Source organism: Notothenia rossii, assembly GCF_949606895.1.
Source record: "Notothenia rossii genome assembly, chromosome: 7".
In the NCBI taxonomy this organism is placed as follows: Eukaryota; Metazoa; Chordata; class Actinopteri; order Perciformes; family Nototheniidae; genus Notothenia; species Notothenia rossii.
In genome coordinates, this window is record NC_136905.1 from 71,482,753 (window position 1) to 71,604,648 (window position 121,896).

A 121,896-nucleotide genomic window follows, 5' to 3' on the forward strand; every position below is an offset into this window, starting at 1 on the left:
AGCTGCGTGTAAGAAAGAAGAAAGCAAATTATTATCTTATTTTATTTAATCTGTTTATTGAACTATTCCCTTTACTTTTTTCGGAGGATGTACTGTATTCCTCATTTGAAAAAAAGTATAGTCTTTGTGTAGTTAGTTATCAGTTACTTTGAAAGCAGCACTCAAGCAAGATTTCATGTTACAGGGTAAAAAGGCAATTATTCTCTTAAAATTAGGAGAAGAAAGTGTCCCTCTTGGATATTTAGGTTATGAAATTATGTCAGATTAATATCAGTAAAGATCTGTTTCCCCCCCAGAGAAGTTATCAACCCGTTCAGCAGAGACCACATTTACCTGTGGTTTAACTCAGGACCGAGGTTGTCGAAGCACTGCTGATATTGAATTATTCAGGTCACATTTTTACAGAGTGAATGCTATGAAGAGTTCATAATTAAATGTTGATGCAAGCATGAAATCCTGCCATTACTGCGCTGACTTTGAAATTAGATCTAGAACACAATTATATACAAACATAGAAGGTGCTATTTCTAGTAGAGGAAGAGCCCGAGAACACATGATGAAAAGATGAGACACTTAAAAAGACTTGTATGCATCGCAATTTCCAAATAAATCTATAATACATGATGTTTAGTGAAGGCTTTTATCTTAAGTGCCTTACAGTAATGCATGCACAATATATTGTCAGGTTAAGTATCTCTGCATTATCCCACCTACACTCACGTACAAAGCTGAAGCAAAGACTTGATCTTAAAGGACAAAGAAATGTGGAAGGTTGTGGGCAAAACAGTAAAAACAAAACTGCAGTGACACAGGGTAGATGGTGCTCATTTAGAAACACTTTACTTTCTCTTGCCCGTTTCCAATAAATCAACAAACGTATTAGTATTTTAATATCTGTTATACCAAGTTAGCCTAGCTTTGCAGAATAGCAATAACATCCATTGATTTCAAATGAAATAATGACGAAGAAATACAGTTTTACAACTTATAAAACTGTTCTGATTAAATCAAGTTTATGCATCCACATTCGCACTAATCATTTGAGTTTTCCACACAGACCAAAAATATTCCAAGTCTCAAGACGTAGCTCAGATAACTGAGAAAACAAGCTCTAAAGGCTATGGACTCTCACTGATGACTGTGCTGATATTTAGGAGGGGAAGGAAGTCAACCAACTGAGGTAATGGACCCGCATCAATGTTCATCGAACTGAGCCGCTCTCCTTCCAGCCACTTCACGTTCACTACGGCCCAGGCCAACATCAAACAGCTGCAGAGTGAGAGCGGGAGATTACGCTGCTTTAGCTGGCCTGGCTCTGGAGCAGGAGATAAGAGGCCTTAAGGAGCTCTGCTCTGATCAGGTTACTTCACTTATCACAAGCAGACGGTTTACTGGGGGCTAGTTCTCTACAGCTAATAGTCTCCAAGAAAGCACACGAAGGGCCAACAGCCCAGACAAATGGACAACAGCCTGCAGTGCAAACGGACACACAGCTTGCTGTTTGGCCATCCATTTGTCTCAATGCAAAATGTCAGCCGCTTCACATCCAGTGCAAATTAGATACCAATCTGTAGCTCTGTGGCCTTCATCACAAGGTCAAAGCAAACACAACAAACCTCAGTGCAGTGTGTACGGTGGACTGAGGAACAACACTGCAGACAGCGTCACACCAACACTTCCATCATTTCACTCTCTGACACCATCACATCACATGCTTCTCTGAGGTTACACCACTGTATCTACTGGTTCTTGTTTTGAAAAAACCTAATGATACCTCCCTTCTCTCATGTTGAGAAAAAAAAAGAAAAGTCATAAAAAATATTAAGCTGCCATGAAAATGATTTACTGTGGCAAATAAAGTCATTCCAATCTCCATGTCCAATTGTATTGGTTGCTTCACAAACCAGTAGGTACAGGAGTAATGGAGGCCAAGGCAAACACTGGGAATTGCAATCCACTGCAGGCTAATAGTCCATATATATGTATACACATATATGAGACAGTGGATGTACAGTGTCATAAATGGGGTGCAATATCCAGTAAAACATTCCATTATGTCCATTTAAATGGGCTGCAGAATATATCTATATATTATTTTACATCTCTTCTTTCACTTACTAGCTTTTCAGTGATGTATACACCATCTCAAACATGTTTCTTCTCTACCTGAATAGCCCATTTAAAAGGAAGTAATATTTACTATTCCTAACGGGAAGTGAGAATAGACAGTATACGGCAAATACTTACCAGCTCAAACGTCTGACAACATTAGTTTTGCCGGGACGCTTAACAAGTTGATTAATGAGGAAAGCTCAAGTAACCACAGTTTGGGCAACCATTAAGATTGGAGATGGAGTGTTGTTTTCATTATTGATTCAGATGTTTGCCTCTCATATGCATCTTTGTGTAATGTGCCTCTAAAAATATGTACTACCCATTGTATTCTCTTATACAGTGCAGACATTATTTTGTGACATGAAAACAAATAGGAAACTAGTGCTTTCGGTTCCAGGATACAAATACAAAACAAAAATGGTTCATAACATGAATCTATAAAACCATTCCGTCTTGTATAGAACTCTAACTATTTAGTGAAAATTCTTGAGATGTTCTAAAAAATAAAACCCATTAGGAACCATTTTCCTTAAGTAGAAAACTATCATCACCACCCAGAATAAATCAGAACACTAAGCCCACCTGTAGTAGCACACATCTCCTCAGCCCCATGGCATCGCAGCAAACACACAATCCAGTTTGTATCGAGGCACTTTGTCAGTCTGAGGCCAAGGTCTTATATAACAGATCGCCCTGCACAAGCCTAAAAATATGTCCCCTTATTTAACCTCGGGGTAAGCGTTGAAACTAAATAACGTTGTCAAGTGATGCTTCATTCGCTGATGCACACTAATAAGGATCCCCACCTACTTACCAGCTGCTAATGCAAATTTAAACTGTTATTCAGAGAGAAAAGAGCAATGTGGCCTATTTGCCAAAACAAACGGGAAGATTACAGTATTGATTCGCAATATGCGCATTCACACAAAAGCTCCAAAACAAAATGACCTCGACCATTTTATTGCATTGTCTTGTTGCCTATAGTATTACATACAAATACTATGTCAATAACACCAAATGACCAACATGCGTACAGATGTACCCTGACTGATGTCTCACTAAGCCGATTGGAACCATTAATAGCACAATGTGTGTGCTGCTGGAACCGAACATAATTACTCAAAGCTTCTTACCACAAGTCACAAACCTCCTACAGTCCCACATGACTAAGGCAGAAGTCTCAAGATTCAGACTACTCCTGGCTAGCCCTTTACCATGTACAAAGCAACATTTTTGCATCATTAACTGCATCAAACTGCATGATTTTCCTTGTAAACCTATGATCACATTGCTCAGCTCCGCATTAATTAATTCACTTAACAAATGTATCTTTAAGGCTTCAAAACATGCACAGTGGTCCATGTGATAGACACACAAAAACAGCAATCAGATGTAAACTCTACACATGAACACAAACATAACAGCTGATATATAATGACAAGTGTGTGCTTCACACAGCAGAGAGCTTGTCTGTACAAACAAATGACATCAGTGGTATTACTTACAATGTTGTATGAGGAAATAGTTAAACATTTGTGGAAACAAAGTTATTTGCTTTGTTGCCAAGAGTTAGAGGAGAAGATTGATATCACTCTCACCATCACTCTGTGTCCACTAAATATGAACCTACAAACAGCAGACCGTTAGCTTAGCATAAAAACTTGAAACAGGGGGAAAAGCTAGCCTGACTATGTGCAAATGTAACAAAATCCACCTTGTGTAAAATTTGAATTTGTGATTCAACAGGGGTGTCACTGCCAACAGTATCAGAGACCATTGTGTTACTTTTTATAAAGAGTCATGCTAGCTATTTGCTTTATTTCCAGTGTTAATGCTAAGCTAACTGGCTGACGGCTCCAGGTACATATTGAATCAACAGATATGAAATTGGTATCATTTGTCTAATCTTTTGTAGTATTAATTAAGACTGTTAACGTATTTATCTCTTTCAAAAATCTTTGGATTTTTATAGCCCAGAACCTTTTACACTTCCCTTGCAGACACAAATCATACAAAAAGACAAGCTAAAATACATCAAACAGAATCAAAACATTCCCTGATAAAGACAAAACGTTAGCACAACAAAGTTAAGGCAAACACACAAAAGCAAGCTTTGATAACAGACATGAGTAGCTGCAGCAGAAAGGTAAAACGTCTAATGTAAGGTCAAAAGGAAAACTGAAAACTAAAGTTAACTGTTTTCAGAAAGGTGAGGTGCTCTCAGATTGTTAGATACTGCATTTTGAAAAGGTTAGATAAGAAATAGAAAAATCATGCTCTCTCTGAGGCATTGGAAATGTAGTTCCAATATGGAAGAAATACCGGTATGGAGGCTAAAATCTTCTGTCTCCTAGGCCCAGATTTACTGTGAGTTCCAGGGTTTGGCGAGTTTCTGGACCCAGAGTGCTGTGTCTGATTGAAACAGAATTAATTCTTTATAATGTTACCACAATGGCTCGTCTGAAAAGAAATCCTCATAACAGTTTGATACAAAAAAATAATTTGTTGAAGAAAAAATATAAAACCATAAAATTACCTGTCCCTTTAATGATAAAAAAAGATTGCGCATAAGGCTCACTGCAAAGCGCATCCTTACCTTTGCAGGACAAACAGATTTAGAGTAAGCACCAATTTGGGGCTACGGTTAAAAATATATTTCTATCTCTAAAAAATAAACAAATACTTTTGTCACACATTTCAGCTTGGGCTATGAAAGCAAATATGAAAACAAAGAATGCAAAATCATGATATCCAGCACAAAAGCGTGTGTACCTACCAGCTCAAGAAAGGTATGCTCCAGTGATTTATACTCTGGGGAGCTCTTGTTGAACAGGTCGTCAGAAAACATCATGTTAGTGACCCTCAAGCTAAAGAAAACCACTAACTCTTTGCCCGCGTCCACGGCGGCCATCAGAGGGGTGCTGCCTTGCCTCATGGCAGGTGATGCCGTGGATCCGTACGGGTGTTCGTCGGACTCTGAGGACAATCCACTGCCGCTCTCCTCTTCCAGAGAGTCGATCGTGTTCTCCTCCGTCCCGTTCTGACTCGACCCTACATCGTCTTGAATGTTGGAGTTCTCCGGAGGCAGGTCTCCACCAGACTCAGCCCGGTCCTCGCCACTCTCTGAAGGGGAAGGCAAATATTCCTCTTCTGTTTCTGGTTCAATGCCTTGGACGACATCCTCCTGAGATGATGGTGTTGATGGTGTTGACACTGGGACCGCAGTCTCTTCTGGTTGGAAGTCTGGAGGTGCTAAGGGATGTTCTTCAGTAACTTCTGGTTCAGATTCTTGTCAAAATAAGACATCAGAAAACAAGTTTTAATAGAAGAATTAGTTGTTTTGTTTAAAAGGAACATAGAGATAGACCAGCTGTTGTTGTAGATATACAAAGGTTACATTACATTACATCTCACTGATTTGATGATTTGACTACAGGTTAAGGAGCTAGATTTGCTTCCAAAAGTAAGATAAAAAGATTGATACCACTCATGTTTCTGAACTAAGAATAGATCCAGGTGGCAACTAGCATAGCGTAGCACTAAGACTGGAAGCAGAAGCTACCCTGCATGGTCATTACGCAACTGGCTGAATAAAACTAAAACTGCCAGTAAATATATATTTGTTTAAGTTTTTCATGTGAGGTTTCTCTTTCTTTCTTTTTTCAATATTTAAATGCAAAGCTTTTTTATGGCGGCACAAATCCATCCATTTGGAATGCATCAGATGTCTAGTGCATCATTTCATACATTAAACTCAGCTTGACACGCCTGATACATATGGTTTCTTTAGATTTGCTACTAGAAAATGAAGTTCTGCAGGTTTGAACAAAGTTTGTCCGCACAGCATGAGTTTGTAATGACTCAAGCACAAGCAGGCGGCTGCTTGTTAATGGGCTTTAATATGATGTATTGCCTCAGCAGGGAGCATCTCCATTTGCAAAACTGAACCATCAAGTCTAATTGTGCTGCCGGTTCCATTTCCTTTGAGAGGCGAGTGTTCTGTGCAGATATGATGGGAAAGGAACAAAATGGATCACTCTTTATTTGGACAGTGCTGTGCTGACATTCAGAATCAAGTGACTTTAATATGTCACTAGAAAGTAGAAAATGTGGATTTCTTGTGACACTTGTAATAATTTAAAACTAAGTTGAACATTCAATACCCAGTTAAATTAACTGTTAGTTTTGGAGCTACATAAGAGCTTACATAATGTGTGAAGATACTTCTCATCACCCAATAAGTGTGGATCAATACTAGAAAAATTGAATGAAGCGTTGTTAAATAATGATAAAATAACATTAAGGATAGTTTAGGTTCCCTTAGTTAAACCAGTTTAGTTATTCATAACTTTATCACCTCTTTAATTTCCCATCAGCAGTCAATTACTTTCCAGATCCTTTCTATTTTCTTACTATTATCCAATCACCACTAAAATAAGATTTCACTTCTTACTTTTACTGGCATGGGGATTTTCTCGATCAGCTGTTTCAGCCTCTTGTGTCTCTAGATAATACTTCAACCTCCCTCCCCTTTCCCACCATCAGCAGAATCAGGACTAAGGAACCAGAGCATGACAGCAAAGTGTGGTTCGATCCTGAGGTACTTCCTGTTTTCTGTCAATAGATCTAATTGTAGTCTAAACCTCAATCTAAAGTTTGGCTACTCAATAAAGCTTTGAATTCTTTAATGTGTTGCTCCTGATTGAACTTCAAAAACAACACTTAGCGGCCGTAGAATAAGCCTTACCGTCCGTCACCTGCTCCTCAGGTTCAGCCTCACCGCTGTCAACGTGCTCGGTTGGCGGCTGCTCCTCCAGATCCTCCACTGCAGACTCTTCTGTGGATTCCTCCTCTACCACGTCCATTAGAGGAGTGTCATCATCAGTGATGGCAGGAATGCTTTCTGGGAGGATGTTTGGGATGAAAGGCACGAAGGTGTGTGTTTCTGGTTTGACTGTAAAAGCTTCCAAGGCGTTTTCTAGCACTGCCACAGTGGGAAAGAAACTTCGGGTGGGAGGTTTGTCCTCCGTAGGTGGCCTTGTGGTGTCGTCCTCAACTGGGTTCATGCCAAGCTCCGCAACTGGGTAGATTGTGGTTACTGAAAAGGATGAGTTAAAACACTTCCAGTTTTAAAATCCTGTTCTGAGCCAGATAATAAATGTTTTATCCAATTAAATATGATATCATGCTTACCACTCTCAAAGCTGAGTGTGTCTATGTCCACTGGTAGTGATGTCTCTTGCTTCAAGGCCTTTACGATGATTTGCTTCAGTTTAGGAGCACTCGTATCCTCGTCCATGTCAAGCTCCTCAAGAACATCAGGTTCGTCGTTGAGCTCAGTTTCTCCATTGAAGACCACAGCGTAACGCACCGACACATCCTCTGAGCTGTGCAACACAACAATCATGTTAGAAACTCTCATAACAGATATAGCTAACTGGAAATGGATGACTGGTAACCCAATAGTGGAGATTGTTGGTGATGTAATTGTTTATCCTGATATTTTTAGTATTTTAAGGCTTCAATAAAACAAATCATCACGAAAACTACACCCACCGATATCCCAGCACACGAATCTCTTTGAATCCTGGAACATCTGCAAACACACGACGCATCTAAAAGAAAAAAGATTAACATGAACATGATAATGAAAATAACCAATGTGTTGCGGCACACTTTCAGTATAATTGAACCTAAAAGCATGGTTGAGAGGCAGAGGCGGTTATATTTAAAGATTTACTGTACCTAAAATGCAACAAAAAAAAGACTTGTCAATACATGTTTTCTTTTACAGAAAATCCAAAGTGGACAGGTATGCAGACACACCAGACACACACTAAGGTCCTAACAAGCAGAAAGTGAAGTGACCTGTATAAGTGTAATGGAGCTGATTAGAGGGATTGGGAACGGGTGTTTATTTGGGTGTGGAGCTCAGGTGATGGATAAAGGTGGACACACTGAAGACACCGAGGAGGAAGGGGGGGAAAGGCTCGGAAACGCCAGGAAGCATTAGCAGCAGCTGGCTTGCGGCATGTCAAAAGGGAAAGTAATGTTGATGTTAGTAGACAGCCATGATATCTTGATTTATCTACCCAGCAACAACATTTAAAATAATACATTCCCACCATGTTTGCAGGCTTGACATTAAAGTTTTAAGAATGAACCTGAAACCAAATGTGTTTAATTTCTTTGATAATATAAAAAAAAAACACGCATCAAAACTGCCTTTCTGCAGTGGTTGCACTGTGTAATTCCAACTTCCAGGTCATTTAACACCAGTAGAAGAGCTGCGTTTAGAGCCTCTTTCAATGCCTTCTTAGTCAGAGATAATCTATATGATTAGATCTTACTATTTCAGGCTTGTGGCCATTTAGAAGTCTTACCTAAAGACCTCTGGTTTGCGACCTTAAAGCTGTTAAATCAATCACGGTGAGTTTGACATTTAACAATACAAGGCCAGAGAAGCTGGCAATCACATTGAGTCCATTGTGAGGAATGTTGCATAATGAACACTGCAGTGAAAGAAGGGAAGAATAGTCACGGAGTCATTTAGATGGATTTGTTTGCTTTATTAAGAGGTTACAGGTGACCAAAAAGAAACCTGTGTGTGAAAGTTTGTAATTTAAACCTCAGTATATCTCACTTTTCCTGCAGAGTTTCCTCACCCTCAGTAACATCTTAAAAAGCTTCTTAAACACAGCTCTGCTAGGATGTGGGTTCCTGTGTTTGTATATAAGGCAAGGAAGAGACAGTTGATATTTACTTTGGGTCTGAACACTTGGCTCTTACCTTTTCTGTGAGCTCTTGTCTGATTTCACTGTACTCCACTGCCTGGGGGTCACTGAGCAGCTTGGTGAACGCCGGATCTGAGATGGTTACACTGAAATGGATAACATACTCCGCAAAGTTCTCTTTGATCATGTTGGGGTCTTCGTCGTTCTGGCAAAAAAAGAAAACGACTGTGGTTAGACAGTGTCAACTGATTTTGATAATGTTTTGATCGTTAAAACCTTTGTGGGTTCACTCACGTTATCCTGAGTTGGTAGCACAATCATTGGGGGTGTCCAGGTGCCTGAGACCAAAAACAACTCATTATTTAATGGTGTTATGAAAATGTTGAGATAGCTTCTAAGATGATAAACATATTGAAATGCTTTCATTAAACATTGTGTGTTAGGGTTCAACTCACAATCAATTCCTGACTCTGTGGTTCCAGCAAAAACTCTGAAAATAAAAATGTTTGTTACAAATGCAGTTGAATACTTGCTGTATCAAATGTGAGAGTTATAGAAGAATCCTCAAGCTTAAAACCAATATGTATTTTTTGCCTAGTATCCCAAATGTATATTTTCTAGCTAGGATAGCAAAAAGGTTTAGTTGGTTTGACATTTTCATTGCCTCTCCTGAAATCACACTGGAAATAATGTACCACTTTGCAATGTTAAACAAATCAACTGTGAACTTATTTTGATTTAACTGTATTGAGTTCAGTCACACTTGTACACAGCAAATGTACATACCCTTCAACTTCACCTTGCTCGGCTACCCTCTGGAAATAAGAAAGTTACCGATTATTCACAATCACTCTGAATGCTGATTTAAAACTGCCTCACAGTTTGAACACATTTCGTGAGAGGAGGCTGGTCAGTGAAGATATTTTGGCTGTGTTGGTGCTGCACTCACGCGGGCCACCAGGTCCAGATGCTCCTGAGAGCTGCTGAAGTTCTGGGCCAGGTCGTCCATGCAGAGGTTTTCATGCTGGCAGGTGTAGAGCCAGGCTCTGTACTCCTCTGAGTTCGGCGATCGGTCCAAGAAGATCCGAAACGCTTCCCAAATTGCTTCCTGGCAAACTAAAGAGATGTCATGTCATTTTATGGATTTTTCTTTTTGACTCCTCTCAGAAAATATTGGAGCAAACACTGGAATAAGTGCAAATATGAGACACAATCTAATATCTTAGACAAAAAGATATTGTGATGACTTGAGATGGCATAACATTTATTTGCAACAAGGGCAGAAAGGATGAAAATGGAGCATGGAGATATCAAAGGACTACGGATAAATAGGATTTGTGATTGATGGCATGTCTGTATTTGGAGACTTTGCTTTGATATATAGATTATTGTTTCCTCAGAAACATTTCACTGAGTTTCACATTCGACACAATGTTTTTGATAAATCACAATATATATTTAACATGATATAAATGGGACAGAACAAAAAGGCAGGAATGCCTGTTTCAGTAAATGTCAAACTGTATATTTAATTCTTCGTCTGTCCATGACATTTTTACTAATATTACAATCATGAGCACAGAGACTCCCTGGAACTAAACTGTGTTTTATCTTCCTCTGTGGGGGAAACAAGCTCCACATTGTCCAATATCGTGATGCCTGTGGGAAATGTATTCTCTGACAAACTAATTTCTGGAACGAAGCGATTACATCCAATACAGCAAATTAATCTGCCTCATTTTAAAATCCTACGCCATAGCAGCTGTTGTGGAACAGTTCGTATTACTTTTCCATTGTAACAAGAAAAGTGGCAATCTCTGCCTCTTAAATCATCTATAATTCATCTCACTTGGACAAAGCATATTTGCATATAACGTCATGATATCATGTGCTACAGTATGTGCATATCCATCCATTGATAAGATTTAGAGAATCATACATAATTTGAGGGGATTAGATTCAGTTTCACCGAAACATCAAAAGGGAACGCTGATTAAGTGCTTTATTCTCATTTGACAGTCAATGTTTTATGAAAGGCTTATTGAATTCATATTGGATGTCCTAATTATGCATCAAGTTACATTTACTTCATTAAAAAAACCCTAACTTAGTATAAGCTTACACAAGTTTACCTCTGAGTTTGTAATAGGCCCGATGGCTGCCGATGACTGCTTTCATCGTCTCCTGCGGACACACTTTGACCCCCGTGGTGAGGAGCGGCGACCTCTTATTCCGATGTCCATTCTGCTCCGCTCTGACATTTGTGGTGTGTCTGATCGGTCTGGAGGATTCTAGAAAGTATCGGTACTTCACATCCCTGAGTCCCGAAAAACCGTGGTCATGTATTTCTACAAGAGAAAATGTAAGTTTAGAAAATAAATATAATCTTTACATTATTCAGCTTGAGTTATCATACGACGTAAGTCATATAAGTAGCTGGAATTAAGTTGAGGTCAAAGAAAACAATTTCTGCTAAAAGGTTAGCAATGATTGAGATTCAGATCTAAACATTTCAGATGTGTGCATCTTACACTGGACTAGGGCTGCTCGATTATGGCAGAAATCATAATCTCGATTATTTGGGTCAATAATTGATATCACGATTATTAAAAACGATTATCCATTTACTTTGAAAACATCAATTTATTGGAGAAAAAAAATTTGAACATTACGTTTTTAACAGTTGATTACCTTGAACTTTAAGTATAACTCAACTGAAAAACCAATACAAAAAAAAAATCGTTTTATTTCGATTACGTTGTTTTCTTAATCGTTGCAAGCCATAATCGTAATTGCGATTAAAATACGATTAATTGAGCAGCCCTGCACTGGACCGTAATTTGTATTCATGTACCTTTGTTATTCATGTTTTATTACCTTTGCTTTTAAATGAGTGTTTTTCAAAAGCCATTTTATAATATGTTTCTTAATGCTCTTAATGTCTTTAATTTGTGTAAAGCATTATATTATTAAACTTGCCTTGCCTTGATCATGCTAGTGACATTTCTTGTTGGTTTTTGTGTTAATTATTATAATTAACAACTGACAGAGGGCAGCACCTAACCAAAGCACTTATTTGTTTCTTTTACTGTTGGAAATGTCAAAACATAACAATTTAATTACTTGTTATGTCAATAATGTAAATTTAAAAAATGGTGCTCATCTTATTCATTAAGTTGTTATAGATTAACCATGACATGTTACTTGTTACGTTTGTCTGACAGTACAATGACAAACCTATAACACAATAAGACAAACAATTGGAAGGAGAAGTGGGTAACAGTGTCATGCAAGCGAGTCTATTTGACATGTAGTGTGACTATAGGAACACATGCATCCCCATGATCTTACATCAGCACATGCTTTGGTCCGACATATATATATGTGCAACTTCCTTTATCTTTAAGGGTATATTAGATTTTTACATGTACACTTTAGGCAAGTTGCCTTTTTCTCCCTATATATAAAGGCAAACTCAATATTATTCACGGCAACACAACGCTAAACATGTAATATCCCAAACAAAGGGTTGTTTTAAAAAAGAAGGGGGAAAAAGTATGATAAACCACACCGGGAGTAACACGCATCATGTGAAACAGCAACACACGCGGTTATGTCACAGTGGTGTCATCAAGGGTTATCTCATAATTGGCTTGGGGCTTTGAATATTGACAGGAAGCTTATCCTGTGCACGTGGTTATGTAGACGTTGGTGTAAAACAAAAAAACATCTTCGAGTATCATTTTTTAAAGATGCTGTGATTTTATACAGTGACCCATGGCTACACCGGTTCAGTTTAGAACTGATGCGGCCTCTTTTGCATACATTGTTATGGATATGTAAAGTTAAATCACTGAAGCTCCCTTTAAATATCTAGCTTTAACCAGGAACCAGGCATTGAACGCCAACAACCACAGAGTAGAATTAAACTTGACAGACACCGAATCCAACACGTTCATACTTAATAGCATCTGTCCAGTCCTCTTACTGTAAGTTAACTGCTGCTTGCTCTGCCTATAATTAGCATCTGGCTTTGCAGTGAAAGGTATATTATACACAGAGGATCCTAGAGTTTATTTTGTATACAATGGAGTGAAGACAAATCCTCTGCATGTGGGATTTTGCAACAACTAAAAAAGGTGCAATGAGTTACTTGAGGTTTCAAATTCACTGTAGTGTAAAAATGTCTAGGGCCTTTACGACTGGAAGGTTGTCATTTTGAATGATTGGAAAGTGCAGAGATGTGTAGAGAAAGTGAATGAGTAACATTCTTCTCCCTCAGGTTCAGTGGTTGAGATGCCCTTGAGCAACTTGACCCACGTTGCACTACTGAAGCTGCTCAGTGGCTCACAGTGTCATTGGGTGTTTCTCAATCGCGAGTAAAGCTGCTGCAGAGCCACTATTTCAAGCATACTACGTCATCGAGTGCCGCCGAAGTACTGTTCCAATCTCCAGCATACTTGGAAATCTACCGAGCCCGGCATACTTCGTTAGGAGAAATTTCGAGGCTACACATGTGTAGACTCCGCGGTCTTAAAATCCCCGCAATGCTTTGCGCACGGACCAATTTCCCCAAATCTGTGGCGGAAAATGTAAGGCGGGGCCTCTCATATGACGCACACCTGCACACTTGCTAGCCTGTTTCACTCTTCGTTTTCCGAATGCCAGGAAGGATTCATGCCTAGCTTCTGAAGGAAGTGACTCGGAAGACATGTGCTACCAAGCAAGCGTACTACTCGCGATTGAGAAACACCCAGTGTGAGGTTGTGCTGGGCAGCGTCCAGGTGTGAATTTGCAGAAACTCATGCATGAGGATTACAGTTGAAGCAGGATGTGCGTGCACGGTGAATCTCAAAGAAATTAAAATTAGTTACAGGTGGATAACCCGCAAAAACATCACATCTTACCGAAATATGTCCATGTATTATAATATTGGGAGCCGGGATGAAACCCTCTTTAATGGTCACACATGCAGAGCTCACAGCACACACAGTGAAATGTGTTCTCTGCATTTAACCAATCCTAGTACCAGGAGTCTAGTACTAGGAGCAATGGGCAGCTATTGTACAGCGCCCGGGGAGCAATGGGAGTGGGGGGGGGTTGTCCGGTGCCTTGCTCAAGGGCACCACGGCAGGGGCCAGGAGGTGAACTCCAAGTAGCAGTCCACACTCCATATTTAGGTCTGGTTGGGGACTTGAACCAACGACCCTGCGAATCCCAGTCCAAGTCCCTACTGACTGAGCCACTGCCGGATTATTTGACTAAAATGCTGCACACATGAGGAGGAGTGCCCTCATTTTCTGATCATCTTAGTAAAAAAGAAAACTACCATGACCGCCCTGACAGTAAGGTGATTCCACTCCATTACACAAGCCAGTGTGCCACTCAACCATCAATAACAGTCACCCCTTGGTAATTTTAAAAGAAAGGTACTCATTGGGATGCCAGGTGGCAGACCTTGAATGACTTTATAAGACAATAAGCCTACATTTATTCACCCCATCTTGCAGACTTGAGGTCATTTGACCTAATTAATTGACTATTTCCTCTAAATAAGGGGACAATAAAGGTAACTGAGAAAAGAGAGCTTTTAGCTGGAGATGGAACATTGTTGTGAAGATAAACAAGATAAGGGGTACATGCAGGCTCCAACGTTGTGTATATTTTAGACAAGTGAATAAGCTAGCTAATGCAAAGAAACACACGGGCCCTGCCACCCTTAATACAAAAATATATATATATAGGTGTATCGTATTAGATAATAAAAAATGGTGAACTTGGATTTGAAACAGAGTGAATGCGAAGAAAATATATATATAACGAAATAAGAGTGGAATGGAGTTCTTGTTTGGATAACATGCATGTATAGTGATAATAAAATTACAGTAATAATGAGCTTAGTTGATTGTTACATGCCATAGTGTTTGTGTGGGTGTGTGTGTCTTTCTCTCTCTCCCTCTGATTCCCCAGGTGCAGCCTGATTGTCTCCAGGTGCAGCCTCTCCCCAGGTGCTCCCAATCCTCAATCAGGGCCTCTATAAAGGACCTGAGGAAGGCTGCAGTGGTCTCTCTCCTTCTCCTCTGGCTGCATGTGTGCATCATGTCTCTGTCTCTGTCTCTGTCTCTGTCTCTGTCTCTGTCTCTGTCTCTGTCTCTGTCTCTGTCTCTGTCTCTGTCTCTGTCTCTGTCTCTGTGTGAGGCCTGTGTTTTTGTGAATTGTTAGATGTGCTCCAGTTTACCTTTTCGTGTATTGTTTATTTTAGTTTGCTATGCAAGTTGGCTGGTGATCCCTTTTTTCTTTTGTCCATTAAAACATCACTTTGTGGCTTCAGTAGACAGTTTCCTCTCTTTCTCTCGCCCGGTTATTTTTGTGTTTTGTTACTTCCCTTTGTACCCCTAGCCCAGTAGGGAACGTAACATGATCAATGCTTGATTAGTTGATAGTCGGTGAACTGTAAAAGGATGACAAAGACGCTGGTTTAGGGAGGGGAGATTTTTTTAGTACATCTTTGTAAACTACTGTCTACACATTTGTTTGTTGAATCGCGATCCTATTTTGGCATAAATGCAAAATGCAGCATTCATATTCTTAGCTATGTGGTAGGCGAGTTGTAAACAATCCCAGCATGCACTGAGGCAATACATACATTCTTGACCTTAAATGTTAGGTGTGTTTTTGCATGGTGACTGGTGTGATTTTGTTCTAAAACTGTTTCCACAATTTCATTACTGTTGGTGGCTGATGTGTGAGGTTCCCCACATGGACGAATAAACACATTCATTCAAAGTGATAACCAGAAGCTAATTCAATGGCATATGATCTGGCCTAATTGGTCTTTTAAAGTTATAATCTTGGAGTAGGTTGTAGACCTTTTTCTCTCTCATTTCTTAAGGTTAAATTAGTTTTGGTTATTTTTCTTTACAATTTCTTTTTTTTAAATGTCTATTTTATTTGAATGTGTTAGGCAAGATTTCAATGGTGAATTTACAATAACCTGGACGTTATTATCTAAATAAAAAAAACGTCATTATGAAATAAGAATATGGGTCAATTGGGTATGAAAAATTGTAAACATATTTAATTCAAAATAAACGATCTGGGTCATGTTAGAGCTATCTGTCAAAAGGTCTGCTCTTATACAGGTTTGCTCATAAGGACTTGGTCTAAGACTCATGTCAAATTGTAGGCATTTAGGTCTGGATGTGTACTGCTGTGCTACTAGTCAATATTTTGGTAATAAGCATTAAAATAAGAATTGTGAAAAATTGGTAGAACTAGAAACGAAAACAAATAAGCAGTGAATCACTGGCCGTTTCTCAATCGCGAGGATGCTTGCTTGGTAGCACATGTCTTCCGAGTCACTTCCTTCAGAAGCTAGGCAAGAATCCTTCCTGGCATTCGGAAAACGAAGAGTGGAACAGGCTAGCAAGTGTGCAGGTGTGCGTCATATGAGAGGCCCCGCCTTACATTTTCCGCCACAGATTTGGGGAAATTGGTTCGTGCGCAAAGCATTGTGGGGATTTGAAGGACGCAAAGTCTTCCCATGTGCAGCCTCGAAATTACCCCCAAACCAAGGACGCGGCCTCGGTGGAATTCCAAGTATGCTGGAGATTGGAACAGTCCTTCGGCGGCACTCGATGATGTAGTATCCTTGAAATATTGGCTTGGAAGCCAGTTTCCTCGCGATTGAGAAACGGCCACTGTTTTGCACGAAAACAAATACCTCTACAATGAACAATATTGTTTTCCACAAATCTTAATTTGGCCGAACACCAAGAACATGCAAAGAATGTGTGGGCATTGACAGTTCAGCCTGCAGCTTTGTTGGCAAAATGATCCCCCAGTTCAGTGTCAGGCAGACCCATTCACCCGGTAAATCCTCCACTTCCAAACATTTCAGCAGGTGGTCTGACATTCGCCAAATCATGTGCGTTTCCTATAATAGTCACGGCAGTAAGAAAACATTTTAATGGGTATTTTTTGGAATATTGGTCAACTTGAAACCTGACTTGCACACGCAGACACACAAGAGCCCGAGTGAGGGGAGGGAGTGTTGGAGCGAGCCTTAATGCTCGGTGCAGCCGCAAAAAGGCCTCAAAGCAGAATTACAAGCCAGAAAAGATTAGCGTCCTGCGACACTGGGAACAGAATGGCTTTTGTTTCCTTCGGGATAATGAGCTCACCCGGGCACATCACACTGAACGAGACAACCAGTGCAGAGGCAAATGTTATCACTGACGAAATGATACTATCTTCCTCTGTTAACATCTATTATATGCCTCTGCTTGATAATTCATAGTGAATAGTCATGGCCATAAAAATGGCTCGCTGGCTGCTTGACATTTAAAAAAGATAAATCAAAGATCTGTTTGAGGATGAGCAAGCATTTTGAAGTTTACTGAGGGAGATTTTTAAATTGCTGAGTCATGCAAAATGTTAACTGTAAAACCATGTTGCCCTTGAAGTGCATCTCAAACACTTTAACTATTTGAAAACAATAATTTGAATGGTGACTTTTCTCAATTTCACAAAGTTTGGTCCTTCTTAAGAGCAGGTGTGTAAAAGGCCTTTAGACATTTATTGTTGGCTAACTAGGTTGTTGAATGAATTAGCTCTGTACTGGCTAAAAGTGGAGCCTTAGAGAGTTAGATTGTTGAAACTTGCATCTACTGAAACTTGTGTGAAAATAAACAAAATGTCTTTCTCCAAACACAACAAAAAGGCAATAACTAAAGTGAAATGTTAATAGGAAAACAAACCTCCCTATAGGATTCTTACCTTTGATTCGACTTGCTTGGAGGGTAAACAGACACAGAGTGAGGAATATTCCTGACTTCAAAAGCATGATGCGCTTATTTATGTGGTTCTCAAGCCCGAAGTTTTCATTTGTAAAGAGACTTGTTGCAGACAACAAGAAAATCCAGGGTCTCTTTATCTTGAGTCCATTAACAGAATGTCCATCAGTCTCTTCATCTGTGCCGACAAGTTCTTCAGCTCATTAGCCCGTAACAAAAAGAGGTCGTCCAGTCCAGTCCTATCTGTGCTCCAGTTCAGTTTTTCAGCAGCAGTGAGATCCTAGGGAACCGAGGGGGCTGCATGGGTGGATGAGCAGAGCCGCCGGGGAGGGAGGAGAGGACGGAGACGGTGAACGGATAGAATTCTGGCTCGGGAGTTTCCCTGTCAGTGTCACAACAGTGACGTGGTTAAAAAAGCAGGCTGGGTTTTGCGTCTAATCCCTTTACCTTCTTCTTGCGGCTTGTAATCCCTCCTGGGCCACGTGGGCGCCTGGCCTCATCCTGTAAGCCACCTTCTGGACCCTCATCTGTCAGATCAACAAACTTGGGGATCTGCCTACCAGCCCAGAACAGATATCCACTGCCAACAGTAGATACCTAGCACCAAGATCATTACAATTTCAGTTGCCAAGTGAGGTCAGGATTGCAGCTTTTGTGTTGTTAACCCAGATACATGTCAAACAATGTGCCTCACTCACTGCCAAGTGAAGGCCTGTTTTCGCATTGTTAAGAGCAGTGTCAAAATACCCCCTTCCTTTCTCCTGTTGTTGGCTGTTAAAGAGGAAAAGTTGAATCCTCCTCTTCTGCTATCTGCGCTGTTTCCTCTGAAATAGAGCAAACATGTCGTTTTGATGCTCAATTATTCCATATTTGCCCATCCACGATAGGTTGATGTTTCTTCACAGAAGAGCAGCTTCTCAGCCAAGACTTCTGTTTCTTAGTTCTCTTTGAAGGTTGGGATGCTGAAGCTGATGGCTGTGTGATGGAGACGGGTAGAGACAGTGGTGGCATGTGTGGCCTCTCCTGTTATGATGTGTCGGGGGGGAAAGGCTCCATATTGTTAGTCTCCACCCTTGCCTCTTGGAGGAGGATTAGCTGCCCTTGTTGGTTGTTAACAATTTGCTGCAGTAAATAAGCCTCTTCAACAGCAAGCTAATCCATCCAGGCTGTTTTCTGACACAGTAATCTTAGCTGATTGTTGTACCCCATTAGGAGTGACATAGTATTATTCGGTTGTTTGACCACTAGAAGGCAGAAGTTGTCTCGACAAACAGCTTATTAACATGTTGTGACCACAGAACAGCATGCAAAACCTGGTATTGTCGACTACAGCAAAAAGACTACAGCTGACCTGTTTGAATGTAGCTTTAAAATCCTAAAGCAGAGATCAGAGACCAATACTGAATTGAAGACTATCGTTATATCTCTCATTCGATATCTTTATTTGTGATGCTTGATTACTGAGAGATACGTGTTGCTTACCTTTCTCAGATGGTTGGTTAGAGGTCAGATAACTCTATTCTGAAGTTCGTAGAATATGACGTCCATGCTCGTCACAGCACCACTCGTTGTCAAAAACTCTAAAAGAAAAATGGCTGTCAGCTAAAGCAAATGAAACAATTCATTTGGACATTCATCTCAGTGAAAAGGATAAGGGTGATCACAATAATGTTGATATCTGTCTTTGCACGAAAGAACTTGACATTTCCACAGTAGTCAGAAGAACTTCCTTAATCTCTGCTTGACTAGAAAGGCACACATAAATAGGTGATATCAGGTACTGATTGTCACAGTGTGACTGAGAAGATTATAAAACGAAACTATATTCATATTCTGTCCATGTACTGTATATTCTGAAAGGAGCCCTGATACACCCACACCAACATTTGTGAGGAATGCTTTTTTACATGCCGACTTTTTTTCTTGTTTACGTAGCAGACTTCACTTTCATAGGTAGTTTAAACTGACAATTTAGAGTTAACAATATATATCTAGCAACAAGGTTGATTGTGCTGAGCCCTTTTTGTACACCTGAATGCTCAGGTTTCTATATTCAAACCTGAGCATTCAGGTATGTAACCCTGACCCTAATCCTTCAGGATTAGGGTCAGGGTTACAGATCAGGTCTCTTTCAAGCCTAAATCAAAGATTTTAGGTTCAGGGTGAGGACATTTGACATCCTATCCTAATTGTTTTTATTAGGTCTAAAATAAGCTGGCACTAATGCAACATCATTGCTACATTTTAGCTTGATTTATGCACAAAAACTGCCAAATGTTGTAGCTTGGTCTTGTAGTTAAATAATGTATTTTTAAATTCACTGTATATTCATGAGAAACTTTGATATTGTTCCCAAGATAAACAAATCCTTGTCAGTTTTAAGCAGAATCCAGCTCAGACGAGCTTGACCTTCTCCCACTGGCTGATAACTTGAATCATTGTCCAATTAGAGAGGTCAGTTTAAATTATGCAACAGAGGGAAAGTGGTACTTGCCATCTGTCAGAAGGGGTTATTTCATTAGGGACAGAGCCTAGGAGTCTCTGGCTGGCAGAATCTGGCACAGCAAAACACACCTCTGCTGTGAGATCCATGCAGTGGTGTAATGTAACTGAGTACATTTATTCAAGTGCTGTACTCAAGTAAAAAACATTTAGGTACCTGTACTTTACATGAGTATGTTCACACTATGCTACTATATGCTTTCACTCCACTACATTTTGTAGGCAAATGTTGTACTTTTAACTCCACTAAATGTTACATTTGACATATTGAGTTTATCACTTTGCAGATGTAGGTCCTTAATTCCAAATTATAAATCAAGAAACATTATAATATATTATTATAAGTTTAACTACCCAGTATTATATACAGCAATTATAATAAACTTGCAACATTTAAGTTATGAACACAAACATGCAACAATTATTTTTGTAAAATAATGTCAGTGTATGAATACCCAATACATACACCCAGTGCTTAAAATGGCTATTTTGCATAATGCGTTCTCTTACTTTTTACAATTAAAGTATGATATATATATTTTTTTTTACTTAAGTCCAGTTTTGATGCAGAACTTTTAAAGGTGAATGTTAGTGGATTACCGGAGCTGTATTAGATTAACATCGACACATGCTTATTGTAGTTGTAAGTGCACTGTCTTGCAGCCTGTAGCACCATCCTTGATGAAGCATAATGTGTGGGCTGGACCTGTATTTTTCAGGAAAGGAGTGAGCAGAGGGTATAGTTGTCGAGTCTTGTTCTGTTTTCTGTGGCTATCTGCCTCACCCTCTCAGACTTTCAGTAACGCACGCTACTAAAGAGACCCGCTACCATGGAAACCAAACAATGGTGTAGCTGTATTAAAGTCCGAGTGGAAACAGTCCTGAGTAAATCTGATTTTGTCAGAAATCGGGAGAAATGCAAGGCAAGGAAAGGCAAGTTTATTTATATAGCACCTTTCAACACAAGGCAATTCAAAGTGCTTTACAAAAAATGAAAGACATTAAGAAAATGACATTTAAAATCAGTCATTAAAAAGAAAAGATAATAAAATAAACATTAAAAGAAAAAAGACATGGATAAAAGTTACAGTGCAGTTTAAAATGTGAATAGTTCAATTAAAAGCAGCGACAAAAAGAAAAGTCTTCAGCCTGGATTTAAAAGTAGTAAGAGTTGCAGCGGACCTGCAGGTTTCTGGGAGTTTGTTCCAGATATTTGGAGCATAATAACTGAATGCTGCTTTACCATGTTTAGTTCGGACTCTGGGGACAGAAAGCTGACCAGTCCCTGAAGACCTGAGAGATCTGGATGGTTCATAATTTAGCAGGAGGTCAGAAATGTATTTTGGGCCTAATCCATTCAAAGCTTTATAAACCAGCAGCAGTATTTTGAAATCTATTCTTTGACATACAGGAAGCCAGTGTAAAAACTTCAGAACAGGAGTGATGTGATCCACTTTCTTAGTGTTGGTAAGGACTCGAGCAGCAGTGTTCTGAATCAGCTGCAGCTTTCTAATGGATTTTTTAGTGAGACCTGTGAAGACACCATTACAGTAGTCCAGTCTACTGCATGGACACGTTTTTCCAAATCCTGCTGTGAAATTAGTCTTTTAATCCTAGATATGTTATTTAGGTGATAGTAGGCTGATTTAGTAACTGTTTTAATGTGACTGTTGAAACTCAGGTCAGAGTCCATGACTACACCTAGATTTCTGGCTTTATCTGTTGTTTTGAACATTGCAGACTGAAGCTCAGCGCTAACTTTTAAACGTTCTGCCTAGGCTCCAAAAACCATTACCTCAGTTTTATCTTTGTTTAATTGGAGAAAGTTCCGACACATCCAGTCATTGATTTGTTCAATGCACTTACTCAGTGAATTGGAGCATAGTTTCCTGGTGAAATTGTTACGTAAATTTGTGTGTCATCCGCATAGCTATGGTAACTTATTTTGTTGTTTTTCATCATCCGAACCAGTGGTAGCATGTAGATGTTAAAGAGAAGAGGCCCCAAGATGGAGCCTTGAGGAACCCCACATGTCATATTTGTCAACTCAGATGTGTATTTACCTATAGAAACAAAGTTTTTGCTGTCCTTTAAGTAGGATTCAAACCAATTTAGAACTGTTGCAGAAATTCGGGGGAAATATCAATCAATCAATCAATCAATGTTTATTTATATAGCCCAATATCACAAAGGTTACATTTGTCTCAGTGGACTTCACAGTTTGTACAGAATATCAGTATGACAATACGACACCCTCTGTCCTTAGACCCTCACATCGTACAAGGAAAAACTTCCAGAGAAAGCCCCACAGTTTAAAGGGAAAAATGGGAGAAACCTCAGGGAGAGCAACAGAGGAGGGATCCCTCTCCCAGGACGGACAGACGTGCAATAGATGCCGTGTGTAAATTGAAAAGATAATACATTTGCAACATAGGTAGTCCAAATGTTTTGAAATGCATGTGTGTATAATAAGAAGATGAATCCACGAGGATATCCATCCAGGACTTATGATCCAGGACCGCAGCCACGACTCAAGATCCAGGACTCGCAATCCATGACACAGGACCGCAGGATCATCCATGACTCCGGATCCCGGCGTATATAGACACCAAAAAGAAAGAAATTTGGGGAAGCTGGGTTAATCGGAACATGAGAGTACACAGGTATAGACAGAGAGAAGGAAGAAGTAAGATGTCCCCCGACAAACTAAGCCTATATCAGCAAAACTAGGGGCTGAATCTAATCAGCCCTAACTATAACCCCGGGAGGAAACCGGGAGAGGGCAATGAAATCGGGAGTCTCCCGCCAAAATCGGGAGGGTTGGCAAGTATGCTGGGCACATACCTCTTTTCCTCTACCCACTTCCTGTTTGTGTGGCTGTTCGCATAGTTAGCTCTGTTAGCTCTGCAGCACGCCCACCATCACCGCGTTGTACCGCTGATTATTTGTTTGTTTGTTTATCCTCGTTTAAAGTTTTTCTAAACAGACTTTTAAAAGTTTGCTGCAGATAATAGTCCAGATCGTCCATGGTGCCCTCATTAACTAGCGTTTCAAAAGCAACACTTATTTCTAATAACTTTTCTAGCAACTCAGAGCACATTATGGCAGAACTTGGCAAAATAGCCAATCAATTGCAGCTGGTCAGCAATAAGCTGCGTGCGACATCACATTTGAATTTTGGCATGCGCGTTACATTTTTTAAAACTATAATATTCAAGCACTGACGGAATTGCAGGGTCAATAAGTGTGTCATGGATTAATCCGAAATACTTATTTCTAAATTAGGCAAATCAATAGGCTCTTTTTTTCCCTTTTGTTAGCAGGTGGGGCTCTTTGTGATGCATGTGACAACCATAGACTGTGTGACAACACACAAACATTGAAATGTAATCGATTTAACCATGTATTCTGAATATGAAAACCAAAATAAACGAGTTGAATGGGGAAATGAAATCATATATTTATTTTTTGTTTCTCCTGAAGAGCATATTTTAGGAAAGATAGGATAGATTTTAATAGCCTAAAATGAAGGTATTATCCTTTCATCCAGCTGAAAACTGATCTTCAAACATTAAATGTTCTTTGTATTCCTTCTCTTAGAACTGCTCAATATGGCAATTTAAAAAAATGAAATTAATAAAAAATTGATTTCTCTTGAGTTTTCTCTTCCATTGCAGATCTGAGAAAGATGAGTGCCCCAGGGTTACAGTCTAATAATAGAGGCGTGTTTGTCATGCACTACTCTTGGAACTGGAAAATCCACTCTGGGCTGATTATTGGTGTGATCCACTCTTCTACACCTGCAGCAGTGGAAGTGCCTTTGCCAGTGTGAAGTATTGGTGCCAACATCAACTCTGTGACCTGTTAGTGGAGTTTATACGTGAGGATGTTCTTAGTCGTAGATAATCTGTGATGTTGATCCGTTCAAACGTGTAGTAGCCTAGTGATTAATGGCACTGAACGTGTGATTCCTTTGACCCAGTTAACACTCATGTAGAGACATACTGACTGCTGTGGCATGTGAAAGTTCAGCTTAGTATGTGCAGGGGCAACATATCTGAAATGTGGAGGCTGACATGCTCTTTTTTGCTGCATTCAATCAAGTTGACATGTGGTTTGGGATGGTAGAAAATGTCCATTATCTTGCCCTAATGCCTTGTATGGTCACAGTCGTGCAGAGCAATGGATTCCAACGTTTTAATGCCTTGCTCAAAGACCCTTCACAGGGGCAGCCTAGATGTTTGTTGACAGTCTAGTATCGATCCTTGCGTTGAGGGCTATAGGTACCATTAAGGTCATGTCCTCTCTATTTCGATAATTAAATACTGACACATGTGCAACAGCTTGATTCTATTTGGTCTATTTTCAGACTGAGTATGCAACAGTAAAACATTAAACAACTGTTGCACAAGCTAAATAAACAAGGGACCATTAATCCTGGTGACTGTATAATAGTTTTGGGTTTGAACATGTTTTACAGTTTGTTTTCAATTAAAACAAGTCTCAGTGCATCAATGTTGAATAAAAAACTGCTTGAATGAAATAAAGATTAAAGTGATGTGTACGGGTTTAATCAGGAAACAAGAATCTCTTCTATACCACCATTTTATTTGTCTTCAGAGATACGGTTAAAAACTGAAAATATTCACTTTTACAAGGAATACATGTATTTTGCAGATAAGAGAATCAATGTAATATGAAACATCAACATGGTTAAGGCTTTGGGGATGAATTGGGGTGACTAATACTGGATATTTGTAGAGCAGTAATCCTGAAGTGTTTCGCAGGGGGTTTAAATAATTCCCGTTCAAACCAACAGAGGGCAGCATGTTGAACTTCAGGAAAAACCATAGCTCAGTGTCAGTGAGGAGGGAAGGTTTGTTTGGGCTCTGCAGGTACACAAATAACTCATTCAGAAATAAACATCTTAATTTCCAAGCTTTACTTTTTTTTTTTTTAAGTTTTACTAAAACTCATGACTCTCGTCACAGGGGATATGTTAGGAAAATGTGAAAATCATTCATATTTGTTTAATAAATGATGTTCAGTGGATGGATTAGGTGAGGTGAAACTCGATGAATTTGTCAAGAAACTAAGGCAATGCCTTTCAGTATGCCCTTTTCACTTTAGAAAGATTGCTCATGGAAATGTGGTGGTTAGTGATGCACATATGAGTGTGTGTGCAATATGAAATCCACCATTCCTTTCTTTATGTATTTTCTTTTGCCTTTCTTACACTATAAGAAGAGGAGGGTTGAAGAAAATTTGATATTTAGGGAACTGCATTCCACCAAAAGTACATTTCTTGGCATTATCTCTGGATGCTATACACGTAAAGCCCTTGGCCACACGGACCTCCCAAAATGTACCCATTTCAGATGGGATGATGATCACAGGTGTTGATAAAAAACGAAATATTGTGCCAGTTCATGTTTTTTGATTCGAGCGCAGAGACCAGCATTGCAAAGCATGTTGTTGCATTGAAAATACAGCAGTTTTTTCCCCAACCTTCATTTAAATAAAGATGTTGTGTTACATTATTATTGTGAGGCAATGCAATGCAGTGTGAACATGTCAACATCTGCCATAGAAGACAACAAAGCACAACTATGAAAGGAAGCTGACATGATGGTGAGGGGTTGCTGCATGAGCATTTCTGAAGTCTAATTTTAATTATGATAAATAAAGGCTTGGAAACCGAATGTTTTATAGAATATACAATGAACACCATACTTTGGAAAATGACACTAACATAACAGGTTCGTAAACACTCTTGAAACGACTTCAAATGACTGATTGATTTAATAATCAATTCCCTCCTAAAGTGCACTCTGATGTGTTCTGACTTTAAATGGATAATAGCTGAAAATGACTCTATGTGTAGGCAGCTTCAGTGTAAATAATGAACGCAATATATTATTTCCTGTGCAGAGCTAACATCCTCAAACGATCACAACTATGAAGGTTCTGTCATTGACTTTCCTGAGTTCCACACATATCTCAACAAATAATATAAGAGATGAGAGAAGGACTAATTGTTAAGATGCATAATTGCAATGTGCTCATTATTCCAACTGGGGCCCTTTGTTACATTTGCGATTACTTTGTTTATGATTTCATAACCAATAGAACCAAAGCGTAAGCTATAAAAAACAAAGAAAAACCTAATGTGATATTTATTAAAGCCCCTAAATTACAGCAGAAGACGAATCACAGTTAAGGCAGTTTCTAAGACACATGCACTTTAAAGTACAGAGTGGGGCTCAATAAATATCAATATCGGTTATTCAGATGTTGTAGTTGTCCACAGAGAGATCTGTAACAGAGAAAATCCAAACTAATCACAGATGGAGTAAACAAGATCAGGGGAACAAAGATTGTCTTCATCTAGGGAGCCACACAATTACAGGGAGGTGGGGGGGGGGGGAGAGTAAACAGTTTACTTAATAATTATTCCTATCAGCTTGGTAAAATGCAAAGTCAGTTTGGATTTGTCTCACTAAACACACATTCTTATCCAGATGTATTCATGTAAATCTTACAAAACATGCAACTCACTTTAAGGCCTCAAAATCATCAGCCTGCTCAAAACAACAGGGAAGACCAACCCTCCAAAGTGCTCATATGATAATATAGCACAAGGACAAATTAGATGGGGGACATGTTGACCTTGAAGGTATAAAGAACATCAATCTCTGATTAGAATAATAAAAGTAGTTCATATTCTGAAAATACATTGATGATAACAACTGGTACATCAGGGAGCTCCCTCCTTCAGTGATATGCATACCGTACATGGTTATTAAATATCACTTTGAGGTACTTTTAAATGACCTATTAAAGATGTCACATGCAATCAAAGCAATAAAAAGGCCCAAGGTCTTGTGAGGAATCCTATCCAAAGCTTTCAATGGTTGACAGGTCGATCTCTAAAGATTAATCGCTCATTTCTTTGTTCTGCGAAAGATGGAGACGTGCAGATGCCCAGGAGGGTGTCCTCCAGCTGTCACAGCCGAGGAGAATATAAAAGGCTGCGTTCCCATGCTGGCAGGAGGAAGATGGAACCGTGACTCCTGGTACGCAATGAAATGGAGCCTGTTAATCATGTTTCCCATGGGCAGGCATCATGTTATCTGGTAGGTATGGAGTAAAGCAGCCAGGGAGGGCTGAGGAGGCTGAGGAGGAAAAGAGTATGGCACGATGGAGGGGAGGGAGAGTAAGAGACAGACATGTAGGGAGGAGAAGATGGGGAAATGGCGGGCTGTATCTGGAGAAGCAGTACGACATGGCAGCGGAACAAAGAGGGTGAGAAGCGGAGAAGGAGGTCAGGTCAACTGACAGCGCATCAGGGCTGCATTTGTGCTCTGGCATATTAATCCACACCTGCTTACAGCCCACGGCAGAAACCATGACTAAATCAACTGCAAAATGTAAACCTTCAAAACGACATCAACCTCAAGCCGACACACGTATTACCCCCGTAGTGTTGCTCGGGGTTTGACTGATGTGATGCCCTCGTATTTTTACATCCCTCAAAGCAGTCAATATAGAAGCATATACCAGCTCTTTGAATGCCATGAAGGTTATCTGCCCTCTTCTTCGTGTGTTTTTTGGAGATTAAGTGGATCTGACATTTTTAATCACATCAGCTTGGTTTTACTGAGAGTGGAGAGCTCTTTCTTTGTCTGAAGATGCTGGGCTTTCTCACTGCATTTAAATTCAGCACGGTGAAGCAATCAAAGTGATTGGCTACTCCTCATTTACGGTCATTTTCAGTTAAGTAAGAAACACACGTTCCTGTTAGAACACAAAAATAAGGGTGCCATGCGTCATACCTCTCACTGAGCATTTACACCACAATGGGTCAACTTATTATCCACAAAGAGCCTCGAGCTTTGTGTCTAAAACAGAACTTGTTTTATTTTAAGTTTTGGACCAAATTGAACTGTTAATCTCGGTTATTTGCTTTTTTGGGCTGCCTAGCTTTTGGTTTTACTGGATGATAAATGTAACACTGATCTGGCGGCATGCACCAATTCTTCAACTTCTTATAGACTGAAGAGGTAGACATATGCTTGATAAAGTGATTAATACCATTAATGCAGGAGGAAAGGTTTTACTCAAATGTGAGAAATAGCTAATTTTCTCATAGACTTCTATACAATCCAACTTATTTTTGCAACCAGTGGAGTCGCCCCCTGTTGACCATTACAAATAATGCAAGGTAAGAATACTCAGCAGCACTGGCTTTACTATTAAAGCTTGCTTTATTTGATTTTAGATAATTTCTCATCAGACAACATGTTCCCATCTTAAATAGTGACAAGTATATATCCATTAAATGTGTTCTGTAGCAGCACCAGGGTTGCCCAGTTATGATTGCAATGCGGCTGGTAACACCTCTGACCCTCCAGGACACCACCCCTGCAGGTAAATTATGATGAAATTAGTTTTTCTCTGCAGGGTGAGCACACCTCAAATACAGGGTGACCTGCACCTCCACTGAGACACACAATCAAATAAGTCGTGGAGTCAGGTGGGGATGAACTCATGGACCACGAGATGATTGACCTGGATAATGACGGTAAATAAACCAAACAAATTTTTTGCATGCACTCCAAGGACATTGAGATCATTATTCTTATTTGATTATAATGCCGAAAACTCGCAGGCTAGGGTCATAATGTGGTTGGGTGGTCTTTGGTCACAGTCAGCACAGTGTGAACTCCGGATATAATGGGGCTGTGAGTCAATGCAGCTGTGTTTGCCTTAATGGTCGCGCTATTTTCCATATGATCTCACATAAATATAATTCATGCTTCATTTAATGATTTCATAAGCTTGCAGGCTTATTTCATAGCTGCAGGAAAATAGTTCAAATCAATGAGATTCAGGCCTGACTACTCAAGTGTCAATATTACAGCTCCCTGTTACAACTGCATCAAAAGCAGTGTTGATGTATCTTTGCTGCAGCGAAGTGTGCATAGTCTACATACATTTTATTGTGTTAGATAACATTAAAAGGTCAATATTTAATAGTGAAAATCGAATTAAAGAACTAACATTGTTGACGTACAAAAGGGAATTAAATGCATAAACAACATCAGCTTCAACTAAATGTTATATTTGTATCACAATTATTTATAGATTTATTTTTAATAGAAAACGTTGACATTGAGCCGATGGCAAAGCTATTGGTTAGTGGTAGACTGTGTGGATTTAAAAATAATTACTTTTATTATTAACTTTATTGAGCTTTTCTTACATGTAAAAGCAGAGAGAAGTACCAGCAAAAATATGGTACTTCTACTAATTTACTTGAAAGCTAATTATATATTTTACCTTCATATATATCCAAATGTATTGCTTTTTATTTGAAGTAGCCAGACAGTCTAAGCTTTAAGCAGAACTTGGCAGTATTCTTCTTCTTTGGTTGTACATTTTTCTGCTGCTTTTTGTTATGTTGGAATGACAGGTCTCTCTTGAAAATGAGACCTTGTGTCTCAATGAGATTTTACACCTATATAAATAAAGGCTAAATAAAATTTAAAAAAATGTTAGACAGAAAATACAGTTTTCACGATGGTAGTGAACCAAAAAGGATCATTTCAATCGCAGGAAGCAGTTGTTGTGGCTGTCTTTGGTTTGACTTTTGCTGTGTTTCTTAAGATGTTATCATTTTGGGTTTTAACTGCTTGTTGCATCTGAATTAATATATTATATATAAATAAATATAAATAATAATGTCATATTCTGAACCCAACTTATTTCTTAACAAAATGTTTTGTCTCAATCGTTGCATCGTAGGGCAGTATAGTTGATTTCTGGCTGAGCTGGTAGAGAAAAATGTTCTTATAGAGGAAGATATACCAGGTAAAGGTCACTCTAGAGTCTAAAGTATCGTTTTGAAAAGTATTAGCACATTTTTCAACTTCTTCTCGTACTTAGGAGAAATATAAACGTTGCTTTTCCCAAAGGAATTGTGAGGACCTCTCTGTCCCACCCTGTCCTGTTAGGAAAGCCGATAACGTTAGTTAGTGATTGTTTAAGGTTAAAATTAACATATTCAAGGTAAATGGCTCTTGGCCCTGAACTAAAACAGCTCACCTGTGTTAGCTGTGTGAGCAGGAAGCTCCTGTCAATGTCAAGAGGGAGGGGGGCATGCAAGGAGAGAGTTGTTTATTCGAGTGACAGGAGGCTTGGGGGTTTGTTGACGAGGAAAAAGGGCTGAATTAGGTTGTCAGGCAAATTTCATGCTAATAGCTTCAGTGACATTTCATTGCTTGTGAAAATAGGAAATTACAAACATGCTTATAGTGTTTCCATTTCAATGCACCCTCTCTTCCTTAATATCAAAAGGTTAATAGACAATATGTAAATTATCCCCGGGTTGAGGGAAATCCTTCATTTATATTCTTCAAGGCTCTTGATAAAAAAGAAATCCATCTATGTGTAACGTTCCTATTTATTAATATTTTTGCTTTATTATTAGAGGAATTGTGCGTTTGAAAATGGCCCTTTTGATGCAGCCACATGGTAATGACACACAAAATTACTTGTGTGTGAATGTAGTCTTTTCATACCAAACAAATGTATCAAGATATGCAAATATATTTGAGACACAGTGCTGGGGAAGGAGAAGGTGAAATAAACAGAAATAAAACGACCTCTTGAGTTCAAATGCTTTCTTCTCTGTTGTTGTGGTCTCTGCATCATGACTTTTAACGAGGACTGAATACGGTTTAGTGATCTTGACCTCGGAGCAGGGGCATCTTAAGTTCAGCACAAAAACAAAACAGCCAGCACCATCTCAACAGATAGTCTTGTCCCTTCGTTTTAGTTTTAAATTTGTGTGCCTTGCAAGTCTGAGAAATAAAAATCATAAGTAGTAGCAGAATGTTTGTTTAATGATGTAAAGATGTGCAGAACCACTACACACATCAGGTCAGATTTCTGGATGCTTTGCCGTTCGTTGTTTTTCCCCATTTCCATTATTTACGCTAAGCTAGGCTAATCAATGTTCAACTCCGGCTCCATGCAAAGACACAAGAGTGTTATCGAGTTTCTCATCTAACCCTGCATATTTCCCAAAATGTCAAATATGTCCAGTGAAAAGCCATCAATAAGGCAAGCATTTACATTTGTATACATTTACATTTTGTTTGAGAGGAGCAAAGAAATGGTAAATGGGTTTATATTTTGGAAGTTATACAGTATATTCGGTTATAAATATCTCAGCACCTCCACTCACAAAATAATGACCATTTCCTGCAAATGACAAAGAATTTAAAGTTTTTTCATTTGTGAAAAAGTATATACCGGTAGCTAAAATAAACCACCCTTCCTTTCTGCCAGGTGAGAACATTGTATATCGAAAATGTCAGAAATCAAAAACAAAACAGGCACCTAATCAAAGTTATGATGTTTTTGTATGACCAATATTCAGGATGAACAGAGGACACCCTTCTTTCTCTCTATAGTAATTCATTGAGGGTCCTACTGATGCGCCTGCAGTATGGATACGCGCATCATGCGGCAACTGAAACCTGGTGCACACCTCCTCTATACCTCTACGATATATAACTGCCTAATTTGTCTGTCAGTCCAGATTGGATGCTAAGTGTGATAGATTCATCGAGCTCCACCAGTGACAGTCCCATAGGTGTAAACAGAGCCAGCCAATCGTATCACCAGTATGGAGAGATTATTTTACTCAATTATCACGATTGTCCATCCAGAGGCAGACCAATGCAGCGTTTCTGACTATTATGGTCTGCAGGGGAATCCCATTGTATGATTCAGAGTTGATTCATAGTATTCGACATAAAGGTGAGCTAGAGGAGACGCTAACGCAAAGTGCTCTGAGCCTTGAAAACTGAACTTTGTTGAAACTGCTTGTGGCAAAGGATCTGTTCTGAAGCACGGAAAGAAAATCACGCATCCATAAAGGCTCTGATGCATACACATTCACAATTACATATGGTGTACACATCTCTGCAAAAAACCCATACACACAAGGTGTTGAGTGTTTGTGGGCATACATAGATGCTCCATAACTCCGCTGTCCAATATTTTCTCCATATCATCCTGTTATCTCAAGGTATTGATGAAATTAAACATAGATTTATGGTCCTGCCAAAATGTCTTGATTACTATTGTTTTTATGTGATTTATTTCCATACTGCTGCAATTAACATTCATGTGGCCAACAGGGCTATTTCTTAAGAAGAGTTTATCTGTAATGCAGCCCTTACTGTATTTCAATATGTGTCAAACTAATTGTTGTTTCACGTCAATTATACTGACTTGTTCTTTGTACACCTTTAGGGGTAGGTGTAAGAGCTGCATCTTATTGCATCAGCACTCATACTGTACACAATGTTTGATGTTGTGTATGTACAACTGAATTTGTTTTGTACAGCTGAATTTCCCCACGGGGATTAATAAAGGTCCATCTTATCTTATCTTATCTTGAAGACGCTTGGAAATCTATTATCTTATTGGTATTCGCCCTCCATCTCGTCCTATGTTCCCTAACAGGCGACTTGCTGACTCGTTTTTCTTCTTTTCAAAAAGGTCAATTATTAGCACCTTGGATAGGTAATTTATCACGAGCAGGGCACTTGAACCTCCATTTTTCAAGTGATGGATGCTGCACACATTCTTGCTGCAGAAGGGGAACCAATAAACTTGAACCAATAGTGTAGGTTATGAGTGTGTTCTGCCTCACTAGCCGTCAGCAGTGCCCTTCACTCCATGGCAGACCTATGGCAAATCAGCAATGCAGCATGTTCAGCAGTTGTGTAATTAATGTATTTGCTTGCACAATGCAATCATCCCGTGTCAACAAAAGGGTCATGTGTATTTTTCTGCAGCTGCAGGTGAAGCAGTGTTACGTACATGAGGCATGCAACACTGGATACATAAAATCATAAACCTTGTTTGTTAAACATCAACAATCCCTCAGCAAGAAAGATTTATCTGCTCCATTATGAATCAACTCAACATGAATCTCTGCGTGCATTGAGAAGGACTGAGTTGCATCTACAGTTTGATCACCTGTGTTTGAATTATTCAAGCACTCCACATTTTTAAAAGAGGTCTCCACCAGGGAGTGTTTACATGGAGGAAGTTATTTGGTGTATGTTACAAAGGGTATTCTGAGTAAAGTATTTTTGGCTACAAAGGAAGTGGCATGACATCTGTTAAAAAGCTTATAGTGATGTCACTTGAGCAAGCATGAGTTGTGTTTCTTGTGTGAAAATTAAACAAATATGGTATCGGAATTTAGAAACAAGTTGGTTTAACCATCCAATTCTCTGAATAAACTGGATGTTGTTGAGTTGCATTGCAGGTAACGTAGGCAGAAGGTTTCAACAACGAAGAAGAATGCAAAGTGGGTATCACAGTTTGTAACTCTCCATTGTGAATCTGACAATGGTATAGGAGGGTAATCTGTAAAACACTCGAGCTACAAGGTCTTTGTTAGACAAACAACGTGTGAAAAAAAGCTTCCTATTAAGACTTCTCATGAGACAGGACAACGCATTAGTCCACTCTAGTAAAGTAACTTGTTGACATTTTGTTTAAGAAAACTAAAAACTCTACATTGTCCCCATTTTTCATTGTAATATCATCTCGCAAAATTAAAAAACATTTGTAACATATATGTCCTTTATGGGCTTCAGTTTGTAATCATGCTATCATTCTTGTCAGTTTTCAATACTGTTTTCTTTGTCCGAAATACTGTTTTCTTGCTCAAACGGATGTTTACAAAGACCGTGTATGTGTAAACATTCCATCAAAACGTTGGGAGCTTGAAAATCTCAGTGTGCAGACAACCTCTCTTTTTTCCATGGTTGTTGTTCTTTTAAAATCCTGAACCCGGAGGCGTTCACTGGCTATATATCACAACGGCTATAATTCATGTGCCAGTTTTGTTCCGAGACTTTGTTGATTCACTTATGTCCTTTGAACCATAGATGACTGTAAGTGTTTTTTATTTAGTATACGTATCTTTTCAAATCGGGGAATTCCTTTGTTTGTAATGAGTCTTTACAAATACGTTTTCTATGACAAACAGAAGTTTAAGATGATAATTAAAGATAAACCTTATAATTATGTTGTAGGATCTCTTGTTTATAAACTTGTGGATTATCTGCAATAAATGTGGACCTTTAACTCAAAATCTAACTAAAAAGGGATTGCTGTTGTCCAGAAGACTTTGTTTATGATGCACTTTTATACATTTCTTTCATTGCTAAATTCCGTTATACTGATAAAAGTCCCTCTAATGTCTCCCTGCCCAGGTGCACTCATCTGTCATGCATGACAAGCCATATACAAATTCATACATGGAAAGCGTGAGTGTGTTAGCATGTGCGTTAACAATACGAGTGGCCCCTTCTGTCAGTGTGAAGCACAAAGCCCAGAGCATGGCCCAGTGTCACTCATGACTTATAGAACTGTGTCAGCCGCTCTCCACGCAGACCGTGCCCTCCTCCGCCTGCAGGAAGGCGGCGAAGAGACAGAAAGCGCAGGAAGACGGTGGCGAGTTCAAACCTTGGTGAGAATCTCCACCACAACAGACTCTCGAGATAAACGTCAAGAGGAACTGATGTGAAATGACGCACATTCATCCAATTTAATCTGTGTTACTTTATGCTCTGCCACGAGCACCTCAAGAGGTTGTTGGGTTTCATTTTGACATCATCGTCGTGATACACAGGGGCCATTGTCTCTTAAAACTCATTTCATGTCAAGGTAACATTTGACAACAAAACCAAATCTGTCAGAATATCTGAGCTGCTTTCCACATGCCAATAATGATACAATAAATGTTTTTACTTCTGATTTTTGATTCATAAAACTCCCAGTCAACAACTGTGCCAAAGAAATAGCTTAAAGTCTTTATTGGACAGCATCTCGAACAGATACAATCCTAGAACAACATAATTTCACATAATGCTGACAAACTCAGTATTATCTTTATAGCTCTGCAGGCCAGGATCTAAAATGTAAATTATTCTCAATAGCCATGATAGGCAGATAATTTCACACATGAAAATAACATTGTAGATACAGATTAAATGTAGCAGAAATTAGACCCACACTGTAAAATAAGGTGGTATTTGTTCAGCAACATTGAACTCATGCTCAGCTTTCAGCTCAGTTGGGTAAATATCAGCTACAGTTTCTTTGTTTGACACCGATATTAATCTTTTCTCTTTTTTCAAACTGCATGAGTGTGATTTGTAAATGACAAAAGACAGCCATACAGAGTAGCAGCAAGCAGTCCATGACCACAAGGAAAATATATACCACTGGTATAATTGATCAGAATACATAGACATGATGTACACACGATGCAAAAAGGATCTTGGGTACACATTTCATTTGTTCACTTATCATGTCAGATGTTCATGATCTCTGCTGCTACCTTGCATTAATGTGTCAGTCTTCACATGGGAGTAGCTCACTGTGCATTGGTTCACTGCAATACTCCAAACAGGAACACAGAATACAAAAAAAACATTACTGAATGTATCCTACAACACTGCACATTTGCTCATACAGAGAAGCATGTATGACAAGTGAGGTGTGAAGCTGAATTTCTCCTACTTCTTAAAGTCAAATCCTTTTTTAAAAAAAAATCAAAACCCTGTTTTGGTTTTAGCATCACATCCATGGGATTTACTTTACTACTTTAATAAAAACTAGAATTATATATCTCATGTCTGCACATCCTCCGGTCAGTCCCAGAAATTATATTTGTTATGGCATTCTTATTATATTATCTCATACATTTATATAACGTTATATCAAAACATAAATACATCTTATTGGAGACTAAAATAAACGGTCCTTTACGACCTGAAACATCTGAAGCGCAAAAGTTTATGGAAAGCCTTCTTGAAGTCCTCATTGGACATTGTGTATATGATCGGGTTGACGAGGGAGTTCAGATAGCCCAACCAGGTGAAAAAGTCAAATAGCTCGGGGTTAAAACATGTTTCACACGTGGCCACCACCAATGTGTAAATGAAAAACGGAAGCCAACAAACAATATAAGCGCCGAGGATTATCCCTAAAGTCTTTGTCGCCTTTCTCTCTCTGGCTGCAGAAATACGCTTTTTCTCCAAAAACGCGTCTGACACGGTCACTTTCACCTGGTTCTCGCTTGTTGAAGACCCGGTGTCGCTGGACGGGGTGTCGTGTTTCCCACACTGCAGAGACGCCACGGATCCCGGAGAGTTGGTGACCAGGTGCGCAGAGGTGAGTCTCTTCCCCACCTTCTTGGGGGACTGCTTCAGGATCCGTTTCCGTGCCTCCACGTATATCCGCCCGTAGAGAACAATCAGCAGCAATGTGGGGATGTAGAAAGCCCCAAAGGTGGAGTAGATGGTGTAGAAAATATGATCCGTGTTGACGCTGCAGCTGGTCAGCTCCTCCGCCTTCACCTGCCTCCAGAAGAGAGGCGGCAGGGAGATGGAGATGGCGATGACCCAGGCTGTGGCCACCATGCCTGCTGCGCGCCCCGGCGTGCGCTTTTTGGTGTACTCCACTGCGTCCGTGATGGCCCAGAATCTATCCAAAGCGATTACGCACAGGTGGAGGATGGACGCCGTGCAACACGTAATGTCCGAGGAGAGCCAGATGTCGCACACGATTTGCCCCAGCGTCCAGGTGTGGATGACCGTGTACAGGACGCAGATGGGCATCACCAGGATGGACACCAGCAGGTCGGTGATAGCCAGAGAGGCGATCAGAAAGTTTGCAGGAGTTTGCAGTTTCTTAGACTGGGAGATGGTTGCGATTACGAAGGCGTTAGATAAAGTGGTGGCGAGCGTGATAACGGAGAGGATAACTGCCAGGCTGATCTGAAAGGCGAGACTCTCTGCCACATCCACAGTGGATGGATCTGTAATAAAACTGTCATTTGTGCTGTTCACCGGCTGAGTTGGCTCGACTTGACCGAAACTCTCCATAACTTTTAATCACTTTTTCGCCTATTTTATGTTGCCCTCTGAGATGTTAAGGTGCCCTTTCTCTTGATGGACGTCGCCTTTTCCGTGCCATCCGGACAGATAAATGGCATAGTCAGTCAGAAAAATAAAAACGGATTCCTTTCTTCCTCATTTTCTTCTTTCACATCAGGTTTTAATGTGCAGATACCACATTCTGGAAACAAATAAAGTATCCATTCTACGCAATTCAAACTTTTCCGTTTTGTAGCCATAAAAACAGTTGCTCAATTGCTGTACACAACATTAAAGAAAAATAATATGTGTGTTAAAATTCAAATGAAGAGTGGTTTGTCCTGATGTCCCAACATCTGGGACGATTTCAGGGATAATCCTCCTGTAGGGCAGAGGTTCTCCAGAGCGGTGTCTCCTCAGGCCCCCTGTGGATGAGTGGTGAGCAAACCCAAAGTCTCAGTTTTATGGAGACTCTGACATCAGACAAGCAGCACTGATCAGCCTTGTTTCTCTCTCTCTATCCATCTCTCTCTCTGTGGAGAGTATCTGCTGGGTCATAGTGCCCAGTGTGTCTCATATGATGCCCACTAAAGATTGTAATTCAACCCATAAGGACCCACCGTGACACGGGTGTCACATGAACTTTAAATGTTCTGGAAAGTTCCTTATAGCTTTAGCCTTTATTTTATCTTATGAAGTCCCTAAGTGACACACACTGAACATACTGGTGGGTCATGGTCCAGGACATTTTATTTTGTGTTCCCACAACAGCATGTCCAAGATGTCCATGTGCCAGACTAACACATGTGACAGAACTAGCTACATTTCAAAAGCTTTTTTTTTCTTGCTAAAAGGTAAAATTCAAGCCATTTAAGAATTAAAATGCTTACATGACATGTCCTTTATTACATTTAACCTGTTGTGGAAACATTTATTGATCAAATAGATATGAAACAAATGAGATAAATATCGCTGTGACACTGGTGTCACATCGGGACTTTAACCCTAAACTTTCACAGTAAACCGAAAGTGACATATATGCAATTAGAAATATTATTATGATCTGCTCAGTCCATTTAGCTGATTCAATTATATTGAGTTAATATGTTGTTATTCTTCAATTCAAAGATTGTTCAAACTAATTTAAACCAAAAAATCATCCTCATTGATTAAGTTAAAAATAAGAGTTATTTTACCATTAAAGCCCAATGTCACATTATGTCACATTTCAGATATTTGTCACTAGGGGAGGTTTCTTGTCAGAAATGTGTTCTAGGTGGTCTATTTAGTCTAAATTATGTTCCCCTTAATTTTCCCAAAGGTAGAAATGGGCCCGGGTTATAATTGGATCAAAATACCTTTTTCTTTCTTCACAAAATTGAAAAATGCTTTCAATTTATTTTCTGCCAATGACCCCTTACACAATAGAGAACATACCAGGGTATGTACCTTCTAATTATTCCACATAGCCCATTTCTCACTCAAAATGTCAATGTTACACTTAAAACACTACAAGATCAATGTTTAACAAATATATGAGACCTTTATTAAAAAATAGTTGGACCATCTTGGGAGTATTACTTTACATTATGTCAAGGTCAAATCAAGACAAAAAGAGAAAAGTCAAAATTGGTGCAGCGACATGAAAAAGTGAAAGTGAAAAACGGAAATGTGATGTGTGCACATACTGGATTCACCAACATCTGCTATGAAGTCCATAAATAAGATATAGTGCTTCCAATAATCTTCGTATGCTTCATAAAGCTGTATAAGATTTAGCTTAAAAGAAAAAATACATGTAACAGTAGAAGTTCCAATAAAAGGATTGCACATTAAATCTGCCATTTTCTGCACCTCCGAAGTGTGAACATAGCTGTCATTGATATTGACATTGGGTCCATGCCAGTAACACATGAAGCTGTGAACCTCTCACTCTCAGTCAGTGTTTGATGCCAGTTCTCAAGTTCACTCGCTGCCTTCATTGAGGCTGCAATCGGACAATATTCAAGAGCCGGATCATGCTTGTGAAATTAGTCTTTAGTCTTGTCAGGAAACACACACACACACACACACACACACACACACACACAGAGAGAATGTCCATTTTCCAAAGGCGGGAACTGAAACCAGTAATGAATATGCTACCCCATCGTTTTTTCATAAAGTTTCAGTACAATGTCTCACAAAGTGTTCTCACAGTTGATTCAAAACGGTCTCTGAAATTGCTCTAGAAAGAAGTTTTATCTAAGGATCTACCAAAAACCAAAACAGCTTCTCTAGTGCGGACAAGCCAAAGAATACATGGTGCTAGTAAGCTTATTTATTTGTGCATGAGTGCAGTCATGGTGTTTTCAACAAATCTTCAAGTCAGTTGACTATCCTCAGGTCATCAGGTCATGCTCTTTAGGCTCCATATCCTGACCATGTAGCATTATCTTACAATTTTCCAGGGGCACTTTCTCTGCCTCTCAAAAAAGTCAGCAAGTCTACTCTTACGTTTTCATCTGTGAGTGTCACAATGTCAATATTATGGATTTTGTTCAATAATGAAAGATTAAGAAGATATTGTATGATAATATGTCAGGATTCTTATGATATGTCACGTTTGTAGTTTAGTATGTCTGGTTATGGGTGTTTTCCTCCGTGTATATTGTCTGGTCCTTCTTCCTGTGTTTTTCCTCCCTGTAATTGTCTGATTGTGTTCACCTGTCGCCGTTGTGTTTCTCCTCCCCTGCCCGGCTGTTTCTCGTCTTGTGATTACCCCTCCCTGTATTTAGTCTTGTCTCTTCCTGTGTTCAGTGTTGGTTCGTCTTTTGTTGGTGACTGAGTTCACCGGTGATGGTGAGTGTTCTGTCCGAGTTATTTTCATTATCCTTGAAATAAAGGTTAGTCAGACTTATCTGCATTTGGGTCCTGCTTCCTTCACTCAACCGTAACATAATAGATAAGCGGGAGGTGAAGTCTGTTGTTTTCTATCAAGTGATGAGTCGGTGCAGATGCATCGGTCTGTTTTAATCCCATTTCCACATAAAAGTTGGGATCTCTGGTGCAACAACTAAACAGCAAACAAATGCTAAAACTGTCTCCTGCAAAAGACCTCAGTTCGACCTGAGTAGCAACCTAAACAGTGTCTCCTATGAGAGCCATAATTATGATTGACTTGATTTCAAGGCCATTGCCAAGTCCTGCGGTCATGAGTTGAAGGTCAACACCAAAACCAGCTAAACCTTTGTCTAAACACCAACACTTAATTATCTATAGCAAATCAATTGTTTAGTTTTGATAATGTCATTGGTTTGCATCACAACTAGGATGATGTAAATCCTTCTACACAATGAAAAATATAAAATGCTGATTGGAGAAATAGTGTAATGTTATCAAATCTAGTCACCAAACTACCTTGGCCATGGCTCTGCTTTCTGGTGTCCTCATCAGTTACTCTAACCTTTGTTGTAAACTTCATACAAGCCCATTAAAAGAATAATAGATAACAACTGACAAGATCATTTGTGTCAAACATCTGAGATTCATTGAGCATGAAGGTATCCTATCAAGGTGCCCAGGAGGGTATGTTTCACTGAGGTTATCGAGAGCATCAAATCAGTTATTGCCGTTAGTTATTGTCTATAATCACATAGGTGTTTAGATTTATTACAGATGGGTGTATGTGCCATGTATGTACCACATGATATTTGTAATGTTGCTTAGTGGAGCGGATTGCTGTAAATCAACTCATTTTGTTTTAACTTGGTTGTGTAACCAGTCCAATAACCATATTATCTTATGTATCTGATTATCTGTAGTATTTTGATTGAATTTTCCTGCATGTTATCGTCACTTCATACAGTTTATACTTGCACTGACACACAGGGAAAGACATTTCAAAGCGTTAAAAAGCCTTTCAGACCTTAATGAGCAAGATGCATCTGGATGGTGACACTTATCTATGGAAAGTGAACATTACAGAGTGTGGTGATGTATCTCTAATTGACTTAAACGCTGGAATAACTCACAAAGCATACATAAATAGCTTGAAAATCCCATAGGCAATGTGCTTTAGCTCCGAAAGCTGTAAATTGCTTTTGGTGTTAATGAATTATCTCCTGTTGCGGAAAGCTGTCATTAACATTCTTGCGAAGCTTGATTATACTTTCTATTTTGTCCGCCTTTGTGAATCCCAAATTGGTGAGTGGCTTTTAACATATTTGTTGGTAAAGTAATTGTGTGATTTCTGCGACTGTTGTTTTCCACTTGAATTCTCCCCCAGGCAGCCACAGTTATTCCTCTGTATCTGAGCGCAGCAGAGATGATCGCGAAGCAGCGCTCGGTGAAACAGACCCTCCTGTGAGCTCATGATTGTACCCCTTGACTGACCATGACCGCCCAGCACTGCTAATGCACCAAAACAGGGCTCAACACAGACACCATTACCACGGTTCACACATATCCACATGCCCTTTTCTGCCGATACCTCGTTTTGTTTTCTGGTTGTAGTGTTGTTTGAAAAGGCTGCCGGAGTGACCCAGTTCAGGGGCAGCAGCAGCAGTATGGGGCAATTTCAGTGACTCTGTTTCCTTATCTCCCCTGATCTCTAAACACATTGCAGCACAGCACGGTAGATGCCTAAATCAAATCTCACACTGGCCCTAAAAGTCCTATTCTTAGCAGGTATTAAGGTATCCAGCAGCCCTTAAAGTTGATACGTTATACAAGCAAAGGACTGTTTCTATAACGCCTTTACCTTACAATGTAATGAATGTTAAATGAAAAGTTACCCAAAGTATTACACATTAAAGAAATCATAATAATATCTTGAAGTGATAATTAGAGCTTTTCTCATTTTACTTTTATCTGAATTAATCAGATTGTGCTGAACTATACCTTTCCTGTACTGTTTTTAATCAGTATTTGGCAGGGAAAATGCTTTGTTGATGTTGGCATGAATTCATTATAGTTCAAATGAAATCTGTGCTGTGATTAAACCTGACTGTTTCTCGCCAAGAAGTTTCCACAGGAGAATAGTTGAATATCAGCTGTAGGTCTGCGGTACAAGATGTCTGATATTACATCGTGTTCTAGGTTAAAATCAAAGTCAAAAATAGACATTTGTCACACAGGAAATTTGCATTGCTGCCCCTTACACGCAGTCCAACAAACTATAAACATAATATTATCCACTTGGTGTCATTAAAGGGAACTAGAAAACAATTGCTCTAACAGACAGGGGGACAATAGCATCATTTTGTCTATAAAGAGATTCAATATTTACAGTGGTTTTAGTCTCTCAAACTCCTGAATGAAATATCTGAATTGTACCAAAAAGGGTCTCTTGTGGATATAGAATAGTCATGTGGATTTAAACACACACAAGGTGTTTTCCACAAATTGTCAGCTGACTGCCCTGAGGTCCGCAGGTCTTCAGGTCATGCTCTCTAGACCTCATAACCTGACCACATGTGAAGTACATTGACAATTGACAAATGTTTTACCAAGGTCAGCATTGTGTAACTAAGTCTCTTCTAAAATGTATTTGGTAACTGTCAAAAGGTCATAATAATGCATTTTGCATGACATGTCTTTTATTTTCTAAATAGCGATGAGTAGTCAGATATCTGCATGAGTCTTAATGAGATGTAATCCAATTTCCCTTTAACAGATGTGATCTCTAAACAGATCACAGCAGGTCATATTAAAAGAGAATTTGTTGCTCATTAAACTAAAACTAATTAGCAGAAAATGGCTGATAAATGATTCTCTGTGTGTTGGTAACTCTAAGATAACTATTTCACATTTTACTGTAAGGTTATATAAAAAACATATATCTATATTTATGCAGCTTTGTGACAGAAATATAAAAACTACTGTGTCTCAACAAACACTTCAGACTCATTTTACACTGTTACAATTTATTCGATAAATCATGTGCTCTTTTCACATATTTTTGGGGCCGATCTTTTAGTTATGAATAATCTATTTCTATCCTTAATCGACAGCTGTAGAGAAAGATACCAAATGGGGCAAAGCGTAATCAGGGCAGATCCCTTGTTGTTATGAGAGCCAACCCCTCCCTCTCAACCTATCCAAACCATCGCTGTAGGGATGGCTGCTTCTAACCACAGCTTCCATATGTTTAAGGGATGAGACACGGGAGAAATGACCGAGCTGAGCAGCTAGATCAGCCATGTTTGTAACCTGGATCTCATGTGTCTTGTGTGTACTTCTGTGTCCCAGAAGGAAGTCTGCATATAAAAAGGAGCAAAAAGCATTAAATCTGTTTACAGAGACCATTTGATGTGTGTTATAATAGCAAGAGCTGACAACCAACTGAAGGCTGTGCATTGAAATGCTTCACCAAAACAAGAGCAGATATTTTTTTTCAAATTTCAGAGATAGTATTCTATAGTGAATTTAGAACAGGCTAAAACTTTGTTTTCTCAAGTGACTTACACTTCCCTATATTGAGTATATCATTCTTCTACAATATTTGCTCATTGTAGGAGAACATGAATACATAGTACAGTTAGGGAACCTAAGATTTAACCAAGAATTTGACAAATATATATAAAAAAATACACATTAAGTTTAACTGACACACTGCAAAAATATATACAGTGTTAAAAGGTTACCTCTAAAACATAGATTAACAATGGTATTCTATATATTTTTGGATACAACTACTGCCGTGATGCCACACTATGTAAAGGGCAGATGAGGTGGTTTGGCACCGAAACAAATATAACTTTGAAAAAGGACGTTGAAGAACCACGGGAGAAAAAAAGTAAGGCAAGGCAAGTTTATTTATATAGCACCTTTCAACACAAGGCAATTCAAGGTGCTTTGCAAAAATGAAAGACATACAGACAAAAGCATTTAAAAACAGTCATTAAAAAGAAAAGGTAATAAAAGAAACATTAAAAGAAACATTAAAAGAAAAAACACATTAATAAAAAGTACATGAATAAAAAGTTACAGTGCAGTTTAAGATATGAATAGTTTAGACAGAAGTTCCACTTTACTGATGCCTTTCTTTAAGGTTTCTCCGAACATGAGCTGTGTACGCTCGTATGGCACATACGTCCCGAGCATACACAGAGAAAACCAGCCAGGGCAAAGTCCCCAGACACGGATTCCCTGGGGTTACTAGCCCCAAATGTTCATTAACCAAAAATGAAACACAACCGCTCAGTTTCAATTAAAAGCAGCGGCAAAAAGAAAAGTCTTCAGCCTGGATTTAAAAGTAGTAAGTAGGGGAAAAATTGTATTTACTGACAAAGTTTGAAACAAAATACGAAAAATAAAAATTGGAATACCAGTAAATCTATAATAAACCGAAGAAAAATAACCCAAAGCTAATCAAATCTGCTTTCTGTACTCTGAATGGCATTTTACCTTCTCAGCCTCACCTACCTGGAACATATATCCGTCAGTACGGGGTGAGTTCAACCGAGCAAATTTCCAAATCACACACAACAATGACCATACAATCAACGGAAGATCTTCATGTTACTGCTGACACTTTTAGTGTGTGAACCCATCCCTAACAGGGAGCACACTATAATGTCACTTACTGCAGATTATCTTACCTATCTTCTTACATCTTGTGCCCAACTGCTAAGAGAACATAATCAGGCGCACCTGTAAGCACTTTCCTTGATTAGGCAGCTGATCTACCTCATCCAAAAAACAAAACAAATCCCATGAAGCCATAAAACAAACACACAAATAAGATTGTGTCATTTACACACCTAATTGATAATGCTGTATTAACTCAACGGAAACATTGGACTGTAATTAACAACTAGAAAATGCATTTCCTGCAGGAAATGCGTGCGAATGCTGTAAACTGTGAACATTTGTGGCTGAATTAAGCTGAAAATGCAGAAAAGGCAGAATATGTTATTATTTGAATGGTAGCTGCTTTTAGCTACAAAAACTAAGTAAGTGTGTTGCTGAACTTAGCAGAGAAATGCAGAAAAGTGAAATGATTTGAATCAAAATGGTTACAGCTCAAATGCATTGCAATGACTTTGTTGAAAACTTGAAAGTGAAATGTTAAAATGGAAGAGTAGGAAAAATAGTGAAGATGCTTAATATTTAAAAGAAAAGATTTAAAAAAGGTATAAACAACAACATGTATAGCCTCAATGTCCTGAAATAGCTGAATAATTGAATAGTTTCTGCAGCTGAAAGTTGGCTGAAGGAGTTAAATATCAGATGTAAGCAGGAGCGAATGAATGTGTAAGAAGAGAAAAGAAAGTAAAAAGGATTGGGAAAGCAGCAGAACATTTTGACTGCAAACTTTTCGACTAAAACCATACATCACCAATAATGCATAAAATATGTTGAAGTCAATATGAAGTTTGAATAGTTTGATATTTGAATGGTTTCTGTAGCTGAAAGTATGCTGAAGTTATTGAGAGCCAAAGTATTGGCTGAAATAAGGGGAAGCATAAAGATTTGAAGGACTATAGTGGAATGCATTCACACTAATTAAGCAGACACAAAACCACTCTGAATTTAGTGGAACAGCGCCTAATTAAAATGGAGAGAAGCAACCTTTTCACAAAGCAGTGTAAAAAGTAGATAAAACAAGTTCTCTGCAATCAAATGTAAAGAGGAAGTGCAATAGTCATTTTATTCATCAAATCTGTTTAAAAGGGTCTTGGAAACTACTACTGCACATGTATAACAAAGTTGTTTAAAGCCTTTTGATGCTGGGGCAAGACTTGTGAAATGTAATAAATGGTCCCTTGAGTCAGTATCGGTTGTAGTCTGAAGACTCCAGTTTTTAATTGAAAAAAGTGTGATGTTGTGGAGTTGAAAGTAAGTGTGCTTACCAGACCTCTGTAGCCAGCTCCACTCCTCTGCTTGAATCTCAAACAAAATGTCAGCAGTCAAGTTGCATTATGGGTAATGTAGGCATCAGGGGCTGACTAGGAAGACAAATGCAGAGTGCAAATCATAGGAGTGTAATATATAAATCGGTATTTCTTTAAATGCTTCTACAAATACATTCTTTAAAAGACAATACAATATCATAATTATTTTCTAAACTCAAATATATTTTACTGTTGTTGTACAACTTGAGTTACATTTAAATGTAATGGGGCGAGCCTATCTTTGACTTCAGTATAGGATCTGCGTACTTCCTCCACCACTGTGTGTGGTAGGATTACAATGAGAGGCTCAGAAATAGGACACATGTTGAGGAGCAGCACCCGTCCCACTGCAGTGTGTCCCAGCCTGGTCTGATGGCATATGGTGCCTTCTGCTCCGCCAATCAGCCCTCAAAGGCCCCCTGCTAAAAAATGCATCTGGAGAGATATGGGCTACTATTTACAACTAGAGGCTCTGTGGGCTTTTAACTTTCGAGATCCAGTGATCATCTAAAGGAGCTGGAGGCACCATGTAGGGAACTGTGTCACATTTTGGAGAATGTGTGCCCCATTTTTGGGAGATGCTCTCTGCAAATATTGTATGGGTCTCTCAAGTAAAAGGCTGCTTGCTTGGAGCATTTCAGCCCACAGCTTCCAGGAAGGGGTGGGAGGAGTGTATACCTAAATGCACTATATAGAGCAGAATTATATTCCCTGGAGGAATACATGTAAGAGGAAATAAGGCGCTAAGTGGTGAAGATGACTGATTAGTAACAGGCTTGTTTTACTGCGGTCAGTCCATTTTGGCTTTAGAGGAAGAGGATGAGTCCATTTGGAGACTGCATGGTCAGATGGGAGACTGACTGCAGGCAGGCAAGAGTTTATTGCACTTATAAGAGCCGGATCTGGTCCACATGTTGAGGAGGGGGAAAAAGGAAGCGTAGCATTGATTTATTAAGCCCTGACAATGATGCTGCAGTGATACCATTGTGTCAGTCACTTGTGTTTAGTTGCATAATGCATAATTGTCTCTAAGCATTCACCGCATGCAGCTGCAGTATCACAGACGGCCTCATTTTAACATTTAAAGGATGATTACCCAGAGGTATACAGTAAATGGCAAATATTGTAATTGACCTGCTCCTCTGTGATATGAGAAGAATAGGACTTGATTATGTGAGCTTCAGATTGATTTACTGCTTCCTGAAGGTAAAAGTTGTGTATGTGTATGTGTGTGTGTGTGTGTGTGTGTGTGTGTGTGTGTGTGTGTGTGTGTGTGTGTGTGTGTGTGTGTGTGTGTGTGTGTGTGTGTGTGTGTGTGTGTGTGTGTGTGTGTGTGTGTGTGTGTGTGTGTGTGTGTGTGTGTGTGTGTGTGTGTGTGTGTGTGTGTACACTGTACGTGTTTTGTTTGTGCAGAAAGACACGGAGGGCGATAGCGAGAGGAGACCCACACGCTTGGTGAGTGTGAAACGGAGAGGTTATAGAACAGGGCAGGCACAAGGTGGAAGTTAGACACAATCATCAATGACATTCCTCACCCTGTCAGCAATATGTAAAAGAACAGTCTGGTGATAATGTTAGAGAAACATAAATTATCAGTATAAACATATAAACCTTAGAAATGCAGGGTTGACTTCACAGCTCGTGTTTCATTTAAAGAACCGTATGAATGAGAGTACAAGAAAAATAGATGATTTATTGGAGAAACACTTTCACCTTACTTCACAAAAATACTTAGAAGTAACCCACTGTATCAAAGCTGCTTGCCAGATGAGATTGTTTTGTACAGTAACCTTTTTAAGAGCCCCAGAGGAGGACTAAATAGGAGAAAGAAGACAGGGGAATTTATCATTCCTCAAAGGTTTGGGAACCTATAATTACTGCGTGTTTACGCTTAAGTTTCACAAATATGCCATCTGTCTATGTCAGCTCCTGTGTTAAACTGCACCAAATGAAACCTTTATTTGTTTCGTCGACTGTTGTACGCCCAACTCTGGAAGCTGTTGCACATCTGTGAAGGACTAGGGTTATCATTCAACTTGGAGAGCAGATACCACACAAGTCAAATGTTTTATTAGAAAGGAAATGCACACAATACAATCAGTATATCTTCATGTTTCATGCATTTCTACAAGGCTCAGTTCATTTATGATAGCTGTGTGTCTGCTGCTATAAAGTTTTAGCACAGATAAACTGGCTGGTTCTCTTGCAGCCTCTCAGTGAACACTTGGGGATATGAACTCAGCCTTCCTGCAAAGGCCAATGAGATTTGCTCTTGATTTAACGCATAAACCTTTGTGCAATGATGCACGCAACATTGTTCATTCTTGGGTAAGTCCTTTCATTTTTTAAACCCCTAATGTCTTTTCAAATTGTAGTCTCAAGTTTTTTATGTGTGTGAGGTTGCTTTATGAAGGCTGAAAACTATTTATATTTGTTTCTCACTTTGTCTCTGACAAGACATTTTCTGCTGCAGCTCCTTCACCAGAAACTAGGGATAAATGCTCATGGAACCCAAAAGTGTACTAGTAAATCAGTTTAAGAAAGAAAAGGAGAAAAGTATTGTTGTCATTCCAACAGTTGCAATGGAAAATATATAAATAAAGGCTGCTACAAATAAAAAAATTATTCTTCAAGGCCAATGAAACCTATAGCATTTTTCCCAAAATACAAGATTTTAATCATTTAATTAAATTATTCTTGTCTATGAGGTTTCCATATATTCATTATGTACAGTTCACAGTGGTGGTATTTTTGTGGATATAACCATTATCCTACAGTATTCTGGGTTATATATATTTGATTTATGAGAAAAAGATTATTGGCGGTCAACAGGGTCAGAGTCTCTCCACCAAGTGGTGCTGTTGAGTGAGGGGCACTGAGAGCAGACAGATCAGTGAGTTCACTTTTACTCCAAAGAGAAGTGTGTGTTCCGTCATTCATTAGAAAAAGAGGAAACAATAGGGAGTACTAGCCTACCTAATAATTGTCAGATAGTGAAAAGTTGAAAAGAGAACCAATATGTTATATCTGACCGATTATAATGATGGAAAGTCTTAGCATTTGTATTTATTCTAAATTTGAAATCCTATTACAGCCAAGAAACATCTGCAACATATAAAGGGTAAAGGCTGATAGATTTTTTTTCAAACACACAAAAGTTGTCCCATATGTCCCTAAAAAACGGCATCCCAAAAGTTGTTGTGCTTGAAGTTTACATATAAGCTGACCTTTACTGCAGACGCTTTTACTTTATACTTTATTTATATTTTTCTATTCGGGAATGATGTGACCCCGACTGTATCCCCTCTTCGTTTTGACACATCCTTCTTGAGGGGAAAAGCCCACGCCTTTTTTCGAGTGCTATACATTCTTGGTCACTGTTGCGTTTTTACGCACAACGGCACGATGAGCGTCTGGACGTCTCGGTGCGCTCTCCTGACCTCGCTCTACTTCTTTCTAAACTGTTCGGGCACAGCGTCGACTTTCGAGGTGACACTGCTTCACACTAACGACAACCATGCCCGGATTGAGGAGACCAGCGTTGACTCGGGGAAGTGTTCATCAAGGGGTCCATGTTTCGCTGGGGTCGCTAGGAGGTTCACTAAAGTGTCGGAGATCCGGAAAAAGGAGAAGAATGTTTTGTTCCTGGATGCTGGAGACCAGTTTCAGGGGACTGTTTGGTTCAACTACTATAAAGGCGCCGAAGCAGCTCACTTCATGAACAAACTCGGTTATGATGCCATGGTAAATAAATACTCTTTAAATTGGGAATTTTACAACAGCTGAATATGTTGTTTTGGGCGTTATACTGACATTGCATTAAAAATCACTGGATTCCATCAGCTAATGCAATTCTGTTTTTCTATATCAAGGCTTTTGGAAATCATGAGTTTGACAATGGAGTGGAAGGTCTGATCAAGCCCTTCCTCCAAAATGTAAATTGCTCTATGGTGAGTGCAAACATAAAACCAGACCAGACCCTGGCCTCAAAACTCAGCGGCTACTACCAGCCCTACACTGTCATAAATGTGGGCGTAGAGAAAGTGGCTGTGGTTGGCTACACCACTGCAGAGACCCCCTTCCTATCCATGCCAGGTAAAAAGAATAACCTGTAGTTTGATTGATGAAGTGTTGAATTAATTTTTGGCACATTGTTGCATGAAGCAGTTCATGTTTGTCCAGTATATGCATGAAGCTCAGACCACAGTAAATGTACAACAGAGGTTTCTTATAATTAATTCCCCCCCACCCCCCTGTGTTAGGCCAACATCTTACATTTGAGGATGAGGTGAAGGCACTTCAGGTTCAGGTCGATAAGCTGGAAACCTTGGGCTATAATAAGATCATCGCCCTGGGCCACTCTGGCTTTGCCATGGATCAAGAAATCGCCAAACGTGTGAGAGGGATTGATGTCGTTATCGGGGGACACACCAACACATTCCTCTATACTGGTACTTGTTTTCCTATTTTATTTCATTCGGGTCTGATCTAGTGGCAACAACATTTTCTTTCTTGTATCTTTAAAACCTGTTAATTTAATTTGTATCCAGATTAAAGAAGATTTTTACAATCCTTTTTTAAAATATTGATCTTTTAAACAAGGGATTTGAACAATTATAGAAATTAGCCTTTACTGTACAGTAGCTTGTCCTCTGGGAAGCCTTGATTTTTAACGTGAAACTGTTTTAATATAGTGTTTTACCAGTTGTTCTCAATGTTTTGTAGAGAAAGAGAGAATTATAATCTGGCCCCAGGTAAAAACATCCTTAACAATGAACAATGAAGTAATCCTAACCAGGAGATGCTGACTGTGTTTAACTAGTTTTTTTAACTGTATTTTGTTCAATTCAGCTGCAGTTTCAGTTTTAGCAAATGTAGATACAACAATAGGGAAAAAATCACAAGATCAAAATGCATGGTTTTACCTTCACTGCAACGGGAAGTGAGAAACGGTGCTCTGCAAACTGTCTTGGCAGGAAAACCCCCATCCACTGAAGTGCCAGCAGGTCTGTACCCTTTCATGGTGAGATCCAATGATGGGAGGAATGTGCCGGTGGTGCAGGCCTTTGCCTTTGGGAAATACCTCGGATACCTAAAAGTTACCTTTGACCAGGCTGGGAATGTGGTAAAAGCAGTTGGGAACCCCATCCTAATGGACAACAGCATTCCTCAAGGTAGACTACAATTACAGTAATTAAAACGGGTCCATGCTTGAATTTTTAACCGTTCCCCAAAAAACAAAACAAAGATTTGACTTGACATGTCGATGTGTCCAAGTGAAGCTATAATTAACGTTGGCATAATGTTGATACTTACTGTGATGTTTACACAGCTTTTAAAATGGAAGCTTTAACTACTTGCACATTTTTAAATCTAATCATTTGAACAAGCTTCATTCGTCTTGTTGCTTCCTCAGACCCAGATATCCTCGCTGACATTGAAGAGTGGAAGAAAGACTTGGCTCAGTATTCCTCCCAGTACGTCGGACAGACCTTAGTCTACCTCAATGGGACGTTTGAAGAGTGTCGATTTCGGGAGTGTAACCTTGGAAACCTGATCTGTGATGCTATGGTAATTATCACAGGCAAACATTACCTTCATTTGTTGATTCATTTACAGAATACAGGCGACTTTAGTGGCTTCCTCACTTTGGTAAACAGTCTAGTAGCCACTGAGAAAATAGAATGGCAGTTTGACTTAGTCACTAATTTCCGATAAATGTGAACCTGAGAGTATTTGTAACCATTCTCAGATCCTGCCTCTGCATGTTCAGCATTAGGTGGGAATTTGTGGAATTGAAAGAGCCTGCAGGGGTTTTGGGAGCAGATTGAAAGAAATACCCCTTAGGCACATTACAACAGGAGATTCACTTTTCCCAGGAAGCGGAGTTTGACTTCTTTATAACATGTTTACCATTTTGCATTGCCAGATTTATCACAACATAAAATATTCAAGTGAGCTTCAATGGAATCATGTGGGCATTTGTATGCTGAATAGCGGTGCCGTACGGACAGCTATAGACGAGCACTACAAAAATGGTACTTTCTTTCAACATAAGTTCTTCATTACAAAGGCTGCAGTTGTAGTTACTTTTAAAATGTACCAGTATTTTCCCTAACTTTAAGGTTCCATAACAATGGAGGAAATCCTCACCGTCTTACCATTCGGAGGGACCTTTGACTTGGTCAAGATAAAGGGATCCACAGTGAAGAAGGCCTTTGAGCACTCCATTCACAGATATGGAAGCATGTCTGGAGAATTTCTTCAAGTCTCAGGTTTGTCTTCCGGTTCCTTTTTTTCCACCTGTTTCCCCTGGAGTCCTCTTGAATCATTTGAACTTTTACATCCTCAGGTCATATTTAGCATTAGTAGAATCATTTTACATTTTGGGTAATTGACTTATTGGCTTCCCTGCCAACAGTTGGATGATTGATTCCACTCTCATGTTATTCTTATCTACAGTAATAGCCTGCAAAGTCACCAGTGGACAAATGTCTTTAGCTTTGGACAGAGACCGCTGTTTCAACATATCCTGTTGTTGATAGCTCTGAGGAAAACGGAAACTATACATAACATTTCCTTATCTTCTCTTGGACATTTCTAGGCATTCATGTTCAGTATGACCTTTCCAAACCCGTGAACCAGCGAGTGGTGTCCTTGTCCATGCTCTGCACCGAGTGTCGTGTTCCCAAATATGAACCGGTCGACCCCGAGAAGACGTACACTGTGGTGATGCCTTCTTACATAGTGGGCGGAGGCGATGGCTTTACCATGATCAAGGACGAGTTACTGAAACATAACACAGGTAAGAATGTTTATACGTTGTTAATGTAATCTGAATGGAGGATTTGGAGCATTAATCAGTGTGTTTTGATGATGTGTGGTTAAGGGGAGTTACAGAAGTGAATCTAAAATGAACTCAAAGCACTTTCAGGTGCGTGTGAAACATGTTAAGAATGGAGAACTGATTAAAAGATGTTAGAATAAGCCTCTGAACTTTCACTGTTTTACTGCAATGAGCTGGTTATCTGGTTCAGATTTCTCAAACTGTGTTTGTCCCTGTCACAATTCAAATGAAAAAACTGAGAAATGTTTGCAACTAAACCGTTGAGATGATGTTTTTGAACAGCCTGAACTGTGGGCTATTTGGTGTTGAGTAATTTTTAGCAAATGTTAGCGTGCTGATGTTAGCATTAGCTCTAACACAACTGTGCTTCAACACAGTCCTCACAGAGCCGTTAGCTTTAGCTCTTGTTTGTGAGCTGATTTTCCTTCTGTGCTATAGAAACAATTAATAAAATGATTTACATTTCATACTACCCACTCATCTTGACAGTTAAATGTCTAACTCACTTGAAATGACTGCAGCTGTCCTCCTAAGCAAGGCACTGCAGGGTGCAATTTGTCTTTCAGTGATCACGTGTTAGGAGAGAGTCCTTGTTCACTCATTTTTAGAAGTCCCCCCCGTGGTGTACTTATTTAAACTCACTCTGGTAAAGAATGTTTTATCTAAATTGGATGCATTTAATTGCTGTGCAGCTGTTTCTCATAGCATTGTAAAAATAGAGAACAGGAGGCTTTAAGCTGTGACAGCAAGGATATAAACTTTTATGTGGAACACATCATAAAATAACAACCAAATACCAAGAAAGTCGTAACTTTGCTGCCTCTTGCAGGTGATATGGACATTTCTGTATTTTCCAAATACATCTCGGACATGAAGCGCGTGTACCCTGCAGTGGAAGGCCGGATCACGTTCAGGAACTCGGCTTTCGTAGCAGCACACAGCATGGGTTTGTTGCTGCTGGGTTTATGTCTGTCTCTGACCCGCTGATAGCTTTGAACTCTTAAACGGCCTGTACATTCCTCTGGGATTTTGCCTTTCAATTCGCTTGCCTTCAAGGACAGCTAGAATACAACAAGATTGAAGAGAAAGCCTCAGTGTAGTTTCTGAATACAGTGATTTAAACAACTGATTTGAAGGGTTTAGGATGACAGCATCTTTTGTGCATGTGTGCAAGATGTCACAGCTGAAGAAGAATGAAGAACCTAAATATACATTTGGAATATATGTAAAGGATATTAATAATACTGTTAATTTAAACATGCATGTAAGTTAGTTTAGTCGAGTGTCCACATTTGTATTGAGTAAACAAATAAAGGGAAAGCTGTCTAGCTGCTATATATCTGCCATGAATAGAGATGGAGGGAAATAAGCCAAAGCCTGAAGTATTAATGCACTGAATGTGAATATTGTTTGATCTAGTGTAGTTTAAGACTGTCTTCAATCCTAAACTCAGATTCATTATGGCTGCAACATGAGATTGATTTTTTAAAAACAGCACTGTGCCTGCTCATCTAATCTCATAATAATAATAACAATATTGCTACAAAAGCATGGCCATCTTCAAGTTGGATGAACAAATATATTGCTAGAGTAGTTATATTGTAGATATGATCCGTAAATAAGCCATGAATTTGCTTCTTCTCATGAACATTACCTTTTTGAAGCTCTCCTTCTATGCACTTGTTCGAATGTTTTTCTTTGCCGAGAACCAAAACCCCCCGAGCTGATGGGATCAAATACTTTGTTCCAAACACTGATGCTCTTCTGGTTTCGTCATTGCATCCCGTGTTGTCAGCAGTCATCTTTATAAAGTACTTTTGTAAGCCTTTTAGAATATATTTAAAAAGGGAAATAGAAGGCCCTTCTCAGGGATTCTTTTTTTACTTTTTATCTAAAAAAATAAATTGTATTTATCAAAATGAGTCATGAATTTGATTCTAAAATATTATTCCTGCTGTTAATGAGTCTGTATATTATTCATGTAATCTGAGTTGAAAAAAAGCATTCAAATCGTTTTTTATATAATTATGTATTGAATTATGTTTTTTAAATGTTTCAAATAAACAATTTGCAAGAATATTCGAAAAGATTACTTTTTTTCAATTGTCTTGCAGATTTTGTAAAACGGATATCACAGTGAACAAGAGGTGCTTTACACTATAATGTAAGCGGTGAAAGACAATTACACAGTGTGCTTATAACACTGTCATATCATTTATTTATATTATTTTGCAATGTTAATGACACATACAGCAGGAAAATCCGTGTGTTCCTCTTCTTGCTGCGTCATGTGTCCCGGTCAGACACTGTACATGGGGTCTGCATGCTGGTTTCATGTAAACGAACCAACACAGATCTCTGCAGGTGTTTCAGTTCAATGTCGAGAGAATGTGAGCTCATTGTCCATTGTTATGTTCATTTTACATCCATGGAGCCATCACAGAGGCCTCCTTCTGTACCTGCTGAGGAAACAAAAACAGCATAAGTACTAAAGAAAACATTTAATGTTAAATAGGTGTTCTATTATGTGTATATACACAGTTTGTATTTATCACTTATAGTCACAGATGCAGGCAAATAATGATTCAAGTTTGATTTAAGAATGAAGATATAAAACAATGCCTGGTAATACTATGCCGTTGTATAATAAACGTACACAGACAATTTAATTGTTTGTTATATGTGATTAACTGCAGTCGCTGAATGCAGGTTAAAAACGTTAAGAATTATCTTATTCTCCTAAATAAATACTGTGATTTAGAGGGCCTACTTTATCCTGTGATATGATGCATCTACTTTCATTGATAATTTGTGAGATATCATACAATCACAGGTTTTGCTTGTTAATTAATGTAATGTAATAAGGAGCGTTACAATGATGATACAGAAATGCATTTTTTGTACAAAGACATTCAGATTCCCCCTGAAGCCCAAAGGATGAACCCGTAAAGAGAAGGGATGGATGTTCAGAATATATTTATTCAGAAACCAAAGCCAGCTTCTGTTTACCTTGTTTAGCTCAGGGAAAAGCTCTTGAATGGCGATGTCCAACAGCACATACGTCAGCTGAGAGAGGCCGAAGGAAGGAGGATGATGAAAAGCAATAATGTGAGTTATCTTAAAGAGCAACTTGCAGGTTAGAGACACCAGTGAATAAATGTGTAGGAAAATGATGAATACACTAGATTTTCCCAAAAATATACAGAAATATACACTACAGTGAAATCTGGCATCGTTTTAGTAAGACATTTTCACTTCCGCATTAAAAAGCCTCCGCACGTGATCTCCCGCGTGTGACGTAACATGTGGGAAAGCGGCCGGTCTAACGTATGAATAAACATGGATCACAATGCTAGTTTTGACACAGAAGAGGTTGAAAATATATATTCGAATGCATATGATTATAATTATGAGCCTGCTAGGCGTCCAAGAGACCAGGAGCAGCCAAGGATTAGAAAAAATAACGGCCATCGGAGAGAAATGGAGCTTTGGTGTGTGAAGAACCAGTGGAGAACAGAGCAGCTGTCTTGGTGAGTGACCGGCGTTAGCATGTTAGCTAACGTCAGTCACATCACAACATTGTAAAGTTAGCAATCATATATCAGGCTATAACTAAAGTAGTATTGATAATATAGTAACGTTACTGGCAGGACTGTTGATACTGATCCATAACAGAAACTAATGCGCAAGTATCAGCCGTATCTCGCGTTACCTAATGCAACTCCACACTACGGTGCTGTGTACCGGAGGAGAGACGCGAGATACGGCTGATACTTGACGATCTGGCGGAGAAAGTTTGTGGAGCCTCCGTTGATATGCCGTTGTAAATGGCTTGATGGAAAGCAGGTGTGTAGTCGTGAGGGTGCACAGCTGATTGCAGCAAGTGAGTGGAGGTTGAGCCGGGAGTGACAGCCACCACGCCCACAAAAACAACACAGACAGGGGGAAAAAAACAAACACAAAGGAGCAGTACAGCCACCACAGCGTTACCTAATGCAACTCCACACTACGTCTTACGGTGCCGTGTACCGGAGGGGAGAGAGAGAGAGAGAGAGAGCAGCGAAGGGGGGGAGAGAGAGAGAGCAGCGAAGGGGGGGAGAGAGAGAGAGCAGCGAAGGGGGGAGAGAGAGAGAGCAGCGAAGGGGGGGAGAGAGATGTAATACGGTTTCCTGATAAAGCTGTGGAGAGTATGTGCTGCAGGGAGGTGGATGCAAAACGCACCCAGGAACGAACGCTAGCTCCGGTCCTTTTCCCGTGAGGGAAACTGTGGACTCGATGTCCTGACAGGCTTGAGTTTGTGCAACCTGCACAAACACAAGCTCACCATGATTACAAATGGTGAAATGCAATGTAAAATTACCGAAAAAATACCAGCTCACTAAATCACAACCGCTCAAACCAACTACAAACTACTACCGCGGATTGGGCAGAGAATGAGTCCGAGAAAGTTAACTCCCCCATGTGACGTAATATGACGCAAAAAAAAAAAGCAATTTTTAGTAGCAGAGCTCAAAACGGCTCCTTTTCCTCTGAATTCCTGCCCTTCTGTCTTGTAAAACATATCAAATCCTGCATTAACATTTTTAATTGTAATTTTCAGGCAAAGTTAAGCATAAATGTAGTAAAAAAAAAAACCTGCAAGTTGCTCTTTAAGTTACACTCCCTAAAATACATATAGTAAAAAAATATATATATATTCAAATGCTAAACTCCAGAACAATTAAACAAATTAAACAAAAATCATGGTAAGAGCGTAGGGTTTATTTCAAGTAGTGGGAGAATTGGGAGTGTTCTACATGTTGTATGTGTCCTGAAAATGACGGGACTTGTTTACCTGTTTGTTAAGAACTGGCTGTTGCAGTCCATCGAAGAGGAGACGTACACCTTCAAACTTGGCGTCTTCTCCGATACACTTGCCCAGAAAATCTAAATACAAGCGGCTTATGAATATCTTTTTAATACAGTTGCTTTCACATCTGCACATTTGAGCAGTAGGTTGGTCTAATATAGTATAATAAATACCTGGAATATAGGTTATCATCTCCTCGAATGTCTTCTTCGCCCTCTTCTGCTTGTCCGGCGCCGAGCGGGGCTGACTGCTCTCACAGAAAACTGTGTCTAGAAGGACAAATATTATGTAAATCATTCAATCTCTCCCATTAGCAAGTTTAATGGGATAGTTCAACAATCTTAGATAATTCACACGTGTTCTTACCCCTAAGCAAGGTGATGAGTGAGACCAGCCGGTGCTCCTGGACCACCTGGTTCAGTTTGCACTGAAGGTAGTGGTCTGTGTAGGCTTCCAGCGTGTTCTTCACCAGCATCCTGCCGGCCATCAGCAGGTGGTGCAGCCAGTCGGGGATACGGAAGACGACTCGGCCTGAAAGCCATGAAGAAGAAGAGAGAGATAAAGAATAAAGGAGTGAGTAATGGGCTTTACCTCGGGGGTCCAGGGGTGAATGTGTCATGGTGGTGAATAATGAGAGAGATCACCCCCTGCTTCATTATAGTACAATCCTGCAGCAATGCCTTTTTACTCACTTTTTTATTTCTTGTGTAACGATAAAGAATTCTGTGACTCCTGAGCGGTGCTTTTATACTTAAGAGTTATTACCATCAATAGATACTGCATGTTTTCTTAATCACAATTCAAATGTCCCACAAAGATAATTGGTTACTTTAACTTGCAGTTAGCTATAAAATGCAATGAAATAATAACATTTTATATTTCATATAGAAATGCTAAGGTATTTGGATTTACTTAATGCATGTTTTTTCGTATAGTTGTTTTAAAACATGCTTTTTCATTATCGTTCTTAATTTCTTATCTTGCCAACATGTGTACAGGAAGATAAGGGGATGTATTAGAGCTCCTATCACTATCTCCTGTGCTTCAGCATAAAAAAACTGAACTCCAAGTACACAACTTCAATCAGTGGTAAATAATAAAATGCCATGAACTTATTCCAATAAACAAACTCCAGGAGAGCTCACTTACCTAAAAACATTAAGTAGTCATACAGCCCTTCAACAGTGATAATTTCCATGAAGTAGTTCTGATTGTGTCGCTTCTCAGTCATCTCTGATCGGTTGGCGTTGTTTTTGAAGACGTCGTTGAAGAGCTAGGAGAGAGAAATGTACATCAGACTGAAGCCTTTTTAAATCCATATGACCACGATCCTGCTGTTTCAATAACCTTCCCTAATCTTTGGGACTGACAACTCTGCTGAGCTTAATATGGCAATCAAATAGGGTTTAAGATAACTAAAACAAAATGTGAACAGTGAAAAATATTGATGACAGGAGGTTTACTGTGTTTATCTCTGCATGTTGAGACAATGACACATTTGTTTTATAGCTTTAGTTCTGGTCAGTGTTCATGTTAAACACTTCTAGTCTTGTTGACTACATGTCAGATACATAACATATTCTAAACACAGACATGTATTGGCCCCCCACACTGTTATAACGATAGAAAACCATGTTTAGTAAAGATAGTCAAAGTGTCCATATGTCTGAAATTTCAACAACTACTGGCTGTGAAGTGTGTTTTTCTAAAGACAGCAGGAGAAATGGATCGCATTTAAAACAACTGAAAACTGGCATTATCATGAAATGACAATGAAAACAAAAGGAAAGTTCATACAGTGATGTACAGTGACAGGTTTAAACCATCACTTGAAAACTATCTCTAAAGTATAAACCTCCATGAGATTGTGGGAGTTTTTATGGAGCAGTAAGTGGTAATGGGTGAGCTTCAGTGTAAACAACTATTAAATGTAATTAAGGCGTCTGACTCTGCTTGAATCAAAGGTTTGCAGATAAGATGTTTCCTGGCTGGTGGAAAGAGAAAAGAGAAAGAGAGAGCATGAACTCTGAATGTTACAAAACTTTAATCGCCAACCTTTTTATCATTTTCTGACGTGGGGCTCAGGATAGTGAGCTCGGGGCGGCTGGGTTTGGGTTTGGGAGATTCACAGGAGTTGAAGAAGGATTGGATGAAAGGCTCCAGATGCTGCCCTTTCTGAAAAATAAATAAAACAATGTGTATGAGTTTCAATGACAGTATTACTTCTCTAATGTCTATTTGTTTTACCAAATAGTTTGAGACGCAAGTGACGGGAAACATTTGTATTGCAGTAAGATGAGATAAACCAGACACACACACACACACACACACACACACACACACACACACACACACACACACACACACACACACACACACACACACACACACACACACACACACACACACACACACACACACACACACACACACACACACACACACACACACACACACACACACACACACACACACACACACACACACACGTATCAGGAATGCATTTCTCACCTCTTTGATCAGTTTGCTGGGAACCGACTTAATGATTTTTCCTGTGAAACATATACACTTTGTCTCAGTGATGTATGCTTCTGTCGCATGTTGCCATTGTTTGAAACACAAATACATTTTCACTGCAACCCAAGGTCAGGATGTTCAAACAATTTCACAGTGTGTTTGAAATGTTCTGCTGGTCAAACATAATCCATCTCCGTAGTGTTTGTCACAGGCATACAGTACCGAGGTTCACGTCAGGTAACATCTTGTCCAGGAACTGAGACTCCATACTATGAGGGGACAGGAAGTCGGCGAGGAGCTGACTGTTGCTTAGCTCTGGGTGCTGCAGAAGTTTCTGCAAAGAACAACACATCATTATAAATTGTTTTCCTCCTGGTGAGAATTTGGAAAAACAGCAGCTGTCCTTGTGGCAGCTAAATGGGACCCGACCACGGTCCTGAAATACGGCTCCCTTTGTTCTTCAGAATGTGGTAATCACTTTTAAACGTTATTTTTTAAAGTGAAAGTGGTGTGTTCCTGGAACAAATGCTTCAAAATGGAAAATGTTTATATTTAATCTTGATGTCTGGTCACATAAGTGCTGCCTGCTACAGCCAGATGCGTAGAGTGAGTCGAAATATTTGCCTGGAGCACTGTGTGTGTGTTTGTGGTTGTGAGTATGTGTGTGTGTGTGCGTGTGTGTGCGTGTGTGAGCGTATGTGAGCGTGTGTGAGCGCGTGTGAGCGTATGTGAGCGTGTGTGAGCGTGTGTGAGCGTGTGTGAGCGTGTGTGAGCGTGTGTGTGTGTGTGTATGTGTGAGAGAGATCTGGGCCTGACATACAAAAGTTAATCCACATATAACCTTCACTATTACTGTTTCATTTCTGTCACCAAATGCCGTAATAGCAAACTGTTACTCTGATCAAAATATGAAGGTAAGGGTGCTTCTTTTTTCATGGAGATTAGAGAACATTAACATCTGGTTTGTAGCCATCAAATTCTACTAACAGAAAACTTGTTTTACATTTGAATAGATCAGTCTTTAGCTTGAAATTGGAACATTTTCAAATGGGACTGATGCATTTATTTGACAACTATATGAGCCGCTTTCATTGCACAGAGGTGGCAGTCATAGCTGTGTGTTTGAATCATTTTCATCCTACGTTTCTGTATCCTGTTTTCCCAGACATCTACCTGAAGGTACTCCTGAAACTCCTCCCGCTTTGATGTGAGGAACTCATAATTCTTGGGACCGATGATCCTCTTCGAAGGCAACTGCGCATCTGGAAATGAGCCTACAAAAGAATAAAATGTATAAAATATCTAAACGAACAAGCTTCCTTTTACTTTGACCACAAAATAACAAACTGAACGCATGAATTATGCAGGCCATTAAATCTACATGACATCTAAGATTAAGGTTCACTTGAAAGTAATGTTCTGTGAAACTTCTGGAATGTGTGAGATCATTTTGGTGGGAAATGCCTTCCATATGACCGTAAAGGGAAAAAAAAGAAACCTTACCATGAAACTCAGTAAGCTTTGATTCAAGAACATAGAACTCCAAATATCTTCTGTACACAGACCAGTTCTCAGTCTCATGTCCCACTGCAGACAAATACAAACAGAGAAACAGTAAGATTAAGAAGTTCCACAAACAGTGAGAGGTCATTGTTACCATCTGTAGCAGTCACTCAGCTTTTACTCTTGTTTCATCTTTTTGAAAACTAGTTTGAGCAACAGTAACTGTATGTAGCCCCAATTAATGATATGCAGTCTCGAGTTGTTGGCAATGTGGTGCTGTTATCTGTCACAGGCACTTATTTTTCTTGCTGAGAGATAGATGAGGAGATTGATACTACTCATGTTGGTACAGTTAACATGAAGCCAGCAGCTAGCTAGCCTAGTTCAGAATAATAAGTGGAAAGAGAGGGAAACTACCCAGCTAGCCTGGCTCTGTCCCATGTAAACAAAAACAACCAGCACTTCTAAAGCTCCTGAATAAGCGTGTTGTTTATTTAGTGCATCTGAACCAAAAAAAGTGAGCGCTCCTCAAATTCTAATAAAATCATGTACCAAGACCTATTTACCCAAACTGGACTTTTGATGATTTAAAAAATAAATATTTTAGTGGTGGTGGATGGGGGGTGCAACACTTTATCAACAGATAAGGACACCACATTTCGAAGCGTCATAGAGCAGAATGACCCCTCCCTCATGAGAGGAAGTGAGCCAGAAGGACGGTCTGCTGAGTCTCACCTGCCTTCCGGTCATTGCGCTCTACATCGATGCAGAACACCGGAATCCTCTCCCTCTTCACATCGTCGTCATAGAAATCAATGTATGGGATGGTGATGTTCCAAGCAGAAAGGTTTCGGGGGGTGCTGGGGGTGGAGGCTGCTTCCATGGGCGAGTCATCCTCCAACACCATCATGGCTTCCTCCACCTTGAATGGAAGGAAGTCGGAGAGGTTAAGGTCACATATACAGTAAGCAACTTCATAAGGAATATGTCTGCTATTATTAGGCAGTACAATAAAAAAACCAAGGATGTTTATCAGACGCACCTTTTTAACTCATTTGACATACAGTGTGTACACCTATTATTTTTACTTTAAAAGGAAGTAAGTCTTAAAGAAATCAAGGTCCTTATAGACTCAGCAACAAAAAATAGAAATGCAAACGTAGCAAAATCCTTTACAACAGATACAGGAAGGGCAATTAATAAAACATTTCCAGACATTCAGCAACTGACCCTGTTTTGAATGAAAGGTCATTATATTTGTACATATGGTTGATTTTCCCATACACATCGTTAAAGCAGATGGGCACTTATACACTTTACAGGAAATTGAAAGAAGTTATTAGGTCAGGACTGTGATGGCAAAACTCACATTTTACAGACAAGCATTGCTCAAGCATAATAAAAAATGTTATTTGAAGTAATTTTGCAACCATAATTCGTATTAATTTGAATCAATATATTAAAAAAAGCTTCAGTGGAGCTCTGGACAAAAACTGTGGATACACTGTGTGTTTTTGATTATTTGCAGATGATGTGCTATTTAACTTGGCCAAAGGTAATGAGGTAATGCTTGGAACAATAAAATTCCACTGGAGAAAGGCACAGACACTTTCTGGGAATACAAGCAATAACCTCTGATATCATCAAAAAAGGGAAAGCCTGGAAATAACAGATGGGAGGCAGATCCGGTGAACAGGGTGGCTTACGATTCTTTAACTCACCGACACCACCAAGTGGTAACTGCAATGATGGTGTAGACCAGTGCTTTAGTTTGAATTGTACTTTTAAATCACTCTCTTGTAATCACTTTTTGTTATTTCTAAGCATTGTTTTAAAGTTGAAATGAATCAGAGACACCTGTAAGAACGAGAAGCACACAGGACAATTTGATTTGTGTTTAAATCCAGACACTAAAGAAATGTATAGTCAGGTTGAAGTTATAACTAACAAATAACGTTTGAATAATCTGAAAATGAGTAAAACGTTTTAGATCAGCCTCACCATATCGTCCTCTCCCTCCACTAGCCCGTAGGATGGCAGCATTGCGCCCTCCATGGTCGTGCTCTTGAACACTCCTTTGATCTTACTGCCAATGCGGCTAATCCCAAAGGACTCGCCCCTCTTTGACGTGTTCCTGCAGGCCAAACATGATGGTTATTAAACAATGAGTATTGCAGGAGATGTGCATGGCTTTAGCACAGCACATGCAGCTTGAGAGAGGAGTGACAGGGAGGGAGCTGTAGAGGACAGGAGGGAAGGCAAGGCGATCTGAAACATCACTGAACAATGGGGAGAAAGACGCGAAGGGAGCCAAAGCCAAAATATCACTTCACAGCCATCTCACAATGAAATGTCTGGTTTGATGTGAAAGTGAGTGCTGCGAAAGCATAACAAAACACAATACATAAGCAGTGATTTCATGATAAGATGTTTGCTTTTACAAATCAAAAACAAAAATGATACGTATGATCAGTTAACAGTCAAGGCACACAACATCAAAAGGTGCTCTGTGTAAGTGTCGGTAACAGTAAGAGAACTAGAAATCACAATATACACATGGTGATGTACCCAGTATACAAGAAGTTGGACATTGAAAAGTCACTGCAAAACAACAGACAAGTCTTCAGCCTGAACAGCACATTAAAGTCGGAGGGAGGACGCATGACAAATAAAAACAGGATTCCATGCATCAGTCCCACCATGCGGGAAAATTGGACAGCATGACATCACACTGTGACACAAAGATGGACCCTGACTTACTTGGGTGATGAGTGGCGGTGGGATAGCGAGCCGTATGGGAAAGTTGTGAACGTGGACTGGGCATGGAGGGAGTTAAAAGATGCAGGTGAAGAGCTGCCGGATGCGGTGAACAGTGAGGACGGAGACTCAGGGCTCCAGTCCCAGGAACTATAAGCAGAACAGGGTCACATCCCCGCGGGCAAGAGGAGGGAGAGGACCGCGGATCATACCGGAGCAGGCAGTATGAATCATAGAATCAGAGTGGATACACAGTCACAGCACGGTGGTGGCAATACATGTATGGAGCAACAGGCGGAAAGACGGGGAGGGTGTTATCTGAGTTGCAGACATGAAGGGTATTGGGACGTATAGTTGCTCAGCGTTTACAAATCTAGTGGCAGTGAGAGCCATTTTCTACTATCTATCTGTTTATGCTGCTTTGAAAACTGCCTTCGTAACAAGAATGCTTTTGTGAAGGAATTTAAATATGAAATCAACCATTCCTCCTGAAGCCCCCCCTCAATTTCAACGCTGTCATTTGAGATGTGAGCAAACCTAAATTCAAAAATAATTTAGAATAAAGCCTTAATGTTCTCAAACTAAGATTTTTTAATTGCATGTTTTCAGCACCATCACTCTTGATTAGCTTGAATACCCCATGATTAATGATGAGTCATGCTATGACTAACAAGATTAACTGATTATGTTTACTTCTCTCCATCTTCTCTTATTAGCGTTTTCAGCACAGGCAACAAATAAAACACATATTTATTGGTGAGTTTACACTAGCAATACCATGATATATCCTTGTCATATTATGGACTAGGGCTCGTTGAACTGAAGCCCTGGTTGCAGCGGACCCAGGGAACAGGGAATTTGTTAAAAAGGCAGCACATGTTTCTCTATAGACCAGTCAGGCAAGAATGATATGTCTTTGTGTCTTGCGTGCAGCAGCACTGCTCAGCCAGCCACTGTTCTGATCAGCACACTGATGCCTTATACTCACCGAATGTCATCCAAACTGAGGCTATTTCTGGAACAATATGCACAAGGAGTTAGTGGCAGGGCTCCGGGGCCACATACACACCGCACCCCATGATAAAACATGACAGTTGATCCCTGGGCTCAGGTCTCGTAACGAAATAACTATTTTTTTATGATGTTAACAGCTTCTGTTAGGTTGCATTAAGTCTAAATGTATATTTATAATTAAATATAAGACAACAAACACATACTATGTTCTGCCTTCACACTGCATTTGCTATTGGCATACAGAGAGCTGTAAAGATTAAACCATGTTTTATACATTATTCATGAAATTCAGACAGATTAAAGGAACGTGGGTTGCATGTGGTAACAGACACATAAATCCATTTTCTGTCTTTAAAAAAGTACAAGCTAGACACTCTGTGATTCAACAGGATTATCAAAAGTTCTGTAAGAAAACCTAACTAATGGATCAATATACTGCTAGGGTGAGGCTTTTAATGTTACACAAAAACACGTAAAGGGATGCCTACCTGCTCATCCTGGAGTTCCTTGCAGGGGACTCGGCCCCTCTCAGGAGCTGGCGGAAGTACTGGAGAATGACATGGAGACAGCAAACAAATGTATGTAAATTCAACACAATATATAAGCTACATGGAAACAAGACATAATAAATCCATTTTGAAGCAGTAACAAGTGTGGCAACAACATTTGAAATACTATCATTATTTTGTACACACACTATTCATGCAGGGCAGTGGCCTGCTGTGGACAATGGCTTAGCATTTGTCCACCAAGCTGTATTCAATGAAACAGCCTCTGAGGGGTGAAATTCGGCTTGGCATTTTGGCTCAATGCCAGTGTCGGCTCATAGGCCAGTTTGCGCGTTTTGAATTGATGACGCGGCCGACAGTGGTTGGTGGCTTAGAGATCGAAAGAGGATAGCGCAACACATTCAGTGAACACCACATCAACTGTAATTCTAGCATTGGACAGATGCGGTTTTGTTTACTCGGACAAAACAACATTCAAATGGTAGATACGGTCAGTTAAAACTGACCGTAAAACAATTATATTTTGAAAGAACTGTAAAAGGTCTCATGTCATTGCCATTTCTACTGATCATAATTCTACTAGAATAGATTTATATTGTGCAATGTTCCAAACTCACATTGGTTTCTCACACAGCATCTCTATGTAGTATGTGTATTCACTCTCTGTCCTACAGGCCTTGTTGGAGCTCCTGCCCTCCTCCCCTCCCTATGAGCCCACTGTGCTCTGATTAGTCAACCACCGTTACAGCGGAACATTAGTGTTCATGTGTTACAATGGCGTTTGTTAGCAACCAGAAAATGACAAACAGAGGAGAATGCTGCGTGGGGTCTGGGTGCCGTGTTGGCAGGACGTTGCGGGGCTCGCTGCTCCGCCCTTTGAGGCGCGAGGAGCGGACGTTGTGAGCTGGATTACTGGTGTAGTTTCCTGGTTGCTGCGTGGGGTCTGTGAGACAGCGAGACACCGCGGAGCTCGCTGAGAAAAGATAAGGCTGAGTGAGTGTGAGTGTGTGCGGAGCTCCGCGGATTGGTCTATTTGGACCAATTGGTGTGTTATAGCAGAATGTTTAATACAGCGTATTTCTGATATTTATTAGAGATCACATGCTAAGCTATATGATGTGTGTTACTGAGTTGGGTCACACACAGTTAGAGAGACAATGGTCGTTCTGAATTATCAATAGATGTATTGATTTGAAGTGAGCTGACACCGAGGGTAGAGGAAGTTCAGAGAAGGCCTCAGGTTATAAAAACAGTTAACCTTTGTTAGTTAACTAATCCTAAGGATGTCATGAGACAATGACGTTTAAACATATACAAGTATAGCTTTCAGAGAGATAAACATGTGACATTAGTGTGGTAGGCTGCATGATCAAATGTGTGTGCGTTAAATATGTTTAGGGAAAATGTGTGTGTGTTCATTACAGTGGCTATATATGCTGTATGATTGTTGCTACTGTCGGGGGGCATTTCCGCGATTGGTTGCTTTGGCAGCAGGTGATGTACTTCCCATTATTGTTTGTTTGTTGCAACAACTAAATAATAATTACTGATCAGCTATATCTGTGTTTGTGTTTTATTGATTCCTCTCCGTTTCATTCTTTCCTGTTGTGTGAGTGCTGGATCGCCACAACAGGTGCATTTGGTCAAGAGTGACGTCAACCTTTCCCGAAAGAAAAGAATGGAAAAAGACAAATCTCCAACGAGGCGTTCTGGGACAGCATAGACACGTCTTTTCTGTGTTAAGAGGTTTACTCGCTACAGGGTGTACTTTAAGGTTTGTGACTTTGCAGACCGTTTACATGCAGAAAAAGTTACATAAAAGAGAAAATAAGCAGAAAAGCATATGATGGGACCTTTAAGAAATCCGAGTTTGATGGATTGATGCAATACAGTTATGAAAGAGGGGATTCATTAATTGGATTAAGCCTCAGGCATTTGTTGTCAAGTTGTCAGTGAGTTGAGTGATTTAGTCTGTGGTGTAGACACTAACCTCATCACTGTGACAGAACATGGGGGTGAAAACATTCTCCAGCAGGGACAGGACGTGCTCATAGGCTTCAAACAAACACCTCATGGTCTGCAGTTTCACCACCTCTTCAAACGGACCCTCTGCAACTAGAAAGTTCAAAAATATATATGTTAATGAATACACACTTGTAGGTCATTATAAGCCCTTTTTTGAGAAAATGCTCATTTAGAAATGGTTATACTGTTGCGTATTTCTTCCACTATGAAGGGGTCGAAGCGGATCTTGTCAACACTCTCGTCCAAACAGTACGTCTCATAGATCTTCTTCACCTCCTCGTGAAGCATCGTCTTCTCTGTGTCAGACAGATCTGGGCACAGTATCCTGTCGTTGAATTCCTCTGAGGAGTTGAAAGAGTCAGACAGCTTAGTTTCACCGGGTAAGGATCTTTGAGAATGCATCACTTTGGTATTCATGAGGGTCTAGATTGGAAAGTCAGTTCAAGTGAGGTTCTGATGCTTTGAGACTGACTGTGTGAGGGCGATGAGAGGAAGGCTACAGTAGGTCTGCTTCTATTACATGTCTCTGCTATACAGTCAAATTATAAATGAATAAACCAAAAAGGAGAAGCAGAATACTTAAGTTGTATAACTTACTTTGAAGGGCATTTAGAATTGAAACTTTTTTTGTGTGTTGTTGGCTTGACTTGCCCATAGCTAGGTAACTCCTTGCATGTAAAAGCAGCAAATGTAACATTGGAAACCACCTGAAAGGATTGGGAACCACTTACCGACTGCAAGGCAGAACTGGAGCACATGAACAGCGCCTTCTTGCTTCAGAAAATTCATAAAACGGAAGAGAAGGTCTTGCTGTTCTCTAATTTCCTTCAACTCCAGCTTTAATACCTGATGAGAGAGAACAGAATCGAAAGAGAGAACAGGGATCACAGTTAAGAAAGGAAGTGTTCTTTAAGCTCGCTGTGACCCGGTACACTGAACTACAACAGTATAAAAACAGACCTACAGAACCATACAATATCTGGTGGCTTTGTGGGGATGTGGTACTTTTCAATTATTTGAGGAAACACTCACCGAGTTCTTTTTGTTACGAATATCAGAGTACTTTTGCAGAAAAGGAACCAACGTTGATGTGGGCTCTGTGGCTTCCTCAGGCTAGAGGGATGAAATTAGATCCTTATTCTTATCTGATTGACCCATGAATTACGTACACACTGTGTATCAATGTTTAAACACACAGAATGTTAATGGATTTGCATGTGCCCAGTTTAAAATATACTCACAGGGGAGTTGTCGATGAATATCAAAAGTAGATGATTCACTGTGTCCTGAAAGAGAGCAGCCGGTATTTATTTTAACATGTTCTGAAAACACATCTGCCACTTAGCATGCTCGTAGAGAATAATGTGGACTAACGTGCTTACTAAATACAAATCAAATATATTATAAGACTGACAAAACTGTAGCAGCAGAGAGCTTCAACAACAGTTTTGGATTTCGAAAATCCATGATGTGTCCCTTAATGTTTCTACACTCACAGGATCAGCCAAGTAGTCCATGGAAGGAAGGAAGACAGAACCAGCCAAAACTTCTCTAATCAGCAGAGTAAGAGATCTGAGAGATAAGGCAGCAGGAAATCAGAAAATTAGAGAGTAAAGAAGGATCCTCATCTACTTTTGTAAAGTGTCAATGCTGAAATAATTTCCATTAGGTGGACAATTAGGAACACTGACGCGGCAATCACTTTTATAAAGATATGAAGCCATGGCCTTTCTTGTCACTGCACTAAGTTACCTGCAGTCTGTAGCTTTGGGTGGCAGGATGTAGGGGAAGAGCATTTCAGTCAGCTTCCTGAGGTAGAGGAACTCATCTCTGCGACTGCGAAGGGCTACGTGGAGGTCAGGGCCGTATTCCTCCAGGGCAGCTTGTTGAAGATACTCTGCGTTCTTTACTATAAAGGAGAAGGATTTGTTACTTGCTTCCCTTTCTTTTGCTGTGAACACAATGACAATACTCAGTAAGTGATGCAATACCTTTCTGTCTTGCTTTGCTTATTATTTCTATGTGCTTCATGGACACTTTAAGCAGCTTTTGTGTGATAAGGGATGCCACATCCACCTGGGAGGGAAACATGTATTAAAGAAAATCATGTTAAATCAATCCACATCCCAATATTTGAACTGCAAACCGCCTTGATTCATCACCTTCTGGGTTCGCCGGACCAACACAGCTGCAAAGAAGCGCAGAGTCACTCTCAGCTCGTCAACAAACGCCTCATCATCTGTGATGTCTCTGAAAAGAAAGTCACACGGTCCCTTTTTCACAACATACAACACATTAAACCACCTCACCTTTTATTACAGCATGTTAAAGATACACAGGTGTCTTACCTGTACCAAGGATACACAAAGTTTTCCAGAACTAGCTCAAGAATCTGGAAATAAAACAGAATTGGACTGTGAGATAATTTGGTCTATTATAGATTAAAGAAATTACTTAAAATTCATGTTTGCTTTATATTACCTCTGAAAGAGAAGCATCAACCTTAGAGGGGACTTTCAGGTCAAGCCATGGTTGATAGTTTTCCAGTAATAAAGTTGGTCTATTAGTAAATTGAAACAACAAAAATATCACAGAATTTAAGAGAAAACTAAAACAATCCTTTCTAACCACTAGAGGGCATTGCAACATTTTCCATAACTTGACCACTCAATCAATTATGACAAACCCAATACAATAGGATTAAGGCATAATTATAGAGAGTGTCCTGTTTACCCTAATGTTTGCTACTAATCAAATAACTTTTTGATTTTCACTGTATTTTACTAGCACATGTAAAACCAGGATATGCTGCAGCATAGTAATATACATATTCACATTGAATATCCAGGTCTATGGAGTTCCCTCTTGGGTCTGCTGTCATGAGTTTATTTTATTGTCTAAACTATTGATGACAGAAATGATAGGGTCATAATACAACACACTGCAACCACAGCACGTGAATATGAGCAAGTTTCTCACCTGTGTCTTTTGCATTTGATTTTTCCACAAACAGCACAGCTGTGGCCTAGTGGAAACAACTCCTGTTGGTATGACTGAAAGAGAAGATTAACAAACTAAGGAGACTGGCAATCATTCACTTCTACTGCAGATAGAACTTTGTGTGCAATAATTAAATACCAGTTTGTATATTCAACAATAATCCTAGATGTCTAAAAGCAACACAAAATTATGTTGAATTGTCCTGACTCCTGATAGAGACTCAAGGCTCTGTGCTCAGCCCTCTCCTCTCCTCCCTGTTCACACACGACTAAGTGGCCACAAACAGCTCCAACACCGTCGTGAAGTTCGCTGACGACACGACCGCCATCGGCCAGATCACCGATGGCGACGAGACGGCGTACAGGGAGGTCGAAAACCTGACATCTTAGTGCCAGGATAACAACCTCCATCTCAACGTCAGGAAAACCAAGGAGCTTATAGTGGATTACAGGAAGCAGCAGAGAGAGGGACACGCCCCCCATCACCATCAATGGGACTACGGTGGAGAGTCAGAAGCTTCAGGTTCCTCGTCCACATCACTGAGGACCTGACATGAACTCATCACACTAAAATCATCACCAAAAAAGTGGGCTGAGGAGGTTCAACGTGGACTCCAGGATACTCTGAAACTTCAACAGGTGCACCATAGAGTTTCCTGACCGGCTGCATCACGGCCTGGTATGGCAGCTGCACCGCCCTCAATCGTAAGGCTTTACAGAGAGTGGTGAAAACTGCACAGCACATCACCAGGGCAGAGCTGCCATCCATGGAGGGCCTCTACTCCAAGAGGCTCAGGAAGAAATCCCTCAGGATTATAAAAGACCCCCATCACCCCAGCCACAAACTGTGCTGTCTGCTGCTGTCTGACAGGCGGTACCGCAGCATCCGGACTAAAACCACCAGACTCAGGGACCGTTTCATCCCACAGGCTATACAACTATTAAACACCTGAACTTTTGAAATAACATCCATATCATTCATCTGGCTGCAATTTACAAATTATTTATCTGATATATCATATTCCAATCACTTGTAGACTCTTATTGCACTATTTCACTCTTTTACTTTACGTACTTGCACAATTTTTTCTGTTTTTCTGTTTTATTGTGTTGCACTGTTGGAGGAGGCTGTGACCTAAGATGTTCTTCGTCATAACTACACTCTATGTAATGTACGTATGACTAATACAAGCATTGAACCTTGAACACTGAGTCACAAATACATTGACATTTTATTTTGTCTGTATCATACAAACTCTTTTCAGTCTTTCTTGCCTCATCAAGTACCTTGTTTTTTGGTTTGATGGAGACTAAGATGTTGGGAAGCAGAGACTCAGGGCCCGTAGAGCAGTAAAAAGTGACGACTCCAGCCAGGAAGGACCAAAACACCATCATAATGTGAATATATCTGTGAAAACATTAGAAACATACAGCCTTAGCAATAAATAAACACAGGGAAATGTGTTAGGGATGTCATAGCCATAAAGAGTAACATTGGGTAATTACTAGCCAGCCTGCTGTTCAGATACTGACCTGTTTAAAAGCACAGTGGACAGCAGCAGGACCAGCAGCAGAAAGCAGAACACTGGATACTGTCGGCCCAGCTCTCTGAACCGGTCCAGCTTCACCCTGCGCCTTATTCTCTGCAGAAAAACCCTGATGCATCCCATTTTAGTCGCTTTGTGGAGTATTTTCATATGACGCCTAATGCTTAACGCTGAAAAAAAAGAAATACATGGTGGAGCGGCTATCTAAATAAGGGCGTGCTGCTGCGTCACGTGACAGCATCACATTAAAAACATATCATTTGGTGCGGTTTCCTCATGTAAGGCTACACACTAAGCAAGTTATAGTCATGAAATGTATCGACTGTACTTACTGTAAGGGTACGGTGGATGTTAAGGGCCATTTTTCACTGAAGTCCAGCAGCGACACCATGATGAATTTATAGAATAAATGCGCATGTTTCTCGTTTACTATCAGCGTAGGAGAGACGATGACGGTGCCGTACACAGCTGTTAGCCACCGCAGGATTAGAGATAATAACTCAGCATCCTCTGTGTTGACCATGGATGTATGGTGTTGACAGTCCTATAACTCCTGTTTGGATAATGGCTGCGGTGCTCTAGCTGTCATTTCTGACCATTGAGGGGCAACATTGGCTGCCCGCTGACTGGAGACTTGTGATGTCACCTCCGCTGTGAGCAGCCTGTAACATGCTGGCTAAGGTTACTGTAGTTTACAGAAGGGAAAAAACAAGTAGGCTTCGTCAGCTTACATCGCACTACCTCAAATAACAAGACGTAAAACACGAATAGGAGAAACAGTTCGCAAGACTAAGCCGATTTGGCACCGGCTTTTCTTTTATTAGCACAGAGCTCTTGAAATAGCCTAATTACAGCGAAAATGTTCATTCAGTATTTAAATAAATAGTATAAACACGGTGACTGTTAAACATTGCGCAGAACCATTACGTCATGGCCTGCTAGCTATTCTCATGTGCTAGTACGGCCAAATAAATGTACAAATGAGCCTTCAGTAAATAAATGAAGAGAAACATCAGGTTGCTCCAAACCAATATAACGGTTAAAAGGTCAACATTGCATTATATGGGGCAACCATAAGTAAACAATTGTCTATTGGAATAAAGACGCAATAACTTACCCTCATTGCCTTTGGGTTGCCAGTTCCTGAATTAAATATTTTTACTGCAGTATCTTTGAAATGTCCGGCCATTTGAGGAGATATTGGTAGCAATTATAGACTTCAGTATAGCGATAAGCTATCTAGTTTTCCACTTCTATGGCTTAACGTTTTAAAAAATAAAATGGAACGGAGTCACAGAAATGCCTGCTCCGAAGTCTAGTGAAAAATATGCATTTTTTTTTTTTAAACTAAGCACACTTATCGCATTTATTTCATATCCCAAGGTAAGACATTTAAATCACTGATTAAATACAAATGCGCAGTTTAAAATGACAGACATGTTGACAAACTGAATCAAAGGCTAGATAATAGCAGAGCATTTTCACCACATGAAGATTTTATCCAAAGACTAAGACACAGATAGAAATCAAAAACTTTATTACAAAAATAAGTTACACTCACCTCCATTTTACAGTATAAAACAATTTATTTGCAGGAATGCAAAAAACGTTGTTGGCCACCAACAATAGTTTAAAACTGCTAACATCTTTTTTTCAAAAGGTGGTTGTTATGATTTTATTGAGGGAGTTAACTGTATAGAAAACTGGGATTGAAGAGCAGTTTCCTTTTTGCTATACCCGGGAAATAGAAATCCTTCACTGCAGTATCCCTTCTACCACTATGTGACTATGATCCCTCACCAAGTCATAACAGCTCACTTTAGGCACACATGCTCACTGGCTGGGCAATATGGCAATTCAGTCATCAAACAAGAATAACTAGAAAAATCTTTTACAAAGTTGCCGTCTTGGGATCTGGGAAGGGATCATTCATGAGTAACATGATATTTACAGATGAAGGATTGGATTAGGTTGATTAACATAATTCTAAGTTTGAAAATGAATTGATATCAATATAAAAACAAACCCACTGGAATAAAACAGTGGCACAAAAGGGACACTGCAGGGCTTTATTTTTGTTTTTTATTTTTTTAATCAAAGGCAGTTGGATGCCTGTGATGTTGAAGCCTTTACAAAAGTAACATTTTATCCGAAAAACTATACAACCAGTAACTACATACTCTGAAGAAGCAAGGCAGCTAATTCAGTTCAAAATAGGATAAAAGCAGGGCTTGTTCAGACTCATCATATGAGATAGTTTTGCATGCCCAGTTTGACTGTTTGCAGTGTCAGAGCTGCAGCTAAAATGACTATATTACATTAAGTACATTGTTTTTTGCGCTACAGCTCTTGTGCATATTTTGTATGAAAACGAGCCCTGCTTTCATCAATATAGTTTCCCTATTTACAGTACAGGCTGGGTAGTTTAGTCCTCTGTACTGAGGTAGTCAACCAACCCTTTAAAGACAAGTTCTGAAAAGAACCACTTTCCTGGAATGCCTGACTTATCCATGCCAGGTGGGTACACCCTAAAAACCTGCAAATGTTCTCTGTCAAACATCCAGATCAAACGATTAAGAACATGGATATTCCGACAATAAAAATTGCGATTAGCACAAAAATATACAATAGCATCAAGCTCCTTTGAGCCACTTCAAACCTTAGAACTTAAAAGTGCAATTTCTTCAATAATTATTTAAAAATGGCATGTTTGGGGACAGGGAAGGGGTAGATTGTAAGGGCAATACATAGAGCCCTGTAAATCAGGGCTGCGTTAGGGGGCTCGGGGCAAAGAGGCTGTGGCGAGTATTTAGAATCCTCCGGTCATCTTTTTAAGGTGGCAGTTTCATAAACAAGTTAAAAAAAAAAAACAGGGGAGGGGAGATGCTTCTTCTGTAAGGCTGGAATATCATTGGACCTTTTTGTCTTGCTCTTTTTTGTTTCAACATCCATTGCAGCTTACGGTGTAACACCACACATCAAGTCAGTATCCACTGTGACAGGTCAGGACCGCCCTCGGCCCCGTTTCCCTGCTGGACCAATGAGAGGAAAGTTCAAATGAGTACATTGTTTTGAAAAGAAAACCCAGACGTTCATGTTGCACACATTCCCACAGATTAAAGCAATTTCACAACATTTAGTCTTTTGCAACTGGGGTGGGACGTAGCTGGCCTACTTAAGAGTAAAGTATATTGTGAATGACCTCTGTCTACTGGCAAGAAACTGACTGGCTGCTCTGAAAGATGATACCGGTCAGGGATTAGTGATGATGCCAATAGGCAGGTGTAAATTCAGTTGACGTGGACAATTATAGTTACTTAAACATCATTAAAGACGATCTAGACAATAAATATCCTCACCTTATTTCCCTATACAGCTGCTTTTATTTGCTTATTTGCTTATCTGCTACATCTATGACATCCTTGTCATTCCTCTTAACTGGCTGTTTTGATATCTGACCCAGACCCAAGAAAAGAGACCATAAAGACAAAGACTGAGCTCACTTAAAATAAACCTAAGCAAATGGCAAGTTGCTTTCCACTACTGTGTAGTAATTATCTAGCATAGCAAACATCAAGCTTCATTAGTAACTGCAGTGTGACTCATTGGATTCAACCTACTTTCAAACTAACATCACACAGAAAAGCTAAATTTACCTCTGCTTGTTGCAGGGCCTCCTCGCTGAGAGAAGCCCATACGGCCCCTAGGTGTGACGGCACCGCGGCCCCTGGTCTGACTGGCACTGCCACGGACTGCTCCCCTCGCTCCTCGTACTCTGCCAGACCCCTGGAAGTCATCATAGCCGTAGTACGGGTCGTCGTAGCCACCCCGGTAGTTGTGGTAGTCGTATCCATAGTAATCGTAATAATCTTCATAGCCGTAATAGTCAGGAGGGTAGGAATAACCTCCCCGCCCGCCTCGGCCTCTGCCCCTCGTGGGTGGTGGCATGTGGGGAGGCCCGTAATAATAGTATTCGTCATACCTGAAAAATAATACGAACTCAATGTTAACGGGACATCTTGCTTGATATATATATAAAAATAGATTTGTTAACTGCATGGAATTAACATCTCTGGTTTGAGTTGCATCGTTTCCTCTAAATCTTTTGCAGATCAAGGGAGGTCTAAATAATGAATTAACCATGTTTAGTGTCCAGTCAGATCTTAGCGGTAAACCATCACAGTAACCTAAGTCACTCCAGCATACAATAGTAATGATGTCATCATTTGGACACAAACAGGACGTGTTATAGTTGTCGACTTGATGTATATTAGTAGAAAAACTTGATTTGTTAGATGCATGGCTTTAACATCTCTGGTTTGAGTTACATCGTTCCCTCTTACATTTGTGTTTTGGCGGCCTGTCTCTGGGCTTTGCGCTCTTTCCTCTTCTGGTCAGGGGGCTTGGCGAAGACAATCTCAATGCCCTCTCCCTCCAGGTCTTTGCCGTTAAGATCAGCCAAAGCCTATGAAAGTAATCAAGAAGATCAGATTATTTTGTTACTCAAATTACAAACTTATATTTAAGCTCATGTTAAGTATTGTATATTGGTGCAGTGACAACTTTTTATTCGTCAATACCTTCACAGCTCCATCTCTTTCCTCAAAGTGGATGAAGGCATAATCTTTCAATTTCTTCACCCGCTCCAGCTTGCCAAACTGACTGAAGGTTTTTTCAAGTATCTCCTCTGTCACCGTGCTCGCCAAGTTCCTCACAAACAGCACCTTGACCTATAGGTGGAAGAAAGGTTCTGTTTACATTGCAGAAAAGTGAACAAATACATCAGCAACAGAGAGCCAATAAGGAAACAAATCTGGCCACACAGACTACTAATGACCCCTGAACCTATACCTTACCTTGGCCATGACCTCTGGGTCTGGGTCTTCAATCGGGTCAGCCCACTCCACGGTGACCACGTTTCCCCAAACCTTCACTTTTCCACTCATGAGGCGGCGACGGGCCTGAGCTGCCGTCTTGTGGTCTTCATACTCCAGGAAGCAGAAACCCCGATTCTTCTTCTTGTCGTCGGGCTGGTGGTACAATATGACATCATTTAGACCCTCTGTAGAGACAAGAACACGGGGAAAGAGAAAGGGGAAAAAGTCAGCAGGAGGTTAACTGAATTTCCACAGAGATTAGTGGCCTATCAACAGACTAGTGACTTTTTTAAAAAGACTTTAAAGCTGCCTGATTTTCACAAGTAAATTATGAAAATATTTGGCTATATATGCACACATACTCAGGGATGCCAGCTCTTTTTGCAATTAATTAAGGGAGGTAAAAATAATGAATTAACCATGTTTAGTGTCCAGTCAGATCTTAGCGGTAAACCATCACAGTAACCTAAGTCACTCCAGCATACTGTAGTAATGATGTCATCATTTGGACACACAGGACTTGTTATAGTTGTTGAGTTGATGTTTACAGAATATTATACTGAAAAATAACTCAAAAGATGGCACAGACTCACCTGTGACTTTTGCAAATTCTTCAACAATCTGCTCTTTTGTTTTACTCTTGGGGATGGAGCCAACAAACAGTCTATTATTGGCAACGGAGATGCACACACCGATGTGTTTACCGGGTCGGATTTCATTGTTGTTGCACTGCAGAAGTATAGAGGACATTGTTAGTAGAGAAGAAAAAGAATTACTCGGCTCACTTGTTGACTTAATTGTACTTTATGTATTTTAACTAACAATTCCACTAGAGCCTCTCCCTAATTGGTGATACCTGCAGGAGAGTTTACATACCAATTTTACAGCTTGCTGTGCAGCTTCTTTAGTGCAGAAAGTGACAAAGGCGTAGCCCCTGTTCAGGCCACTGAGAGGATCCATCATTAGGCGCAAGTCCCAGATGGGGCCGGCTTTCTCAAACAGCGGAACCAACTCATCCTCGAACAGGTCTCTGGGGATTTTGCCTACAAATATCTGCCAGGTTGAGAGCAAAAAAAGATATGGTGCATTAGAACAACTCTAAAATATTAAAAGGTAGCAACAAGGGATATATCACATTTAGAAAAAGAAAGGTATCCAGTCAGGTCTTAGCGGTAATCTGTCAGTGTAACCGAGGTTACTACAGCACAAATAAGAATTTCATCATTTGGACACCAAATAAAACCTGAATGCACTTTGCCAGGAACTACAACAACCAACTCAACATTAAGTAAGTAAAGGGCATCCTTCTTGCATCTTTATGCTCAATGATGATACAAAAGGCGACATGTACTGTACCTCAGTACCAATGGTGGGCTGTGCCCCTGAGTGGGCAGACTCTGGTGGGGGACCTCCATACTTCCTCTGGCCTGTTGTCACATCAAGTGTGTAAGCAGTCCTCTCCAGCAAAGCCTAGATAAGAAAAACACCAAGAATTACAATACAGTTTACTCGACATTAACATGTAAAAATAACAATGGCAAGTTCTACAGTAGACTAGCAAATTGAAAGCATGCAAGATAAGAAACATGTTAATGTGTCTGATATTCAAACAGCTTCCTGGTTTTAAAACCAGGAAATATGTTTACACTCAAAAATATTGCATCACATATGTTTGTCCAAAGCATTAAATCAGATGCAACTGAATGCAAGATCAGTTCTTACTTTGATTTTGGATTCATCTGGTCCTTTATTGGTGTCTGACACTTTGGTCCCTTGTTTCTCTCTCTGTCTGTACGTCTTCATCACGCCACAAAGGAAGGCACTTTTGTTCTGAAGAGAAAAAAAGTATTATCAAACAATACCTATTTAAATAAAACATGTCAATATTGATTCTTGGATGAAAATAAAAATATTAAGTTGTTACACAAGACTGTTAAAACCTGTCTTGTAGATAAGACCATGGATTGCTATTGTGCAACCACAAATGTAACGTGCCATTATACATCACATTGGACTAGAACATTTTAATAATGGAATCAGAAATTAAAAAGGAAAAAAGAAAGGTATCCAATCAGGTCTTAGCGGTAATCTGTCAGTGTAACCGAGGTTACTACAGCACAAATAAGATTTTCATCATTTGGACACCAAATAAAACCTGAATGCACTTTGCCAGGAACTACAACAACCAACTCAACATTAAGTGCCATTGTACATCACACTGGACTAGAAAATGTTTATAATGGAATCAGAAATTAAAGGGTCAAGAAACCAAACAATACACCCACAACGGCAAATTCATACCTGAACATGTGAGAGGTCGCTGTCCTTAAATTGCAAAAGGACTTGCAGAGCACCTTCCTCGTTGAATTCTTTCAGAGCCTCAATCGCTCGATCATCTAAGTCACTGTGTGACACCAAACCTGGAGGGGGGAGACAAGACAGGGAGAATCAGCTTCCAACACTAAAGATTGAAGAAGTTCTCTTTAGTAACTTGTCAAGCACATAAATAACCATATTTACTAAAATAATCAAAGAGGAACATTTGCAAGCAGATCGTTTTGCATGAAACATATTTGATTTGTCGTACTAGATACATGAGGATAATAATTATAATAAGTGAGGAGCTGGCAGGCCTAATCTAATAGCGCTGTAATAAGTCATCAGGATGCACTTTACTCTCCTACTAGCAAGTTTCTGCAGAACTAATCAGAACAGATGAGACAGTGCAACTTGATATGCCAGTGCCCTTCCATACTGGCAGGGAGTTTCTAATGAGCCAGTCTGCAGCCTCCTCTTTGGAGAGGCCGTCACCTGTCCCAGGCAGCCACACACCAGACAGCTGCTGCCATTGTCTCCATCGTGGCCCCGTCTGGCTGAAAAGGCCAGACCAGTACTTTTCTAGATCTGACCGACCAAACAAGTCCTAAAATGACCCCCAAACGTTGTCACTAGAGCTCAGCCCATACAAATTGTTAAATATCCGACCAAGGCAACAGATACATAAGCAGGAATTGGCATTATACTTACACCAGTTCACCCCTCTGCAATAATTGTATGCAATTAGGAGAAACTTCATTAAAATGAATGGAGACTGGACAGCCTCAACAAGGAAGAGGACAATACATGTGCCCTGACACCAGTGACCATGCAACCATGTTGGGGATGCAAATGCTGCAATCATTTACACATAAGTAATGTGTCCTTTAATATTTTGTAGCACTGCAGTACCCATTTTGGTAGGAAACCACAAAAAGTTGCTTCATGATCCCAATTCCCCCACTCCAGAAGGTAATAAAATGACAGTACATGCAAGATATTGAAAAACATTAAAAAAATTGCACATTTGAATATGCAAGTATATTCATTTTGCCTTACCTGCTATGTAAATTTCATCTAGTTTTTCAGCAACTTTCTGTGGTAAACCAGCATCTAATAAAGTCTGGAAGTGCTCAGAATGGGTAACTGCAGCAGAGGTGTCCATTGGTTCTTCTGGACCATTTCCATTAATATGTTCTGTGGCCATGTCTCCAGAAATCTGTGTAAATGCAATGAGCCAAATTAATCCTGGGTCAAGGGCAATACTTGGGATGTGTTCAGGAGTGCAAAGTCTCAAAGAGAAATCATAAAATACAGAATAAATGGTTTGACCATTTATGATCATAGATACAGAGTGCATTTTGTACGAATAAGCAAAAAATCATCAATTAACATGTGATGCTATGTGAATAACAAGTTATCATGATTGTGTGGTCCTAAACAGTCTGAAGACTTAGCATCCTGACATAATATTTGCAGCTCTGAGCTTGCATGAGGTAGAAGCCTGGTACCTGTACATAGGCAGTTGACAGATTTTTGAACAATGCACTCAAGACAGACAATGCACACACCAAATTCCCAACAGAAATCGATTCAATGAACTATTGCAAAAATGTTAAAGTGTCAGGGTGTGTGTCCATGTGGCAGGTTTTTTTCCATTCCATTTTTTTCTGGGTTAAAAAGTTTGCGCAATTGGTGCCAAGTTCACTTGCTAAGGCCTGATTCACAGCCCTCTTGGTCGCTGCTGCTGTAGACGCCTTGTCTGCTTTGGTCTCTAAATTACATGTTAACTTACCTTCTCACTGCTGACTTCAGCACAGGCTAGATAGCTGATACACGTGTTCCGTCAGACAGTGAGCCCCGGTTTCCGGTAGCTGACCAATGAGCAAGTATGCATCCTTTAGCATTTGGATTCGTGACACTTTAGCAGCACATATTGTGACAAAGGTTACAACTTCAATTGTCATGTAAATGACCCACCCAACTATTAGTTTGTACTGACAGGTCCTGAGGCATTAACTTGCAAACATCAAACTGCTCTCTGATCACATTACTATGTCCAGCAACGCTAAATTGAGAAAAACGTGGACGGCAAGCTTCTGTTTTGGCCTAACTTTTGGCTAATGTTAGCCTATACATATTATGCCATCGATATATTGTAGTGTCTGTTAATCAATCTCATATTGGTAAGCACGTGCTTTCACTATGGTTAAAAACATGTCTGCAACATTTAAAAGTATCTCTTAACCCCTCGTGCAAGAATACATATTGGATTTTGAATACGAGACGCTACCAGAGCAATAGGATCATTTTGAACCGATGATAATGATAACCTTAGATTAAGCGGTGAGGGACTGGCTCGCACACGTTGAGGCTAGCTAGCCAGCTAGCTAGCATGCTAGTTTGCAGAGCTAATATTAACGCATGCTAACTAGGGACCTTCATCGGGACAATAACATGATGCGCTATTATGGCTTTGCAATAAATACATCTGCATTTAGAACTGCACGTGTGTAGGCAAGGAGCGTATAAGCGGGTACAGGAGCAACGCAGAATTGCATATTATTGCTAAAATAAATGGCTTTTATCAGCTAGCTGCTTGTAGCATACTACGACAATGAGCATGTCAAATCCATGATCTGTCAAAATAGGCTAGCTTAGGCTAGCATGCTAACTCGAACGGAATTTGAGTGAGGCCATTGTTACAACGTCCTCTGTCGGTACGGAATTAACCAATTCACAAAGTATGGTTTTTAAAATGAATTACATTCAACGCGGCCTTTAAAGCTAGAGGATTAGCCCGCTAGATGTGTGGTTTGTCAACGTGCCGCCATATAGGAAGAGTCCATTTTCAAAAAGCCGGTCTGGAGAACTCGTTCCCAACCACCACCAGTTTCCACATTGTTTGAAACAGCACTGCACGATTCAGACTTTTTAGCACTCATTTAAGCAACACTCAATAGACCAAATCGAAGCATTCGTCCTACCTGCCGCTGGATCACCAACGTGTGTGGTGTTGATTGTTTAGGAAGATAAATGTGATATTTAAAAGACAGAAAAAGTGTAAAACTCCCGGCACTGATCCGGCTTCAGTCATTCACTCTTGATGATGTAAAATGGCTGCCACGTTCACGCCTCGAGTTTTGTCTCATCGATGGGGTTTCTTGGACATCCCTGCACGGGCTTGCCTTGTATGCATTTTACAGAAGAGCAGCAGGTCATTCAAAGCATCCATCATAATTACTGACGAGGAGTAATTTCACTAAAACAGTAGCCGACCGTTGATGTGACCAATCGAGTGTTGGCTCACTAAACTGTTGAACGCTTTGTTACAGAAACAAAACATTTAATTGAAATAAAACGGTAAACAATACCTAAGATAAACAAGGAAGTGTAACAACAAATTATTAATAATTGAGTCTACTAATAATCTATCAACACACATGAATAATTATAACAATATTTACATATCTCATACTCTCAGACAAAATGTTATAAAATGCCATTCCACAAATCTAAAATCTATATAAATCTAAAACTAGATAATGTATGTGGTAGCCTGCTCACACTTGTACTTTATGTCTTGGTACAGTAGGGTATTAGAGCAGTGCTTGAAGTAGGGAGGTAGATCCCACTTTCCACCACACTGTGTCACTCTTCTCATTGATTAACCCTCATCTGCTCCAGGAACAAAAGAAAAGGTCAGAGTATGTGTAAAGAAAACGATAAGATGATGTGTTTAGTACAACGTAAGGAACAATGATAAATAACATAAAACCCTAACCCTAACATGTCACCCCTTGAGCATGTTTGGGATGCTCTGGATCGGCGTATACGACAGCGTGTTCCAGTTCCTGCCAATATCCAGCAACTTCGCACAGCCATTGAAGAGGAGTGGAACAACATTCCACAGGCCACAATCAACAACCTGATTAACTCTATGCGAAGGAGATGGGTGACATGTTAGGGTTAGGGTTTAACCCTAGGGTTTTCGGACCCCCCCAATAAAGCAAAACTGCACATTTCAGAGTGGCCTTTTATTGTGGCCAGCCTAAGGCACACCTGTGCAATAATCATGCTGTCTAATCAGCATCTTGATATGCCACACCTGTGAGGTGGGATGGATTATCTCGGCAAAGGAGAAGTGCTCACTATCACAGATTTTTTCAGATTTATGAACAATATTTGAGAGAAATGGTTATTTTGTGTATATAGAAAATGTTTTAGATCTTTGAGTTCATCTCATGAAAAATGGGAGCAAAAACAATAGTGTTGCATTTATATTTTTGTTCAGTGTATATTGTGCAATTTTCCAAACTCACATTGGTTTCTCATATATAGCATCTACATCTCTGTATAGCAGGGTTTCTCAAAGTGTGGGGCGCGCCCCACTGGTGGGGCACAGGGATGTGATAGGTGGGTCGCAAACGGACGCGATGAACGGGAGATTTATTTTTTAAATACATTTTTTGGACTTCATTCCAGAATCGAACCTGGGTCCTCGTGAGCGGTAGTGGACTGTTACAGCCGGAGACTCGCAACGGCGGAGGACTTTCACAGCGCCGCTGCGCCGGAGCCGCCGGGTGTTTGCGACCACGGATGCGGTACCGGCGCTGTGATAGTCCACGTCCCACCTATGCCAGAGCCAGCGGCCCACCGATGGCAGCAGCCCACCAACGGCAGCGGCCCACCAGGAAATGTCCCGAATCTCCCGATGGCCAATCCGAGCCTGCTCACACACATACAACTGAAATCAAAATAATTTACAGTAAAAATCTCTCATACACATGTGAAATGCTCTCACACACACACACACACACACACACACACACACACACACACACACACACACACACACACACACACACACACACACACACACACACACACACACACACACACACACACACAAAAGCGTTGCAGTCAGGAAAAAAAGCAATTTTAACAGTGACACTTTTCGAAATCCGGTTTGTGTCCCCCCACTTTACAAATAGGCCTATGTTTATAATTATTTTTTAACGCAAGCCGTCATCGCCATGGAGGAGCACACAGCCTCTGTGAGCGAGCCAGACAGAGTAAAGAGAGAGAGAGAGCAAGAGAGCACACCTTTATCTATTTAATATAGATGTAAAAAATAAAGTAAGAAATCATTCCAATGTGTACTTTAGGATATTAAAAAAAAAAAAAAGTTTAAAAGGGGAGTGATTAGTAAAATATGCATAAATAAAAAGAAAGAATGCTAACTAGGTAACATAAGATAAGAATAAACAAGTTTAAATGATTTGTTATTGGTTGTGATCATATTCTAAAGACGTTTGGATCATTGAAAAGTATACAGCTCCCTTTCATATGAGTGTTGAGAGCTGTATCCATAAATTCCTTTTGTGCTCGAAGTGCACCTGATTGATGCATTTAACTTCAACATTTAAAAAAAAATCTACCCGGACCCCCCTGGAGGAAGTGAGGTCCACCCCCAAATAAAGCAGATTAAAATAATTAAATTGCATACATTTTATTTTAGTAAACACTTAAAACGGGTCCCACAGACCCAAACAGCACACAAAGGTTAAAGGTAAGCATATAATAATGTTAAAATGTGCTAAATATATACACTGCAAAGAACAAACAAAAAGAGGAGTAAAAGTAGCTCACGACTTGTTTTATTTTTTTTAAGTAGCTCTCATCCTAAAAAAGGTTGGAAACCCCTGTTATAGAACGATACATTTGACAATTTTAAGCTTGGCCTACAATTTCATTGGAGCGATGGAAGGGGACCAGGTGGGGCTTGAAAAGGCCCACCGGTTCAAAGTGCGGAATGACAGAAAAAGTTTGAGAACCACTGCTGTATAGTATGTGTATTCACCAAGCGGCAAACTCTTGCGCAGAGATGGGAGGCCAATAAGGAAGTGCCTCAAACTGCAGTTCATCTACTGGCCAGTAGGAGCAGTCCGTAGAAGGGAGCAATTTCCACAGACCCCATGTTAAAATGACCAACTTTACAGCAGAAATAAACATGTTTACATCATGGTTCAATATTCTCTAGATTCCCCCTTGATGACTATGGATTGGTGAGTGAATTGTTTTATAACACAACCCTTTTAGTTATATTAGGTCTTAACTTTTTTGCATAAATTAGGGCGTGGTAACCTTGAGTGACAGGTCTCTGCATTGAGTGCTGCTTCTAGCTTTCTGGGTGTTTCTCAATGTCGAGTACGCTTGCTTGGTGGTAGCACATGTCTTCCGAGCGTCTTGCTTTCGGAAGCGAGGCAAGAATACTTCCTAGCCTCGGAAAACGAAGAGTGGAACAGGTGAGCAAGTGTGCAGGTGTGCGTCATAGAGGCCCGCCTTACATTTTCCGCCACAGATTTGGGGAAATTGGTCCGTGCGCAAAGCATTGTGGGGATTATAAGACCGCGGCATCTACACATGTGCAACCTCGAAATTTCTCCAAACGAAGTACACCGGGCTCGGTAGAATTCCAAGTATGCTGGACATTGGAACAGTCCTTCGGCGGCACTCGATGACGTAGTATGCTTGAAATAGTGGCTCTGGAGCAGCTTTACTCGAGATTGAGAAACACCCTCTGTCTAGCTCAGTAAACTCCAGGATGCCACAGGGGCGAGGCTGCGAGGCTGATGCGGGGAACACAACTTGAACTCGTTGATGTGATGGGTGGCGTGAGGCGCAGTGGATAGAGGCTTGGTGTTTGGATCAGGGGGTCACAGGTTTAAACCCCACTGCAGTCAGCATGTCGTTGTGTCCCTGGGCAAGACACTTCACCCCAAATTGCTCCTGTGGGGATTGTCCACAGTATTAAGTATGTAAGTCGCTTTGGATAAAAGCGTCTACAAAGTAACATGTAATGTTTGCTGTGTTGGTTCCTGGTGGAGTATTCTTCATTTAAATATCGGACTTATCTTATGGCTCTGCGTTTCAAACAGACCGTCCACTTTATTTCTCACTGGTCTTTTTATTCAGCTAACGAGCGAGGGGAAGCTACATCTGTGCTAACGATGATCCGTAGCATACAAGTTAAAACATATTAGAGAAGTAGGGCGGCTCAATTAATCGTATTTTAATCACAATTACGATTTTGGCTTGCAACGATTATGAAAACAACATAATCGAAATAAAACGATTATTTATTTATTTTAATTAATTTTGTTTTAATAAAAAAGTATTTTTCTTCAGTTGAATTATACTTAAAGTTCAGGGTAATCAACTGTTAAAAACATAGGCCTACTGTTCACATTTTTATTTTCAATATATGGATGTTTTCAAAGTAAATGGATAATCGTTTTTAATAATCGTGATATCCATTATTGACCCAAATAATCGAGATTATGATTTTTGCCGTAATCAAGCAGCCCTATAGAGAAGTGTGAAACATTAAGAAGGATTATACTGTAGAACAAACGGCTTCTGTGTGAGGTTGGTATAAGGTCATCCTCGTACATTAGTTAGTTTGCTAGTTAGGTAACTTGATATTGTTGATTTAAATTCGCTATGCTCGACGATGCAGACTGCTAGCGTCACAGTAGTGTTGAAGACCAGTGTACTGTGTGAGATTAACCTCATTATAAGATCTGTATCTCACATTTCCAGTTGGTTCCAGAAATAACATTAACGTAGTTATTGCAATATGGTTTGTTGAAGCTTACTGGTTAACATTCATCATATTAAACGAACGAACCCAAACATTGTTGTTTTTATTAATATTATTACCAATACTTACTAAGCATTTTATTATCATTACACTGGAGAAACGGACTTATTGTGGCAACAGAACGTGAACATGTAACTTAATGCCTGCATTTAAAGGTGGGGTAGGTAATTTTGGAGAAACCAGCTCGAGTGCGCTAGAATTTGAAAATACACAGCCGGAAAAAATATGGCACTTCCTTACAGAGCCCCTCCTCCAACACACACGAACGTGCACATGACCAATGAAGGCACGAGATAAGTTTGTGCACAGATGGAAGGCTGACAGGCAGGTAGGCCAAAGAAAATCCGGAACTAGAACTTAGTTCATTTGAACCTTTTCACCCCATTTTCAGTCCCTGCTAGAGAGCAGGTACTTTCATGGGAGAAAAAGGTTCCCATTTCTGCTAGGCGGATTGCAAACCACGCCCCGTAAAACTCCCAAAAAGTTTTGTGAAGCCGCCATTTTATTTTCCTCGCATTAGCATTATTAGCATTAGCCCAGCGCACAAACGGAGACAGACTAACTTATGGCAACACAAAAGAAAACATGGGAGCGGTGGAGATGAGGAGGTGTCGGCGTGTCTGACGATTTCTTTGCTAGTGGAGCATGCTCATGAACTGTGAACTCGCGGGAGCCTCGCAGCAGGGCTACTGCGGAGCGCATAAAGCAGACTCTTCACGCTAACGAAGGATCCCTTCTTCTCCAGGGCAGGGAAGGCTACGAAGTACGCAGTCTACTGTCCCGCGGCTGCTGCCTCTCTGTTGGACTCCGGTACTGCACATTACTCACGAGACGTTGTAAAACAAAACATTCGGGGCTTTTCAGAAAACATCCGGGGCTTGAGCCCAAGTAGCCACCCCCTAGCGCCGCCACTGCATGGGACCTCTGTTAAGCCATGTCCCCGTTAGAGGGGGCTGCATGTTTTTTTTCTCACAAAACTGTGTCTCAGGGCTTCTTAATATTTAAAAACCTATTAATGTATCATACCAGATTAACGGGAGGAAACTCAGCTAACTGACAACACGAACCATTTTTACCAAAACAAAACACAAGTCTCATAAGAAGCATCTTAATGACCCCTGAGCGAAAATATTCTAACGCACTTAGCACAGAACACAACCCCTTATTACTTACCGTAACTGCACATACAATATATCAAATTAAAGCTGAGATTCCACAGATTATATAGGTATTAGTATCATCACTGAGCGATCAGAACTCGCGACAGGGGAAGCAAACACAGACATCACAACACGTAGCATTACAGAGCAAACACGGGAGATCATCTCACTTTAGCTGTTATTCTGATAAAAAGTCGTGTTCAATGGCATTAAACCGATAACAACGCGGCTGAAGGTTAATCCATAGGTTAATCCAATGTGTCTTTCACTTTAAAAAAATTATTGATAATCCATGATTCAATTTTTGTGTAAAAATCGGAGATTTTATTAGCTGCTAATAGTAGCCACCAGAGTGTATCACAGCTTCCGGTTCCGAGGCATTCTGGCTGCGCAGCACTCATTCACCAATGGGTAATGTCTAGATCAGGGGTTTTCAAAGTGTGGGTAGGTGAGCCTCCCCTCAGAGAACATAAGAACAGCCGCGCCCCCCCTCCCAATTATTATTGCTGTTATTATTATTATTATTATTGTTGTTGTTGCTATAATGCAGGGGTATTCAATTGCATTTCAAAGAGGTCCAGTAAGAGAAAATGTAATTAAATGCTCTGTTTTTGCTGTCTACTCCCCCACTACTTTACTCCGACTGTTTCTCTCCTCTTGTCGTGTCTCTGTGTGTGTTTGAATCTATCGTGCTGACTGCACCGATTTGATTGGCTGAGTAGCGTCACCTCCTTAAAACATTAAACAATAACTTTTTTAAACCTTTTTATTTTTATGTTTTAAACATATTGTATAAAACTCCCCACTACTTGGACTAATCCTTGCACCCCTCTAGAATAAGCCCGAATGGTCTCAACCATATTGCATCAGTAACGTGCACTTGTTATTATAACAAGATCGCAAGGACGCTGGTATCGATCGGAAAATTGAGTGTTGTAACAGCCGTTTGTTCCAAAGTTGGAACAGCCTGTGGACAGCCGTTCTTCCTTGCATGTCAGTCGCCGACACCTTCTTACAGAGGACAGGCACATCTAGCTCCAGCACGACCCGTATATTTCCGCACGCCGTGTTCTCAAGACATATTTTTTAAAAGATTTTCAACATGGTGGATAAATCCTTATATGCTCCCGGTAACACACTGAACGTCAACTTTGCCTCCTTATTACACTCACCCAGTGGCGGCCGGCCCATAGGAGCGCTAGGGGCGCCGCCCCACCTCTTCCCACATACAAAAAAAAATATTAAAAAAAAAATTATATAAAAAAATATATATATTTCAAAAATATATATATTTTATATTTTTTATTTTTAATGAACAAGGTAAATATCATACAATTGGTATCAGTAAAATGTATAATCTACAATAAAATGTTGTTTAAAATTCTGTTACGATGTCTAAAGTTACTGATTAGTCACATGTTTCCTGCCTGGCCTTGCCCTTGGCATTAGTTTATTATTACGGGGCGCTGCCCCCGAGCCAAACAGCAGCAACCAGCACGTAAACTGTGCCGCCGAAACATAATTTCAGCCAATCAGCGCCGTCAAATATTTTGGTCACGAGAGCGCTCACGTTGGCGCCCACGTTGCTTACGTGCGTTGACGTGAGTTGTTTTTTAGACTCTTGAGGAACTGGGGTAGTATCTATAGTAACGCAGTGTAGGCGGAGCCGTGACGTCATCTTCAATGAGCTCCCCAGAAAAACAACACAGCCGTTAGCTCTTAGCACTCAGCACTCAGAGCTCACAGCTCTTCATATCTGTTCAGAAACTAGACAAAAGTTAAACAAGTACAAACCACGTACTGTCTGTGTCATGGCGAATACAGTCGCTGGTTTATTTATGTCTGTATAAGCCGTTGTTGTGAGTGTGGACGGTCGGAGCATTTACAACGTTATCTTAGCCAAATCTCCATTAGAAAACACGCATTTTAAAAGGTTTTTCTGTTTTTTTTGTTGTTTTTTTTTGTTTTGTTTTGTTTGTGTTTTTGTTCTTGTTTTGTTTGTCGACCTGACTCATAATGTAAAGCGTCTTTGGGTCTAGAAAAGCGCTATATAAATCCCATTTATTATTATTATTATTAAAGCCAATTGAGTAGCACTTAAAATGGTTTGGCTCTATGAAACCTGATGTACTTATATGATTCTGTTTTCTTCAAGTTTGTATCTTCTTGGTCGAATGCACTTATTGCAAGTTGCTTTGGATAAAAGCGTCAGCTAAATGCAATGTAATGCAATGTATTAATGTAATTTAACTGCAAGAACTCTACAATATTTGAAAGAAAAAAAGTCGACAGAAGATCCAGCTTCGGAATTCATATTATTAATCTGACATAATATGAATTGATCATCAGAAAAGAAGGCTTCTTGGACTTAATTCAATTCGTTTTAGTTGCTCACTTTTGGCATTTGCAATTCAAATCTTCTGAGTTTAAGAAATTAAGAAATTTACCTTTTAACCCATACAGGAAAACATTATGGCTTTTTGTTTGTCTATCCCTGACAATGTCTTCTTTGTTAGTGATAAACAGTAAAAAAAAAAAGAGCCTCTGATGAACAGAATAGCCACTATGTGATGGCTATTTAATGAGATAAAGGGTCATTAGTGTTCTTATATTACAGATCTCTCATGCCACCGTGTGGAGAGAGAGTTCCAAGCAAAAATGATCTGACTCCTCTGTCTTTTGTATACCTCCTTTTATTGCACCTATGTTTAGACAAAAGCAAAGGTGTGTTTACCTGTAATTCATTTAATTAATATTTTTAGGCCGCCTTAATTCTTGGGAATAAGCAAGGATTGTAACTAAAGTATGCTCAAACTGAATGGGTTACAATCATCATTCTCTTTACTGCTACAATGCATTTTCTCATTAGCTTCATAACCAAGAAAACTACAGGTCTCAGCTAATTACCTAATTTGTTGTGTGGTGTCAGTAACCCACTGATGCCATCCAGAAACCTATGGCTTTGAACTGAGCCTGCTGAATACAGATATGACCAGTTAACCTTTCTGTCACCCGGGCTATCTCAACACAGCAACAGTGAGAGCGTAGACACTGGAGCCCTTGAGATTATCTCAAGCATATGGCTACACAATTTATATAACAAAGTTCAACATCTCTGTGGTTCTCGTCCTCAGCCACCCAGATCATTGACTATACAAAGACTTTGCACCATTTCTTGTTTCATAAATCTGGAGGCCGTGAAGCCTGTCAATGTGATTATTCAAATATAGGGTGAGGAACACTGCACATCTAACTAATCTTCTGTGCCTTCTTTCTCAGCTGGTTCTCTTTTTTTTTTCTCAATATGTCCTAACATCTAATATCTTGTATCTCAAACACACTAACACGGCTCAACTCATTCCTCATGAGTCCAAGTTGATTTCAAGCAGTTATTTTATACAGTGCTGCAAAGAGCCAAGTATGATGTTACATAAGACTATATGGTATGATTAAAATGTTGTCAGCTCTTGATTGATGTGATATTACTCGTGCTTTTTATTCTTACACATGTGTTGTTCAATAGGCCATTCTACTAAAATAATGTGTTACAGCTACATTTAATTTTACGGGACATTAAGTTTGATGTCAGTCAAAATTGCCCCATATGACAAAGACAAGATCACACAATGTAACAGCCATTGCTATCAATCTTATCAACAGGAATGACATAAGTACAACATTTTATTGGTGTACAAAACAAGGTTAAATTGTTGTGATTGAAGCAAACTACACAGCCTTAAAACATCTCTATGATTTGAAACATCTAGTTTTCGACAATTATTTAATTACGAGTCGAGGCCGAGGATTTATCACCTGCACAACCAAGGACGCAGGACACGAGTACTTAAGCAAACACACTGACGAAATACAAAGCCAATTCATATTCATCCTTGACATTTCAGATGCTGGGGGCGAACAGATGGATACTCCTTAGCAACTATTAGATACCTTTCCATTTGTTCATAACTTTTTCCATCCATCAATTCCTCCAATTTTGAAAAAGCAATGGCACTAATAAATTATGCAAGTAAATGAACCTAATGTAAAGGAAACACAAATAATACATCCAAAATAAATGACTGCTGGAGTGTTTCAAAAGAGTTTAGTTACATTTATAAACTGATAAAAACTGAACTGACGAAAATATTTAGATGTCATATGTTTTTGTGTGAAATGAAGATCAAAGTGAACTCATAAATCGTTTATTTAATTTGTTTGACTAGGATGCAGCAGTTCAATGAATGAAGCTTTAATTGAAGAAAAATATGGCATCACCTATTCAGTGACATTTTACAGAGTTTTTAGTCCTTTTTGGATGTACGAATGCCTACTTGAAAATGGAAGGTAGAATACACATCTTGTCATTGTCAAGGGAAATATCAAAAGTCTACAGGTGCAACTGCTGAATAATATTATAATTAGAAAACTTGTGATTTAAAGCAGAAAAAAACATAAAACTATTGACCCTTCTATGACAAATAAAAACAATCAGCAGTTACCAAGTAACAAAACCCCATGGATTAAATGCAGCATCAATAGTCAGGATGGAACGATGATGGAAGTATGTTTTGACTTTCCACGATCATTTTGTCCTTTCAAGGGATTATGTGCAAGGTACCAAAGGTGGCCAGTGAGTCGGTGAGATCATTGATAAGGTTGGTAGGTTCCACCTAATCCAGGAAGGGGCCAGAGACACGGATATAAAACGAGAAAGAAGGAAAAGTCCTGAGTAAAAAGCCATCCTCTACAGAGACACAATGAAGAGGGAACTTTCTCACAACATGGTAATGCTCTATCTTTATGTCTGACTTGCTAATGCTTTGATCAATAGATTTTGGATTCACGATTTTATTTTGTCTCTCTTAGATGACTTGTGGCACCACGATGCAGTCAGTGAAATCAGCTGGATTGTCTCTGCTTCTGATGTCTTTTCTTCTTTACGTAGCTGATTCTTACCCCAGCATGGACTCACCAAACAGTAAGGTTTCTTTATAATTAAGTACAAATGCATTAGGTACCCTCCTCTCCAAAAACCAACGGTTCATTTTTAAATGGCACAACTTGTCTCTGGCACTGTAGCACAAGCTGTCCATAATCAATAGTATTGTCTTTCTCCAGTGGGCTGTCCGGAGTGCGCACTGAGAAGGAACAACCATTTGCCTGGCGACCACCCGATCTACCAGTGCGTGGGCTGCTGCTTCTCCAGAGCTTACCCGACACCTCTCTGGTCCTTGAAGACCATGAGGATCCCAAAGAACATCACCTCAGAGTCAACATGCTGTGTTGCGAGTCGCAGCTACGAGGTAGAGGTAAAGGCACAGTAACAGGCAAATCCTTTATCAGGCAAACTTTACTTTAAATATTCACTTTGCATAGAGGTTACAGTGAGATTGACATGAGTGATATCAAATAACAGACTTACACTGACTAACTGTTAAAGAATTGGCAGATAAAACAAAATCCCCACTTTAAATATTTGTGTTATAGTTCAAGTTTAATCTCTTTTGGTTGATCTTTTTTCTTATTTTATGTTCAGATTGATTTAAGGAAATTTCTTAGGATTTGATCATGTTAGGTAATCAGTAATGGAAATAAACTACTTTAAATATAGGCTTACCTAAAGGTTTAGGTACGTGTTATCGTAAATAATTACAAATGAAATTATGTACTTTATACTTCTACCCAATTGCAATTCTGAGGATAATATTGTTGGCTATAATATAACAGACAAACTTACAGTGCATTGTTAAATTGTTAAATTAAAGAGTGGTTACACATCGTTTTGGAAAGCTGTTATTTCAGTTGTAATAAAGTCATTTTTAAACTGTGCTTGTTATCTTACTTAAATTATATGAGTGTATATTTTGATTTGACTAATGTTTGGTTTGTATTAGGTTGCAGTTTATTTGAACTTTCTGTTGTAAAGATTTCAAAACATTTAAACTGCTCAAGCTGGTAATAGAGCATTTGATCTACACAGTTACTCCTGTAGACAAATAGGAATTGGTTAAGAATAACATATGTGTCTTTTCTTCATCTTTGCCTCTTTCAGTCAGACATGGTTAATATAAAAGTATTAAACCATACAGAGTGTCACTGCAGCACCTGCCACCATAACAAGATATGAAGACGGACCTGGAGACCTTTCTGCAGCGCTTAACTTGGCAACAAATTCTATCACTTTTACAATGTATGTTGATATGTTGCCAGATAATGTTTTTGTAGCAATACTGTCTGTATAATAAGCCTGTATTTTAGTTGGTAGATGTATATGATTCATTGTAGGTTGAAAAGCAATTAAAATTATGCATTATAATGAATGCGTCTTACTCTAAATGCATGGTATTGCGTTGTGTGTTTTGAGGGCTATTTAGTACTTTACGAAATACTGAGTTGCTTCGGTCCAATACACTGCAAAATAAATATAATGGAATAGTAACACAAGTAGCAGTCTTAAAGTACGAAAATGACTTTGAGGTTGATAAAAGGTTTGTGACATGAGAAATCTGAAAAATTGGTCAAGAAGCCAATAAATAGAAAATGAAAGCTGTGAAAATGTGCTGGAAAAAAGTGGTACATTAATGGTAATTTGAAACTTAAAAATGTCACCACACCTGCGCAAACTTAATCTGCTGTTGAAGAGTGGGTAATATGATCAAAACTTCCCTAGACCTTCAGATTATAAATGGTTGAGAAATGAAATGTAGCAATTTTTAGTGTGTAGATGGAGGTTGGGAAATGGGTAAAACCAGCCATTTGTTTGAAGATTGTATTTAGCTACATTTTGAGGATAATATTAAACTTCAAGATATCATAGTAAGTAGGCTACTATACAATAATCAGAGCTTTGGTGGCATTACTCCTTTTAACATTGTATGCCCCTTATAATATAAAAACATAATCATAATGCTTTTACGTCACTTATAACATGCTAAGTAACATGTTGCCTTTGAGGCCATATGTTCAACTGGGAGTCTTTCAGTTGACTGACCCCTGTAAGTGAACTGCTGCAGTCACTGAAGCATCGAGCTGACCCTGCAATCTGAATGATCGGGAGGGACAAGAAACATGAGAATACCGTGCCCCTGGGGTATTGGAGCTGGTTTAAAATGTTCATGAAAATATAAAAGGTTATGTTTGTCTTATGCTGCTCAGTGCTTGGAGGTCATGGCCGAGTAGCCTGTCTTTGCACGGATGGTAACAGCATCAGGGTAATCCAGGAGTCCAATCATACTGATTAGGTGATGAGCAAACACTTCACGTACACTCTGTTTGCAGAGTGTGATTTTGTGCCACAGTAAGGCCATGGATGCTTTGTTGACATCAGGGGTGTGTGTGTGTGTGTGTGTGTGTGTGGAGCACACTCTGTACTCACCCTTCCCCCTCTGCGTGCGCGTGCGTGTGCGAGTCTGGCAGCGTAACATCTGTGCGTACGCGGTCGTGATTGTTGTGAAGATGGCGGAGGGGGAGACAGAGAAGGAATATGACACACGGAAAGCTATCGAGGAGCTCCGAGAGCGGTTCCAGGGTTTGACCACAGCTTTGAAAGAGAGTTTGCAGTCCCCGCTGGAAGCCTCCCTGCATTTCTGCCAGGAGTTTTGCCAGGTTAGCCCGTCCTCCTACTGCTCATCCCGGGCAGCCTGCAGCCCCTCTGGCTTCCTGGCCGAGGATGCGCGTCTACGTTTGCTACAACAATGTAGCTAAGGAGCTAGCTGCCTATGCCTGGCATTTCAAGATGGGGAAAAAAACTCCTCCATGGTTTTCAGCCATTCTCTCAATGATGATCGTTTATGGCATGAACCTTTTTGCAAAGTCTGACTATCCATGCGACGATAAGTCACACCAATGTGTGCGCGCCGTGCATCTATTACTGGTATTTTCCAGGCCAGATAGCTAATAGCAGATGAATGTTGCTAGCTGGTATGCAGGGTCCCCCTGTCCTGTGCAGTGGTCATGCTGTGCAAAAAACGGGTAGCTACGTTAGCGAAATTTTACAGGGCCATTGCATTGAAATGCACTGAATTAAACGGTTGTGTCCCCCTTTGAAAAGACAATAAAAACGTTATAACTCTGCATGATGTCTTAAGTTTTAGCTTGGTGTGAAAATTGGTTACTTTTTTGAAGCTGTTTGATTGTACGGAAAGATCAATGATTTTTTTTCAAGGTGCTAGCCCAGGCCTTTTGCCCTAATTAATCCAGCTAACCACATCAGCGGAGATGTTTATTACAGTCGTATAGCCAGCACCAGTGAAAAATGTTAGATGGATGTCAATGTTACAGCAACCGATCTGCCTGCAGCTGGCTTAGACAGTGATTAAAAAGGGAAAGTGTGGCAGTGGTCACTGACTCCATTACACATCCTTCTCATTAATTTGCCCTGACCACGAACATATGATGCGATGTCTCCATTTAATTTATATAACCTTGTGAATTACTGCCATCGCACAAAAAGAGTTTGGATTATTAGTGTGTTTCTATCCAACATTCAACGCCGGTAAAGAATGCAACTTTAAAGTTATTTGAGTAAAAGGGGACGAGCCTCGAGCTGCATGCTGTAGTTTTGTTCCATGATGGAGATTTATCTCGTAAGAGTAAAACTGCATGAATAATGGAGTCATTCAGGATGAAATGGATCTGTAGAGTTTTTCTGTGTGGAAGAAATGGAGGGAGTTTTCATTGATGAAGGTTAGGCGTTATTTGAGCTGGGGTTTGGAGAAAAAAAGAGGGAGGATAAAGAAGTTGTTTTTTGCTGAGCCACACATAACTGGTGCTTTGTTATTTTAGGTGTCTACATCTCTGCTGGATTATGTAATCAGTAGATAATAAGAGTATACAAATGCATATTTTGCTTCCTTAAAGTTAATAGTTTGGAATTACTTTTTTATTTTTTTCGAAAGTTAGGTGATGTTTTTTTTTTTTTTTTTTTAAATCAAAGCAAATTTTAAAGTTTATAGTGACTTTCAATGTTTACATTAAATATAAAATTGCTACCTTCTTTGCGGAATGGGATCTTTTTTCCTCACTAAACATGTTTTATTTTGATGCTGTCATGATTATCAAGCCTTTAATCTGTCTTTTACTACCATGGTTTCCTTAACTTATATTGGTGTCCAACTGGACTCACTACTTCATATGTTATTACACTTATACAACTGCTGAACTATAGAAAGTATACAAAGGGACACAAATAGTTGGGCTAACAAGTAAGCTTATAGAGCTACAACCCTAACTATGGATTTCATGATTGATGTATATGCCGTTGTAAGATATATTGGTATTAGTTAATGAGTTTGGAAAATGCAGAACATTTTGAAAATGTATGTCATAATGTCCCAGTATGAAAGGTGATATCTCCAAATGTTTTTCTTTGCTAGGTAGTTTCAAAAACCCTAAGAATAACCATGAACAAATAATGATGAAAAATTATTAAATTACTAATTAGATGTACTTTTTTATTGGTCCCATTATTATTGGGTTTTGGGATTTTATGATTTATACACATTGTGTTCGTCTTTACATTCCTTAACCAGTATTGCTATACACAGGTGTGGCAAAAACAAAAAATCAATTAATCAATAGTTTGGATCTAATTGTAAGTATTCCTATGTTTGGCAGGTCCTTGTGGAACATGTCGGCCGTTGGAAAACTGATGAAGATCCTCTGCCTTTGCTGGAGGTCTACACTGTGGCCATCCTCAGCTTCGCTCAGGCATCCTCCTGTCTCTCCTCCGAATGTGAAAACGTGCCACTCCTACTTGAAAAATTGGCACTGTGAGTAGAAACTCTTTCTGGAAATTAGAGTTTTCAATATTCTGTATTTTGTTTTATTATACCTTTCAGCATGTCATTGACCTGCAATATGTGTTAAATATTGATGAAACATAATGCTCAAATTGCATGTTGGAGAAAGCATCCTCCTTAAGTATTTCCTGTGGTATTCTAAAGTTCGTGTTGCAATGTATGGGTTACAGGTTTTGGATGTGCAAATGATATCATACCTAATATTAGTTTGCTTTGCAGTTCCAATTATATAGTTTACTCTTTGTCCGGCTTCATAATTTTGAAGATAGCAATCCTGCACAGAAGTTGCACAATATTTGACAATAACCATGAAAGAAAACGCATCCAAATCCATATTTTAAAAGATCAGAAATGTGGATATAAAAAGATAAAAACACTGCATCAAAATCCAGGGAGAAACTACTCCTCTGTTCACAAAGAGTGCTCTCATGATAAAGGCAAAGTCCTTGAGGCGGTAATCGGAATAGAAATGTAGGCTACTTCTTGGGGAGCTTCGACATATTTGGGATGGGCAACAGAATATATTTTGCACAAGGTGGTTAGGTGAACACTAAAAAATGAAAAGAAACCAAGGCAACAATTATAAAATGCAATGATGTAACCTTTTTGGTTATTGATTACTAAGTACTGATCTTTATTTAATAACACATACACGTACACCAATATTGATCCATGTAATTAAAGTGTCTCGATGCTGTTGATTTACACCCCTCTTTGTCCATCTTTATTTTACACTGACTTTAATGCTTCACACTTGGTGCATAGTTATTCTTGTATGGCCACCCTTAATTTTTGTAAATGTGTTCACAGCCTTGACCTAAATGTGCCTTTAACAAATAACTGTGTTGGGTTTACAGGAGCTGTGCGGAGCTGCTGCTCTTACTGCCCCAGCATGTCCCTGGTGCCTTATGGGAGGAGTTTCAGTCCTCCATGAAGGTCAGCTTTCCCAGGCATTTATCTTTGCAGTGATAAGCAATGAAAAGTTGTTTAGTAATTTGAATGCATTAGGTTGAGCCAATCAGTGAAAGCAATCAAAAAACACATTCCCTGAATGTTTCAATCTGTTGGTTCTCTTTATAAAAACAACATCAAATGTTTAAAAGAGTTGTACAATGTTTAATAGTAATAGTAATACGGTAACCTTGTCCAAACAATTATGTTAGACTCTTTTCTGTCTATCATTACATATGACTCACTCACTGAAATGTTGGTAATTATGTCTTAATATGTTGCAGTTGGCACACAGCCTTTTGTTAGAAACTGGGAGCACACAGCTTTGCCTGCTCTCAGTTCTGGCACAACAGGATGGCGTCTGGTCCAACAACACGCTAAGCAGCATCATGTCCAATAAAATCCCTCAAACTGAGCAAGGTTAGATCTTACTTCGTTTAAAAATGCACCTTTCTAACTTGTGCAGCTTTAATTACATATATTTATAATTGTATTGTAATATTCTGCATCTCATTTGAACTTTCTTGACTTTTGTCTTTTTTTAAACTTTTCTTTCTTAGTACATGAATATCTTGAGTTTGAAGGTGCCACACTTCTGAACATGAGAATAAAGCACCTAATTAAAGTGGAGAGTGTTGATAAAGCTGCTGTACTGGCTAAGATGTGCTCAGAGTATCCGGGATATGAAGGAAAAGGAAACTTCAAGCAAACCTACTTGCTTTGCATCTGCATGAAAAAAAGTCAGGAGCAGCTAATGGAGGAGGTAAATAATTACACACATTACACTCACTACATTTAAACACATTGTAGCAAATGGACAATTGGACTGAAGATGGACTTTTATCAAAACTGAACTGAAATGTAGTCTAATGACCAAAACCCAGTAATCACTTAGAATAATAACAACATTTCCCAGCAGTTATTTCATTACATTGCATTTAGCTGACGCTTTTATCCAAAGCGACTTACAATAAGTGCACTCGACCAGGAAAATACAAACTTGAAGAAAACAGAATCATATAAGTACATCAGGAGCCAAAACAGTGTTATCAAATATGAAAGCTGATTTATTTAGTTAATATAAATTGACTATTTTCCTGTGATCCACTATCTTATCTCTCTTTTTACTTTAATACAGATTGCGTCAATAGACTGTAAAGATGCTCTTGAAATGATCTGCAACTTGGAGTCAGAAGGAGATGAGAAAGGAGCTCTCTGCTTATGTTCGGCCTTTCTCAAACGACAGCTACTTCAAGGAGATGTTTATTGTGCCTGGTGAGTGTGGCTGTTTATTCCAGATAAATACCCTTACAAAATACAGTGGTCATTGAACCAATACATTACGTAATTGGTTCATCCAAACTGAAGCACTCTCTGTACATATCATGTGCACAAAGATACTCACTGACCTTTTTGGAGCATATTTCAGAGGCTGATTGTGTGTGTTTGTAGGTCCCTCTATCTTAATACATGTTGTACTTGAGGGAAGAGAGGCATGCTGTTAATAAAGGACTTATGCTCAGCTCATTTTAAAGTAAAAACTATGCAGTAGACTTAGATGTATTGTCATCCAAATACTCAATATATGTACTTATTATTTTTAAATAGAATAATCATACGTATATAATCAATACAGAATGAAAAAATTACTCAGCAATCCAAATAGTAAGTATCTGTTTGTAACAGTTGTGTTTCTGATGTTTTGCAGGGAACTCACACTGTTCTGGAGTAAGCTACTCATGCGTTTAGAGTCGTCAGCTGATGCATTTCTTGGTCAAAGCAAAGAAATGGCTCTCCTCTGCAGAAGTGTCTGTCATATTCTGTTTCTAATCAAAGTAATTCAAAACGAGGTAAGATAAATGGTTTACGCATTTGTAGATGATAGCAGAACCATAACACATGACTATTCACAGCAAAAACTACTGATATGACACTGCACCTCAAAGAGGACTTAAAATGATAATCTTTGCATTTTTGTTGCTTTATTATTTCCATAGATTGGTGAGGTGGGGCTTCCAGTGTGTGTGGAAATGTGCATTCAAGCTCTCAAAATGACATCCAGTGACCATAAAGATAGCAAGTCCACCATCTGCAAAACGATATCCTGCCTCTTGCCAACTGATTTGGAGGTTAAGCGTGCATGTCAGCTGACCGAGTTCCTCCTCCAGCCTACTGTTGACTCGTATTATGCTGTGGAGTCACTGTACAACGAACCTGACCAAAAGCCTGAGGAGGATGGGAGTCTGCCAGTGCCCAATTCTTTACGCTGTGAGTTACTGCTGGCCTTCAAGACGCAGTGGCCTTTTGATCCAGAGTTCTGGGACTGGAAAACGCTAAAACGCAACTGCTTGGCATTAATGGGAGATGAGGCAGCTATTGTGTCATCTATAGACACACTCAATGACACAGACGAACAGGAGGTGGACAATGCACTTGGTAAACTCCCTGAATACAGAGACCTGGAGGATTTTCTGCTTACCACTACAAATGAACTTAACGAGATCACGGATGAAAGAGAAAAAAACCGAGAGGCTAAAAAGCTTCGGGAGCAGGGTTTTGTGTCAGCCCGGTTCAGAAATTGGCGAGCCTACATGCAGTATTGTGTTTTATGTGATAAGGAGTTCTTGGGTCACAGAATTGTTCGCCATGCACAGAAGCATTTCAAAGATGGAGTTTATCTTTGTCCAATTTGTGCCGACAGTTTTGAAACAAGGGAGATTCTGGAGCCACATGTAGCATCACATGTAAAGCAATCTTGCAAAGAGAGACTAGCTGCAATGAAAGCTGCTAGGAAGGTACCTCAGTCCCCTAAAAGTCCATCAAAACATTCAAAAGTAGCCAACAAAGTGAGCATGAGTCCTGTTAAAGTTGAATCTCAAATCAGCGACCAATTAGCATCTCCTGTTAAGATAGAACAAACTACATCTGACACAAACATAAGTCAAGACTGTTTCTGTCCTGTCAAAAATTGTTCCAAGGCTTTCAAGTTTTTCCGCAACCTCATGGCTCATGTCAGATCTCACAAGGACGACGACGAGGCCATGAGATTTTTAGAGATACAAAAACAGAAAGTGGTATGCCAGTACTGCAGACGGCAGTTTGTCAATGTCAAACATCTAAATGATCATTTGCAGATGCATTGTGGCAGCAAACCATACATATGCATACAGTTGGATTGCAAGGCCAACTTTAACTCAAATTCTGAGCTTCTCATGCATAGAAAAACACATCCAGAGTTTAAGGCCCAGTGCATGTTTCCTAACTGTGGCGAGGTTTTCAGCGAGGCCTACCTGTTGTACGATCACGAGGCTCAGCATTACCTTACCTACACCTGCCAAACGGACAACTGTGGCAAAATATTTTACTCCCAGTCTCAATTCTTGTCACACCAACAGTGTCATTGTACAAATGATGCAGTAAACACTCCACATGTCACACATGAAAACCCTCCTGACACTCCTAAAGTAGAACCAACACCAGAGAGCACCCTGAGCAAAGAAGATACCGGTTCTGCAGTTGTCAATATTGAAAGGGTTAATACAGACATATATATGAAGGAGGACTCAAATGCAAATGCGTCTCCTTGCAGCTCACCAGACCTCGGTAAAGAACCTGTTCCTGTGAGAGTTAAACACTCCATTGAAAGTATGCTGAATTCTGCAGGATATCCTGAAATGCAAGAAGCAGATACATGCTACACTCCTCTAACAAACCCCACTCCAGCAACAGTTGATGTTGAACCAGCCCCAGAGCTTCCTCATGTGCACCGTGATATGGGAGCTGGAAGAAGTGAGATCCCACTAGGAAATCATGAACCAAGTGCAAAAAACCCTTTGGCAAGTCAACAAGGAGAGGATAATATACAAAGCAATGAACTTCCAAAAGTGATTCCACAAATAATTTCTCCCGGTCAAATCAAGACAGAAATTCCATGTTCACTGCAAGGATATCCTTCCAATACGCCTTCTGTATCTGCTGGCAATGAGGAGAACCTGCATAGCTGCCCACATAGTGAGTGCACAAGGGCCTACAGCACCAACAAAAGTCTGTCTAGGCATGTGAAGAAGCAACACCCTGACATATTTGAAGATTGGAAATTGGCAAAGAAATATAACAAAGTGGCCAAAATCACATCAAAAAAGGTGTCAAATGGGCCAGCTTCACCTAATCCCTTTCAGAACCAAGGGAACAGGCCGTCAAGTCAGCCAGGAAAACTATGCAACAAACCTGGGATGCAGCAAATGGATTACCCAATGGGATCTTCAGCCTCACCTGCCCAATGCTATTCTGGATCAATGGAGCCCGTGCCTATCACTCCAATGGTAAACCCAACAGTTTATCCGTCATGGGGAAGCCCAAATAATCCCAGCGGAATGATGCAGTCAGACATGCCCGAGACATGGTCTTCACCCCCAGCGAATAATTGCTATCCAGAATCCTTCAACATGAATGAATACCCCCCTCGTAGCTATCATCAATGGCAGCCTGACCCTTATCAAGCAACAGCGCCTCTCCCCTCGGACAGAGATCCTCCTAGGGTAGTTATACATGGTCCCTCTATGTCACATGCTCCTTCAGTTTCAAGTTTGATGTCTCAGTATGTGTCCAGTTCTCTGATGCTTGACAATGGAGGGCAAATTCATAACAGTGGGCATCAGTATGGACTTATGCATCCAGAGGGACGTGGAGACAGTGTAAATGGGGGAAAAAGCAATGCAAGTATGACAAGCCAGTTGGATATCGGAAACAGTATCTCAACAATTGATAGCCTAGCTGAAGGAACTTACCACACTCCATATGCTCAGAGTGAAAACTCCTGTCCTACTCAAGGCTCCTCAGTTGATATTCCTGTGAAATGTGTAACCCCAGAGGCCCCACATGCATCAAAAGCAACACATGAAATAATTAAAACAGAGAATGTCTCCACTCCTTGTCATGAACACATGGAAGACTCTGTGGATGGCATGCTCAGTTCAAACAATGTCATTCATACAGATTTCACCTATGAAGCAGACTCGCCTGGTGCTGACTGTGAGGCTCTTCTCTCAGATGAAAAGGCAGGTGACCCTGACGTGCAGAAAGGAAAACGAGGCAGGTTGAGCAAGCGAACGAAATGGCCAGCCATCATTAAGGATGGCAAAGTCATCTGCAGGAGATGCTTCAGAGAGTTCACAAGCACCAAGTCTCTCGGAGGTCACTTATCTAAACGCTCCCAGTGCAGGCCTGTAGATGAAATTGACCTTACAGCTGATCTGCCAACATCTTTTCTTGATTTTCTCAATGACCCCAGTGTCCTTGATACAAATGGATCAGCATTCAACATGTCAAATGGTGATTTCTCACAAGAATCTTCTAGCTTGAATTCTTTGACTTCACCCTTGCTGATGAAACAGGAGCCCCAATATACAAATATAATGGACTATTCAGACTCCTCCGAAAACCAGCAACAGAATGCCGGAGAGTTGGCAAATCCACTTCGTCAAGAGGATCACTTGATGGAAATTTCCCATGCCTTTCAAAGGTTAGATTTGATTGAGGCTGCACAGGAAAGGAGGCGGAATGCTTTGTCATTAGAGCAAAATGTCAGTCATCGTGTTAAACCCCGTGACGTTGAAAAAAGTAAAATACCAACTAAAAGTGATGACAAGCCCACTGAAAAGATCCCCAAGCCTTTTAAATGTGACCAGGATGAGTGTGACTACTCATTTATGACCAAGGAGGCATTATTCAAACACTTAAGTAAAATGCATGATTACTCTAATGAGATGATAGAAGAACTTAAAAAGACCCCATCCAAACTGTCTCCATATCCTTGTCAGATATGCCCCAAAACATTCACGAGAACGACAGGTTTGAGAATTCACTACGAAAAAGTTCATCGATTGTCAAAGGCAGAAATGCAGAAGCTAAGGATCAGTGCTCGAAACAGGCGTGCATTTAGACTGAACAAAGATGATGTGTTAATTGGCTGTGCGACTACTGATGCCAATTCCAGTGGTTCGGGACCATCTGCAGATGTGTTACCTAATATAAAACAGGAACCACTTGACATTGCAATTGCACCTCAAATGGACAATGAGAACAATCCACAAGCTCCTCAGAACACTTTACCAGGAGATGCCGGTGAACAGGGCTTCATTCCCGATGTATCTATTGTTGCACAACTTCCCCCACCTCAAAACTACATGACTGATATGTCGCCCTGTCAGGTGGCACCATCAGTTCATGAAAAAGCTCCAGAGCAACCTGAAGTGGCTGTTTTAAACAAGAGTCCAGATGTGAAACAGAAATGCCATTTACAGGAGAAACTCAGTCCTGTTGGCAAAGGAAAAAAGCAGCACGGACGATCAGATGCATCATCTAGCAAACTAAAAGAGCCACTGTCTAGCCCTTCTATTGCGTCTGCTTCATCCTCCCCAGAGAAACCAGGAAGCTCTAAAAGCACGCCAACAAAGGATGAACACCAGAGGAAAGAGAAACATCAGAAAAGGTTGAGCCTCAAAATGTGTGATGCAGACAACCCCTTTAGTCCATATAGACCATATCGCTGTGTTCATGAAGGATGCACTGCGGCATTTACCATCCAGCAGAATTTGATTCTCCATTACAGGGCCATGCATCAGGCATCCCTACCCCCGAGTAAATCTGAACCTGACATAGAGATGGAGACTGTCGAAAATGGCCAAGAGAGCCATCATAGCATAGACAAAGACGACGAAGTTAGGTGTCAGGTGAAAAACTGTTCAAGGGTGTTCTTAGGAATCACAGGGTTAGTGCAGCATTACCTGTTACTTCACAAGTTTACTCGTGACAAAGCCACAACAATGATGGCCAGCATGAACATAGGGACTTTCAACTGTGACCGGTCTGATTGTGCTCTCCCGTTCAACTCTGTGGAAAAGTACATCGAGCACATTAAGAATTACCACAAGGAAATCGCCATCTCCGAAAGCGGCTCAGTTGATCAAACTTTCAAGTGTGAGTTTGTGGAGTGCGACCGCGTTTACAGTACAAAATCCAATCTCCTCCGTCACCTGATAAAAAAGCATGCTTATGTTTATGATCCTAAAACAAGTGACGGACGACGTACTAAAGCAATGGGGCTCTTCCCAGGGCTCAACGGGAAAGAAAATGTTGAAAACAAATTCAAAGTGAAGAAGAAAAACACAAAAAAGAAAGATGGAAAGTCCATTGAACACTGGACTAGTTTTGGAAAGCCAACACTAAAATCACACGATGAGGCATCAGCCATGTGCACCAAGAAGTCTGCTCTGCAGTACCCATGCATGATAATAGGCTGCGATGCAGTGGAGCGGGCTGAAAGAAGTATATTTAAGCATTACACCACTCATGGCCTCACAGAAAGATATATTGAAGACCACAGGAGCCAGTTCATTTTCTGCAAAAAATACTCACGCTCCAGATTCAAAGATTCAAGCAAATCAGAGGGCGCGTCAACCTCATCTTCTGAGGAGACGGAGCCAGATGATGGCGAAAAGCCCAGTGACCAGAAAACAGAGGAGCTTGTGGATCGGTTAGCCCAAGAAGACAGCAAGCTGTCCAACGATGATAGTGCAGAATCTCAAGCTTCCACTGGGACAGATGGAGGAATGAAAAGAGGTCGTCCCAAAAAGCCTGCACATCCAACACCAGCTTGTCCGGAGAGGATGCAGACCCTTAGGAATCGTTTGACTGTTAACAGTTCTAGAGAGAACTCAAATCCTGGTACCCCTACAGCCCAAGAACAACGTGACGATGGGGTTATGCCTGGGCCTTTCAAGCCTTTAGGACTTGAAGACTCTTTCCTTAAGTTTTTGGAAACCTCAGAGTCAACCCACTCTTCCAAACGCAAATTAAATGACAAATCTAATGCTGAACTGCCGTCCAAAAGACAACTAACTCACAGACAGAAATCTGCAATGAAAGGTAAAATTGAGTTCAGAGGCTGTGAAAAGTTAGTAGACTTCAGAAATCCTCTTAATCTCAAAGCAGTGAGCAATGTCAAGATTGTCATGGATACAACTTTTTCAGATGGTGCTGATCTGTTGCTAAAGCAGCTACAAGACATGAGGCCGATAGTCAAAATAAAAAAATGGCTTTATAGCGGATCATAGACCCAAACGTTGTTTTCAACCCAATCTCACTCAGGATTTGAGAAGTTATGCTGCAGAATGGTTTGTTTAGGCATCTGATTTCCAACTGTTAACACTAATGGTCACAGCTATCAATTATATGGCCTATTTTGTACTTAATGAAAAAATGTCTTGGATGATTTTAAGTATGTATGTTAGTCATAATAACCAGGTAATCTTTTAGGGAATAGATTTTAGAAACATGTTTGTATTTATGCTTAGTACTGAAGAAGTTTTTTTTTTCTTTTGCTAAATGGAGACTTTTAAAGAAAAACCATGTTTTTATATATCCCTATGGGATTTTAAATTCCGTTTGTATTTATTTCATCCTTTTTCAACACTAGTAGACCTATCTGTAATATTTACATGTCTTCCACAAAGTGTTCAATGAAATGTAACTGTTACTTTTTATAAATATTGACTCCATATCTTGTTTTGAGTTTTTTTTGTCTTCTAAGTTGTTTACACAGTCGAGTATGTGTGTTCATTAGTTTTCCTAGATTTATACCGTTTTCTGTATGGAAAACATAAAACATGGCCAGAATGTCATATCTCTAATAAAAAATTGTTTAGTCTTGGAAAAACGTTTAAACAATTGCGCTAAAAATTATATTTTACTAAGATATAAGTTACATATTAACTGAACTTAACTTGCGTGAAAACCTGACATTTTTTGTGTAAGTTTATTTTATTGGGAACGAACAGAAATCTATACAATGCAATAGTTATAAATTGTAAATAAATTAGGTAAATATAAAAATATATATAAATAGTATAAAAAAGTGGAAAAATCCTGGCCAGTTCCTTGTTTCTATGAGCCCAGTCTTATAATAATAATTAACATTTGAAAGACAAATTAAATATTAAACATGTCATAAAAATTTATTTTATAATTGTAACTTTACACTAAGTACTAACTAATACTATGACTAGCTTTTACTGTTACTTATGCTACCACTATTGTATATTTTTCACAATAAGTTCTACTAGGGAGCATCATCATCATTATATCATTTATGAATAGGAAAATTAAAGACTGCAATAAGTTACAGCGTTAGATCTAAGCAAACAATTTACACATTTGATAACTAATAAACTAATATTTTTTAAATATTTTTTGTGTTGCCATCTGCTTAGGACCCATAATAAATCCTTTCAAATTATATTATTGTACCAAAGGGTGTTGATCTCAGAGAAAACTAATCAAAGTACATTTAAAAAAATCTTGTATAGAAAGAAAATAATTAATTCCAACATTGTATTTGTATGTATATGTATTATGAAGTTATTGGTATCATATGAATATGATGTTTAGGGACTTCAACAGGGGACCTGCAGAGAGTTTAAACATCCATGGCTGAGTGAGAGGCCACAACAGGGAAACCAGAGATGCTGTGAAGAGGCTGGGGTGTTCAAGAACAGCAGTGTTGAACGAATTCACCGCATTAAAACATCGGAGAGGATAAACATAATGAAATTAAACTGATGTTAAATACTTTGAGGTTGTATATGTCACGTTAGCATGTGTTAGCATGTACACTTTAATCATGTGCGATAATGGCGATAACCTACAATTTAAACACACAGGCGTTGTCCCCTTATCTGTCGTGAACACAGCCATTTCCGTAAACGTCATATTGGCGGGAAGTAGTAGGGGGTTTGTTAAATACAGCACAAGCAGTATTTTAAACAAATATCTGACTCAAGTCACTGTGTGAACTAAACTAAAGTTAAAAAACGGTTACATGTAGCTACAACTAAGATGTCAACTTCATCTGTGTCCAAGGTAACGTAATATTCTGACGATATTATTTTGCAGGGCTTCCTCGTGAAACTAGCTTGCAGTCTGTGACATAATATTGCCATATTAAAGTTTACTTTCTTTGTTTATGTTCATTGTAAACTTCCACTGTTTGTAACTTATCGCCGTATATATTACAGGGATGCTTTGTTTTTAAGCCCAGTGCTAAGAAGAAAAAGACACTCAGTTTGGGTGAGTTATGTATAATGTTAATAGAAGACTGTCCTAATTTTAGCTGTCTGGTGTTACACTCACCTTGATGCCATTTCTCCACAGAGGATCACTTCATCCATGGCTGTGAAGGGGCTGACGAGAGTAAAACACGATTCAAACTGTGTCAGGATCTTTGGGATCAAATTAAAACGGACATAGAGGTAAGAGCATTCAATGTGTTTCCTAACCAACAGAACAGAACAAATAGAAGTCAGGGATAATAGAGGTGAATGAATTAATACAATATTGTAATTGTTGGCAACCTTATTTATATAAGCATTAGATCGATAACACTCTAAATCTTTTAGATAAAGCGATGAATGGACTGCCGAAGCAATGGATCTAAAGACATCACACTTGACTTAGAGAAACATTTCTTACTATTTTTTGACCTATTTATTTAGGTAAACTATTGAACTGGGAAATAATTGTTTGTTCATACAATGTCTCAAAATATACAAAACCAAAGCAGTGAACACTCAGACTAAAAACAGCTGATGCCATCCCAATTGTACAGTGCATTATTTTAATCAAAACTCCCACACTTAAGAGATGGTAAACAATAGCCTTAATAATATTCCATCCAAACAAGAGTATCATAAACAGTTTGTGGGTTTGAATTGTCATAAACAATGGGTTTAACAATGTTTTTTTTGCTATCTGTAAGCTTTTACAGGATGAACTCAACACGAAAATCCTGGACAGCTTGCTGGACTTCACGAGGAAGTGTTCTTCCACTCGCCAGCACAGTGACTGGGCATCACATATGAGGGCCAGCGAGATCCCCACAGCGGCTCTTGTTCTCGGTAAATTGTTGACAATAATGTAATTTGCTGATTGATTATCCACAGCCAGTTTAGTATAAGATTACAATTGAATTTCGTTTTTTCCCCCAATCTTGTGGTGTTCTAATATGGGGTTTCAAAGCTAACATTGTCATACATTTGTTTTGCTTTTTCTTTTCCTCTGATATCTTTCACATAGGTGTAAATGTCCCGGACCATGACATGACCTTCCAGAGTTTGTCTGAACTGCTCCGGCAGTCGGTGACTCCTCATGTGGCCTCAGTACAGGCCAAAGAGTGCAAAGGTAAAAGGCGAGAGCGATAATTTAATTGCATTTTGAAGGAAGTTATGTCTTTGTGTCCAAGAATCCTTTTATGCTCTTAACCTTTTATTTTTTATATTGCCATATTTTATCCAATATGCTCCTTTTTAGATATATTTTTCACTTATTTTTCCTTATAGCTTTGTGAAGCACCTTTTTGATTCTCTTTAAAGTGTGCTATATAAATCAAACGTATTATCATTATTAATATTATAGAATAACTGTGGTAGTGACTTAATACTTTCTTTTCTTATATTGTTTTCTTTTTCATTTCAGCCTTGAAGCATTTAATAAAGAGGGTCCTGGAGAGGTTATTGGGCACTGATGTGACTGTGGATGATGATGAGGAAGAGGAGACGGCGCAGACCACTGCTCTGCTCCACAAGAGCGTGCACTGCTCCCTCAATACACTCTGTGATTGGTACACTATGAATACAAAGGTATGACCGTAAAGCATAACCAGTGTACATGATTTTAGATTTGCAATTTGGTGCATGGAAAGACTTTGAAAAGCTGAAAGCACTTTTCCCTGTGTTGTTAGAAATCCTACTCTCTTACTCCTGGAAAGAAGCGTAGCTCTCCGGTCAAAGATGATCTGCAGCAGCCTCCCATTGTCATTATTTTCAAAGATTTGGAGGCTTTCAATTCAAGAGTTCTTCAGGACTTCATACTCATCTGCAGGTAACTTCAATGCTTTAGCCCAGGGGGGTCCAAACTAAGGCTTGGCCGCCGGGACATTTTGAATCGGCCCTCAGCAAATTCAAAAAGTACGATGGAATATGGCCCACAAATTAAACTTGTGCTTGTCTTATATTGTACTTTTTAAATATACATGTACAAATATATTACACAGTAGTACACAGTTTTCAAATAACTTCAGTCAATTTAAGTTATGGAAACATTTTCAAACAAATCTTAGTTGATAAAAAGTGCCCAATAACTTCATTACATTACAAGCTTGAAATCTACCCTTTTATATTTCCTCTTTTTAAAAGCAATCTGAGGCTTCTGTTTTTAGGAATGAGCTGCCAACAAAATAAATGAAACCCTATGGAGAGCTGAGATGTAGGCTGTTGTTTTTCTTAAAGCATTTTCAAGCATCATTTACCTACATTTATTGATTTTGCTAACTTATAACTTAACTTACGAGGCAACATACCTCTTTAAGCGGCCCAGTAAATGATTCACTGAAGGAAAAATGCATCCATCAGTTTTTTAAATATCTCGTCTATTATTTAAACATCTGTTAAAACATGTTATCCATTCCCCAGCCGCTACATTGAACGTCTTCCGCTGATGTTCATCTTTGGTATCGCCACGTCACCCAGCACCATCCAACACATGCTGCCCCACTCTGTGTCCTCCCTGCTGTGCATAGAGCTCTTCCAGTCGCTCTCCTGTACTCAGCACCTGGCCACAGTCATAGACAAGGTAATGGTTACTCTCACATTCACTATGGGAAGTATGCATTCAAAAAATATGGTAGAGAGTGATGTAATGAGCTTCCACAACTGAAAGACTTTGTTATTTCTCTAACCTGTTTTATTCTAAATTACATTTGCCAATCTTCCATCCAATTTTGTGTCAAACTGTAAAATAGATATACTTATGCAGACATAGCATGGTGAAATAGTGGGTATTGCACAACTTCTAATCATGGAGATATAACAAGTAAAACGGTATCAAATTATTTTTTTCTTACATCTACATTTAAGAGATGAACTCTTGTCCAGGTGTTTTGATTTTTTTGTTTTCTTTTTAAAGTTCATGAAGCAGAAAAATACTTTTCATTTTTGAGATGTATAAACAGTTTTCATTCAAACAAAATAACAAGAAAAAACTGCCTTTTATGAAATGTGCTTGATTTAAATCTTATAAATAATAATGGAAGTTTGCCGCATCTCCTCCATTAGCAGGTAACCTTTTTTGACATGGAAATGTTCTGTTAGTACAACGTTATTGCAATTTGATCTCTTTAATTATACAGATATACAACATGAAGACATGAAACATGTTGCAGATTGTTTTCAATCAAATTGTGTATTTGGCTGCTGTGTTGTCTTGAAATGAATGATCAGGAAGTCAATTGTATATTTTGTCTCGTTTATGTTTCCAGTTGATCCTGACAACGCATTTCCCTTTCAAGCTCAACGGCAAAGTGATGCAGGTGTTGATCAGCATTTTCCTCTACCACGATTTCTCAGTGAGAAGCTTCATCAAAGGTGTTCAGGTACAGAGTGGCTTCTAAGAGCTTATCCAACATGTGTATCCTATGTTTTATTTACATTAATAAATACTTCAGTCTACATATACATATGTAGTTCAATAGCTTTACAGAATGGTCCGTCTTTTTTCTTTTTCTTGACAAAACAACGACAATAAGCACACAAGAACATGGGGTGTTTTCTTTTCAATATAAAACATTGACAGTATAGATCCTTAAATAAAAGATTCAAACAGTTAAACAAAGGAAGGTCGTATCAGGGGAATATACACTTCTCCCAAGTGTCCTCAAATGTAAGTTCGATAGAGAAGGTTATTCTTTCCATTACAAAGATTTCATAAATGATATCGCACCAATCATCTATAGATGGGCTGTTTGGTTTGAGCCATCCTTTGTGACTGCTACACTCAACATCCCAAATAAGTATTTAGTTTTAATATTTGTGGATGTTGAGTGCAGGTATCCTATTTTTTTTTACCAGTTTTCTCTTTGTATGTAAGTGTAATTTAGATAAGTGATATGCACGCTATCTGCTCTGTGTTGGTGCAGCTGGCCCTGCTGGAGCACTTTCACTCTCAGCCTCTCAGTGTGCTGTGCTGTAGGAAGAAGGAGGCTCTGCTTAATGTGATGCAGCTTGGTCACCGGGACCTAGAGAGGATCAGACAGCTGCCGTCCTTCAAGAGGTACACACACAAACACACACATATATCATTTAGTTTTATTCACCGACTAACTACATTTTTGTTCCTGTGTTAGTACCTTGTTGTAGGATTTGATTGAGCTTTTTCAAATGTACAACTAATCATTTAAATAGAGTCTACCCTGCGTGTTTCTAGGCATATAGAAAAGCAGGAACCTCAGGAACAGGAGCACCTGCTCACAGATGACACTCATTTGAAGGTACATTTTTGTTTTATCTCTACACCTGAGGCATTGGCAGGTAATAGAAGCACGTCAGAATCGAAGGCTTTTCTGTCTTTTAGGAGGTGTGCCGGAGGCTGATAAAAGACCTTCGCAAATACCACAAACACTATTATCCCACCCTGAGGTGTCTCCACACTCTGACCTCATCACTACCTCGATACCCGCTTGGGAAACAGGCAAGAAATGACTGCTCTATATAAAAAAACAACTTTGTTTGTAGTGTTGAGGTAATTCTATTCTATGTTTTCTAAAACTGGAATTGTGTTACAGATCAGAGAGCTCCATTTAATCTGTCTGGAGAAGAACGTCTGGGAGAATGAGGAATACCAATCAGCCATGAAGCTTCTGAAGTAAATCTTTATATTTAACTTGTGTTTCAACCAGAAGAAACCGACATGGACGATCATGAATCCTCATTGTAGGCAGGAGGCTTTTCGAGCCATGCCCACTGTTTAAAAATAATCCCAAATTCCATGTCATTTTTTTTTTTTTATATAAAAAAACATTATTTACACATTTTATTCTCTAGATGGCAGCATATGCAATGGTATTTGGATGTTTATTGCTCCTCCTGGTGGCCAAATAGCCATTTGTATACAGTCAAACAGCATTGGACCAATTTCCTTTGTTTGAGACTGGCTTTTTTATTGTGAACAAAGCAGAAGTTGTTAACCCCCTCACCCCAATCCTTACCCTCTAGGATGCTGGCTAAAGATGAACTGATCTCTTTGCTCAAGAAGTGTGCGGAGATATTGCAGCAGTCTAAGAATATGAAAAGCGCTCTTCTCCTGCTGGAAGCCATGCTCGCCAAATTCAAGCAGTTGGACAGTAAGTAGTACAAATGGGACTTGCATATCTTTATATCTTATTACCGTAGTTAGTGAATACGCAACAAATGATTTTGTCTTGTTCTTCACAGCCATAGTTGATGAACCCCCCCCTCCTGCTGAAGAGAGTATCACCTCCCCGGTGAAAAACCTTCCAAAGAAAACGGATCTGTTCCAGCTGCAGAAGGTTTTTATGGTTTTTTGAAGAATGTTATCTTTACCTCATTTCTGTGAAGGAATTCTCTTCCTCTCTGATGAGTTTGATACATAAATTATTCTCACATATTTCTAGGCCCTGCTGGAGATGAACGAGTCTCGGAGATCCAAAAAACTGAGTCCATTCGAGGTTCTGCGAAATGAAGCTCTCCAATTTATCGACAGCTTAGTGCAGTAAGAAGTATTACCTTCTGCTCTGCTTGAATTCAAATTGTAATAAATGTGGTATAAATGATTATTTGACTAACATCGCTCTCCCTCCCAGGAGCCACCTGTCTCCCCCAGAGTCTCAGACACTGTATGAAGTTTGCTACTACTCTTCTTCAGCAACTGTGAGACGCCACCTGAATGCAGCACCGCGCACCTCCATTCAGGCTGCGCTCAACAGCCCCTTCTATTATCTCCAGGTACTTCTTAATTCCATCAAAGTGTGTAACTATCTTAAGATAAGGAGAAACTGAAAGCGGTGAGAGTAGCTTCATTGGGGTCTCTTTGCTTTTCCTTCAGAATGACCGCCTAAAGTCTGAGGGTGGGTCCGTCTCCAACGCAGCTCCTGATATCTGCATCGTGTACAAACTCCACCTGGAGTGCGGCAGGCTGATCAACCTCTTCGACTGGCTGGAAGTGAGTTTATATGTTTGATATTTGGCTTATAATTGAGTTTAATTTTTATTATGCAAAATCCACTTTTTCATGTCTGTTATACATAAACATGTGTCCCCTATGTGTAAAGGGATTCTGAAAGTTTCAGAAAAAAATATTCTCTCACTTTTTGTCCTGATCCATTTATAAAAAAACCTGTCTGAAAATGAACTGATCAGATTTTGGCTACTTTATGATGTCATAAGGTTTTTGGGTTGTGTAACCATTAGCCAATCACCAACCAAGGTAACACCCGCCACCTTATCACCTGAATCTCCTCGTAGAGAACCATTAGGCGCTTTCACACCGGAGTACTTTTCCCAGGAATAGTTCCGATTGTTCTTGGGATTTTGCGTTCACACCAAAAAGATCTGGAACTAGAACTAGGTTCCGATTTCTGATTGGCCGGGCGCACCCCGTAAAACTCCGAAAGGTTTTGTGAAGCCGCCATTTTATTTGCTCGCATTAGCATTATTAGCATTAGCCCCGCGCACCAACGGAGAGAGACTAACTTATGGCAACACAAAATGAAACGTGGGAGCGGTGGAGTGATGAGGAGGTGTCTGCGCTTCTGGCCATTTACCCGGGACTTCGGGGGGCAGTATACGTGACAGTATATATGGCAGTGAAAGCGGCTATTGTGTTATTTTTAACCAAATATCTCGCAGAGGGGCGTGGGGAGTGGCTCCTTATTTTCATCTAAAGTAACAGAAATAGAATCAGCACTTTTGAAGCAGGGCTGAAACAAAGGGGTTTATGGGATGTTACAATGCATGATCCGTTTGGTGTTTCGAGCCAAACACTTCAGAGACATGTTTTCTATATATCTGAGACTTATTATATATTGATGAAAAACAGTATAATAAGGGACCGTTTAGGTAACAGCACCTTTGCCCTACGAAACTTTGTTGGAAGTTTTATTGATTCAGAGGATCGATAGGTCACGTTATTGATCTGAAAATCCAATATCGGCCCAGAATGGACTAGATACGGACCTGGGTGAAAAACCTGTTTATCTTGTTTTCAGGCCTTTGCGACTGTGGTGTCTGGTGCCGAGGGCAACGATCCCGACTCTGACAGTTTTGGGAAAGTGGATGATTTCAAACAGTATCCTTCCATAACTGAATCTACAAACATGTTAACCCGCCATCACACTATGCCACTGTTACTAACGTAATGCTAACACCCTGATTTGATTTCAATCCACAATCGATAAGTGTTTTTCCTTAGCTTGTTCTCTTCTAGCGCTCGTTTCATCCGAGCTGTGTCCGAGCTTGAATTTCTGGGCTTCATAAAGTCCACTAAACAGAAGACCGACCATGTGGCTCGAATCACCTGGGGAGGCTGCTGACACAACTCTAACTAAACACATACACACTTCACGTAAATCTTTAGCTACAGTCTCCATTCACGCTCTTATCAAACTTGATTTTGTACTGTATTTTTTCCTCTAATAAAATATTTGCGAGTAGCGACTGAACCCACACTTTTTATATCTGTTTCTGGTCAAATGATGTCAGGAGAAGTATTAGTAATAAGTGTCTTAGAAATGTAACTTGATAGGGTTGAGCCAATATGTTGCTATACTCCAGGCATAGTATAGTTAAAGTTTTTCTCAATCGCTAAACCCACTATTTAGAATCAAAATTCCTTTCATCAAACCAACAGCACAGCCATCGAAACAGAAAACCATTTCTCTACAACAGTATACCATTTATCATTGATATCACACAAAATGCAGATGCTAAGCAGTGTTTTGCAAAACAGATCACACAATTATCTAACCGAAGTTACAATTCTCTACACAAAGATCAAAAATCTTTTGTGTAACTCATGTCTACAAAACAAAAATAATCTTCTCACAGTGGATAACACTTCCTCATAAACTTAGACCATAGCTACACTAATTGACACTTGATGTGCAAAATATTAACACTTGTTATCAGTCAATCACCCCATTGAAAAAGGTAACTCCATGGAATGTACTGTATACCTTACAGTAATGATGTTACATTGAAAACATTTACATGATAGAATTTGCATGACTGTACTTAAAATATTTTTTAAATGGTGCCGGTAAAGCTATAATAGTGTTGATATGACTTGCATAGCTCTTTGAGATGTTCATATGGGGAGGATTAGCTATAGCTGATACAACATTTTTACAGTCAGTAATTGTGGTCTTTTCCTTTTTGCACATTGAGAAATGTTTTTTTTTGTATTGGGGTGAATTGAGTACTTCACTTCCATGTAAATGAATTGCTCACAGCTGACATCAATGAATTTCCTATAGTAATTATAATTAGTGAGAATCCTATAAAAGACCTCCCTCACTTCAGTAAGATGTTTGTCAAGGGTGGTGTCGACACGCAAGGAGATATTTCCTACGCTGCCTTGCAAGGGAAGACATACGCTGTGACGTAGATGAGGCTATGTGGCCAGACAGACGGCAAAGAGCAGATCAGTAAAGCTATATAGATCTCATTCTCTGCTTTACTGCTGATTTACATCATTTTTTTTCCAGTGTATTGCTATTCATCTTTTGTTTCTGTTACGGTGCTCTTCTGAAAATGAGACAATAAAAACAATGACATAGTTACAGTAACATACTGTTTTTCCTATATGTAAGTTTGTTTCTCCCAACTTGTCAGTTTTCCGTTCAGTTTCCAATATCGATAGCTTGAGGTTTGTGTATTGATGATTGTAGTCAGTATTTAGTGTGCCACTTAGTAATGACTGTTCAAATAGTCTTCTAATGAGCTGACAAATGTTTGTTTTTGGAGAAGGTATCTGGTTTTGGAAGGGGTATTTTTAGTTTTGAGTGCCTTAGAGCACTTTGCAAGAAATGTATATTGTTATGGTAGAATGGGTTATTATGGTGACCGGAGTTTCAGTTATGAAAACACATTTGTCTCATTAGAGGACAATTTGTTCTGTTTCGATCGACTTATTCTTTTTTGTGACCAGTATTTTCAGTTTTGGTCATGTAAGTGCATTTTGCAAAAGATATTCAGAGTTATGGCAAGTGTGTTTCTGTTTAGATGGCTATGTTCTTGTTTTGAAGAAATGAATTGTGATTCTAAATAGTGGGTTTAGCAATTGAGAAAAACTGTAATTGAGGTCATCAGGTTGATTAAATTCAATGAATGTACATTTTTTAGGAGTCATAGTTGACTACAGATTGAGCACCAATTCCAAAAAATTATTGCTTCATATAAAAGACCTCACTTTAGTCTTTTTTTTAAAATAATTGAATATTAGTTTGAATCAAAGTGGTGCGACAACGTCTTAAATAATTCAAACCAATTCTGAACTCTTTAAAAGATTTTTATTGTTTTTTCCATTGAGTACATTGGTTTCAAAGTGATACCAGCAAAAAAACAAGTCAAAATAAATAAAACACTGGTAGGGAGAAAAAAAAAAAAATCAAATTAGCCCACTTAATGCTCAAATTAAAAAGTAATGAACAGAGGACAATCTGCAAACATATTCTCTCTGTTCTGCTGCGTTTCCTCCCCTTCCTCTCAGATTGACCAGCAAACCTTAAGTAAAACTCTTGCACTGCTTTATCATATTTACATGTAACAAACAGAAGAACAAGCGACAAAGCCTGGAATGCTGGGAATCGTTACAAAAGTGAGATAACTGTAGATACACGTACAGCAGGAAGAACATAGGCCACTGGTAGAGATAGGGTCCTTTTTAATTTACATAAGGAAGCACCTAGTTGCTAACAGAGTGGTAACAACTGACAACAGCTCCATATAAACCTTTGCCCAAAGACAGAAATATGGCACAGTAAGAAAAGTTTCATTTAAACTAGCTAAACTGAATCTCTTACAATGATGAGCTTTTTTTTCTTGTTCTTTCTTGAGATATCACGTGATAGCTTGCAGCAAGAGAAGGCTGTCTTGCAAAGATTTCTGGGCCACACTCAGGAAACATCTGGAGAAGAGGGGGATGAAATAAAATACAGAAACCAGACATGAGACTTAAACTTCAAAAAGGCAGAGCTCAAACAAAATATCCAAGACACTAACAGTGAGCCAGGAATGTGCAAATAATTTCAGATGAAATGAAAAACTCACAGCTTGCAGGTTGCTCCCCGAATCGTCGCATTAGCTGATCATGTGTGAACTTCACAAAGGTGTCATATTGTTCTGAAATGTACAGGACAGGAAATAAGAATCAGTATTGTGCAAATAAATGTAATGCTTAATTAGTCTTTGAGATGATCAATTCCTTAGAGACTTGTCCTGTATCTATGGTACAGATATCACAAAGTACTTAAAGTATTTGTCATTAGGAATTAAAATATTCTCATATTCAAATCTGGCATGCTGAAGTAAAAAATATCAAAAATATGTCTGTTGCAAATTCACATTGGAGGATGTTTTGCTTGGTTCACTTTACACACAGTAAATCAAATAAAAAAAGTTTTTGAAAAGTCAGTTAATTATGATATTAATATACATTTCATATGATAACTTGTGAGACAATTATAGAGGTGCTTCAAATACGAGTCCACTTATCAATTGAACAAAAACAATGTTGCTAGTTCTAGCTTGGAATTGTCATTATTTGAAACTGGACTCCATTAGGTTTTGGACTGCTGATTGATTTGTGTTATTCGGAGGCATAACAAATTGCTCAATGTGTACAAACCTGCCAGTTTTGAAGTCATGGTCTCCTCATACTCCTCTCGCACCTTCTCTTCCTTTTCTTTGAGCAGACGTTCACAGATCATTCCAACTTGTCTGAGGGTGAATAATGGCTGTTCTTTTCTAGTGGGTGAAATGCCTCCAGAGGACGTTCCTGTACAAATCAAATAAAAACCCTGAGAATCATGATGTATGTGGTATTTCTGGAGCGGTCTCTGGTGTAGGCAATGTGTTACTCAACCAACCTGGCATGCTGGAAACATTCATAGTAGACGACTGGGATGGGGACTCTGGAGAATAGCAGCACTCTGACTGTTGGTAGCCTCCATCTAGATGCTTCCTCTTTTGGATGCGTTTGTACTCCTGCTTGATGCTGTTGAGGATTTGTTCTAATGGGACAAAAGAAAGTGAAAAAGACAGTGAGGTATTTGTTAGGGAAGACAAAACAGCTGTCATGTTAGGATTCCAAATGCTCTTTCACATTGATACATATATATGTGTCTTGTTCATTAACGTATGGTTCAACGTGATGCTAAAGCCTCTCAAACTGATGGCTGGTCAGCAGACAGGCCATCATTAGTAACATTACCTGCACTAAGCCTTGACGACGATTCCCCGAATGGCGAGGGCTCCATGCTAAGGTACTTCCTAGGGGATGAGGATGAGGACGATGGGGCCACGGGGATACATCTTCGTCTTTTAGGGGACGTAGGGCTCATCAGGGGATCGAAATCCATGGTCCTCTTCAGGGTGGCTCCACACGCCATGACTTCAGTTTGTTAAAGAGAGAGGGGAGGTGCGAAATACCGAAACAGGACAATATTGAAGTGTTAACATCATATGTTTCAAATAACTACCAACCACGACCAATGTTTAACAAGACTTGCATAGTAGAGTGTGAATTGTTACACTAAAAGCCGTTTCCTTCGCTTTGGAATACACGCTAAACATACTGCGCAGCTGAGGCTTTAAATATTTGCTAGCAAGCTAACGATAGCTGTGCTTGCTAGCCAATAATCAAAAAGAAAACAAAGCTAACGTTAGCTTTGGCTACCATACGTTGAACCCTGCGCTGATGTGTACATTTGAATAAAAACGTTTCTTACCTTAAGGGGGAAAGTAGGTCTGTCCAACTGCGATCAACAATTCGTGTTACTCTAAAAGTTGCTTCCCAAAAGTTTAGGAGACGATCAGCCGGCTGCGGGCCAACTGTCTGCTGCTGTTAGACAGGGAGCTAGCTAACTAGCTGCTTGATTTTTCATGCGGGGCTGTCGGCTTCTCTGCCCGTGACGTCACGTGCGAACTGAGCTGCAGTGCATTCTGGGTCATGTAGTGAAACGTTAAAATATGATAAATTAAAGGTTAATGTCATCCTAATTATAGCATACGAAATGCGAAATTCACGTTTCACAATTTGACTACATTAGAGGTGCATCGCATACAATGGTGTGAGCTACTACTTAATTCATCACTACAATCATTCCAGGGGAAATACTAGACAATGGACTTATGTTATATCTTGTATCTCCACAGGAGGGCAGTGTTACACAAAAAAACACAGCAGGTCAACATGAAGTGAAAAAGTAGGCTTTAACTTTCAAATCCATAATACTATCACACACAATTAGGCCTATTTCTTTGTCACTTTCCTCAAGTTTCCGTTGTGAGAAATATTTGTATCTCTTAAGGCCCTAAAGGGCCTCAATGTAAAATATTAAAAAATCCTTTATGGGTGAATCATACACATAAAACAGGGTTGAGAGGCTCGTTATTAAGCGTCTACTTTAAGACCAAAGCCGTAGAAAAGG

The 121,896-nt window shown here is 39.6% G+C and overlaps 9 protein-coding genes across 23 annotated transcripts in view; 4 read left to right on the forward strand and 5 right to left on the reverse strand.

Moving 5' to 3' along the window:
• The window catches only part of impg1b (interphotoreceptor matrix proteoglycan 1b), a 22,684-nt gene extending 4,665 nt beyond the window's left edge, over positions 1 to 18,019 (reverse strand). For 3 of the 6 annotated variants that reach the window (XR_013810521.1, XM_079694779.1, XM_079694778.1), the window contains exons 1-13: positions 17,628 to 18,019; positions 10,982 to 11,197; positions 9,799 to 9,965; positions 9,636 to 9,664; positions 9,305 to 9,339; positions 9,144 to 9,187; positions 8,905 to 9,054; positions 7,672 to 7,730; positions 7,309 to 7,502; positions 6,863 to 7,213; positions 4,892 to 5,403; positions 4,438 to 4,527; positions 1 to 2 (exon numbers count right to left, since the gene is read on the reverse strand). The exon at positions 1 to 2 is cut by the window's left edge and continues 218 nt beyond it. Coding sequence is in view for 5 of the 6 variants with exons in the window: in XM_079694779.1 (XP_079550905.1) it covers positions 1 to 2; positions 4,438 to 4,527; positions 4,892 to 5,403; positions 6,863 to 7,213; positions 7,309 to 7,502; positions 7,672 to 7,730; positions 8,905 to 9,054; positions 9,144 to 9,187; positions 9,305 to 9,339; positions 9,636 to 9,664; positions 9,799 to 9,965; positions 10,982 to 11,197; positions 17,628 to 17,694 (1,916 nt within the window). In the remaining variant the exon portion in view is untranslated. The remainder of the gene's footprint in view (positions 3 to 4,437; positions 4,528 to 4,891; positions 5,404 to 6,862; positions 7,214 to 7,308; positions 7,503 to 7,671; positions 7,731 to 8,904; positions 9,055 to 9,143; positions 9,188 to 9,304; positions 9,340 to 9,635; positions 9,665 to 9,798; positions 9,966 to 10,981; positions 11,198 to 17,627) is intronic. The other 3 variants (XM_079694775.1, XM_079694776.1, XM_079694777.1) reach the window with 2 other exon arrangements.
• Positions 18,020 to 35,127: 17,108 nt separating this feature from the next.
• On the reverse strand, positions 35,128 to 37,547 carry htr1b (5-hydroxytryptamine (serotonin) receptor 1B). The gene has a single exon (XM_079640742.1). It carries the CDS (start codon positions 37,132 to 37,134, stop codon positions 36,013 to 36,015), a length of 1,122 nt encoding a protein of 373 aa, XP_079496868.1. The 5' UTR covers positions 37,135 to 37,547; the 3' UTR covers positions 35,128 to 36,012.
• An 11,829-nt stretch (positions 37,548 to 49,376) lies between these two features.
• Positions 49,377 to 54,928, forward strand: LOC307046277 (snake venom 5'-nucleotidase-like). The gene is made up of 9 exons (XM_079692649.1): positions 49,377 to 49,748; positions 49,877 to 50,099; positions 50,267 to 50,455; positions 50,981 to 51,178; positions 51,421 to 51,575; positions 51,934 to 52,042; positions 52,130 to 52,279; positions 52,609 to 52,809; positions 53,681 to 54,928. The coding sequence occupies exons 1-9, from the start codon at positions 49,410 to 49,412 to the stop codon at positions 53,836 to 53,838; spliced, it is 1,722 nt and encodes a 573-aa protein (XP_079548775.1). The 5' UTR covers positions 49,377 to 49,409; the 3' UTR covers positions 53,839 to 54,928.
• Positions 54,929 to 55,043: 115 nt separating this feature from the next.
• Positions 55,044 to 73,841, reverse strand: LOC307046276 (sorting nexin-14-like). Of its 8 annotated transcripts, none has more exons than XM_079692642.1 (31): positions 73,689 to 73,841; positions 72,904 to 73,256; positions 72,558 to 72,741; positions 72,312 to 72,432; positions 71,005 to 71,078; positions 70,507 to 70,585; positions 70,374 to 70,417; positions 70,188 to 70,275; positions 70,017 to 70,101; positions 69,778 to 69,934; positions 69,522 to 69,597; positions 69,267 to 69,311; positions 69,058 to 69,138; positions 68,757 to 68,871; positions 68,211 to 68,366; positions 67,991 to 68,115; positions 65,980 to 66,038; positions 65,466 to 65,492; positions 64,481 to 64,627; positions 63,722 to 63,854; positions 62,456 to 62,642; positions 61,721 to 61,804; positions 61,391 to 61,491; positions 60,440 to 60,551; positions 60,212 to 60,252; positions 59,756 to 59,875; positions 58,850 to 58,973; positions 58,067 to 58,231; positions 57,686 to 57,969; positions 55,861 to 55,917; positions 55,044 to 55,313 (listed from the first exon to the last, which is right to left on the reverse strand). In XM_079692642.1, exons 3-31 carry the CDS (start codon positions 72,719 to 72,721, stop codon positions 55,272 to 55,274), a joined length of 3,093 nt encoding a protein of 1,030 aa, XP_079548768.1. In that variant the 5' UTR covers positions 72,722 to 72,741; positions 72,904 to 73,256; positions 73,689 to 73,841; the 3' UTR covers positions 55,044 to 55,271. The 8 variants fall into 8 exon arrangements, with proteins under 8 accessions (XP_079548768.1, XP_079548771.1, XP_079548770.1 ...); XM_079692645.1 differs by having other exon boundaries at positions 55,044 to 55,310; positions 57,686 to 57,777; positions 57,874 to 57,969; positions 72,904 to 73,829; XM_079692644.1 differs by having other exon boundaries at positions 57,686 to 57,777; positions 57,874 to 57,969; positions 72,904 to 73,821.
• Positions 73,842 to 74,091: 250 nt separating this feature from the next.
• LOC307046278 (heterogeneous nuclear ribonucleoprotein Q-like) lies at positions 74,092 to 82,911 on the reverse strand. 2 transcript variants are annotated; one of them, XM_079692650.1, is made up of 12 exons: positions 82,752 to 82,911; positions 80,824 to 80,983; positions 79,750 to 79,868; positions 79,171 to 79,278; positions 78,805 to 78,918; positions 78,325 to 78,501; positions 78,042 to 78,177; positions 77,428 to 77,633; positions 77,152 to 77,301; positions 76,915 to 77,036; positions 76,228 to 76,553; positions 74,092 to 75,603 (listed from the first exon to the last, which is right to left on the reverse strand). In XM_079692650.1, the coding sequence occupies exons 2-12, from the start codon at positions 80,969 to 80,971 to the stop codon at positions 75,575 to 75,577; spliced, it is 1,635 nt and encodes a 544-aa protein (XP_079548776.1). In that variant the 5' UTR covers positions 80,972 to 80,983; positions 82,752 to 82,911; the 3' UTR covers positions 74,092 to 75,574. The 2 variants fall into 2 exon arrangements, with proteins under 2 accessions (XP_079548776.1, XP_079548777.1); XM_079692651.1 differs by lacking the exon at positions 80,824 to 80,983 and having other exon boundaries at positions 82,752 to 82,899.
• A 7,066-nt stretch (positions 82,912 to 89,977) lies between these two features.
• On the forward strand, positions 89,978 to 94,908 carry cga (glycoprotein hormones, alpha polypeptide). Of its 2 annotated transcripts, none has more exons than XM_079694125.1 (4): positions 89,978 to 93,374; positions 93,457 to 93,568; positions 93,709 to 93,893; positions 94,643 to 94,908. In XM_079694125.1, the coding sequence occupies exons 1-4, from the start codon at positions 93,348 to 93,350 to the stop codon at positions 94,715 to 94,717; spliced, it is 399 nt and encodes a 132-aa protein (XP_079550251.1). In that variant the 5' UTR covers positions 89,978 to 93,347; the 3' UTR covers positions 94,718 to 94,908. The 2 variants fall into 2 exon arrangements, with proteins under 2 accessions (XP_079550251.1, XP_079550250.1); XM_079694124.1 differs by having other exon boundaries at positions 90,187 to 93,374; positions 93,709 to 93,899.
• A 1,070-nt stretch (positions 94,909 to 95,978) lies between these two features.
• znf292a (zinc finger protein 292a) lies at positions 95,979 to 107,901 on the forward strand. Its single transcript, XM_079694123.1, has 8 exons — positions 95,979 to 96,195; positions 98,206 to 98,360; positions 99,248 to 99,326; positions 99,626 to 99,761; positions 99,902 to 100,104; positions 100,480 to 100,616; positions 101,050 to 101,191; positions 101,339 to 107,901. Exons 1-8 carry the CDS (start codon positions 96,046 to 96,048, stop codon positions 107,453 to 107,455), a joined length of 7,119 nt encoding a protein of 2,372 aa, XP_079550249.1. The 5' UTR covers positions 95,979 to 96,045; the 3' UTR covers positions 107,456 to 107,901.
• A 1,190-nt stretch (positions 107,902 to 109,091) lies between these two features.
• orc3 (origin recognition complex, subunit 3) lies at positions 109,092 to 116,911 on the forward strand. The gene is made up of 20 exons (XM_079694448.1): positions 109,092 to 109,259; positions 109,415 to 109,466; positions 109,551 to 109,648; positions 110,155 to 110,293; positions 110,472 to 110,576; positions 110,871 to 111,034; positions 111,136 to 111,275; positions 111,866 to 112,025; positions 112,711 to 112,824; positions 113,368 to 113,501; positions 113,655 to 113,718; positions 113,802 to 113,918; positions 114,013 to 114,092; positions 114,443 to 114,570; positions 114,662 to 114,756; positions 114,862 to 114,959; positions 115,051 to 115,192; positions 115,293 to 115,409; positions 116,455 to 116,534; positions 116,673 to 116,911. Exons 1-20 carry the CDS (start codon positions 109,236 to 109,238, stop codon positions 116,776 to 116,778), a joined length of 2,157 nt encoding a protein of 718 aa, XP_079550574.1. The 5' UTR covers positions 109,092 to 109,235; the 3' UTR covers positions 116,779 to 116,911.
• Positions 116,912 to 118,741: 1,830 nt separating this feature from the next.
• Positions 118,742 to 121,366, reverse strand: LOC307046630 (akirin-2-like). Its single transcript, XM_079693090.1, has 6 exons — positions 121,195 to 121,366; positions 120,678 to 120,857; positions 120,334 to 120,477; positions 120,093 to 120,242; positions 119,516 to 119,587; positions 118,742 to 119,372 (listed from the first exon to the last, which is right to left on the reverse strand). Exons 2-6 carry the CDS (start codon positions 120,853 to 120,855, stop codon positions 119,362 to 119,364), a joined length of 555 nt encoding a protein of 184 aa, XP_079549216.1. The 5' UTR covers positions 120,856 to 120,857; positions 121,195 to 121,366; the 3' UTR covers positions 118,742 to 119,361.
• Between the last annotated feature and the right edge of the window lie 530 nt (positions 121,367 to 121,896).

Excerpts from the sequence above, each read along its gene's own strand:
- htr1b (XM_079640742.1), bottom strand. The coding sequence starts at position 37,134 with ATGGAGAGTTTCGGTCAAGTCGAGCCAACTCAGCCGGTGAACAGCACA.
- LOC307046277 (XM_079692649.1), top strand. The coding sequence starts at position 49,410 with ATGAGCGTCTGGACGTCTCGGTGCGCTCTCCTGACCTCGCTCTACTTC. Across the intron at positions 51,179-51,420 it reads GGACAACAGCATTCCTCAAG|ACCCAGATATCCTCGCTGAC; the intron begins GTAGACTACAAT and ends TTGCTTCCTCAG. Across the intron at positions 52,043-52,129 it reads AGACGAGCACTACAAAAATG|GTTCCATAACAATGGAGGAA; the intron begins GTACTTTCTTTC and ends CCTAACTTTAAG.
- LOC307046276 (XM_079692642.1), bottom strand. The coding sequence starts at position 72,721 with ATGAAAATACTCCACAAAGCGACTAAAATGGGATGCATCAGGGTTTTT. Across the intron at positions 70,276-70,373 it reads TTTGTGTATCCTTGGTACAG|AGACATCACAGATGATGAGG; the intron begins GTAAGACACCTG and ends CTTTCTTTTCAG. Across the intron at positions 69,139-69,266 it reads TATTCATCGACAACTCCCCT|CCTGAGGAAGCCACAGAGCC; the intron begins GTGAGTATATTT and ends TCATCCCTCTAG.
- LOC307046278 (XM_079692650.1), bottom strand. The coding sequence starts at position 80,971 with ATGGCCACAGAACATATTAATGGAAATGGTCCAGAAGAACCAATGGAC. Across the intron at positions 79,869-80,823 it reads AGATGAAATTTACATAGCAG|GTTTGGTGTCACACAGTGAC; the intron begins GTAAGGCAAAAT and ends TCCCCCCTCCAG. Across the intron at positions 76,554-76,914 it reads CAGGCCGCCAAAACACAAAT|GTATGACGAATACTATTATT; the intron begins GTAAGAGGGAAC and ends ATTATTTTTCAG.
- cga (XM_079694124.1), top strand. The coding sequence starts at position 93,348 with ATGAAGAGGGAACTTTCTCACAACATG. Across the intron at positions 93,569-93,708 it reads CAGCATGGACTCACCAAACA|TGGGCTGTCCGGAGTGCGCA; the intron begins GTAAGGTTTCTT and ends GTCTTTCTCCAG. Across the intron at positions 93,900-94,642 it reads GTCGCAGCTACGAGGTAGAG|TCAGACATGGTTAATATAAA; the intron begins GTAAAGGCACAG and ends TGCCTCTTTCAG.
- znf292a (XM_079694123.1), top strand. The coding sequence starts at position 96,046 with ATGGCGGAGGGGGAGACAGAGAAGGAATATGACACACGGAAAGCTATC. Across the intron at positions 98,361-99,247 it reads CTACTTGAAAAATTGGCACT|GAGCTGTGCGGAGCTGCTGC; the intron begins GTGAGTAGAAAC and ends TTGGGTTTACAG. Across the intron at positions 99,327-99,625 it reads AGTTTCAGTCCTCCATGAAG|TTGGCACACAGCCTTTTGTT; the intron begins GTCAGCTTTCCC and ends AATATGTTGCAG.
- orc3 (XM_079694448.1), top strand. The coding sequence starts at position 109,236 with ATGTCAACTTCATCTGTGTCCAAG. Across the intron at positions 109,467-109,550 it reads GAAAAAGACACTCAGTTTGG|AGGATCACTTCATCCATGGC; the intron begins GTGAGTTATGTA and ends ATTTCTCCACAG. Across the intron at positions 115,410-116,454 it reads ACCTCTTCGACTGGCTGGAA|GCCTTTGCGACTGTGGTGTC; the intron begins GTGAGTTTATAT and ends TCTTGTTTTCAG.
- LOC307046630 (XM_079693090.1), bottom strand. The coding sequence starts at position 120,855 with ATGGCGTGTGGAGCCACCCTGAAGAGGACCATGGATTTCGATCCCCTG. Across the intron at positions 120,478-120,677 it reads GTCGTCAAGGCTTAGTGCAG|AACAAATCCTCAACAGCATC; the intron begins GTAATGTTACTA and ends TTGTCCCATTAG. Across the intron at positions 119,588-120,092 it reads CATGACTTCAAAACTGGCAG|AACAATATGACACCTTTGTG; the intron begins GTTTGTACACAT and ends TGTACATTTCAG.